Here is a 142,110-nt window from a genome sequence, read left to right as displayed (position 1 = left end):
AAAGCCTTTACGTTTGCAGACTTATATACCATGGTGTAGGTGGATGTCTTAGAAGCTTAAAATCACAAAGCCACCAGGCCACCATACTGATCTTCATGTGATTAGCCACTCTATAGTATACAATATTTAGGAAGTTAGAAGGTAAGTGAAAAAAGGGCCCAACATAAATTTGCGATATGTACTCTCTAAAAGGAAGTGGAGACTGTGGAAGTTGTGGTGGATAACAAATTAGAAATGTGTCAGATTTTGTATGCTTGACATTCTTAATGAAATGGAGATTTCAGCTTGAGACCATTTTGAAAACACTCATCTCTGTTGTTTTGTCGCTTCATCATTAATTATTATCTACTTCTATCTACAATACAACCTCTTTAGAAATGTTGTGTGAATGACTTTAATACCTCTTAGCACCACAAGATGGCCCTATAAGCATGTGTGTGTGTTTTATCTGATGTATTGCAGGCTTGTGGACAAAATTAAACTGTCAGCTGGGGAAAATAAGCAAAAATGCCTCTAATAAGAGAGATACCCTGAGGTGAAACTGTTTATAGGTAATTCTGCCTGCACAGTAAGGTCTGATATTCTGGTGAATGTGTGGTGCTCGCTGGTGTTTGCGTGGTGCTATCTGACGTGACTGGGTATATTTTGACACAGAAAAAAGGTCAATTGAAATGTTAATGATGCACACATTTTGTTTATGGTGTGTGCATGCGGCAAGAGGGTATTTGGAAAATTTCAATTGAATTTCTGTCACAGTGCTGCTCACTTTTCAAGAGTCAACAACCCGTTGACAAGGTACATCTAATTCATTTGGCTGGTTTGTTTTGATGACTCACTACTTAGATGCTGTTTCATCTGATTCATCACTGGTTGCGCTGCTTGTGGTGGAAAATAGTCTTCCCCGCAGATAATGTGGAGAGATGGTATGCTCAGTGTAACATAGGAGATCAACTTAATTAATTGGAAGATTTAATATAGGCTTATCTGTCTACCAGAATCATTAGTAAGTCCATTGGAGTTTCATTTAATACTTATAAGTAACTGAAGAGAAGGTGAATTGAATCAAATTCAGCTTACAGACTATTAATCAACAGTGGCATAGCTTCAACTCCAATTCAGCCTAATACATCAAATGAAGTTAATATTAGTTCAGAAATTTACATAGTGGAGTTAGCAGTTCATGATGACTGCAAAGCTGAACAGACCCGGGACCCACTGTTTTCTTTGATTTAGTGGATAATTTATCAGTAAAAAACAAAGCCACTCAAAGTAATCCCAATCTGCATGCCAGCGGTGCAAAATACAGCAGGATGCACGTTTTTATCTCGGACAAATGTGCTGTCATGCAATTGCAATGCAGAGTGTGACAGCGCTTGGATGTGAGTGTTGAGTCATTTTGTTGGAAGTGAAGACAGCCAGCGTGATCCCTGACTCAATCATCAGATGAATTTCAGGAGTGGCAGCGGCAGCAGGGTTGGGAGTGTATTTTCACCCACAGGGAATATGGGACCAACTTCTAGACAGATCAAATACTGGAGCAGACGCGGTCAAACGAAACCACAGAACATCCTGCCCCAGACTCCACATGGAAGACCACCTACGATCTAAAATGTAGGCATATTACATTGCAGTATTTCAATATTAGAATATTTCCACTCACTCTGTAGCATGAAGTTCTGCTTGGATGCAGATTGATTAACTGTTAAATGTTACAGTGACTTTTTTTCATGTATCCACTAAGAATGCAGAACACAAACTACTGTTGACTCCATTTTTGGTGGCTTTTATATTTGAACTTCATTTGAACAATAGCACATTTCCTTCAGGGTCTCCTCAAGGGAATGTTTCTAAACCTAACCCTAACCCTGTCCTTTGAGATGTCAAGCCAGTAAGTGAATAGTTAACATTTAAGAGAAGCAAGGTTTCTAATTGACAGCAAAAAGCTCAACGCTCATTATAGATGTATTACAATTCTTGACATTTCAGCTCACAAATGGCATACACTCTCTGGAAGGCTTCAATAAATATAAGATAAGCTTAGAGTTTTTTTCTTTTTTTGTATTATCAACAAATCCCATGAAAAGAACAAAACCAATGATGTGTTGGTCCGTCTCATAATATACACCGTCTTCTGCACTCAGCCTTTATAAATAAGTCTTAATAAAACAAATACTCACAAATACAGTTTTATTTATTAAAAAAAAGCCTAGTTCCTGAAACAGCTGGGCTTTTAGCAAACTTATCTCAAACAGGAGGTCACATGCATTTTCTGGGGACTATTTTCAGCAGCGGATGAATACACATTTGTTGCATTAGTGAGTATTTCCAGCAGCAGTAGCAGACTTGTGGGATTGACTCAAAACATACTACTGCCCATGTTCAGCATAATGAAGAAAGTTGTCACCCAGGGCGACAGTGTGGCTCATCGGGGTGTTTTGGTGTCTACAGAGGAATAAGCTGCTATCAGGATTTAGCTACACAGAAAATATTTGTTAGTAAGATCAATTAATTGTTGGTTTTGGTCTTTTAATGGGATTTTTTGACAGAAAAAAATAGAAAGAAAAATGTAGAACATCACCAGACTTGGTGCCAACTTGCTGCTTCGGATGGCCATGGCCTCAGTAACCTGGCCTGACCTAACTGACGCCATCAATGGCCTTTTTATGATCTTTTGTTCATCCTGTGTATAAATACGCAATGCCCTATCTGCAGCTATCTCACACCAAAAATTGCTTTGCATGCTGCTGACCCTAAAAGCTTCCCTGGTGTGCCTCAAGCTAATTTTTCACCTCATTAGCCTGGACAGACATAAAAACTGGGACACTGTGAGGACAAAGCAGGATTGTGTGTATATGCACCGCAGGAAAGCAAGGGACGATGCAGCGGAGAGGGAGGCCATGTTAACTGGAGTGTTTGAACACTACAGTTGTCAAAGGTGTAATGACAATGAATTATGTGATAAGAAAGGGCAGCAATGCTTCACAGAGAGTCACACGTGACTGTATAGAAGTATATCCACCTATGTGTGACGGTACGTGATTGCATGCACGTGCACGGTCTAACCAGGAGGTGAGGGCAGGGTTTGACTTTGATGAATAATGTGGGAAGGTCTGTTTTCTCTCCCCCTCTCTCCCCCTCTCTCCCTCTCTCTCCTTTCCTTCCTCTCAGTCTTGCAGGCACAGAGGAAGCTTTCTACCGCTTCTGCCTTTTTTTCAAGAAAGCACCCAAAGAACCTCATCAGCATTCAACATGCATCAGCAGCTCACTGCATCCAATCACGTGCGCTTACCATACAGAGTGCATGTTTGTGTGTGTGTGTGTGTGTGTGTGTTTGTGTGACGGAGGGAGACAGGCAGAGACAGGCAGGGAGAATCCCTTTGTGTTCCCTGTTAATCCCAAGGTCATGTACAGGCGCTCGTGAACAGATCCCAGACAGGCACCAAGTGTGAGGTGGAGATAATGTTCCAGGTCAAAGTGTGGGATTAGGATTTTGTACAGTACATTTGGGTTAATGGCAGTTAAAGGCATCACCAGTGTGCCTCTGGCTGACCAGATGTGTGTTGGATTGATCCAAAGTGATGCTTCATCTCCGCTCTCATCACCGGCAGAGAAAACCCTCGCAGGCCCAGTCTGAGCTTGACGATGTTAACTTTCTCCGGTGAGTGTCCCCCACATAATCTGCGGGATAATCCGAAAGGGTTAAGTGCTGAGAGGCGATGAGAGGTGCGAAAGCCGGAGCTTGGCCACAAGTCGATTTCTCCGAGAGATTGCAGTCATGTTTGATACCCAGTTCCCATGGCAACCAGTGGCCGCGGTGTACCTGACCTACATATGTGCTGTACATACACAAAGACGTGCTAACCATCTGCTACTGTTGTTCTGTACAGTGGCGGCTCGTGGGGACTTTGAGTGGTGGGTGAATGAGTCTATCAGAATATGACGGGAACAAACAGAGGAGCCGAGAGCTGCTTTCAACGTTTTTGAGAAGCTGTCAATGATTTGTGTCAACGATGGCTGGAAGTCACATTGAGACAAGCTGTGTTTACAGTACAGTGGGAGCTGTAAACTTATGAGGGTATTATTATGACTATGCTGACATATCATTTGTGACAAGATGGCAATACTTACAATACACAAATAGTTACAATGAAAATATACATCATTCAGAAAAATGTGACTCAAAGAGCCATTTGAACAGTTCAGTGATTTGATAGTCAACTGACTTGCTATACTACAATATTGCAATGGTGGAAAGTACTGTAATTAATTACAGTTGTGAGGTACTTGTACTTTACTTGAGTGATTCCATTTTATGCTACCTTGTACTTTTACTCCACAACATGTCAGAGGTTAATATTGTGCTTTTTGCTACATTTATATGACAGCTATAGTTACTATGATTAATCAACAAATAATTTATGATGTATTAGGATAGATTAAGGTACCTGGCAGTATAAGAAGCAGTTTAAAATGACCCCCACATTTACCAGATGCAACATTAAAGTGGTGCTTACACATACATGCATCAGTAAATGGTACTTTAAGTATATTTGATGCTAATACTTATGTACTTTTACTTACAATTTTAAATGCGTGACTTTTAGTATTTCTACACTGTGGTCTTGCTACTGTTACTTAAGGAAAAGATCTGAGTATCCACCAGTGCAGTTACTTTTTTTAAAGCATACATTGACTTTACATTACTGCACTTGAATGTTTAAAAATGTTTTACTTTTATTGAAAGAAAGAAATCCATATACTACGTCCTTTCCGTCTGTTTTGATGGATTTATAGAGACATATAGAGTTATCTGCTGATGTGTTTTTCTGATGCCTGACTGTAAATTGCTTTTTCTACTACACAGAGTCCATTTCAGTAAATTACTTAGGGGAGTCTGCTGATAGATTATCAATAACTGATGGATGAGAGGATGGACATTAAACTGAAGTTCAAAGTGTCAGGATTTATGATCGAGTATAACTTTGTGATATGGATGACATGATGATTGAGAATGATTGAGGATCCATACTTTGTTGTGACGCATTTAGAGTGAACCAAAACAGTAAAGTTGTTGGCCAGAACACCAAAACAATGAACATAAAGATGCTCTGAAGCTCCGTAGAGCTGAGGGGGCCATAATCCTCCCTCCCTTTCACACACACGTGGTCATGTGTTGATAATATAAAAGTATTGATTATAGTCGTTTGAACTAAAACAGTCTTTCTTTGGTTGAACTGTTCACCACTCTGCACGTGCAGCTCGTGAGTTGGATGCCGATGAGTAGGCGTAACTTCATGTTCAGGGCTAAGAAGTCAAAAGGGCAGAAAACAGAAAAGGTATGGCACCTCCGGCATGGAAGTGCTTATCTGCACTTATATATGTCTAAATGACCTTCTGCCCTCTTGCTTGCCCCATTCTCTTTTTCTCTGCATTTTCTTTTCTTCTCAAGATGTTCTCTCTCTCTCTCTCCTGGGTGCGCTGTAATCCAAAATAGCTGTTACTTCTCCTCTTCGTCTTGCTCTTTTCCATTCCTCTCCTCTCCCCTCCATGTTTCATCGATGCTGCCTAGACAGGGCAGGGGACAGTGTTCCCCTGTGGGGCATTCAGGGTAATAAATCTTATTCCTGTCTACATGTGGAGGCTCATGGGAGGGTTCTGGCCCACTTTTCACCCAGACAAATATATCCACAAAATGGAGGAAAGTGGGCCAAAAAAGTAGCATAGAGGTTCACCTGAATAATAAAAGCCAGCTAGTTCTTTTAAACCAATGAGAGCAGTGCCACCAAGTGAATTCAAAACTGTCAATGTTTAGTCTAGTTTGCAGTTTGTACTTCTAGTGGCAGAAGCTAGTCATTTCAAGCATTTGTCCACTACTTTTGCTATGTATTTCCACTGTTTAGCCATTGCTTTTAGCTATTTTACCAATTTATCCCATCCTTTCAGCTAACCGTCTGCACCATTTATCCATTACTATCCATATTATAGGTGAGCTGGTGGGTGGAGCAGTCAGGTGATGACAAGAGAGTTAGTTTGCAGGTAAATTAAGAAGAAGCAAGAATCAGGTTAATATTATGGCATTCTATTACTTTTAGCTAACTACTTTAACCATTTAACCATTACTTTTATCTATTTCAGCGATTTATTCATCTCTCTTAGCTAACTGTCAGACTTGCTAATTCGTTTTCATGCAATTAGATTGCAAACACGCACCGTCATGTTCAGGTGTTACAGCTGTTTCAATACATGGATGTATTTTCCAAATCAGTTTTGTCACATTAGTTTAACGAGTCATCAATTTTCTATATACCCCCTGGCAGCTGCAGAAGAAGTACCCCCTGGGGTATAAGTACCCCTGGTTGGGAATTTCAAACTGCTTTTCATCTTTTGTATATGTTCATGCAACAGTTATACTGCATACCTACTGAAATGATTCATACCTTACAAGATGTATAACTTCATGAATAATAAAGGCCTTCAATAATGTCAGGCGTTATAAAAGAAAGTCTGGTCATTATAGTATAATGCTAAAGGCCACATCAGGACCAGAATATGCACGTCCTTGAAAATACTCTGCTATCTTTCACAATAATCTTCTACATTTTCTCAGACTTCTTTCCTCTCTCATTTCTATTCATCACTAAGAAGAGGGAAAGAGCGAGCCCACTGCACGTCTCCTGGGAGAAAACACATGGAAATACAGGACTGAGATCCACATCTATTAGCATCTGTTGTGCTGATAATTGGGCCAGGAGAATAAAGCCATGTAATGATGGTGCCCTGTCACAGATTTGCGAGAAAGCAGGACTATTTGTGCAGCACTTACATAATCACAAAACTGCCGCCTGGTTCCATACAAACTCTGTTGCACTGATTGGAAAGTCAGAGTGGAGATGAAAGTGCACTTCGGGACACTAAAGTGAAATGGCATTGTCAGATTCAGTTATGTAAAAGTGGAGTGTGCAACGGAGCGCCAACTGTCCAAAACAGGAGAAACATGCATCCTTTTTTCCCACAGCAGGTTGCTCACAATTATCTACAAAGCACAGCAGCCGCACGTACAAGAAAGCAAAAGTGAAAGTACAGATGGCTACCTCTCTTCATCAAGACAAGACGAGGCATGCAAAGTGAAAGAAATGAGATCCAAGTGCGCGATAATAGAACAATTTCTTTGGGTGGGGATGGTGTTATTTATCCTGTGAGTTCAGTCCACAAATCAAATAACATTTCTGTTGTTTGGACAACAGATTGGCATAAAATTCAGATTTCTAAAACTCCTAAAAATCCTACTTTACACAGTGAGTGAGACATAACCCCCCCCCCCCCCCCCCCCCCCACAGTATAAACATCCGTAAATGAGTATCGTTGTGGTTTTTGGCCATAATTGCACATCTTCACCTTTGCTATCTCCTCTTCCAGGAACTGGTTTCATATCTTGTGCTCTTCAGCTGCGCGTGGTCCTGGGATTCTTCCTGCCTGACTGCGTCATAATAATTAAAAATGGAATTTATAGTCTGGAGAGCAACCATTTCTGAGGGTTCATTAATTTTTAATGGTTTTCCAGAATGGGAATGGGAGGAAATTATGTAAGATAATGCATCACACTTCGGAGGCCACTCAGCACAAACAATGTTAGGCGTCACTTTGTCAGTGAGTCCACTTTGAGATCCCAATATACATATATGGACTGCTTACCAGGGCCGGCTCTGGGCATAGGCGAACTAGGCGGTCACCTAGGGCGCCACGTGCCGGAGGGGGCGCCGCTCGGCTGTTATTAATGTTATAATGTTTGCCGTGTATGCGCGCGCGGGGGGGCAAAATCATAATCTCGCCTAGGGCACCAAAATGGCTAGGGCCGGCACTGCTGCTTACAACTATTAACAAGTACATTTTCCTTCTATACAGTGTAATATCTGCATTCAAAAGTGCTGAGGTTTCTGCCATGTTGCTTTTAAAAGAAATGCTGGGTTCGAATTCTCCCATGTTTTCATTTTAGACACAGTTCATTTCCTCACAGCTGCCCACAGGAGACTGTTTCTGCTGGCACCAAGTCTTCAGACACCGTGCGTGCTGATACACTGTGTATCAGAAGCTACCACAATTAGTGTGGAAAGCCTTCTCCCTCCCCGAAGTGCCTTTTTTTTTTTTGCTCTTTCATCTCTCCATTTGCAACATGAGCGAGCTATTTTTGACTGCCTCGCTAGTGATGAATCCCTCATAAAAAAAAACAAAAAACAAATGAAGACAACCTTCTTTGTTGGGAGCCCTTTTACCCTGAGCTGAAGGCGAGCTGGTTGACTTGGCACCAGGATTAATCACATCGGAATGTCTCCTTTCATTTAGTAGCTTTTTCCTCCATGCCTAGTCACGTTGTTTCTCCCACAGTTGTCATTGTTTTCATCCGGAGACATTTTGACAGTCAAAGCGACACCTCACTTGAAAGCACAATGTGATCAATAGATATCATTGGCTTGCGGTGCATTTCTGCATGCATAAATAGAGGTTCTTTAGAGAAATAGTAGTCACAGTGCTCACAAAAACATGTAGATACTCAGAAATTTAGACATATAGACGCACAGGCTCCTACTGAGAGAAAGTACTTATTTAGTACTATAATATTTTCCTGTTTAAGTGCATCACCATTTGTTGGACCCTTCTCACCTCCTGCCACAATTACGACATAGTGCTCAAACACAGTGCTGCAGCCCTGTCACACAGTTCTTCCTTTTGAAACACTTGTGAGGACATGTAACTCTGGAGGGATCCATACAGTATGTGAACTATCCTTTCCTGTGTAGGTTATTGCAAGCATGATTCTCAGCGTCTTCAGCACTGAGGAGAATACTAAGTGTTTTAAAGTAATTATTCATTGATTTACTGTTGGAAAAGGGTAAAACACTGTAATAATATTCTCTGAAAAGCTGCATATGATGAAAGAATGACTCATAACAAATGCAGACTGCAAAGGTGCGATTCTATTTCAGCATCCTCAATCACCCAAGACCACCAAAGTATCTTTTTTTTACATGGAAACCTGAAGGTTAGACCGCTATTCCTCCAATGCGACTCTTGCCCCAGGCTCCAGGCTGTCAGCAGAAATGAATCGATTAAGTCTAACTCTACCGCTCTGATGACAGGAGTCCTGATTGGTCACCACCCTGGGAATATTGTTCACAGCCGCAGCTGGGATTGGCTGCCGCCGGCTGTGCTGGAAATGATCACAGCAGATTTAAGAATGTTAAAGGGTGCTTTTCCATGCACAGAGCCCGGGTGTGTTCCCAGTTTTCAAGGTCACAGGCGAATAAGCCTCACCGTTCACACGTCTGCATATTCAATCACTGCTGCCTAATGAGTTGTACAAATTTAATCATGTAGAAGGTTGTTTAGTTCGCCACCAGGTCCTCATTAGAGTGTGAGAAGGACGGGGTCTAATTTTCTCACTGTCAGACACACAAGTCTTATCCATGGAGACACAAACCCAACTTCAAAAAGTGATTATCATGTGTATTCTCCATGGTCTCAGTGGTGTGTGTGTCGTCGTTAATCTCATGGGCACACACAAGCTTTGGATAATTGTGCATTAGTCACACTGATCTTTTAACCATATTTGTTGTTCACTTTATTCTGTGCGTCCCGTTTAGTGCTGTGACGGAGGATTTTATGTTGTTGTTTCCATGCAGACGTTTATCTCAAGACATAGAAATGAACTAACATCATGACTTCATGTGTTTGTATCATTGCCTGCAATAGAAATTGTCTCTGCATATATAATTTGGGTTTTTTTTCAACATATATTTCTTAAAATATATTCAGCAAAGTGGTTTACATTAGTTTGCGGAACTGCTTTCATGCTGTTCATGTTTTCTTAAACAAACCCGTCGTCTCCAAGCCTATTCTGACACGTCTTGCTACATGGTGGTGCTGTTTATTTATTCAAGGGTTTGCTAAAAAGGCAAAGTTCCTCAGTGAATTCAGGCTGCTTGCAGTGTGTATTTCTGCTTGTTTGCATAAGTGCTTACGTGCATGATTGGTGTCCTGAGAGAGGGTGTGTAATATGGTTTGGCGAATATGTATTTTTGATTGCCAATGACAATGCTGATGTGGATATTTTATAATAGCCAATATTTTGTGGCATTGTCTCTTTAAATTTCCCCATTTACATGCATTGGATTATATAGCAAAATGTTATTCCCGCCAGGGCAAAATTCTTGGACGCTAAAACTTTCCAATTCTACTAATCCAGCCATCCATCCGTTTCTTCACTGCTTACACAGCACTGGGTTGCCGTGGCAACTGGGTGATCAGAGCCAACCTGGTGTCCTTTTCCCCAGCAACATCGTTCAGCTCCTCCTGGGTGATCCCAAATGCTCCCAGGCCTCTGTGGAACATGAAGTCCCACAGGGTGTCCAAGGTGTCCTCCCCGCTGTTTGCCCCACTGTTCTCACAGGAAGACCCTCTGGTCCATCCTTGTTCCCGTAGGGGAGGCTCAGTATGAAGATCTATTTGAAAATCAATAGCTTTAATTTGTGGCTCTGGTGTCTCTTCACCACTGTGGTCCCATAGAATGACATCATCAAACCAAAAGAGATCCCACCCTAATGTCACAGAACAAGACACACATTAGAGATGATACGCCACTTGTCACAGTCTAGTGCTGTAAACAGTGACGAGCATAGTAAAGCTACCTGTCCACCCGATAGCCAGGTTCTGGTACTGCAACAATAATCAAGACTTGTGAAGAAATTCTGCCACTTTTTGGTGTGACCTGGACCTTATACAGACATGACAATGTCCTGCATTACCCTGGTCGCAGAGGCTTGCAGGGGAGCAAATATGCACACCTCACAAATCTCAACAACTGGACTTCAGCATTAAACAAGCTGATTGGTTGATCCAGCTCCTATGTGTTTGACGAGTTTGTAACATAAAAGAAAAAACACACACGAAGATCTCCAAACAACCCCTGTGCAAGTTCACCTTCGTTCTGCCAAAAAAAGCACAGCCCAACCAAGCCCTGTTTGCTTCCCCTTGCAGCGCTTAGTGAAGCGGCTGTGCATCTTTTTCAGAGGTGTTTTAAAACAGTATGCTTGAGTGAGGGCTTCAAGGACACAGCGGTCGGTTTAGCCAATGTATGTCTGGTTAACTTCAACCCCTCTGATAAATAGCAGTGCACAGCTGCTTCCCTGAGCTTTTCCATGGGGAACTTCCTGGACTGTCTGTCATGCAGTGGATGAGACCTAAAGCTGTACTGAATATCTGTGTAACTACAGCAAAACTACTAACGACAACAGATGTGTTTACGTGTGTGACACGAAGGTGGTCGGCTGTTCCCCCTGAACCACTTATATTCTCACGGTGGATCATCACTTTGCTTCATCCACGCCTCTTCACATGTGGTCTGTCTGCGGTCCCAGAGGCCTCGGTGTGCTAAAGAAAATGGGTCAGGACGGGATAGTGAAGAGGGACAGAGACCCGGGAACACACAGCTGGCCTCAGCTTGCTGCTCCAACATGCAGACACACACACACTCCTGCACCGAGGGAGGAGGCTGCTCAGTACATCAGGGAAATCAATCGTCCAGAAGAATAACACTGAGCTGCAGATGAAGATCTGATGACTGTGTGTGTGTGTGTGTCTGTCTGTCTGTCTGTCTGTCTGTGTGTGTGTGTGTGTGTGTGTGTGTGTGTGTGTGTGTGTGTGTGTGTGTCTGTCTGTGTGTGTGTGTGTGTGTGTGTGTGTGTGTGTGTGTGTGTATGTGTTTGTCTGTCTGTCTGTCTGTCTGTCTGTCTGTGTGTGTCTGTGTGTGTGTGTGTGTGTGTGTGTGTGTCTGTCTGTGTGTGTGTGTGTGTGTGTGTGTGTGTGTTTGTCGGGGGTTTAGTTGTTTTTGTTTAATAGGTACACAGCTCTTTTTTGAGGAGCAGTGTCTGTCATTGCTTGCTCACTTTCTGGATTATCTCTTAATCATTGTCCTCTTTCGTCACTTAAGATGACAAAATCGATTAAATTCATTTATTTGGGTTTTCAAACTGCATACAAGCTGCATTTGCATATGGACCCTAAAACACGGTGTCAATATTTACATTAGCACATTTGAAATGATACATATCACAATCACGTCAGCCTGTTTAATCTCTTCAGACGTAATGTGTTTCCATCACATATGTCCTGATTATATTTATAGTAGCTCGTCAGAATCTGCGCCAAGATCAAGTCTGCCAAGGACAGATGGCACTTCCCCTGTAAGCCACAGCTTTTTGATAAAGAGCATGGCATAAAGAGTATAGACTGAGGGGGAAATGAACAAGGCTGAGAAAAGAATTGCAAGAGAAAGAGAATATATTCGGTGTGTGCAACCAAACAAATCAAGAACACTGTAAAGCATAAGAGGGAAAATGTTTCCGCAGAGGTTTGAGTCATACATCTTGAGCTCAGAGGATCACATTGAACTGACAAATTCACCTCGCCATGTCCTTTTTTAACTGAATTTCCGACTCCCTGTTTAGATTTCCTGGCAAGTGTGCAGGGTAGAGTATTTTCGGTCTTCTTTTAATAACTGCCAGTTGAGATGTGATCCATCTTTAGCGATCCAGACTGGGGCATCTCTGACGCTGATGCTGATGTAAGAGCTTCAGTGGGATACGACTGTGAGGGGCGCATCATTTTGGCATTTCGGCAGAGAAATGCAAGCACAACGTTGCATTTAAAGTTTGTGCTAAATGCCTGTGATAGACTTTCACAAAAATACTTTTAGAGCCCCACAAAAATGACCTTGTTATTGGCCATTTCATCACAGAGGCTGCAGCTTCCCTGCTCTCTCCACCACTTCCATTTCTAAAAAAGCTCATTGTTCCTTGAAGATAAGAGAGCGGCGATTAATGAGAGATAAGTCCCGGAGCAATAATAGCAGAGCAGCCTTCAGTGTCGGGGTTGAGCTTCCCTTCTTGCCATTGCCCCAAATGCTGCTTATTTGATGTTCTTCTAATGTCATCGACTTCCAGGATTTCAGTGATGTTTGGCAGCCCATTGTATCAAAGCACAGTATAGGCTTATGAAGAGGATTTGGATGGGATAATATTAAGTTTTAGAGAGAGCAATAAGGCGCATTACATTTTGGATAAGTGAAATCTTCATATAAGCTGTCACGTGAACGCAGCGTCGGAGACCATCTCTAGCCTTTGCTTTAGATTTTAATATTTGATTTGAACACAGAAAACAAGCAAAAAATCAAACCGAAGAAAGACAGATTCAATCCAGCAAGGGACCTGGACATGCAAAGACAAAAATGATTACATTTGACAAACTAATAGCAAATAACATAACAAAGTGTTGTTCATGAAAAATGAGAGCATGACACAGGATGAAAACACCAAACGTTAATATCACTTACTTCCATGTGGTCCTAGTACAAAGACTGCTTTGGCTATTACTCATTATACAAATAGCACATTTTTACTTATTCACCCATATCTCCTCTTTAAATTTCCTTTAATAACAAGTTTTCACTCCTGTTTTTAAAAACGGTTCTAGATTTCGAGTAACATGTCATCCGAAAAAGTTGGTTGGTCTTACTATAAAAGTCTTTATAGTAGGGATGTCCTAAATCGATCCTCCAAATTGGGATAGGGGCCGATCCAGGATTATTTTTGGGATAGTTGACAGTATACAGGGCAAACAGGAAACATGGGAAGAGAGAGAGAGAGAGAGAGAGAGAGAGAGAGAGAGAGAGAGAGAGAGAGAGAGAGAGAGGCATGACATGTAACAATTTAAGATCCTCAACTGGGGTCAAACCGGGGATGCTGCGGTCATATGTTGTGTGTCTTAACCACGAGTCCACCACAACACACCCGATCCAGAAACTTTATTGTGGATCAGTATCAGCTATAAAAAGCCTAATCCATTTTCTATCCTTTGTTTGTTTGCTTTGAGTACACCAGCTGTCAAAAACCTCCCACTATGCTCAATTGGAACCACTGTTCCTCATCTCTGCACCCCATTTTTCTCCTCTCCTACTTTATATTCCCGCCTTTACATTGCCTTCTTGCCCACTTTTTCACTGCCATCCATCCTCCCCCTCTATTACTTCCTCTCTATCACTTTAGCCTAATCCATTCCCCTTTCTTCCCTCCACACTTCACATACTCGTCTTTATGGATGAGGGTGCATTACCCCCCCAGGATCCTTAAGTAGGTCTGACGTAGTTGCATGGGAAGAATGACGCAGATGTATTCATGAGAGTAGGTGGTGTAGTCTAAGGGGAGAAACAGACGGGAGGGGGGGGCAAAAGGGAAACAGGGGGCTGAGGAAGAGGGCAGGGAGAAGAACGAGAAATGAAAGGAGACAAGGAAATGGGAGAGGAAAGGGAGGTGACTGAGGGAGACAGACGGAGAGGGGGAAGTTGAGAGAGGACAGATTGATGAATGAATGTTTGTGCATGCCATGCCGAGGCAAATGCCAATTTACGACACCAAGCAAGTGTTTCAAATTGAAGTGATGTTTAGAAAGAGGCTGGAGGGGGATCCACTCAGTTTTCAAAGCTCCCCCTTGTTTTCATCTTCAAGTCCCTCCTGAGTGGAGTTTGAAAGAGACCAAAATAAACTCAACAAATTATTCAACCATTACCAAAGACTGATTATTTGCACATTGCCAGAACACGGTGTATTGCACTGTGTCAAAATAACAGCCACGAGCTTATGTATCAGCAGAGTTACACTTGACTACAACTGGACTACACCAGCTGAATAGCAATCTCCTGCACACTGCAAGCTTTTGACTTCTGCAGGGATGATTGACCTTTCAGCCTTTTGTAGAAATGTACAACTATGTATGCTCTATGTTGAATATGGACCTGTTTCTTCACATATTTAGTATTATTCCCCTTTTTAAATGTGCAATAACAATTTTGGCAACATTATCATTCATTTGCAGTCGCGTTTCTGGCCACTCTCCTTTTAGCTCTGTTTTTGGTCTCTAGCAAATAACTGCCTCTTTAGCTGCTAAATACTCCCTCCACTATGTTCACCAGCTAGTCGCTAACTGTGTCTGTCTGCCTGTTGGTGGTGAGCAGGTAGTGTTCAGTGCGGTTTTGCTGAAAATGATGCTATGAGAGTGGTGAGAGTGAATCAAAACAGTAAAGTTGTGGACCAGACAGCTAAACAATGAGCTGAAACTCTCTACAAAGCTCCGTAAAGCCGAGGGGAGCTGCAGTCAGGTGATAATTATCACTTTCACATGTTATCACATTGTCATTTGATACATTGTTGCTATTAAAACATTGATTATTGCTGCTTTAAATGTCATGTATGTTGAATTTAAAGCACTAAACCGCATCTTCAGTTCCACATGTGGCGCGTCCTGCTGAGTTTGTGTGAGAGAGCGTAGTGTGCTCAAGAAAGTCTCCAGTTAAATCGATTTACATAGCACGTGGTGAATTACATCTAAATCTGTTTTCATTGGAAACAGCATTATTCAAAGCGAATGAAAAACAATCCTCTTTTAACAGGTAATGACTACAACACACGGAGAACGTGGCTGTGCACATAATAGGATATATATCCAGGACCTCTGGTAATAATGTCTGAGAACATGCAGTGCTGTATGTGTGAGTGTACGCCCTAAATGTTGTTGTTTTTTCACCATAATGTATTTACTTCAACGGAGGGGAATTTGTTTGGCTGTCAGCAGGATGCCTGACGAAGGTGTGGATGGGTTTCCATGAAACCTGGTAAACAGATTGTCTTTGAAGACAAGTGATTAGATAGTGATCCACATCTGAGATTATAAGATTCTTGCTGAGAAAGTGACTGTAAAGCACAGGGGTCCAGTATGTTTTCAGTTAAATTTGAAGACAGTCACGTTGACTGGATGCAGCAGGTTTATTTAAAACATTGCTCAAACCTATATGACTTTGGGAGTGGAGATCCCAACAATAAAGTCTCCCTCATGAAAGTAAGTTCAAAGCTGCCCTCTCCACAGAAGAGAAATACTGAATCCCTCATGTATTTAATTGGCCTAAAAGTAGTCAAAGGTAAACATCCCGAGTCAAAAAGTACTGGAATTTGTAGCCTATAAAATATCTGTGTTCATTTGTAATTGCACAATGTAAACTCACTCTTTGTTGCTAAGGCCCCCAAATTCCCAGAAAAAATACAGGGGACATGACCTCAATGGTAACTACAGCCCTGTGTACGAGAACATTTGTGATCAGGGTATGTGACAAAAAACATCTTGTACTTCACCTATAGGAACATCGCTCTTCACCTACTTATTATCTTCATCCTATAACTACATACAGTATAATTTAACATCCTCGCACTCAGCAGAAGCATCTGAGATACACACCCACCCCCCCTCTCCATGCACTTATATTAATAAACATCACACTGAACAGACCAGACCTCCATTTGTCTCTTTTAATATCATTTTATATGGCTGTAAAGCGTGAACAGCACATCCACAAATGAACCTGAACCAGGAAATGAGCTGCTGCCTGAAATACTTTATGCGTGTAAACAAACCCGCTGTGTGTGCAGAGCTGCTGTTTCCTCTTGGTGGTGGGAACTCTAACATGTGTAACTAACTTATTTAAAAATTTAGCGGATGATGATGAGGAGGACTGCAACTTGGCATAAAGAGCTGCTTCACTCCCTCCTCGACGTGAGTGTCGCCGACTCATCAGGACGGCATAAAAACACAATTATCATATTTCTGAAGTGTTCCAACTGTCCTTGGCTAATCAGTCAAGCACAAAATGACAAAGGTTTTTGAATAAACTCACTGCATGCCACACATTACTCCCATCACTATATACTGTTCTCTATATTAAGCCATTTCAGAGTGACACCTGGGAAAGAAACCTTCATGCATGCAAAGGGAGGAGATGAGGAAAAATTTATGAAGACGGGGACGCAGAGGATGCTAATGTGTTCTTGCTGCTTTGGCGCACTTCCTGTAGCCTTCTTTCTAAGTCCTTGAGAGCCCATATTCATGTGAGACAAAAACAAAAAGAACAAAATGAACCGGAAAACGAAGCTCACCTGCACGAGGTGAAAGAAAAGAAAAAGACCTGCAATTACTCTTTTACAAGGATGGTGAATTAATGCCTGAGTAAAACAATACAGCGCATTACAATGACTAATGCAAAATGCTAATTGAATTCACTTGGTAAGCACAGTGCTGATTTGTAATCGTGAGCACTGGTTCCACCGGCTGAGTCTGAGTAATAGAATATTATAAAATAAATAAATAAATCTGATGCAAAAGGTGCTAAAATGGCTGAAAATGTGTTTTTATGCAGACGTAGGTCACCCCAGCTGGTTAGCAAACTTTCTTGTTTTCTTCAACGCTAGACAAGAAAACTTTCATAAAGCCAAACTTCGGAAACCATCATATAAGGGTAATATCTTTTTGTCTGTGATTATGATGAAAGCTATGAGCCTTGTGCTATCACCAAAGCACCTTAATCACAGTTGAAAATGCTCTCCGGATTATTATCACCACAATGAAATGAATAGATTTGTGTCACAGGAAGATGTTCACAGCAGACAATACTTCTGATTCCATTCATCGCACTAATTTATCCAAAACAGCGATGCCCACAGCAGCACAGAGGCTTTAGCTGAGGAGAGCAGAGAGGAGGCTCGTAGGCTACCTTTTGTTTGCTGCTAGGCAACCTCAACTTTAAAGCTGTTGATTGGCACTCGCGTGTGTGTGTGTGTGTGTGTGTGTGTGTGTGGTAGTTGCCACCGGTTTTATCCCTTTGCCTCCAAAGCTACACTTCCTGAGTCCTGAAGGCAAACATTCGCTCGATGGTTGCCTGAAATGCACTGCTTCCAAAATGAGGAACGCCATAAATGTTTACAGTCGAAGCTGCTTTTAACTTCCAGATTGCTCCCCTGCATTGCTCCATCTGTTTTGATTTGGGCCAACCTTGCCAAGTCTCAGCCCGTTCAGTCAGACAGGCCAAAGTACTTTAAGAACGATTAAATTTTAAACTCTTTTCCTGTTTCCTGCCGTTGTACAGCGTCTGCAACCCAGCTTTCAAGAAATGCTTACGTAATGTGGCAAAATTTAATCAACCACTGAGTGTGTTGCGTAACAAGCTTAAACCAGAATCTCAGAACATATTGTTATTATATCTGGGCCACCTGAACCCGATAGAGGACATAATGGGTCATTTGCTGCTTAATCAGGTGCTGTTAATGCTTTTATTTTCATTGTATTGATGGGGTTTATTCTCAGGTTCAGTTTGCGCTCTGATTACAGCTCTGGTCTGATTGCTGTAGGTGGAGCTGGATCTTTTTCCAGACTAATTTCTGATGCAACTGGCACGAGTTTAGACAGAGAAAATTCTCATGTGAATTCAGCCCGGTGAAACTTATGTAATCAATAGGTGGAGGCCATAGTTCTCATTATTCTTCAACATTGGTGGGAAAGTAAAGCAGGAAATTACATAATATATGTGCATCAGTACATATCGCGAGGGTTATCATTTAAGATGCTATCAGTGGTTAATAGATAATGTGTTGTACAGTTGAGTGATACGTCTCTACAGATGGATGAAGGAGCAAGTATAAGTATAAAACTCACTCCGCAGAAAAAATGGTCCCTGTCACTCATGTATTATTATATATTACATTGTTAGATTGTTAATATTGATGCATCAATGTGTATGTGTTTTTTTATTGTTGTGGCTGGTCGAGTTTGGGTTGTTGTAGTTTAGTCCAGTGGTCAATATCACTGCCCATAAACCTGACCATGGTAGTAAAATTAGATGACGATAAAATGAGTTGTACTCAATGAATATTCACAATGTATAAGTATTACTGTATATCAAAACATCGATTACAAAATATCTGTAGATCACCAACACTAAAACAATGATCTATTCTGTACATGTCAAGCCTGTCAAGTTATAATATTATTATTAGATTATTTTAGAATCCTGATGTAGACTCTTGCTGCCGGAGTTTAAATGGTTAAAATACCGTCCCTTCAAAGAAGAAGACTATTAATATCTCCTCCTCTTCTTCTCGTGTGCTCGATGCCGATGAATCTCAAGGAGAGCTCTGTCAGAGCTGCATCGGCCGTCATTACAAGGAAAACTTCTGTGTTTGGCTTCTTTGGGTTTTAAGACTCACATAAGAGACGACACGTTGGCACATGATCAGACAGATTACACTGTTTCTTGTTGTCCAGTGAAAACCTCGTATCTCCAAAATGTCAACTTTGTAATGAGCTAGAAAAAAAACAGCCCTGTTTTCAGCTTTGTGACTGTGTATTTTTCTGGCATAGATGGAGTTTAAAATGGTTTATTTGGCTTAAAAACCTTAAGGGAATATTGAATCCTTCAGTTTTATATTAGATAAAATCCAAATCAACAAATGACACAGAGTTCAGTGTTGTTGGTTCAGATGTTCTAGAGGATCCTTCACTTAAATGTAAGGCCTTATCATGAATATATATATTTATTAACATTACAAAAAGAAATTACAAACCCTTTAGAAGTGCTTCTTATTGAAAAAAAAAAATTTGAATATGAGATGTACCCACATTTCTGTGATGTCTTCCCTTTTCATTAAAAACAGTCCAAGGTAAATTCTTTCAGGACCTGTCAGCATAAGAGAAGTAATTCACCGGATGCACTCTTACTTTGTTAAGTATTATTTCACTCTGTGTTGACAACTGACCTCATTTCACCCTGAATGAAATGTTCTGAACGAAGTGCTGCTCATGTTTGAACAGAGGAAGAGAAATTGCCTCCATTCTTGGCATGAACATCACAGATATGAGCATTTCTTCCAGCTCGCAGTGATCAATCCGTCTCTTGGTGTTCAGCAGTGAGTTCCTCTGCTTGCTACAAAGCTTCAGGTTTTGTCAAATGCTGCTTTTTAAAGTTTCTGCTCTGAAATCAGTCTGACCTTCAGTTGTTCGGTGACCTCATCAGCCAAGCCATATCCTCCAGCGCTCCAGCGGACCCTCGGCTCGCTTTAATGATGTGTTAAAACTGAAGAGTGAGCAGAACTGTCTTAATTATATTATATACAAGGAGATAATTAATGAGGTAGTCCATAAAGCCTTGTATTTTTTTAGTGTTAATGAGATATAGAGCTATTGTTTCTTTCTTCTCCTGCTTTGAGGAGAGTGTCGCAAAGTCATTTCTTTTCTTTTGTTAACACTCAGATTGGCAAATAAAGTCAAATAAGAAATCCTCCAAGCTGCGGGTTCCCAAAGCATCTCATCTTTTTTCATGATGTATTATCTTTTACAAGCAGTGGACGGCTCTCTCAGTAGGATTCCTGTTTGCTTCATAAAAGCCGCTTCTCTCCTCCGCCGTTTTAATGACAAACAACAAGCATCCAGTCATATCCTGTTGCCAACCATGGCGATGAATTGAGATTACCCTGGCAACATAGGCGGTGTGTGTGTGTGTGTGTTTACACCAGATGCAAAGCAACCACTTCAGACTGCATGGGACTTGTTTTAATCACCTCTTGGAAACCAGCAGTGTGTGTTATCACCCCAATCAAACTTTGCTCTCCACCTCTCAGAAACAACACCCTGATCACAGGCTTTGACAAGAGATCCAGAGCAGCAGATCAGCAAGCGTGATTCACTTTTTCAGTTCATTCACAGGGGTGTACAGTATGACTCACTCCGGTCTCGACCTGTGTAGCACATAAACATGTCTAACTTTTTTCAGTTCTTTTCTATTTTCAGCCACATGCTGTATCTACACTCTATCAGCGCAGCAGTTCTACAGCACTGTACACAGTGGTGGCGCAACTTTTATTAATATGTATGTTAGATTGTATTATGATGTTATTATTACTGATGCCAAAGGTTGGTTATTATACCCTTGGGTAGTTAGTAAATCTATAACAATGCACCATATTATATAATATGATGACTTGTTTTGTATGTAAAATGTTTATCTGAAAACAATTTTAAATAAATATAGTGTGGTGAGTAAAAAGTACAATATTACCCTCTGAAATGTAGTGCAGTAGAAATATAAAGTAAAAAAATGGCCTGTGTGGGTTAGGCTTTATATCATGGGACCATATTTTCTGTAGTGTCATTGAAAGAACGTTGTTATTTGATTGGGACAAAATTCTGTTATTTTAGTCAGAGTTTAGTTAGTGGCATTGGCTTTATATGCAGTTCCCTGAACGACCCATGTGAATATTCATTCATTATAATTTTTTATAGTATTGATTATTGATTATTATTTATGTTGAATTGCACACTTGTTGATTGTAATTTATTTGATAGCTACTGTACAGGTACTAGTTATTTAAATGGTTAATATTTTACTATCCAGGAAGGTTATTTGGAAGAAATTAAGAAAGGACACATAAAATAAATAAAATAGTTAATGAAATACTCAACTAAAATACAAGCCCCACAAAAGTACAGTACTTGAGTAAATGTACTTAGTTACTTTCACAAGTGTATGTATAATAAGAGCTTGAACTTTTAATGTCAAGCTGTGCCTCATAAAGTCAGTATTTTTTTGAGTTCAATGCTCAATATGAGCGTGACAAACTCCAATACGAATCTCTCCTGCCTCTAATCTTCTTCCATAAGTGTGTCACACAGCAGCTGAAACAGATTCATTCTTTCTCTGGCGGGGGCCTCATGCTGAGCTGGGTCACCTCTCACACTGTAGCAGGCTGAATGATCTGATACAGACAGGAGAGTGTCTTCTCAGACTGTCTCTGGTTCATGGCTGATGGCGGTGCCGTGGGATTTGAGGTGAGCAAGTCTAGCGTGTGACGTCAAAGCTGAGGCTTCTTCATTAGCTGTCAGTGCAGCAGGACGGCGAAGCTTCATCAAGCAGCCACTGGTGTTCGAAAAGAGCAGGGACAGCGTACACTGCAGCAGCCAGTTATTTGATACAGGGCGAGAAAAAGAGGCCAGTCAGATAAATGTGTTCACACAGGGAAGGCTGACTTCCTTTTTCCATCCAGATCACTGCAGCTTCGTTCTTTGACTCACTGTGGCTCCAGGCAACACATACACTGAGATCCAGAAGATGTCTGCAGCTTAGTGTGTTTTGCTCAGAGTACAAGCAGGTCCAAGCTAAATGATATGGAAAATGCTTTTAGAATCAAGTCAGGTTTTTTGTCCTTTAGGTGAAAAACGTTCTGTACATCATAGGACTCAGGAAAAAATGAAACACATTTAATACTTGCTCAAGGTCACATGTGGGCACTCAGACACTTGGGTGATTGTGTGCACCTTTGGGGAAATCATTCTGTGAGGTGATCGTATTGGGCGAATAGCAGCGTCCTTCGGTGAAGATAAATAGGGGATTGGACACAGTGTGTATTACTGCATATTTAATGTATCTGTGACGTCCGACGGTCCCCTATTGGTTTCGACCACCGAAGGCCATTTCAAAGCGAGATAACCAGTACTGTACAACACACAACACTTTTGATAAAAGGACACAAGTACAAGCTTTTAGTGACCTGTCATCTATACCGTTGGTGAGTAAGCTTAATGTACTAGAACGTCATTATTTTGTTTGAATAGCCTCTTTGTTATTTGGTGATGAAGGGACTGTTTTGCTTTATCAAGTCCGAGTTAATAACTCAAATACCATCACTTTGCTTTTGGCTTTTAACTGTCAAGGAGGATCTAAAGAAAGAGTTGCATTATGGGAAGTAAAGTGGCAACTAATGATTATTTTCATTATGGCTAGTCCGACAATAATTTTCTCAAAGAACTGATTCATGGTTTAGTCTATGAAGATGACAAAGACTGAAATCCTCACATTTGAAAAGCTGCATTCAGTGAGTGTTTTTGCTTGAAATATGACTGAAGCGATAAATCGATTATCAAAATAGTTGCAAATAGACTTCGATCGATTAAGCAACTTGAATTGTTTAAGCTCTTTCTGGGTTTTTGGAGCTTGAGACTAAAGATCTGCACTGTATGGTGGTGCAATGCTAAATTGCTGGAGAAGCCCGCTTGGCACAAGGAACACAAAGTCATTATAAATATTAATGTTTTAAAATTAGACTTCCAGTCCAAAAAACAAAGAACTATGTGTTGGCTGAGGCTGATCATGGAGAGGAAGAGTAAACCATTGTGGTGTTCACTCTCCACGGTGCATTCACAGCCGCACAGTATTTCAGTGCTCTTCAACCACAGCATGCAGCGGGGGGACCTCACCAAGGGGGACGATCCTCGCCAACAGGTTATTTTTCTCAATAATACAAAATCCATGTCTCGGCAGGTGTCTTAAATACCCCTCACACTAATTGCAAGACTGATCGGAGGGGAGTCATGAAAACACTGATGGAAAGTGTTTCCTACCTTATAGTTTGTTGTTAAATGTCACAGCTATTGAGGTGGGCAGCTCAAGCACTGGCTTCCTTACAGAAAGCAAATCTTGCTTGGGTCTGTTTGTAATCAGGGGAAATGATTAATCTCTGCTTGTCTTGGCCAAATAAGAAGCCATTTAAATTATCCAGTCCAGACAATGCAGGAAATCATCTCCCATGTCCAGCCGGAGATGACCGTTTGCTTTCCTGCTACCAGGGAATTGCGGTGGACATGAATCATCTCTGCAGAGCCGCTAGCTGTAATTCTTCTGTCACAGCTGCACCTCTTGTTTCCCCACTTGTTACCGAAACTCATTAGTAGATAATTGAAAGTAACGACACTGATTATGAGAAGCGCTTGAGCAGCATCCCAGGGGTCTTTGCAATTTACAAGCTGGCAATGACATGCGGGTGATGCTATTGTCTTTCACAATCCAAAAGGGAGTTATGCTGTTTACAGGCAAGACATAAATAATAGTTTTGGGTTATGATTAATTATTATGTTGTGTTTCAGCATGTCTGTCTCAATATCACCGATGCTGACCTCCAAGATGAGCTGTGGGGTTTGCCTTCTCCCTCGTTGAAAAAGAACCATTTTAAAAACGTACCATATGTTAAAGGAAAAATCATCCCGAAGACATTTAACATTTTTCAAGTTTCTGGGCTCATTTTGATATGTCAACATTTCCAGCATGCATGGCTGTAATGCTTAAACGATTTTGAGACAATTTGGGAAATGCTCTCACTTTCTTGCCAATAGTGAGATGAGAAGATCGACGTAACTCATATGTGTACAGTAGATATGAAACAAATGTTACAGCCATCAGCCGGTTAGCTTAGCTGAGCAGAAAGACTGGAAATAGGGGAAATAGCTCGCCTGGCTCTGTCCAAAGGTAACAAAATCCACCTACCACGCAACTAGCGGAAATGAAATTACTGCTCCCAGCCAAGAATTGGATTTGTCCTTTAAGCTGGAGGTGAAGAGCTGGAAGAATTGAAGCATGGGAGATGACAGATGTTGGTGGGTGGCACACGCAGGCCTCGTGGCAGCCTGAAGAACACATTCAGGCTCCAAAATGCAGGGATAATTTCTGCCCCGAGTGGTGATAGCATGAATATGAATGAAAATATGAAGCTTCCTGGGGTCATGATTCATTTGCAGCCACAACAGTCTCCACTGTGCAAACAACAGGAATCTTCATGATTGACAGAATTCAAATGTGACTTATGAATTCAAGCCGTAAAACAGGATTAAGACATAATTTGAGGCTATCTGAGCACATCACATGTGACATTTTAATTAAACAGCTTCTTCAAATTATGTTTACATCTTACAATGTTTTGTCTCTTGGCTCACATAAACACCTGCTATTGAGCAGCTTTTTTTGATGCTTTAATATTGGGTTGTGCTTATTTCAGGATCCCTTTAATTACACCGCAGCTTGCTTCCACAGTGCATCTAAAACGCTGTTAAACCCACACAATCTGCAATCTGCCTGTTAGATTGTGATAGTTTGTATGTTAAATCTTGTCCTGAGGGTGGCACAAGATGAAAGCTCACAGATTATCGAAGTCGAGAGCACGGATGTTATCAGTAAATGTAATGGAAATCTTTCTATTTGATTTAGACTTTTCTTTACATGTTTGGCCTGATTGCTGCACTAGAGGAAAGATCAGGAGGTCACCAAAAACGCTTCGTACTCTATGGACCATAAATATATACAGCAAATTTAATCAAAGGTCATCAGGTTCATTTTGTATCATATACTGGGGATCAGAGCAAATTCCATGTGGCAATCTACCCAATAGTTATCCAGATGTTTTGAAATATGTATATGGAGGGTGATTTTTGTTTGCATTGGAGGAAATGGATGCTGTCTTAGAGTCACTGAAAAACACAGGATTCACAGCCCCTAATGTGCACATACAGTACTGTATTCTGTGGCCTGTTGTCTGTACAGACTGTACTGGATGCTTTGTCTGTGCAGAGGAAGCCAGTTGTGTTCTTAATGAGCCGTCCACACCGGAGACAAAACACCTACTCCAACATAAAGAACAAAATGTCTCAGTATTATAAACCAAAACAAAAATACTCAATCAAATACTCGGTAAGTGCTCATACAGTAGTAGCTCCACAGCAAGGAATGTGGTGCTGGTTTCTAAAACAAGAAAAAAAAATGTCAGAGCTCTTCTAAACTGGGATCGTCTCAGTTGCTATAGCAATGGTGGAAGACGACCACATACTGTCTGAGAGTTTATGTCTGGCACTGACAAAATTTAGTGGCATACCTCAGGCAAGTGATGGAATAACAGTTTGCAGCGACCTAAAAACCGAACAAATGTAGGATAAACAAGGTTATTTTCTTGTGTTCCACTCTTCTGAATATATATTGTTTGTCCTTGTGTGACTCCCTCTCTTGCACTCACACAAACACATTTGTCCCACTTCACACATCCCATCCTGCTCGTACCTCTCGCTCTCCTCTCTGCTCTGCCATTCTTTCCCTCTCTTCCTCTTTCTCTTCTCAGCTCTCCAGCTGTGATCAGACACTATTTCACATGAACGCCTGAGTCTAGATCTGAGGGAGCGGGGAACATCCCCTCACAGTCTAACCCCTGCTGAGATCACTATCACAATCCCGAGCTTCCGACTTTCGAATCCTCGGCTGCATTTTCCAGCGTCATGCCTGCAGCTGTTTTGCAAAATGCACCTGGGACAGAAGAATAGTTCATGGTGCATCTGACGGTTTCAGAGTGATTCATCTCTAGGTGCAGAGGCAGGAAGCTGAGGTGACGCAGGAGGCTTATTACTGTACAGTATGTTCCCTGTTGTGTTAAAATGAGCAGAAAATAATATTACTCCGCACCTTAGAAAACTCAAAAATACCTCTGTTCTTTGTTTACTATGCATTCAACCTCCAGACGAATGCTTCATCTATACTTGTTTGCCCACTTACAAAGCTGAATTTCCTTTGAAGAAAACCACATTAGGGGGTTTATGTAAACACACAACAGCTGCATCTTTTTATTGTTCACCAGCAAGACGTAAATGTTCAGTAATTACATGCCTGTGACCTCTGTTTGCACAAATCTGTCCTCATCTTCATCTATGAAAGAGCTCTGGAAAAGATACACAGCATTTTAAGTGTTACCAGGCAGACCTTGGAGGTGGTGAGCTACATACACAGCCAGATGTTTGAGCTGAACATTGTCCAAGGTTAAAAGCTGCATTAACTTGTTTCATTCGAATTATCTTTAAAATGCAACAATTCAGCAACACTTGGAGTACGAGCTGCAAGCGCACCTGAATTATTTATTTTTCTTTGAGTTTCTTTTAGATGCTACAAGGATTTGACAGCCTCTTTTTTCTGCCACACATTTCATGTTGTGGTAACATCAAGTTGAGAGTATGAGTGGGATTTGGTTTTTTTTTTGGGGGGGGGGGGGGGGGGTTCTGCTGGCACTTACTTGAAATGTTGTCGTATTTGTCCAAGCGGTACATCATAGAGATCATGGTGAAACCTGGCAAATGACAGTTGAGATATGCTGACGTGAATCAGCACAGTGAATGGTTCTCCCCGTCAGTCACACAGTCACCTCATGTTACCAGCATTAGCCCTTGCTGAGAGAGCATAACTGAAGAGGATTTAACACTTGATCTCATGGAGACAGCTGCATCCAGGGAGATCACTTTCCTTGCCGTTCATGCTCTGGACCACCTACCCGAAGGCTTAACATCCAGATTCCTCCAGTCCTGGGAATCAATTTGGTTTAGCTGACGGTCTTTTAAAAGCTGCAGCTAAGGAATAATCCAGCATTACCTTTACAGGGTCAGTTCAGCCCTATCTGGAAAAACCCCCAACATATTTTCCTACTTAACCCTATTGGTATCTAGTATGCGGACAGTTGTGGAGATAGGGAATAACACAACAGCAGCATATCTGTGAATTATCTTGTGGAACTCTCATTTCTATTGTTTCTGGAAAGACAAGTTGCTGTGTTGATGCTTTAACCAGAAAATATTAGACACCACAAGGGATAAATGTGTATTTTGGGTGACCCAACCTATTAAATTCAAGTGCAGCCGACATTAAATGCCTCTACTTTTTGGCTCAGCCTGAGTTCAGCATCTTCCATCTTCTCAGCTGAGCGTTGGGACTAACGCAATTAGGACTCTTACATTGCCACTAGGCTGGTGTAGCCCTTAAAGGGCAGAGGACAGGCTATCACAAAGGACAAGCCTCAACTCGCTACACAAGCCCTGCGTGTCATGGTTGACCTTTCCTTTCTCTTGCACTGTCTTAACTGATTAGCCCTTCTCAGTGGCAGATACACCACAGCTTAGCGCCCCTGTCTAAACTCAGTCTGATAACAACTTGAGCAAACTCCTCCGCACTGGCACAACAGTATGAAGGGGCAGTTGGCTGATAACTGTTCTCATCTTCAGTGCCATATTCTAACCGCCCTTGAACTCATTTGGTCTTTGAGGGAAGTAGATAACTCCTATCTACAGATGTGTTAATTGGGCTTTCAGAAGGAAGTCAGCATAGTAAAATAGTCTGGGGGCTCGCTGGCAAACCAGACCAAAGCCTCGGGAAATCACATGTGATTCAAGCTGACCTTCATCTAATGTGGAGTCTGGGGACCATACAAAGCTGGGCTGAATTAGCTTTGCCTACACCGGCAGAAAAAAATACACAGTACCACAGTATTTCAAACTACCCACAGAAATGCCCTGGAGCCATAAGATGTGGTGCATAAATTTATTTCAACATATATTAACATTTTGTTTGTTATTTTTTTTTGTTTTGTTAAAGACACAATACATACAGTATTTACATTCGATTCTACAACAACACTTGCTGGCAGAAAACAGTTTGATCATTGGATCAGGATAAACTGGGTTAACGGAAGGCTACTCTCTAGAGCTTCAATAAAACTTGATATAATTTGACACCCCATCATTAAACTTGACAATTCCTGTCACAACAGTCCATGAGAAACAACATTGCACATTGTAACAACTGACAGTAGTCAAAGCCACAGCTGCTCACATCAGAACACTGTGTTATGTTGAGTCATGTTATGTTGCTTCATGTTATGTTGAGTCATGTTATGTTGCTTCATGTTATGTTGAGTCATGTTATGTTGCTTCATGTTATGTTGAGTCATGTTATGTAGAGTCATGTTATGTTGCTTCATGTTATGTTGAGTCATGTTATGTAGAGTCATGTTATGTTGCTTCATGTTATGTTGCTTCATGTTATGTTGAGTCATGTTATGTTGAGTCATGTTATGTTGCTTCATGTTATGTCGCTTCATGTTATGTTGAGTCATGTTATGTTGAGTCATGTTATGTCGCTTCATGTTATGTTAAGTCATGTTATGTTCAGTCATGTTATGTTCAGTCATGTTATGATGCATTACATGTTGCGTTACATAATGTTGCATTACATAATGTTATGTTATGACACGTTTTGCAGTATGTTACGCCATGTTACGTTAAGTTACGTTAAGTTACGTTAAGTTACATTATGTTGAGTTGAGTTGCATTACATTGGGGGGTGTTACTTTACATTACCTTATGCACACCCTCCATCTAATCCCTGTCTTTTTCTACTATGTAGATCTCTACAATTCACAATCCACTACAATTTACTGACAGATTACCTTTTGACAGATCCTATGAGGCAGCCAGCATCTCAGCATACAATACGCACCTTTGTCAAGTCATGAGCCTCAATCAGGTCACATTTGCGGAATCAAGAGTAAGGATTGAAAGAGGGGAGACAAGGGAAATGATAGGGACCATCAACAGCTTTGATTATGCCTGATGAGACTGGATAAAGACTTTGGTCTGTGAAGTGGCTCATAAAATATAGTAAAATGTCTGCAGAAATGCGTCATCCAAAATAACAAGCTAAGCAACTGTCATGAGGAGCTGTGGGTGACTTGGTGACCAGTTGTTTCATTTGGGCTCAATTAGGCTTGATTTTCAAGAAGAGGACAGAAGCCGAACCAGAGGAGCACCGGCACTGTCACTATAGCGACAGAGCTGATGGGCTGTCATGGGAGGAGTGGAGAAATAAGGAAAGTGAAGACAAGCACACATTCATGCACACACACACGCACACAGACACGCACACACCTGACTGACATAACAGTAATGATATTTCAAGCCAGAAAAATAATGGTAATGAGCACGCATTGAAGCATTCACACTGAACATACTGAGCTTTTTAGATGCTTTCATAATTAACAGTAACTCTTTGGAAGCTGTAGCAGTGCGCTGCTCAGGATCAATCATCAGCTGACAGAATATCAATGTCTGACACAGAGGTCATCCCTCCAGAGAATAAACACCTGGGCTTTGCTATTCAAGTGATATGTTCGGATAAATTCCCAGAGAGGCAGGAAGATTAAATTAAAGGTGAGCATAGGGAGTGCAACAACACATTCTGAGCAAGCGGGATTGCGTGCTAATGTTGCATCTTGATAATCAAACACTGGAACACCTTTTGTGATGCTGGGAAATTAATTTGTATAGTGTCGACCTGCAAAGCAGCCCTCAGTGGCTTGAACTGATTGAATGAAGACAGAATGGGCTGTACTCATTGACAACCAGGAAGCACGATGATTGTACACAAGAAATGGTTGTTGCTCATGATAAGGTTGTGGTGACAGGAAAACGCAGAAATCAGTGATTTCTGTTCAACAATTTGTTGTATGTCATACCTGGGTCAAGAGAACTTCAGATAAAACCCAAAACAGTAAAAGAAAAAAGAGAAGAGCAGCTGCTACCATGTTATACATTGTGATACGCTCTAGATCATATTTCTATATATTTAATTTGTTGTGATATACTGTACATTCTGTAATATTTTGTTGCTACATACAGTGCATTGCCTCGACAGTAACCCGACAGTAACTGTAAAACCCTATAACCCCTTTCCCTGTTGTAGAAAATTAGTACCGCTACATAGTTAAACTACCTGATATTACAGTACACTCCTAGAAATATCAAATTATTTACAATATAGAGTCGTAGATATCTCTAAGAGTTCTCCTCCTTTACAAAAATCTTGTGCTTTAGCGTTTGAAACGCACACACACACATCCAAACACACACAGCAGGTAGAAAAGAAAGAATAAAAAGACATTTCTTGTCCTCTTCTCTGTTCACCGCCTTTTTCACTCAGAATATGTACAATCCCTGTATTCTATTGTGTTACACTGGAAATGAATCTCATTGCGAGCAGTTCAAAAGTGGCAGATGTGTCTTCTAGCCAGTCAATGGATTTCCATTAATAATAAAATACGAAGTGACCCACTGAAGTGTCCTGAGGTGATGCCTATCACTGAGAATATGTCTCTAAGTCTAGACACCGACATGAAAAGACATCTCATACAAACTGCTACATTTAAGTTTCTGTTTTTGTTGTTGTTGTTTTTCTCTTTATAACATTTTCTCTGGAAAAAGTCTGTGACAAATGTTATGCATTGGAAGTCAGCAGGAAGTCTGAGAAATGGCAGTCGAATGTTTCTTTGCGTAGATTGTCCCCAGATCACCGGCCTCCCACTGAACAGCATCGCCTGATCAGATGAAGCTTCGAGGTTATATTCTGAGATAAAGAAACGCTAGTAAAGAGACATAACATAAACACAAGTAAAAGAGACATGGAGTGATGAGTGAGCGAAGACAGAATCAGTTTTTATGGAGTATCTAATTATAGAATCATTAGCACCACCACAGTGTATGGACAGAAAACACAAATGTCTGGACGGCAGAATGAGCTGCTGAGATGAGCAACATCAGCGGACTCTTAAACACTGCCTGCATGGCTTCTCAGCTTGGGAAGCAGTCTTTGGTCACTAATCAAAACCTAAACGGCATGTGCCAGTGATAAGCTGTCCAAGTGTGCACCGCTGATTGATGATGTCCATTTCCACAGCCGGGGATGTGATCCTGAGCTTCTCTTTCATGGTTAAAGTACCTCTCCTTTTTCACTGGAGTCTCTGTGGTAGTCATTAACACCTCTTCACAGCTTGTTATCACTGTGAAAAGCCATCTAGTCTCCTCGGCTGATATTAGCGTGGTCACACACAGATTTCGATGGCGGTTGCCATCACCATCTGGCTTTTGTTCTTGTCTCGGCCTGGAGACTGGTGCTGTCCGGACTCCTCTCTGGGAGATAACGGGTCGGAGAGGACACTACGTTTGAGCGGTGCCGGGCGCAGGCAGGACGTTCCTGGAGGGGTGGAGGGCTCAGGGTGTCTGTGGGAGGAGCGTGATGAAGTGGAGGAGGAGGAGGATGTGCAACTTCCAGTGCACACTCCAGAGCTTGACCTCTCACCTCTCTTGGCTCGGCAAGATGCTCTGCGCCTGAGCTCGCTGACCAGCTCGTACTTGACAAAGCAGAAGACGTCCTTGACTCCACAGCGTTTTTCCGGCTCAGCGGAGAGCAGCCTCTGAAACATGCGCAAGGCATCGTCAGTGAAGCGGCGCCACTGAGATGGGTACGTTCCCACAGGGCACCCTGCTTTCTGCCAGCGGCGAAACTCCTCATAGAAGGCGTCGGCCGGCAGCGCTGCCTCCCAGGGGAAATTGCCTGTCAGCATACAGAAGACCAGCACGCCAAACGCCCACACATCCAGACTGGTGGTCACAAGGAAACCCTCAGCACGGCTAGCGCGACACACCTCTGGCGCTGTATAGGGGATGGTGCCACTCACCCGTTTCACGCGGCAGCCCACGCGTCGGGTCATACCAAAATCAGCCAGTTTGATGCGGCGGCACTCGCGGTCAAAAAGGAGCACGTTCTCAGGTTTGACATCCCGATGCACCAGGTTTTTACTGTGCATAAAGTCCAGGGCCAAGCCCAGTTGTTGCATGCAACGTTTGACCATTTCCTCTGGCAGACCCACCTGAGAAGAAGAGAGAGTGGAGGGAAGGAGAAAGTGTTGGGAGACAGAAGGAGAGAAAAACAGAGAAGATTTTGATTAATGCAGTCTAAAAGACACAGTACATTGTGTAGGAGGTGAGACTATGGGAGGTGATACAAGAAAAGAGCTTCGTGGTGAGAGGGTAACAGTACTGGTAAAAAGAATAGGTGATGGTTATATTGAGTGGAGGAATGAAAGTACAGGGTGAGAAGTGATGCGCTCCAAAAAGGGAAAACTGAAACAAGAGTCTCGGCTGCAACCATTTTTAAGAAGAACCTTGAAGTCGAGCACTCCCAGCACATCAACTGGAATAGCACTAAAGCAAAGTGAGAGCTCTGCGCGGAGAGAAAACCGGGACGAAGACAAGGCTCCAATCCCAGGAGAGCTTGTTAAAACCGCCATGTCTGAACAAGGCGACTGATTGGAGCAGCTTCCGCTGGGTGAGGGTGGTGATTGGTGGAAGGAAGGATGATAGCTTTACCTGTGGGGGGATGATGTCGAAAAGGTCCCCAGCGGGGGCATATTCCTGTCCAAACACATAGCTGTCCTCCGTCTCAAAAAGCACGTCCAGGACTTTGATAATGAAAGGGCTGCAGCTAAGTGAGCCTGTTAGACTGTACTCCCGCAGGAAGCTCTTGAGCTTTGTCTTGTTCTTGGTAACAAACTTCAGCGCCATTTTGTTGCCTACAAAAAGCAGATGTAAATGTAGAAAATTAGACAAGATGAAGCTCTGATCAAATAAGTACTGCCAACATTTTACTATCCAAACACTTCAAGTGTTATCCAAAGCACTTTGGAAGTGTTACCTGATACTCGAAGGGAGTGGAGAGATTTCCAACCACCCAACCCTGACTTTGTAACAGCTGCTACATTCATTCATATAAACATGTACAGTGAATGAATCATACCTCCATTACTCACATACAGCCAGCTGTTCGTGATCACAGCTGCAGAAATGCAGAGGCTCTTTAGTGCACACACAGCCCCTTTGAATCTCTGCTGCCCTCTCAGCCTCACTCTGCATTTCTTGACAATGCTTAGTTATACCACTTTCAGACCGAGCCAGCTGTCTAACCTTTCCTTACAACCAAGGATTAAATAGTAGGTAAAAAAATCCTTAACAAACCCCAACTGTGCTGAAATTAATTTCTCGGCACTGTGAGATGAGACTTTATAACACGCTGATCTGCCTTAACTGGTTAACCTCATAATGATTTCCATCAACTAATAAGTTAGAGAATAAAGATCCTCAGCCACATTTTGAACCCCCGGATGCCTCAACCAACTCACCCTGTGTCCGGTGTGCCACCAGGTCCACCTTGCCGTACGTGCCCTTCCCCAGCTCACGGATGTGCTCGTATTGTTTGGCTACGTCTGCGGCCGACAGAGAGGTGATGGCCAGCGCCTGCATGTCCTCCACAGGCACCCCTCCGCAGTAGCCCATCTTTGATGTGGGGGAGCCCCCGCCGCTGCCTGCCCGTCCCGGCCCAGATGGAGAAAGAGACAGGCTCGCCTTGACGCTGTGGGGCAGACTAAATGAAGAGGAGAGAAAAAACTGCTTAGAGACAGGTTGTCTTCTGCTATGATGACGGCAGGCGATATACATTTCATGCTTGCATGTGTTTATGACAGAGTGCTCTTCAGTATCTTTATGCTCGTTGGCGCACATCCATACATTCTTGTCTATACATTGTGTCCCAAAGGCTGGTTAAATCAGAAAGGCTTTAACAGACCTTCATTTCCATACAATCAATTCAGGGAAGGCAATCAACAGGGGAAGTGCTTTCAGTAAATGTATTGGACTTCCTGCTGTCCCTCTAGATCACTCTGGCCAGCTTTTCAGATATGGCTGGTCTCAGACAGCACTTACTGGCAGACAGCGATGGGAAAATCAATACGGCCAGGTAGAAGGACTAACAAATGGAAACAAATGGAGAGAGCTGACAGCTTCAAGGTGTATACATGCTGGTAAGGCATGCCATCGATCATCTTGCGGCCACTCTGAAGTGTTCATACACATACTACAGAAGAGACAATCAGTGGGGTTTGTGAGAAAAGGGTGCTGCTTAGTTTGGTTTGCACAGCGGTTGTTTTTTCGGTCACATTGCTAAAGCTTAAAAAAATATATATACTGCAACAGAAAAGTTATTGCTGATTTTCAGAAGTGCCAAGTATGAAATAGGTCAAACTGATCCTAGGAGGGGAAAATATAGCTGATTTAATTGCAAGCTCAGATGGAGTCAGACACCCTGAATGTGCCAACTGACAACAAATTAAAAATCAGAGACGAGTGGCCGTGCACATTAGCGTCGGTTACAGTGTTTGAGCAAACGGTAAGTAAAATGAAAAGCAACCAAAGCTATTGAACAAAATGGACCTTTTGAGGAAATGAAGTAGATCATTGTCTCTGTCTCTTCTCAACCCCCCCCCCCCCCCCCCCCCGCCCCATCCCTACACACACAATTTAATCATCCAATCATGCACAGCACGCACACTAATAGGCATCAAATCAGCACAAACAATTTTGCTGATGGCCTCTATCATCCATCACTCAAAGACAACCGCTTTGCTCTTTGTTCGTGTCTCCCTGCAGCACCACTGGTTTAAACAAGAGCATCACAAGTATATCTGTGTCTCTGTCAGGTGCATTTTGAGGGTGAAATGAATGCACAACAGCTAATGTACAGTAGATGAAAACAAGTTTTGTTCAGATACTCGGAAGGTGTTGAGGTTCTTCAGCTATCTAGTGGGAAGAGCGTGATAAATATAGCTATTAGACAGCAAAAACAAAAATAGGATGCCACCATTTGCAGCCTTGTGTTCTTGGCTTATCATTCTTTGTTGAAGAAAAAAACAACACTGGAAATAGAAAACAGTGCCCTGTGTGCCGTATGCATCTCTGTAAATAACACTTGCTTCTTGATTTTATCATAAGCATGAGGATGGTTATATAAGAGACTATGAATATTGTAGCCTACTCATGCTGAGCGTGCCCACTGTATAGCCTTCAGCGAGGCAACACACAAAAGTTGATCACCATCCAGATCCGTCTGTGGCCCAGGTTTGGTGATTAAACATTTAAACAGGACAGACAGACATTTCCTCTGACCGCCCACCCTGTATGGCCCCATAGCCTCCTATCAGCGAGAAACGAAGCAGAGCGCTTGTTTACTGGCACTTCTTCCAGTCAGCTCCACAGGCAGAATGTGCAGCACTCCAGCACGGATCCTAATCACATTACTGAGCTCCCACCAAGACAAAAGCACACCCCACCCAAAAATGCGCGGGATGCTTTGCACTCATTTCCTTTGCAGAACTGGATTAAGAGTCCCAAAATGTGATGAGCGGATGGTGAGACGGTGCTCTCCGCAGCTGCGATGACGCTGTAAATGTGAACCAGAAACTGTAGTGCAGTGCCCTGGAGGTGTGGGCATGAAGTTATGTGGTCTCTGGGAGATGATTGTCTGTGTGAGTGTTTGGGGGGGGGTTCTGGTGTATCATTGGCACAGCGACACCATATCAAAGGCCCTTTGTGTTCCTACCTCTGAGAGGCAGCAGCTGTGAGCCTCCGCACGACTCAGCATTCGTGCTCGACCACAGCCACATGCCCCACTGATCTCCCATGCTGCCCTCTGCTCCTCTCCTGTCCTCTCAGGCAGCTGAAGACAAGGTAACAGCAACACGCTTCACATACAGAGGAGGATTTGGCTCGACGCACATATAAATGTGGGATTTTGAGCCAGCCACGCTCATTGTTAATCATCTGTAGGCCTTTTTAAAAAAAGATCTTAGGGCTGCTCACTTATTCCTGTATTGTGTTTGCCACTGAGGTAAGACCTTGTAACTTCAATTGTTGGGATTTTTGTATTTAATTGTGATGAAAAACTCTCTGACATTTGAGAGTCTGAAACTGTTTGGAAATCTCAATAAATAAACTCTAAAATGCTCAGCCTGAAAACAAGTCTGTTTTTCTAATTCCTAAAAAGTGGAGGTGCAAGGTTTTCATTCAGCAGCAACAATCTGTTTTCTAGCCACTAATTTCACCTCAAATACAGATTGACAATCTCGCTCCATTTAGCAATTACTCAAACAGAGCTGAGTGCATTCGCAGCCTAACCCTCTTAAAAAAACAGGTTGTTCCCAGAAAAAAGGCAAAGCATCCAGTTGTATGTCCTAATAAGCACAGCGACGGTCTGGGAACCTGTTGTGGCTGACTCCATGTGTCACTCATGAGATTAAACTGCAGGAGCAGCTGACCTTTTCTTCTATAAACACTTAGCTGGAGATGAGAACAGAGATGAACCCTGTGATGCCACTGGCAATCGTCTCTCTTGTCACAGACTGTCTCTTTACAGCCTCGGGGTGTGTTCCCGTCTGTCCGGTGTGGTCCTGGCCTCTGAACTCTGAGGGTGACACTTGTGAGTTTAGATCTCACTGTGTCTTCAGGTGGCTCTTTTTTTCATTAGGAGGTCTGCTCAAGTTTCAAGTGTTCTCAGAGATAAGCTTTATTTTTAGCCATGCTAGCACTAGACTGGATGGATTGCCATGAAATATTGCACACACATTCATGTTCCCATGTTTTCAGGATGAACTGTCATAACTGTGATGATCCCATAACATTTCATCAGGTCATAACTTGAATTTATCCAATACTTTTGTTTCTGACTAAAACGAATGACATTCCCATCAGCCTCAGCTGTACCTTGTCCTTAGCGCTAATTAGCTAATGCTAGCATGCTAACATGGTGAACATTATACCTGCTTAACATCAGCATGTTAGCATTGTTTTTCTGAGCATGTTAGCATTTAGCTCAAAGCACTGCTGTGCCTAAGTGCAGCTTCGCAGAGCCACTAGCATGGCTGTGGACTCTTTCTTGTTCCCATATTTAAGTACATTCAAGGTCGTCTTCAATAACAGGACTATTTGTTCTCCAAAGACTAACTGTAGCAATGGCAACAACTCATTAACATAGGAAGCAGAGCTTGCAAGTGGACGCATTTGTGGCATTGTCATGTGACTCTCATCAGGGACCATCAGTGAGCTATTGGCTCTCCCTGTGTAAATGATATGAGTAATACAGTTGCAATGAACTGCGACAAAGACATTGATTACCGCACAAATACTTCATAGAGGTGATATTCAAGCATGAATACAGATTCACACATAGGAGATGAGCACAAACTGAAGTCGTGGAAAGGATGAAAACTTGGGCAGTAGAGTTGATGTTGCACCTTCATCTGTGACATATTTTAATGTAAAGAAAGCATCCATTTAAAGTGTGTGTGTGTGTGTGTGTGTGTGTGTGTGTGTTGGCGGGGGGGGGGGGGGGGGGGGTATCAAAGTCAGCAGCTTTACACACTGTTTGCCCTTTTTCGTCCAGGCTTCCCTCCTCCTCTCCTCTTTGTCTCTTGTCTGTTCCAGGAAATGTAAACAGGGGACTAATGAAAGAAAGAAATAGATTGCAGAGCTTGCCTCACGTCTCTACCTCTCTCCGTTACTAATGGACTAGTTGCTTTGCTCTCGGCAGAGGAGTCATTATGGGTAAAGACTGATCTCCTGTGTCCAATTTACTGTCAAAATGCCCAACGTGCCTTGCCTCTGGGTCAGAGGGAAAACAGTTAGTGAAATACGATGTGACTGATGTGGTTTCTGTCACTATCCGTCTGAAAATATAACAACGGCATGCATAGACACACATATAGATGGTATTTTTGTCTTTCTGTCTGTGCCCCTCAGTGTGGATTGAAAGGATGAAAACAAATCACTGTGATCCTAAACAATCTATCACTCGGTCAAAACACAAATGGGCTTCCTCGTGACAGCCAGTTGCTGTCAGGACACTCTGTTCCCTACTCTGGCACAAAAATCACCTTCCTCAGCCGCACAGAACATCAGAGCTGTTGAGTTGGGGGGGTTTAGCGCCTCCATCAACACACGGCTGAAGAAACCTCCCGCTGCGCTGTGATAGGTGAACCAGCGGCCCAGTCCACGGACACTCACTTTGACAAATCACCCGCTCTCAGCTTTGCCCGCCTACCCATATGGAGGATTCCTGCTGGGCCAGAGTGCTGTGTAACCCGTCCCTGCTGCCTCGCCTCTACTCTCCTTCCCATCATCCCTCTTTCTCTCTCTACTGTATGTGACACACCGCATGGAGCTGCCGCCTGCTGAAAGTTCCTGGCGGAAACGCTGCCGGCCACTGGCCTCCTGCTGGGATGACCTAAGACCCCGGGAAGGGATATCCATTTAACCTTGGGATAAAGACTGAGTGGAATGACTGAGAGTGGAAATTAGCTATGGGTGGTGATACTGCAACACTTACTGGGACACTTGAGTACTGATAAACCAAAAACAATTGTAAAAACAATTACAACAACAAAACATCCCACTTCAGAATACATCACTATTGAAGTTTGGGATTAAGGCTTCAGGATTAGAAAACTGTAGAGCACCTGATTATAAATGCCATGTTGTTATCATCACCCTATTTGTCATCATGTCCTGCAAGAAGTGGTGAAATATCACTGCAATAAGCTACCCAAGGAACAAAGTGTACCTAACCCCTCTCTATCACAATCCAGCCTATAGGGAGGCTTCATGTGACCACAGAGAGAGAGAGAGAGAGAGAGAGAGAGAGAGAGAGAGAGAAGGATTGGGGGAATCTAATGAGACTGAAATTAAGCATCCCTCCCTTTGTACCACATGCTATAGACTGCGTCCCTTTGATGTCAAATACATGGTGGAAATGGGACTCTAACATGAGCTCAGAAAATGTGGGTCTAAAAGGGGGCGTGGCTAAATGATGTAACAGCACTGCTAAGGAGGACATTGCTTTTTTCTTTCTTTCTTTTTTCTCGGACTATTTCGCCCTCCACTGCAAGGCAAACTAACAGTACATGGTGATCTGTGATCCCGCTCATACACAATAGCCTCTAACCACAATCAATGCACTAATGTTGATTGCTGAGGCTGCACTCAACCTCTCTCTCTCCCTCTCTCTGTCTTTAATTCAGATTCATCTATGCTTTAATTGCATGACCGGATATTAGCCATTGCTGCACAAGCAATGTAAAAATACAAGACAATCAAAAACAAGAACATAAATCAAACACTAAATAATAAAAGTACAATCCTTAATGAGTATAATAGGGCAAATGGAAAATATGAATTACAGTAAATACATACATGAAGGCAAATTATGAATAGTATACACTCATATTCATACTATGAAAACACCCACACATGTACATGCACACTGTATGTGCGTTGATTGACAGGGGTATCATTAGGCAGCTGTTTTCTCACTGACATGATGGCAGGTTAGGATGTAATGCACAGATATTTGTGCTGTTTCTTTATGTTTACGTTTACGTTTACGTTTCTTTTCCTCATTGTGTCCAAATTGACAATGTTTGCATCCTCTCTGAGCAGCCATGTTTTCAGCAGCTAATCTATTGATGGACTGTGTCTGCTGAGTCTGGCTTTCTTTTATTGAACTGATTCAAATGTAGTAAGATGTTGTTTTGTCATCATTTTGTCAGTACTCATTGTAAAACTGTGTGTTATTGATGGTGTGTACATGCCAGCTGTTGGATTGGGTCATTCTGCTGTTTCTATATGAAGCCGTAATATTGCCATCCTTTTATCTGTTGACAATCCAAACCATTGTCATGTATATTAATGTGATGATTAACTCAGGTGGAACTGAATGCTTTATATAATTGCTGATGTTTAAACAGTATAAAACAATGGCAGCATTCTGTCAATAACACACACACCTGCTCCAGGTCCTGCAACTCTGACTCTGCTTTTTATTTGATTTTGGGAAGAACTGCTCCTTTAAAGTAAAGGTCCCAGCCATTACTGCTGTTTCTCTCGACCAATGCAATGTTTGTGACAGAAACAAATCCATGTGTATTGGCTGCTGCTGCTGCATTTCATTTAGAGTCCATTACCAGCCTCCAGGCTTTGCTTTTACAGGGTTTTCTCTATCAAATCAGACGCTCATTTAAATGCATTAGACGGCATTAACGATGAGATATCACCTGTCTGCCCTGGACAAAGTATAAAAGGGCCATTAAAAGTGGAGTGCCCCGGAAGCCCTCAGCATCCATCTACCACAGGCTGAATCACAAAAGCAGAGTGGGAAACAAATAGGTGCTGGTATCACGAGTAATGTGGGTGAAAATGGAAATGAAGCCTCAGCTCAACCATTAACACTAGTTAGAGTTAATCATAGCCTAATGGCAAGTAAAGCTGTAGGGCTGTATAATAACTGTTGACATTGATGCTTTATTATACAGCAGGCTCTCAAAGGTTATTTTATTATTCATATATGAGTTCTGTCTATGAGAGTGGGTCAAAGTTCAGACAACACAAAGTTATTTAGATAACATATAATAATAAGATAATAATAAAATAAATAAATCTAAACCATAAAAAATACAAATGAATAGAATATTCCCAGCCCTCATTTTTGTCTCCCTGTCTTTCTCACTGTATCTTGTATACTGAGCCGGTTTCAGGCACCTCAGGGTGCATCTAGGTGTTACTCACCTGCTGGCGACCTGTCTCTCTCCTCCATGGTCCTGCATCCGCTCGGCGAGCAGAGCTGCTCAGCTCTGATCCGCTGGGGTCTGCGGGGAACCGATGGATGGATCTCCTCGTTTGAAGGAAGTTATCGATCGGGCGCTCAGAAAACCGTGCAGGTCCCTTAAAACCCCTCAAAACCCTTCAGCCTCACAGCTGACAAAAAGCTTGGGGGAGCTCCGTCGTTGTGCTTTGCCTTCTGCTTGCCCAAGACGATCCCTGTCCTGTTTCTGGGGATGCTCTTCAGTTTGTGACTTTCTTTTGGAGGCGGACTGAATCAAAGCATCATCTGATGCTGGATGCTGAGATGAGGACACAGCCTGGGATCCCTCCTCTGAGCGCCCACCATCTCAACCTGCCAAGCAGCGGGAGGAGTGTGCGTGTTTATCTTTCGCTCCTCCAGTGGTCCGCATGACCCAGTTCAGCACCACATACACACACACACTGACACGAATCCATTCATTCACATCCACACAGGGGGGCTCAGCAAACCTCTGCTCTCTGCAGCATGCATGGACAAATCTGCATGTTCCCACTCTCTCTACACTCGTCTTGCTCTCACTGTCGGCCCGTCAGTCTGTTTTGTCGGTCGGTCCAGCGGGACTCTGGGGTTGAGGGGGGGGTGGGCGGTGTGTGTGTGTGTGTGTGTGTGTGTAGGGGGGTGGGGTGATCTCAGATGTTGCTCCTCTGCTGGTCCTACCAGTCAGCTCCCTCATTGTTCACCGTCTCCACCCTCTGGCAAACTATAATACGCTCACGTGTCCCGGGTCCTAGCGCCTGGACGCTCCCACCCAGCCGTCCAACCTCAATGCGTCCACGAGCTTTTTTACTTTTGATTCATGCTTTGAAGGAGCAAGCTGCTCCACTCTTGCATAATTCAACAGCTTATGGCCTCGAGTACTTCACGCGGTGACTTTGCCAACTGCCCTTATTAGGTAACAGCAAGGCAAGACTTTCAATTAATTCACTGCCCTGGCAGCCCCCCTTTACTGTACATGTTTAACAACAGGCCTCCTGCCAGGCATGTTTGCCAGCCAGAACAGATTGGACTGAGAAAACAGCATCGACATAACAGGGATAACCTTAATGCTTCATCACCAAAGACCACTGATCAGATGGTCTGATGGGTTTGGCGAGGTGGAATGACTGGATGCTGTTTAAATAAAGATTGTGCTCATGAAGTCTCTTGTTTTTTCTCTCATCTAGATCTAACCTCAGACCCCAAATGTCAGTCGCACAGTACATTTATCAAAGAGCCAACTCCTTTTTATTTGTATAATTTATTGTTTGTCTTTGCTGCATATACTTTTTCTGTCTTCTCTTATGTCCGCTGTCTGTGTTCTCCCAGTCCAGATTCACATTGAAGAGATGCAGGTCATTCTCATACCCAGGCTCAGACTGTATGAAGAGTGAAAGATAAGCTGTTTTCGAGCAGTCCAGGATCAGGAAGAATGAAACCTCAAAAAAAAAGTCAGCACAGGGGAATATGATCCTCCTGTTTCCTGAAACAAAATAATTTGACCCGGGGTTGTTAGCATCCTTGTTGAGGAGATGGGTGGATATTGAATAGCTGCATCTTCAGCACCTCTTTGAGACATTCAGGTGTCTCACGCAGCAGAGTTAGGCCAAGCGCGCAACGAGGCGAAGAGTTTCCTCGGGGGTTATCTTGGGAACAGAGCTGTCATAAATCATAGTGAAGGTCAAGCACTGTGGGCCGACAGCAGAGAGCACCGAGGGTCAAACACACCAGGGGGACACACCTCTGAGCTGTGAACAAATAGAGCAGGGCTGCTCCTCCCTCTCCTCCTCTCCCCTCTTCACTCCGCTCTCAGACACTAGATTCACGTCCTAGTTTTTACTTTTTATGTGTCACCTCAAGTTTTCCAAATCTTTTTACAAGGGGGTGGCCTTGTTTTTTTCCCTGTCCTCAAATGTATCTTCATGCAGAGTTTATTCTGTTACTTTGTGTCCTAGAGTAGCTGCCCTATAAACTGCAGTGTCATAGTGGAGGGATATTTACTCAGAGGCTCAAGCTGAGAGGGGTCTCTTGAAGTTTGTGGTGTCATTTTTGTGGACCACTATTAAAAAGTTTGTGTTCTTCTTCCTGTGTAGACGAAAGCAAATTGTCACCCTCAATTCAAACTTTGAACTACTTTGAAATCTGAACTCTCCAAACTCACTTCTTTTTGCAGAAAAAAAACAATGAAGAACTGGGCAACATTTGCTTTGATCAGCAGGTACTTAAACTTTAAACAGAAGAGAGATGAGAGATTTCTTTTTCATTTTAAGGAACATGTGGAGTAACGTTTAGGAGTATTGAATTCAAAAGCATGCTGGTGGTGTACAAAGCTCTACCCTGCCCTCACACCTCCAGGCGACCCTGGTGACCCTCCACAGCAGCCCCTCTCTGTTAGCTCTCTCTTCCCTCTGAAGCTTTCACTTTTTCAGTCTCACCTGACTAGAATGACTTTCCAACTGAGACAGCAGAGTCATTTCACATATTTTTTCACAAACAAAAAAAAGCAGCTCACAGCCACATCACCCATCCTATAAAACCAATATCTCATCCTTATATGGCTCCTATTTTATTTAGCTCTCATTGCATTTCTATATGTGATTACGGGGCAAAGGCAGTACATGGAAATGCAATTGAGAAATTAAGTTGGTTTGGCATTGCAATTTTGGATTTTTCCAGAACATAATGTTTCTCTGGTTTCTGTAAATGACAAAAAACAAAACATATATCGTATATGTACAAAACAGAGTAGAACACTTTCACACATCTCAGAAGTTAAAGCAATCTTGATATAAAACACTCCTATTCTTGTTCAAACTATCCTTACAGTACTACTTTAATTAACTGTCTGTATGCTTTACAAATCCAAACAATGTTGCAAAAAAAAAGGAAAATGTAATTTATTGTTTATTGCTCGTTTTGGGTGTAAATTTCTATTGGGACTACATTTCCCACAATGCCATTTGGGTTTCTGATCCTCGCGGTTGGTTCGCAGTCGTTGATGACGCCAAAAACATGCGCAGGTAACCTTGTGCTGCCGGGGTGTTGTTGCCGAATCAGCTGTGGAAACAGTGTTAAAACAGTTTTGAATGTATATTTTGTCGTCAGAATTATTCGGGAGTCATGAGCAGATATATTTTACCGGTCTCTGTCTTTGGAACAGTGGGTGGAGCCGCTGTTTTACTGAAGTGAGTAACCCTTTATAGTATGACATAAGGCCACTGTATCATGATGTGACTGTATATTTTACACTGAATGTCACGTTTGCTGCTGGATTAAGTTTAGACTACATTTTCATAAAATTCAGTTTTTTCAGAGACTGTTCAAAACCTGGCTGTTGTTGTTCTGGAGTAAGTAGCCTATTTTTTTCCCTCCCACAGTGAGGGGGTCAACACTTAACTACTACTTTACAATCCAGTACAATACCACACAAAGTACAGCTATTACAGCTGTTATATAATGTACGCAGGTATAACAAGCAACAAGTGTTACAAGTGGTGCAAGGTAGACAAGATAGAAGAAGTTTGAGAGAGAGACTGATCTGAGACATGTTTTGCATAAAACGGAGAGAAATCTACGAGGAGATAACACAGTCTCAAGTGCTTATATAAACTTTGTTTTAATTCTTCTCATAGGAACCATGTGACTGGAGGCCGGTGCACAAGTAAAGCCACCATTAATGGGAAGACTGTGGTTATAACAGGAGCCAACACCGGCATCGGGAAAGAGACTGCGCGGGAACTGGCCCAGAGAGGTGTGGAGAAGATCCGATGTCACTCTGATTGGCTGCAAAAAGACACAATATATAAAATCTTCAGCAGTTATTTAGCTCTCACTGACACACTCCTATTCCCATTCCCACATCGTCAGGGGGTCGCGTCATTATGGGATGTCGGGACATGGGGAAGTGCGAAGAAGCTGCAAAGGAAATACGAAGGAAGACCCTGAATCCTCACGTTTACGCCTGTCAGCTCGACCTGGCCTCCATGAAATCCATCCGAGAGTTTGCAGAGAGAATCAAGCAAGGTGAGGAAACAAAAGAACTGCATCGCATGCATTGTTTACTGCCACTTCTCCAGTTATGTGTTCTAGTATTAGAAATAAAGCACACTCAGTTTCTTATCACGTCATCTTTATTGTCCTGTAGAGGAGCAGCGTGTGGATATACTGATAAACAATGCAGGGGTCATGAGATGTCCTGCAGGGAAGACAGACGATGGCTTCGACATGCAGTTTGGAGTTAACCACTTAGGTACTTACTAATTAAGACAGACAGCCGGGTCTGATGGTCTGGTCTCTCTGTAAGAAAATGGATTTGATCTTTTCACTGTAATGAACTCTCCCGTCCTCCATCGCTACCTGATTCCGATAGTTTCTCTCTTCCTGCAGGCCACTTCTTGTTGACAAATCTTCTGCTCGAAAAGTTGAAAGAGTCCGCCCCCAGCAGAGTGATCAACCTGGCCTCTCTCGCCCACATTGTTGGAAAGATTGACTTCGAGGACTTGAACTGGGAGAAGAAGAAGTTTGATACCAAGCAGGCGTACTGTCAGAGCAAGCTTGCCAATGTTCTGTTCAGCAGAGAGCTCGCCAAGCGATTAGAAGGCAAGTCTACTGGCTGTTGCATATGTGGGCATGTGTGGGAGGGAGTACGGCCTATGTTCTTGTTTGTAATTGGCCATTGGATATGTATTTTTAAACAATGCTTTGTGTGTGTGTGTGTAACAGGCACAGGAGTCACGGTGAATGCTGTGCACCCAGGCGTTGTTGCCACGGAGCTTGGGAGGCACACTGGTCTCCACCAATCACAGTTCTCAAGCTCTGTGCTCAGTGAGTATCCTGCTTCCTTATTGGATTCTGCATTTAGAGAAATCAATAACTGCTTACCTAATGCATAATGCAACAATCAACTTTGGCAGTATAAGCTCTGATACGCGGCATTGGTCTCATCAGTGAATTTTCTATTCTGTTCTGTATAAATAAGCATTTCCACAAAATGTCTTTACTTTATAACTCTACAAAACCTTCATTTAACTTTCTGACCATACTATTTGATTTAAGGTTACCCTATTGGTTTTTGGGTACTGGTGGAGGAAGTATTCAGGCCCTTTACTTAAGTAAAAGTAGCAATACCACACTGTGAAAATACTCCATTAGCCACCTAGAAAATGGCATTTACGTAACATAAGAATTATTATCTAAATGTACTTAAAGTATCTAAAGTAGAAGTACTCAGTGACGAAATGGCCCGTGACTGTTATATAAGAAGCATTTACCGCTGTATCCATAACAATACATTTTAACCTAAGAGCTCATTATGCATTTTGTATGTAAAGTAATTTGTATACGTAGCTGTAAAAGGTGCAATATTTCCCTCTGAGTTGTAGTGAAGTATAAAGTGGCATGAAATTGAAATACTTAGTACAAGTACCTCAAATTCACATTCCACCACTGGTTTTGCTTCATAAATTCACTCAACCAGTATAAATAACTTGACACTGGCCAATGAATTTAACAAAGTACTCGTATTCTGAAAGGCTCTAAAAGATCTCCTTGTAGCTGAGTTTAAACCAGCAAAATCTGTCCCCCCCCCCCCGCAGGTCCCTTTTTCTCCCTGTTGGTGAAGGGCCCAGAGTTAGGGGCCCAGCCCAGCATCTACCTGGCCGTGTCCGAGGAGATGGAGGGGGTGACGGGAAGGTACTATGATGTGATGACAGAGAAGGAACCAGCGCCCCAGGCCCTGGATGAGGAGGCAGCTCACAGGCTGTGGGAGGTCAGTAGCAGGCTGGTGGGTCTGGAGGAAGAGGGACAGTCCGCCAAGTCAAACCCACCAGCAGAAGGCCAGAGCAGAGCTGCACAGACAGACCCAGCGCAGACACAAGGACAGAGCCCAGGACCAGCTGTCAGTACTGCAGGGATGTAGGTCTGCTCTGGCCTCTGGGCCAGCGGAGGATGAGGGATCTTTATGGCTTGAGCTGTGCCAGGTTCATTGGAACAATTAACTGTCTGAGTCTGTGATTCTGGTTGTCTGTGTAATGGCAGTCTTTTGTACATGCCTTCATATTCCTGCATCAGGATATTTTCTTTAAAACATGTTTGACAAGCAGCTTTTGAAAATTGATTCTCAACTCTTTCTTTAAAGGGAGAATATGTAACTTTTGAAAGAAAAAAATAGCAATTTTGAATTCATAAATAAACATGCTCTTACTCACTTCAACACACTCATGGGGTTTGCTGATACAGCCTTACTTGGTCTGGTATGACCAGTAGCTCATGGTGGCTAAATGTAAACAGATATTGCAGTGTAACTGAAATTAGTGAGTCAGCGTGTTTGTTGTGTTTACTTTATGATTCTTCTCTTCTTGTGCTACTGTTACACATGATTTTAGCATTTACCAGCAATAAAGTTACATAATCTCACTTTAAGTTATTTGTATTCATTGAAACACATTGGGAAAATTATATGAACCGCTAAAACACAGTGCTTGCAAAGACAGACATTTACTGAGATGTGTACAGTAGGTTGGGTTGAAACTGGAAGAAACATCTCATCTGAAAATAAACAAAACAGAAGGAAATAAAAAACATTCATATTTGAACTTTTTTCATCTGCAAATCTCACCGTTGTGTCTACAATTTAGTTACCTGTTTTGTTTTCATACCTGCTGGAACACTTCACCCCTAAAATCAAATAAGCACATATCTGGTTTATTGCCAAGTAGGTTTTCTCATACAAGGAATTTGTCTTGATGTTTTATGGTTTACAGACAGTGTTTCACCTGCTGTATTTCACACAGAGACACCAGGAAGATGAGTGAATCATAAGGAGAAGGAGGCATTCTTATGCAGCTTTACTGTAGGTTCATATTTAGAATACTGCAAATGGTTTTATTGTTGTGGATTCAAGCAGAAAATTCTGACAGATAGCGCCATCTGGCTGCTGACTAGCATCAAAACACAGACTATTAGTTTTACATGGTTTACATGGTTTTACATTTTTAGCGTGAATGTGTACATTACTGATGAGCATTTATCTAGGTGTGCAGTTGTGTTTTAGATGTTTAATGTTTTCTTTTTATCTTGGAAGCCTTTGATTTAGTTTATTTAAACCATATGTGAAATTCTGCTGGCAGACACTTGGAAATTGCTTGATTTGGTAACCATAACAGAAACATCATCTGCTTTTAATCAGAGCTGTATTAATGTTGCATGGTAATTCAATACAGATTGCATTGGACTACAATACACTGAAAATCAGTCAAAACTTACAACTGCCTCTACATTACAATGATATTATAACATTAACAGTAAAAGCACACAATTCAAATTCATTTTCATGATGAACTGGAATGATTTGCTTACTATATTATACCAACTTAATGAAAACTAATGGTAAGAAAGTAGAAAACCCACATTGAAAACACAGGACAGTAGGTTACGCTTTGGACAAAGGTCAGTAATGATGTGAAGTATGTGATTTGTTACAGAAGTGTTAATGCAAAAACCCAGGAAGGTCATTTGAAGTAAACACACCCTGGTAAAACCATCTGTGGTATAAAAAACATAAGCATCCGTGATCATTTATTCTAAGTTTGTGTACTTCTATGTGCACCTCTGCCTCTGCTTTTGTTCTTATTTACTCTTAAAAAACAAATCAAGTTACGAAAGCACTCCACTCACATTTCTGAGAAGAATATCCATCCCAAAAGTATTTGAGGGATCCATTGCATGGCTTTTTCCAACAGTAAATCCCAAAGTACAGATCAATGCGGGCCAATCCCTGCACTAATGCACACTGATCATTATCGGCCCTGAAACTGTAAACCCCTGGATCGTTTATGTCAGTCTCGGTTTACCAGTGGAGGCCCTCACTGGTGCCATCCTAGAGGATGATGGTTAATGTAGATGAGCAACAGAATCACTGGGTTTTCTTTTGCTCTCCTCGTTGTCTGAGACCCTCCAGTCCCTCGAGAAGGAAGCTGTCTGATATAGTTTCTTTTTCTGGCATGAATCAAATCAGTCCTGACCTCTAAAGTCTTGTGCTCACAGTGTTTTCTAAATTTTAACCCTGCTTTATTCATATATTGTTCCACTTGTTTCATATAGTGTCTTAAACAAAGGAGAATACGTTTGGGCAGTGAGACATGTGTGCTCTTGAACACATCCCGCGCGGACTTCATTGCCCATAATGCACCGCTAAAGGACGGCGAAAAAGGTAAGCGTCCAAGGTACAAATAGTTTCTCCTGAGAACAACACCTAATAGAAGGACAGGAATAAATGTTAAGGAGCCTCGTCTGACTCAGAGAAGTGCTTCGTCGTGGTCGTGTTTCATCTCAGGGGAGTTGGACGGTTTTTCTTTCTGCGCCACAAAACTAGCTTGTTTTTTTCAGCAGGTAATACGACAGCAGCTACAAGTCAACTGAACTTCATTACATAGTCCCGATAGTTAAAGGCCGTTGGTACACTGCTTGATGTAGAAAGTAGTAGACTAACTTAGAAAATGTTTACAGGGAAAGAAAAGAAACACCCCACAGTGGCCTGCAGTATGGTAGACCTCAGTGTGGAGGCCCATAAAGGGTGGCAGTTTTTAAAGCCTTGAAATGCAGCGTTGAGGCAAATATTTGAATGAACTTTCAGTAAGTCTGAGCGACTTTTTACTTGACTGTTGCGTTCTGGTAACGCAGTTTTCCTCTGTTTGGAGCTGTTTCACAAGACTCCCGCGCAGTTGCTGCCACTGTAACCTAGCTGTGATTTACTTTCAATTCTGTAATGTGGCACAGGTTAGGTCTCAAAAGTCATGACAGGTGTACACACAAATGCTTCAGAATAAAAGAGTGAAATAGGAACAAGTAGACAAGTGACAATCCTGCTAAAAACAAACATCATTAGCCTCACCAAACTGCTGCAGAGGGGTATTGTATTGAAATGTGTTTCTGTTATTTTGTGCAGCTCCTGCATTTACAGACAAGTCATTTACTGCATTGTGATCATGTTAATATCAGTGTGATTGCATCTATTCTGACATGCACTTTTATTTTAGTTTATCAGCATGGCAGAGCCACAGAGAAAAGGAGAGCTTCTGCCCGCAGATGTTGGTACAGATGACTGCCTGACATCGTACACACACATCTACAGTCCAGATATACTAAAGTATGCATTACAACATGTGATATTAAATGTATTTACCATTGCCTGGTGTGATTTTATGGCTTTACTGAATTCACACAGTTGTCTGTAAACAAATGTTGTTGGCATGCTTGTCACTGCAATAACTAACTGAAGTGACGTTTGAGGGTTTGCACTTTATTTTTCAGAGATCAGGTTGCTTTCATCACAGGTGGCGGATCTGGAATTGGACTCAGGATAGCTGAAATCTTTATGAGGTGAGAGCATTACCTGCTTGTTTCTCCATAAATATGGGAAAATATCAATAGAAATATCACTATTTAGTCAACTTAGCAGATATTATTGGTGCATATATATATATATATATATATATATATATAGTATAAAAATACATCTGTAACATTTAGAATCAATGCACTGTCAGCATTATGTCATTACTATTACTGTAAAACTAAAACATGTGTGAGTGAAATAGTGTGTAGGTGCACTTTAAACCTTCTGGTTGTGTTATCTGACAGTCAGACTTTCATCATTTTGCTTGTGTGACAAAGTGGAAATAGTTCAATAATTTACTCATGTGGCAGAAATAGTTTATCTTCTATCAAAATCAGCGGCACAGATAGTAAACGTGTCTGTTGGTGTCCCTTTCTGTCTCTCTCATGTTGTGTGCCTGTGGACTTTTATCACCCTCCGTCCTACCTGTTTCGTCATGAGTTACTCCCTCTGTCCCCCTATCAGCCTTATTTATGCAAGCATTACATATCATGTTCTAATCAACACAATACAGCATGTACTCCCTAGTTCTTTCTTTTTCTTTCAGGCATGGCTGTGACACAGTGATTGCGAGCAGGAACTTGGACAAGCTCAAAGAGGTTATTCCTCTTACATAATTTCCACAGTCATAAATTATATATTACTCACACCGTGACTAAATGTTAATGTGTTGGCCTCATGCAATATGATTGTGTTTCTCCCTAGGCAGCTAAAAAGCTCTCTGCTGTGTCAGGACGCCGCTGTCTCCCTTTGTGTATAGATGTGAGACAGCCTGAGAGCATCGCAGCTGCTGTAGATGAGACGCTTAAAGAGTTTGGCCGCATAGACATCCTTATTAACAGTATGTGACAAGCCTAAAATGTGTTTTTGTGGTGGGAGCTGTGCTGCACACAGTCTCTCGCCCTCACACTCTGTCATTGCACAATGCATAAGGTGTCTGTGTGGTGAAATGTATTCTAAACAAAGGTCAAGTGTGAAAGGTTTTTGTTTAATCATCAACTGCATCTATCTGTATCTTCTATCTTTGTACCCTAGTCCCCTCTACAAACTGTTACGTCGCAACAAGATTGTTACTGTAGTACTGTACTGTAGTAGATTAAATGCAGATCACCTATGCAAGGTGATCTCTATTTCATTAATGTGCCACGTAATATTCATAGCTTTAATGAAGCATTTATTAAACCGTAATGGAATATTCAACTCCTTTGCCTTTCTTGCATAAGATATTTTTACAGCAGTGTTATAATTTTGGCTTTTGTTGAAGTCACAGTGCTGTTTTTTTAACAGATGCTGCTGGAAACTTCCTCTGCCCGGCTGCCTCACTCTCATTCAATGCCTTCAAGACAGTAATGGAGATAGACACTATGGGCACATTCAACACCAGCAAGGTGGTTTATGAGAAGTGGTTCCAGGTACAGTACATTTTTCTGTCTGTGTGACACAATATTTCTCACTCCCAGGTTAAGGAGCTTTAAGTAAGTTGTTTATTACCCCATCGCACAGAAATGATGATACTGTATCTGCATGAACATAATTGAGTCAATAACTTTCAATAAGATTCACTCTCTGCAACTCACTCTTATTACCAAAAGAGGGCAGTAAAGATCACAGATTACTGAATGCCTTGTCATCTCTAAATGAGATTTAAACTGCCGTCTCTGTGCTAATTGCCATCGATTTTGAGTCCCCCATCGTTTTTGTGTGCAGAGTCATGGTGGCAACATAGTCAACATCTCTGCAACACTCGGATACAGGGGACAGGGCCTCCAGGTGCATGCTGGCTCTGCTAAAGCTGCAAATGGTAAGAGGTTTTTTTGCTGTTGTGCAAAGATATGAAAATGAGAATATAATGACTCAATGTTACCTCTCCTGTCCCCAGATGCCATGACCAAGCACCTGGCTGTGGAGTGGGGGCCCAGTGGAGTGAGAGTCAATACTGTGGCTCCAGGTCCTGTCTCTGGCACAGAGGGCTTCCGCAGACTGGGTAAAGATGTAACACAATCTTGCCTAACTGGCAAATTTATGGGCTTTTGTCCTTTGTTACAAGCAATGGTTTCAGCAACAGTTGAATATACAACCCACAGAAACAGATGGGAGGTTGTTCAGAAACTGACCTATTGGGACTATTGTTATTGGTTAATAATAACAATAATCACATATTCATTACGTGGCTTTTGTAATACTATCATACTGTTATGTGTACAGTGTGTTCCTAGAATCTGTCAGATATCAACCCCCCCCCCCCCCCCCCCCCTCCCCTTTTTTAAATCTCTTTCTCTCTTGCCCTTATTATGCCATCACCATCACTGGTCATTCTGGGTGTTATAATTGGGAGTATGTGAAAGCCAGTTAGCAAGCGATACAAGAAGAGAAAAGGAAGTCCAATTAATTAATAGTTTAAACAGTTAGCTGTAATGGATGAACAGTTGAAATGTTAGCTATAAGTAATGAATGAATACTTTAAATAGTCGAGTAAAACTAATGGATAAATGGTTGAAATGCTATGAGAGGTGGAAGTAACACAAATTAATTGGTTTTCCTTTACTCTCTCAGGTGGTCCCAGAGGGGAGGCTGCTGGTGTATTCCAGTCCATTCCTTTGCAGCGAGCTGGCAACAAGACAGAGATGGCCCACTGCACTCTTTTCTTGGCCAGCCAGGCCTCCTCCTATGTGACTGGAGCCATCCTGGTGGCGGACGGCGGGTCGTGGCTGACCTCGGCCAACGACGTCTCCATGCTGTTGGGTATAGCCTCCTCTAAATCTGCTAAACTCTGAACAGGGGCTCCCCTGTCCTCCTCCTGACCCAGGTGTGTAGGAGGAGGCCCAGCTTGAGGTCCATGAGGAGAGACAGTGTGACTGAGAATGTGATCGTGCTGTGCATTGTGTCATCTCTGATTTCTGAGTGTTAAAGTTAATGAGGTTGTTTGAATGGCAGGAATACAGTGTAACCCATATTAATCCACCTGTCTCTCTTATTGTCTTTCAGGTTATTGGTCATCTGAAAAGAAAAGAGACAAGTAAACGTTGAAAACAAGAGTCATTTAGGGGCCATCTGTAGTACTGATATACTACATGCACAGTATCTGTGGTTTATCTCACCCGCTGTGTATTGCTAAGTGGCTGGAGGAGTTGAACACTAACATACTATACTTACTGTATTATATGTGTTTATAATCTTACTAATGGATCAAATTATATAACAATTCAGGGATTGTTCACCCATTACAGTGCTGTGTATTGTCATCATGCATTTCATGTACAGTCATTTATCACATGCCATTAATGTGATTTTTCAGTACCTCATTTATTGATCAAACTTTTATAATTACTTTACGTATAATAATTTGTTTTTTTACATGTACAAACAACTGTCTCCTTCTTGTCCTCTGATTGCTGTGACTGGTTACTCATTTTCCTTGACCACTGAAGCTAGAATTGTACCTGTAGGAATGAACAGACTGTTTATAATGCTAATTATTGATATAAAATGAGTAGTTCCCTACCCAGGGGTTGGGACCCCCATCTGAGGGGGTTACATGTTGAAGAACAGAATAAAACATTACTGTTATTGTTGATTCTTCTGACTTTTCTCCTTTTTTCCTTTTTTCTTGAGAAATATTGGTAACCTAGAATTCTTCAGGCCCCTTAAAATCTTATAAATGAAACCATTTTAGGAGAAAAGGTCACTCTTGGGTTTAACTGCTCACAACTCGTCCACACTAAGGTCAGGGGGTCGCAGGTAGATCATAATTTGTTCTAAGGGATCACAAGCCACAAAGGTTGGGATCCACAGGATTGGTCGACCAAAATAAGAAGCAGCAACTGCAAACCTTGAAAGAAATCAACACCACTATAAATCAGATGGGGGCGCCAAAACATTACAATTGCAACCGTTTACCAATTACTATTTTCTCAAAATAATAAATCTCCTCAGCCCACATGAATTCTTCAGCTATGTCATATCGGTTTATGTGTGCTTTATATCAACTGCTGAGTAATTAATGCTTACAGAAACACTACTTTAAAGCTGGTGGTTTGACAGACAAACATATACCCTACTTAAGTGTCATTGAGCAAGACTCCCCAATCCCTGCCAGTTGAAAGCTCCTTTAGCTGACCCTGAGCTCGGACCTGTGTGAGATGGGGCTCTTATTTAAAATACTGTCATTGTCATTGAGTGCAGGACAATGTTTTGAATATTAGTCATAGGGTTTGTGCACAAACACAAATCACAAGGTCCCAATTGATAACTGCTTTAAAGCCAATGATACTGCGGGGTGTTTTGTACGCTTGCGTGAAACGTCAGTGGTGTGTATGCGGCTGGAGGTGGAGGAGGAGGCGGAGGAGGAGGATGGGACACTGCTGATGCTGATGCGAGAGCTTTCGGTGTCTGTGATCAACATCGGTGGTCTGACTGCCAAAGGATGGAGCTTTTTGTCCTTATTTGCAACCCTTTTCATTTCATTATGGGTTTCGGCGAGGGACGCTGTGGCAGATGTGTTTAGTGAGACGGGAATAGTACAAGAATTTGAGGAGGAAAGAACGGTTTCGTCTCGTCACTCGTCTGGCCTGTCTTGTTACTGACACAGGTGGATTGCCGCTGGAAAACGGCATCGAAATGAAGACATAATCTTGGACTATCGCAGAGGCGACCATTTCCGCAGTTACCTCTTAAACCGTGGGATATTGAAGCTACCATCTGGTTAAATATAATAGAGAGAGGCAGAAGCTGTGCTGTTCGGCGTGTGGGCTAGCTAATAGGCTAATTTCGCTAGCTAGTCAGTTAGCAGCTTCCCTGGCCAATGGCACGAAAGAAGTGGGATGCGCTAAGGAGGAGTTAACGTTATTTGCTAACATACACTCATTGGAAACGTTTGGCTGTCGGTGTTATATTTAGTAAACCGCCTTGTAATGAGGGGGTTAACATTATAGCCGGATGTTAACTTAGGTTTGAATAACACTGGCAACATCGTGTCCTCGCTGCGCTGTCCGCTCCTCAGCAAATTAGCCTGCCATGGATAAGATTAGATAATCGGCTAAGAAAGCTAATGTTGACAAACACCGGTGACTTAACGCGTTAACTTGTGTTGTTTCAAATTGGCTCACGAGCAGAGATGCTGTCGGACGTTTTTGTCAGTTCGGTTGTGAGACTTCACTTCGGTGGTTTGCCAGCTTTCAGGCCGAAGTGAAGCATGTTGACGTTGGATGTGCTGAAGCTGAAGCATTTGGCAACAACCCGGAGTGGACCTGCCGTGACAGAAAGGGACGTAGTGAGTCAAAACGCATTTACATCAGTACGATATTCAGTACTGCTGAGAAACGAATATGAACTTTGAGTTTAGGTAACACTTGTCGAGATGTGGATGGCAACCACTTAAGTTAATACAATTTGTTAATCTGTCGCCTGATTTACGTTGTTTCTAAACCTACCTACCTTCTTAAAGCTACCCGTACTAGTCTACCTTATACTATTATTTATAAAATCACCATACATGCCAGCATTTGTTTTTAAATATCAGAGGTACATAATGCTTGTTGGAATTCCACACATTAATTTCAAGATTTCATCGGAGGTGTAAAGTGCCATTTACAAACATGGCATTGAAATTGAAGACCTGGATCTTGACGACAGCAGTGAGATAAGGCGTCACCAGCTTTCACAAGTTTGCAAAGTGGAACAGCCAATCTAAATGGAGCCGACGGTTCTGTCTGGCCCTTTGGGGCACACACAGTGGGAGTCAGAGGAGCCATTTCCTCTTGGATTTCACACACTGGATTCAGACAATGGAGGTGTGCTCTGTCCAAACATGAGTGGCCAGACAGGTTTGGATTTCAGAAACGGGGACCAGGATCCAACGTCCCAACAAAGCGAGGAAGAAAATGTTTTTCAGGACAAGCCAGTAGAGTTCGACAACCTCATAAATATCTCAAATTTTTCTTGTGGAGATTTGCAGTTTGAGGGAGATCAGTCCACTATTTCCAGAGCCTCTCTCCATAGTGCTCATATAGAGGAATTGTCCCTCACAGAAAACACAGAGGGACCTGATGAAACAAGTGACTGCACTTTGTCATGGCTTTTTTCTCCCACACTTGCTGATGTGGTTGGGAAAACCTCTGAACTGACACAGGAGGACCCTCTTGAGAGCTCAAATGCCCTCAGTAGTCAGGCTGAGCTAATAAGCCTCAGTGTACCGGTCTCTCCGTCGAAGATTTCCGAGACCAACACAGGGGATCCATTTTTGTTGGTAGATCTCCTCTCAAATGAACACTCTTGTCTCCCCACAGAGTCCTCAGGTGAATTTAACCCACATGGTGTCAGTGAGGAGCTGGTAAACCTGTCACAAGAGGAGCAGGCAGGCCCCCCCCACTCACAGAGCAGGGAGACTTTGTCACCTGAAACCGGAGACAAAGGTTTATTCCCTGATCAAGTGACTGATCTGCCTGTAACCTGTAGCACTACCCTGCAAGGTTTACCTGAGAGCTGCCTCTCGCACAACCACGTCAGCACGCCACTGGACTGTTTTGAAGGATCTGTGCCTTTGTTGGATTTAGAGGTTCCAGATTGTGACAGCAGTCTGAGCCTGTGCCCTGCCAGTCCTCCCTCTGTTATCTGCACAGTTTCACCGTTGGATTTATCAGCAGAGGAGTCGGAGGTGGAACATGTGGGAGCTGCTGTAATTAGAAATGTGACATTGAAGCAACAAGGTGAGAATGACTCATTTGCTCTGGGTTTGTCAGCTGAGCCTTCATCACTGACAGTACCTCTGGCTGAAGATGCCTTCATCCAGGGTGGTTTCACCAGTCAGAGTTACTCTGTGGAAAAGGAGTCGAAGGATTTGATGGAAGACGCGATTTATTCTGAAGCCAAACATCAGGGGAATGAGGCAATGGCTTTGGATCTGTGCTTGACTGCTGATGAGGTCCATGACGAGGAAACTTGGGACTTGAAACCACAGGAGGGTGTGCAGGATGGAAGTGATCCCAATCCGACAGCCGAACAGAGGGAAGAGGAGAGGTCGACAGGCACTAACCAGCTGGAAGGATCAGATTGTCATGAAGTGGCTTCTTTTGATTTCTCAGTTCAGGACTTAGACACTTCTCCTGAGGCTGGATGGACTAGTGAGCAAACTGTGGAGACAATTTCCCTCTCTAAGATGGTGGTAGATGACTCACTGCCAATGGTCTCGGCTGTGAATACGAGGGAGGAAGATGTCTCCCCACTAAAAGCTGTGTTTGACGCTTTAGACCAAGATGGAGATGGCTTCGTTCGTATTGAGGAGTTTATGGAGTTTGCTGCTGCCTATGGGGCCGATCAGGTGAGATGCCTTTTTTTTTTTTCATTTGATTTCATCATTTTAAGCTTGCACCTTCTGTGTAAAACCATATAGAGCTCCATATACGTAAATGATTTATGATTGATTTCCTGCTGAACCTCAGAGAACTTCCTGCAAAAAGCCGGCTTAATTCAATCAATTGAAATCCATCTGGCTGATGTCACTTTGCTATCAGTGTTTCAAGTTATTTAGTATCTGAGTACATTTGGAACTCACAGTTGTTAGAGTTAAGTGAGTAAATAAAATGTGTGTGAATCTAAATTGCTCATATAGAGGTTAGCATTGTACTATTGGTATAATTTATATATACAGTATGTTGTTTCTAAAACTGGGCCCTTGAGTTTGAGTTTAAACGATGAGTTTAAATGTTTTAATGAACTGCATCACGTTTATGTTGCCCTGACATATAAGGAAGCAGAGCTAACGTGACCCCTGCTTGGGTGCTGGTGTGTTTCCCACAAAGCAGCTCTCAGCATTCGGTGTAATAGATTCGGCTAATACCGCCGCATCTTATTAAAACCATGCCTGGATTAGTTTGTCTTCTATATTTGGTGAGTGTTCAAGAGCCCGGAGATTTGGGTTATCATCCTGATAAGTCTGTCAAGCATATTGGCTGTAATGAATTCTGTCAGGCCTGGCACTCCTCCATATGTCAAATGACAAACACCCATCCTCCCATTTACATATCCTGCGGTTTGGGGATAATCTCGTGTCAAATGGCTGATGTGTCTCACTCCACCCGTGACCCTCACCCATTTGTTGCATATGGCTCTTTTGCACCAGGCTTTGCACATTTTGTGAAATAGTTTCACTCTTACTTGCAAGTAACTTCAATCAATTCAATTCTAATTGATAGGCTTACTTAGTGAATCAGCATTTCTCTATGTGAGCACTAAAAGGGCAGAGAGCCTGTTTGCCTCATCAGTTCATTAGAATTCCACATAGCTTTTTCCCTGTGTGACGTTCTTGACTTAACTGTATTACCTAGATCCTTTGAGCGCGGCAGGTTTAGGTCAAAGAAAGTTAAATTGAGAGTTTTGACACAGGTTTTGCATTCTCTAGAGTAAAACTGGTGTTAGTTTCTCTCCCTGTCAGACGTGTTTGTCTGTCTAAAGTTTTACAAGAATCAGACTGACATTCAGCAATTGATCACACCATTTGCAAATAACAGTAAAAGGATGGATGCAAATGATGATGTAACCTAACGGCTGACGGAAATAAGAATAACAGCATGTATTCGATATATTTTTCAACTCATTTATTGATTTCTCTTTCTTCATGCAGTAAAAAAAATATGCTTTTAAATGTTGATTTAGAAATAAGGCTGATCCAGGCAAAATCATTATTTTAGAATACATTAACCAGGTTAATTTAAACTCTCTGATGAAACAGGGCCTTTGCGTGAGGATGGGTACTTGTTGGTACTCCACACACAGTGTGTGATGTTGGCTCACTAATGCTTTTTAATCCCTTATCTCCCAGTTCAAAGCGCCTCTGTTGCCCCCGATCTGTCCCGTGTCTAGCCGTAGGTCTCTGTGGCTCCCCAGGCAGGGAATTGTGAAGGATTAAGAGTAAAATGTGACTCCATGACAAGGGACTCCATGGTTTGTGTGCCGTCCATCAATCGCCTTGTTTTTAGGGACAGACGAACGGAGCTTTTGTCAGGTTAGTTTAATGTAAATCAATTCCACCTGTTGTTTTGCTAGGCAGTGCTAAAGGTGATACATTTACATGACACTGGGAATCGATGTTCTTATAGGTGTGGTCTGTTTTACTGTTATTCCATACCCTTTGGTTTCTGGTGGAGTTCTCCCACTGCACCTCCCAAGTATCTAGATTCCAGCTGTTTCCTTTGGATCTTTGTTTCTTAAAGGTTTTCCTTGGACTTCTATCCAGATTGTGCAGATTGATGACTTGTGTGTCTTTCTCTGTGTGTATCTATCAGATATCTGGTTTCCAAGCTAATTTGTGTCCTCGCAGGAAACTCCTCTTAGAGAGACAGAGAATTTGTTATGTTTTCCTTTCACATTCACAGTTAGTGGGCAGCAGAAGGACTTATCTTCAGAATTTGTGGAATGTTGTATAATTCATGTAACCTCTCAGTGGATTTTGAGTTCATTAGCTGAACTCATAGATCAGTGGGAAAGTCAGGTCTGATCTAACAAGGCCTATATGCAGCTGATTGTGTCTTTGCTGAGGTAACAAATGGTTCATTCGTCTGATATCAGTTTGGAATACATGTGTGCTTTTCATATTTGAATAAGCTTTGCCCTGATAATATATGTCAATGATGTGTAGATAAAAGTGGTTTGAATAACCTTCCCGCCTGCTCACATTAGTGACATTTCACTTTGGACCATGGTGGTGGTAACACGAGTATTTTAGCAGTGTGGTTAAGAGAACCACAGGGCAATAGGTCGTACTAATTCATAAGGACATCCATAAATAACACTTAAAAACAAATATAAAGTTTCAATTGCCAGTATGGATGTAAGCCTAGTTGGGGTTGACCGCTACACTCATCATGTCACAGGGAGGTTTTTTAGTAGGAATTATTTCTGAGTGTGAAAACAATGATTGGTTTAGTTATTTTGTATTGCGTCTACAAGCCTCACAGATAATTTCCTTGTTTTCTGCCAAGCCATACATATACTATATATACAAGAGGCATTCTTCAGTAAGATGTTGTATTTGTATTTATATTGTCATAGTTTAGTTGAGGACAAGCAGCAGGCCTTGCATATGTGCCACTTTGCAAATATCAACCTGTCAAAAGACAGCAGGGCGGTATTCATGAGGTATTTGCATGCATGTTCGGCTAGATGTTGTATGCCAGTCATGCAAATGTTTCCTCCAGAATTATTCCAGGATATGATGGTGACCATGTGCATACACACACATACTGCATTGTGTGCAGTTTGAATACAAGTGTCGTATAATGTAGAATCTTAAAGCAGAAGACAAAATACAGTCTATTGTATGTCAACGTTCAAATGTATTTCCCATTTGAGTTAAATCGTAGATGATCCCCTATGAAGATCCACCACTTGCCCTTTCATTATGTTAATTTACAAGCACTGCCTCTACCACTTTGCTGGTTGAGACATCTTTTTCAGAAGAACCCCTTTGAGATACTGTAAGAGATATGCTTAGTATTAAAAGGTTGATTTGCAGCCTTCAGATGTCAAGTTAGTGTAATAGTTTTGTGATATTTCTTGACTGTTAGGAACCCTTTGAGCAGTTAATGCTGACCTGCTGTCATGCGTGCAGGTACTACTCTACCTTTTGATGAATACCAGAAAGAAAATTGTCAAACCAAACGTGAAATGCCCAGCAGGCATGTTCCAAATCTGGGAATTCAGTTCAAAAGATCTTTCCAACCACCGCTCACTGGTTTCACTCACTGGTTTTGACCCTGATTGTGCACAAAAGCCGTACTGAACTGCATTGTGGTCATGTCTCTCTTGTCAGTCGACACTCCCAACCCTACTTTAGCCAGCCTCCCTCCCCTCACCCGCTGCTTTTATGTACTGCCCCTCTAATCCACAATGGAATGTCCCATGCCCTGAAACGTCCCCTCTCTTGAGTTCACTTTTGTGTGTTATGTGTGTTAATGTTTTATATCCAAAGATCATTCTGCCTTTTTTTTAATCATCTCCTGCCAACCCACTGGGCTTATGATCATGGTTATCGGAGTATTGTTTAGGAACTATTGTGAAATACCCTCCAGGAAAGACTCACCAAAGGGTATTCTTCTCCACGGGGTTATGCACAACAGTGGTCTGTGTGGAGGCGGTCAGGCGTGCCCCGGCACTGATTAGACACAAATAGAGGAAACAGAAAAACCACAGTGCCTTCACTGCTCCGCTAAGCAGTGGAGCTGACAGAGTTGCCTTTGAGTTTAGCTGTTATCTGCCTTTACTCTCGGCCTGTGCTTGTTAGGTGTGATGATGCAAATGATTATGTAATACAGTATTAATGATAATACTGTGACATTTTTAAAAACAAAGCATAAATGGCAACAAAAGACAAAGACAGCTAAAAAATAAGTAGTTAGATTACCAAAATACCACTATCAAAAAGTTTTAAGAAGTAATGTTTTAGCTTGCTTAAACTTCCTGCCAGTAAATACTGTAGTTATATAGCACATTGCAAGACCCATGCAAGAAAACAATACAGGCAGTCAGCAGGTCGAATATACAGTACACGATCAAAACAAGAATGAGTACAACATGAGTATAACACAATGCTTCCATCAACATTCAATTAAATGAATTAATTAAGTTAGAACCGGGACAGTTTGCCAGTTTAATAGTTGTTGAGAGACCTTTTCAGGGTCTTGGGGCCAAAATACAACTGAAATCACATTCACCTTTTAGTTTTTAGGTTAGATCTAGGAATAGCCAACAGGCTCTGCTCAAAAGACCTGAGGGGCCTGGCACTGCTGCACAGGCTTAACAACTCTGATGTAGGCCATGGATAGCTTCCACAGCATAGTAGGTTTATGTTGCTCCGGCTGCTTTGGCTGCCACAGCGGTTCATCCAGCCTGTTTAGTGCTGGGTTATTGTAATATACTGCCCTAGTCTCTTTCTGCAGACGCAATAACTAATACTAATTCACTGCTTGTTTTAACAGTTATGTAAAAATGTCATCAGGACCACAGACACTCATAGTTAATTCCCCAATCACACCTCAGTTTTCTCACCCCACCCAGCTGAGGTGTTTCTGAATAGCTGCATGGAACATGTGAACTGTGATGCTCCATTGTGAAACGGAAAAATAAAAGCTGTATTCAGATGGTTACCACTGACCTCAACCACAGATTTCCTTTTCACAAGTTCAATCGTTGAAAGACCCTGTTTCCCCACCAATGCTTCTTCAGCCTACAGTATACAGCAAATGTACTGTATGGAAAGGTTTAGCACAGCGGAGGTGGAAGTTGGATGAGCCTCGATTCCACATGCTAAACTCAGCATTGCAGCGTTAACCACCGTTCAGTGAGATCAGTCACTCCCCTCCTTTCGCTAAGTACAGCTGGGTTTAATTCACCAAACCCAGATCACAAGCCAGGGGGGTTGTTGGAGTCAGTTTATTAGGAGTTTCAGCCTTCTCAGCCTCCTGAGTCGGAGCTCAGTGTTGCTAAGCAGATCAACTTGTTTGTATGTGTAACTGATATCAAAAGTGTAGAAGAGAGAAGGCGCGCACAGAACGAAAGACTCGCTAAAATGACCATGTTCACATTGTGCGCCTACTTTCTCAAGGAATAAGTGAGTCAAAACCACAGAAACCTCACCCGACATACTCTCAGGCTCCTTCCCAGCTAATTTTGTCAGTTATACACGCCTGAAATTACACTGTAATAATGGGTTAGTGCAATTTTGTGATGGACGACATTTGACTTAGTCTATTATTTGGGTAAATAGATTTTGATTGCTTGGTGCTGCCAAAAAATCTGCAGATACAGGCGCGCATCTCGTTCCCAGGTCTTTGGGGGCCAGAAAACTAGATAGTGCGCTTTAACCGGGGCAACGTGCCAAAGAATGTGTCCAGACGAAGAGAGACTCAGTACAGATCAGATAAGATTTAATTTCACATATAGTAGGAGTCAATTTTCAATCTAAAAAAAATGTTGATCCAAGGTGCACTGTTGTTTTTTTTTAATGCTCTGAGGTCCTGTAGTTACTGAAGCACACATCCTCTTGTTGCCAGGTTACTGACTGTATGAATATACAGTATGTAGGTGCACTTACGTAACCCATTTAACAGCTGAGTGCAAAAACATTTCTGTGCACAAACGGCTATATGGCTTCACGTTATATAAATGCATGCATTTTAATAAATGTTCATTTATAATAAGATTTTTTTTCTGTTATTGGGCAAACCATCTTCATATATTCAGATTCCCGTGTCTTTATGGTGAAAACACATCTGCCACTGTAAAGCTTTCAGTTTTCTTTCGTCTTTTTTTCCCTTTTTTTCTTGTTATACGGCAAGAGAATAAAGACTGTACCCTTTGCACACTTTAAAATCCTTGTAAACTCACTATTGCCCTGTCTGCAAAAGCTGATTGTCCTCTGGAGGTCAGAAGTTGTTTTTATTGGTGACTTTTTGCTCCTGTAATCAAAATATACCGTGAAACTGTCGTGTCAGTGAAATGAAAAGAATGAGTTTGTGGTAGTTTTATGTAACTTATGTCCAGATGAAGTTCTGGCTTGTTCTTCTGCATGTGCTTTTCCATTGAAGATGCAAACACTGCAGTCCAGTCATTTGCCCCCTTGTGCGGTAAAACCTCCCCTTACGTCATTCATGACATCATCTTGAAGCATCCAGGCAAAGCAAATGATGGGGTTGTGGGAGAGAGATTTTCTTCTGTTGCCGTGATGAAATTAGTTTTGAATGTTGTGTTACTTTTGTCTTTCAGGTGAAGGATCTGACCAAGTTTTTGGATCCCAGTGGCCTGGGAGTGATCAGCTTTGAAGACTTCCACCGTGGAATCTCAGCTATTAGCAATGGAGGTGAGTCATCAGAGAGTGTGTGTGTGTATGTCCACTGTGGTTTTAATCTTATATTTAAAACCTTCATGCCGTAAGTAAACCTCGTCTTTAATTGTTTTCCCTTTAAACTCTTTACCTAGCGTCCCCTTTTTGTGGACTCAATTGGCCTTTTGTTTAAGACTCTGGGGGTTTTACATTTAATGATTTGTGAAACCCACGTACTAAAAGTATTCTGACATAAAAATGTCTCCCTTTTGTCATGTGTAATAAATACAGTAAGCTTTTATTGGACATATTAATATTTTCATCACTAATCAAAGCATGGTGAACTTGTTGTTATTTGATCTGCCTGTAGTACTCCATGTGCAAGAACGTATTTTCTTTTCGATTTTATTTTGGCTAACCTGCCGTTAACCTAATTCTGCTGCTAAAAAAAATGCCTCGGCAGCAAATTCTTGCACCTACATTTAGTCTCCAGCATCTGGCTCCATCTCCCTGCATTCCCCATGGCGCCAAATATTGTTGTCAACACAGTATGTTCACATCCATCGCTCAGCTGAGGTGAGGGATTTTGAAAGGAAAGGCAGAAGACTGACCCAAATTCTTTGCAACTGGACTCAAAGTGCTGTTTTTCTTTCTTTAACCATTTTGCTGCCCTCCTGTTCCACTTTATACGCTATTTAAAAACTGCTTCAAGTTGTCATATACTGTATTTCCCTCCCACAATGGGAACAATTTATAAGCCTGTTTTGACATGTATGTCACCAGGTTTCTCAGGCTTCACCTCAGTGGCAAATCAAATCGAAATCTTAGATTGACTTTAAATTTGAACTATTTTCATGTTTGTGACAGTTAGTGAAATGTACATGATGGATTTAGACACCTCAAAGTGACATCATTACAAAGAGTTTCATCTCTTTGGCAGTTTACAGCACACACTGGTTGTGTTGACATACTGTGCAGATTGTGGTGACGTCACTGCAATAGTGCACTGCTTGCCTCAGTCCACCCAGCCTATTGATTGGTAGTACTCTTTCCCAAGGCTTTCTGGGTTGCACAGCTCTGGTTACTCAGACCATTAATAAGTCATGCATTGGAAAGCATGAGATACACAGACACATGGGCCTATTGGCAAGGTTTCAGAGCGGGAGTGGCAGAGAGATTTGGTTTGGACAGAGAGTCCTATTCACCTAAATTATTTACTGTCCTCTCTCTTAGCCCTGTCCTCTCTGTCTCTCTCTTGTTTCTCTTCTTCTTGTCACTAGTTTCAAAGCAGTGTTGTAAAGTGAGATTGAGAAAACAAGCCATGCTTTTATATATGTACTGTATATCGCAAAAACCTTTAGTGTGATGGCTTTTTCACGGCATGGGCAGTCTTCAAATTAATACATGACAGACGTTCATGTACTGTCTATTAAGCCAGATATTTCCTGCTGGAAGACGGTTTCCCATTAGTGTGTGAAGATGAGATCTCTACTGTAACCTCCCCAAGTCACTCACACACTGCTGACAGAATTCCACTATGCTTGTAAAGGTGGGGTCCAGCTTTCCAGACACTTTACAGCTGAACTATTGGTTTTTAGATCCACTGTTGGCAAAACCTGCTCTGCCAGCTAGTTTCTAGTCTAGTCTAGGTTCAGTATTAAACTTCTTTGCACTCCACCTTCTTTTTTTGTATTTAATTTCTGCTCCACTTGTTACTGGCAGGAGCACCTTTAATAAAGATGGGCCTGCAGGCTGTGGAAATGCCTCGTCCCCTGTAGTGGCTATAGCATGTCTGCAACAACAAAAGTTAGTCTAGAAAAATATCCGTGGTGCTCTCATATTTTGACATCCCGCCAGGAGACTGCAGGTGTGTTGCACAAACAGAAGCCAGCTCCTCCTGCACAGCCCCATTCGGTGCAGACTCATTTCACTTAAATGGCCTGCAATGTGTACGAGTCATCACTAGCAACGGGTTACGTAAGACCGGGGGGCACAAAACCCCTTGGGTCTACTGGCAGCTTTGGAGAACACTGTTTGTGTTCTAGTGTCTCAGTAGGGTGCTATTAACATCTCTGTTTACTAGATACAAGAGCCGCAGTGGCTGATGGGACTCTCGTTGGTCCGTCTCAGTTTACATTGTCTGCAGGTGCTTTCAACAGAGGCCTGTATTGACAAACTTGGAGTGGATATGGGTTGCTTCTTGTCCTTTTTTTTATTGTTTTATTTTCCCCATACACTTATTACATGACATTCTATAGCCCTTGAAATGTGAGTGTAAAAGTTACATAATGTTTACTGTCACATCACGCTTAGATTGCTGACTGTAAATATGCCAAAGTAGGGCAGCTAGGACACAAAATGTGCTGATTGCATACTGATATGTCTGCCTATAATGTGTTTGCTCAACACACATGGAGTCACCTTTTATTCCTTTAAATGAAGAGAAGTGGAAAGTCTTATCTGCAAAAAACAAAATGCTTTTCTTTCCCTTATCTAGATCATATTTCAATTTAATAAATGAAATAATCCTATTTACATTTGGATTCTTTTTTTTTACTACTGTAGATACAATTGCCATTTTTCATGGTTAAGAATGATCATGTTCATTTAAATTAGAAATTACACATTGTTATCTATTTTTGAATGAATATATAAAGCATTCAGTAATTATGAAATTAGTTTATACAGTATTACGTATTATATTGTATCAGGTATTTCTGAGATTATATTCACAGTGCGAGCACACACCACAGTTTACAGTGACTGGTGTTTTGAGTCGGCTCTGTCACATCATAGATCTTCTTTATGAGATTGAGACATTTAAATGAACATTTTAATGCGCTTAACCAGAAGGTGGAACACGAATATCCAAGATTGCTGTCTCATTATCATTTTACGGGCTCCTGGAAATTTAATTACATACACGTGTACTTGTTCACAAGGCAAACGCATATTTAATAATGAATTGTCAAACATGAAAATGTTGATTGTGGGATTTTGATTTTTAGTGACAAGTTTTATAAATAAGCAGAAAATGACTCACTGTAGCAATGGATATTCAGTATATTAGTACTGTCATGATACTTTTCATAAAACATAACCTGCTTTGATGCCTTCTTTCTTCATAGTGGCTGTTTGTTTGCATATGGATGCTGGTACTATATACACCAGCCTTGTGTTTGTTGAGCCTCCTTTGCTGTTTGCCTTCATTTGTTTATTCTGCACTCATTAAACCTGTCTTCTTCCTCACATATCTACAGGTCCAGAGCCTCAGCTCTACAACTACAGTCCAGGGGATGGAGCTGTGGGCTGTCCAGAGGAGTACGACGAGGTGAGGTGCCGCGCAAGAGGCTTAGCCTCTCTGGTTGTGTATGTGGTCCAGTTGTTGTGCCTTCAGTTCCCGTTGGTTGCACACAGCAGCACAATGTGGAGGTCACAGGCTGAACTCCCTGTGCACTCTTCCCACTGTAATTCACCGAGTGGCTTGCAGAGCTATCATTACCTCTCTGTGAAAGTTCCACAGACTGAACACCCTGGTTTGGCTGACACTAAATAGCATCTGGCAGGCTTTTGAGTATTCTCTGACAAATATTGAATTAGCTGGAATGTGTGTTGAGTTTTTACATGTGTGTGGACTTGTGTTTTTACAGTTGTGGTTAGCATATCTGGAATTCCTGTCTCTTCTTGTGCACGGAACTTGTATATTTAACCATCATTGTTGCTGGCCTCCGCAAAATTGAAATGTTTCTGCTATTGTGTGCACTTTGAGCGCTGCAGGACTGGACTGTTGTTTTAGCGGCTGTACGTTGCACAGCATCACCACCCTCTCTTGGTGTGCTGTAGAAGTGCAGGCCCATGTACCATAGTTGAAAGTGCGAATGGATTCCCTCCACTTTAGTAAATTTCACACGCTTCATGAGTTGATAATTGTATGATAAAGTCAGGCATTCGTTTTAAATACTTTGGTTGAAAAAATGTACAAACATTGCAACCCTGTGGATTTTTGTTGACACTAGTAAATCCATTACAAGAGACACAAACACAAGGCCTGATGTTATTGTACAGTCGCATTGCAGTTATTGACTGCTCCAAGGCTCCAGAACACAGGGAAGGCTGTGTTAAAGCTGTTTGTCATATATTATAAATGATAGAGTACCACCAAGTTGAGGGTGAAATCAAGATAATTGGCGCTACAGTAGATGTTGAATGGTCTGTATATTATATACCTCTTTATAACTCTGTGTTTTCTAATAGTTCCTGAATGATGTGCAAAGGCTTGATGTTGTGTTGCTTTAGGTGTTGGACTAATATCAATGTTCAAATGTATCTGTTGATGCAGTTGAGGTCTAATTGTTTATATTATATTTAGTTACATATGAAAAATCTGCTGAACTGATGTAGCTAAATACAGACTTTTTAATGCAGTTTGCTTGGCCACTAACAAACATGGATGTGTACTAACAATGTGTAACGTCCAGCGATTAAGTGTCTTTGCCGTTTACTGGAACCCATAAGCAGAGTTTTTGGGGAAGTTTGTGTTTATGTTTGAAGTAGACGCCACACCTGTGTCCATGGCCCTGTTTTTCCCTCAAGTTCCTGGCAGAAAAGGGTTCCTCGCTGTCAATGGCTCTGCTGTTCTCGCCCTGTTTGCTTTCAAAACAGGCAAGGTGAGGCTGTTCAGCTGAAGCCTGGCATAAGAGAAAAGCAACGCCCCATCCACCCCGCTTTTTTTCCTTTACTAAATATGTTCTGCTGTCGCTAACTTTCACATTTCCGTCTCACGTTTTAATATCTTAAATCGAAGCACACAACAACAGTAATCGTAGCCTTCCCACTTGTCATAACCAGTGTTTTTGTTTTTACAAATTATGCACCTACTTTGCCTTTCAGAGGCTTATAGCTTAACAGCATGTTAGTTTTCTATTGGCACACAGTCAGATAGTTATGACAGGTTGTTGTGATGTATGGCCCTCATTCACTGCACAGTCTGTAACATGTAGAACACGGCTTAATGATTTATACTGTCACTCTGGGCCAGGAAGTGAAGCTCCCAGGAGCCAGGAAAGATTAAACAGTTATTCCGCTGGTCGTGTGGTGTTTTAACTCGGGCCTGCCGGGGAGAAAGCTGGTTGATTGAGCATTACAGCTGACTTCTGCTACTCTTTGGACTTTGTCTCTGTCTCCTCCCCTCTGACCACCCGGCAGAGCTGAACGAGGTGTTACAGTTTTTTCCGTTCTTCAAACGTACTCTCTCACTCTCTCTGAGAGTGAAGGTGAGGAAGCATTAGCAGGAGTTATTAAGAGGCTCTTATGGCAGGGCGGCTTTCCTGGCAGTGAGGCCGGGCAGAGAGAATGGTTCTGGGCATGGTGGATAGCCCTCTGGGCCCTGCTTCTCCTGACACTTCATTTATAATGGTACGTTATGCTCACCTGTCTTTCCTTCATTACTGCTTCACCGCTCTGACACCTGATAATGTGTCTGTAGTTGCTAATAACTTCAGATGGTCTTTTTTGGCATGGGTTTTGTACTGAGCATTTGGTATTTGTTGCTTGGAAAGCCTGAAGCTTGCTCATTTTATTTGAACTTGTTGCTTAGAGGTGTTGATGCAGCAGGTTTTGCTTGGAACAGCCATCTGAATCGCAGCAGGCTGTCTCTGAAGTCTGTTTATGCTTTATGATTTATTTGGTCGTTGGCGTAATTGGCGTCAGTACCTATTGGCTAGACTGGAAGATTGAAAATAGACCATCTTTGAAATGGCTGCCCCCTCCCACTGTTTGATCAATCTATAGGTGTGTTGTCTGTCTTTTGCTTCTCATGATTGTAAATAATTCTGATTTGAAATACACCTGATGACATTTTGAAAAACTCTGTAGACACTGGTAGACATTATACAAGTACAAGTACTCAGAATATACAGTATATACAGCATCCACTATTTTTGTATATATAAAGTTCTATTCATGTTCATGCCCTGTTGTTATCTTGAATAATTCAGATCAGTATGGATTTGTCTGTTTACTCCTTGAGGGGCTGACTATAATGTGTTTATTCTTGTTGTCTTTCTGTTACTGCAGCAAAATGAGGTTACAGACAGTGCGTACCTGGGCTCTGAGAGCACTTACAGTGAGTGTGAGACCTTCACTGATGAGGACACAGGGGCCCTCGTACCCCCCGAGATGCATGAGGATGTGGAGACGGACAGCGGCATTGAGGCCACGCTGCACGACCCTGAAGATGGCGGAAATAGGTCGGTATAAATTCCACCTTCAGCTATGTACGCAATGTCAATTTTGGCCAATATGCTCCTATTTCCTGTATATGTACACACCCAACCTCTGCTTTGTGTTTGATGCTGAGAAGGCTAGTCGCAACCCTGAATGACTTCTGTCATACATCATCAATTGTAATCCCCTTCATCACGTCATAATGCTGTTTGTAATCGCTGCTGGCTGCAGAATCGACCCTAAGTGTGTGTCAACTCTCCAGCTAAGGGTTAGCCCTGGAGTTACCCTGCACCGACCTTTCACACAGACCACGTGGTTTACGAGTCTTGCATGCCCAACGCTGGATCACTTGGGTTCTATTTGGGTCACCAGACAGGCAGTAGACAGCCACCACTTTATTGACTGAACGCCTTAAATTCCCCTTGATACACCAGTTGGTAGAAAGTCAGTCAAACCTGCAGTATCTTACTGTTCCTCTGTGTTTGGTTTCCTTAATTGCAGCTCCTCATGTACTCGTACACCATGTATTGTCACAGGCAGTTTGAGGCTGCACTTAACTTAGTCGGCGGAGACATCGACTGTTGGTGTTTTCTGTACGGCTGAACAGGAAACCTCATTCAGAGATAACTTGAAAAGTGCACAGTGTGAGCGCCCCAGACCTTGAACACAGACGGCCCTTCTCTCATTCTTTAACCAAGTCGGCGTGTCTGAGTGGATCATCATTTGTATCGGCTGAAAAGAGACTGAGATCTGCTCACCCTCTCTGAATTCTCAGTTTATGGCTTAAACTGTTACTGATCACAGTAAGAGAAATATTTTTTATATGTTATCCCTTCTGGGTTTGCAAGAATTGGACAGCCTGATGTGTTTTTCAGGAACCGCTTGGGTTCTATTTGTAGTTTTGTCACGGCGGATTTCATTTGTCTTATGTTCTTTGGCTTACGGTTGCTTTGGACTGGAGTTTGATTCTTTTATTGTTTTCTTATAATGTTTAGTGGAGGTTAATATAATTAGCTTAGTGCAGTGGAAAGTGCCCAGTTATCCCAGCCCCCCTTAACACCAGCACTGCCCGCTCAAAGTCGTCAAAATAGTACCTTAGTGACTTCACTACTGCTTTCCAAATCTCTTTCAAATGGGCTGGTGTGATGAGTGTCTCATACTGACACACAGCTGTCAGTCTGTCACACGTTTGATGTGTTAGGATTTTCATTTTTACTGACTCAAGACAGTATATGCATGTTCATCGGTTTGAATGACACGATTATGGATTGAGTGAATGGTAGGTTTTGAATATGGCTAAAATGGATTTGTCTGTATCAGAAAGGGTTGGCATTTTTCTAGCTTTAGTATTGAGAAAATATTATTATACTCTTCGGCAAAAGTAAGCTTTAGAAAGTGTAATTTAATTCCACCATATAAGACAAAGTAGCACCATAGAAAACTACATTTATAAGATGTGTGATTGATGAGCACAGTAGCGAGTCATTTTGGATCAGAAAGATAGTAATAAACTGTCTCTGCACTTCTGTGATGCATTATTTGCATCAGACAAGTAGGAGATTTGATATATTTTATCAAACCCTGATAATGAACCCAATTTCTCTCATTTTGACTGGTTAAAAAATCTTGCTTTATCCTGAATTCGGCCCATTCTCTCTCATTGTTAATGGGCAGGTAGTTGCTGCAGATGAGGTCTAAACGTCTGCACGTGAATGTTCTTGTTGATATAGTATTTAGGGCAAACACAAGGGAGGAAGTGCAGAGAACGGAGGCCTCATCTGCTGACTCTGTGACCTGTCTGTCCGGCTTGATGACGGGATGGAGTGGTCTGCCTCACATGGATGTGTTTGGACTTCCCATTCCATGATTGAGCCTTGAATTCCAGGAAGTGTTGAGTTAGCTCTTTTTTTTGTTGTTGTTTTCCTTTTTATCTTTGTCCACTACTGACGGGAACCTCACACTCCAACTGCTGAAATGAGAGAATATAAAGGTCATAGAATCTGACAGTACGTGTTCCAAAAATGTGGAGACTCATCGCTAACTCGCCTCCCAGAATGAAGAAGCTCTCTCTTGATTCGTTAGTGACTTTATCAGGGCAGTGAATATCTTGACAGTCTGTGATACGTCTATATGTTACTCATGTCCAAAACCTTTAAGGGGTTTTCCAAGTCAGAAACAATTTGCTACTTACTGTGATTCAACATTGACTGTGAGTAAATGCAACAAAAATGTTAGTAAGTAGACTGCAGCCTGGTTAACCCAGCTAACTCTAGCCATATTCAGAGTAGGAGTATATGCACTAGACTGGGGATTAAGAATCTAACAGGATTAGCCTCCCCCACCCTCCTCTGTCCTACCCGTGTCCCCACACACATTTGGCCCTTGGACGGTCAGCAGGACTGTCTGTCGGCCGTTGCTTAGCCTCAAATCTGATTAACCCGCTCACAGTCAACCCTTTCTGGTACAGCCTCAAGTCTGTCGGGTGGCACAGACGATGCAACATCCGTCATGTGGCACTGTAGATTGGCAGCTCATTAGGACCACAGACTTTTCAAAGGCTGACCCTTTTTGTTTTCTCCAAAACTGGGGAGTTGTGGTTTTGTTTCAAATCGGTGTAACCTGTGAAACTTCAGGATTCCACTCTGGTTGTCCGGGGTTTTAACTCCAGTTGCTCCACGGCTTTCACGCCAGGGCAGTGGAGGGCGTTTAAAGATGCGTTCTCTCTCCTCGCCGTCCCTCTGCGCGAGGGACCTCAATATGGGGCCAAGTAGTAAGAGCCTGAGTAAAGGGTAAGTGACTTCAAAATCGTCTGTGTTACTATTTAACCAGTTGAGTCATTTGCAGAGTTGTTAATTTGCAAAGAGTAATTTTCAGTCTGACTGCTTTTTTTATGTAACACTATATGAGTTTAGGTTTTCACCCTGTAAATGAAGGTGATAATTTAGCCTTGAATTGGACAGATGAATGTCATTTTTCCTGTAAACATGTAAAATGGGCTTTGTTATTGTGTGCTGAGAAAGCAAGCTTTTCTGCTGAGTGGGACATCCTCGTCCTGTGTGTGCCTAAGACATCGAACACATCCTGTTGGACAACAGGAAAGGCCAGCTTTCCAGCTTTCCTGTTGAATGAAAATCAAAGGGTTGAATTACTGAAACTCTTGTATCTCTGTTGAATTCACAGCAAAGACTTCCAGATCCACCCAGTAGCTTTGTGTTCAGTTGTGGAAGACAACCAGCCAATTCTGAAAGCCCAAGTCACATCTCTTAAGTTTGACCCACATCAAACTACACAAAGGTTCCTCTCACATGTCTCGAGTGTTCCCATCGTGGTTTTGCATTACCAGCAGGGCACAAGACATTCTGTTTCAGCCAAAGCAGCCTTTAGGATTAATGTGAATTAACAGATTACCTTTTGAAGACAAGTGATCGTCGAACTTGTCCAGATTGCCGCTCTTCCAGGGGGAAGATTAATTGTACTTGTTTGGGATTTACAGAAGGCTCTCGTCATTTCCAGCCTTCTGGGTCCAACACACCAACTTTTTACAACATATTACCCAGATACTGTTGCTCAAGTACTATAACATTTCTATTTTCAAAAGATGGGCCTTGTTTGGTTTGGCTGTGATTGTGGTTTCTTAAATGGATGGTTATGTGGCTGTTTATACCCAGTCGGATGTCCATTTTTATCCTGCCTAATCCTACATTTCCCTCTATTTTTGGCTTTTGAGCTAAAGTTAACTGCGCTGTTGTTGTAAACACAAGTGAGCACACACACACTAACACAGTAATCCATTCTTATGTGTGCCTTAGGTTTTCCCTGAACTCTGAGCTCCATAACCACTCCCTGGTGACGGTCATTGGTGGAGAAGAGGAGCACTTTGAGGACTTTGGGGAAAGTAACACCTCAGAGTTGCTACTGGAGAGCAGCGTGGAGGGGACCGTGGAGGGGGGCGACTCCCCTCTCGTGCAGCCACCTGAGCAGGTCAATGGCTCCTCACTGCTCTCTCCCAGGTACGAGCTTGTCTTCCCTACACAACTAAAGCAGAGTGCCAGTACCTCCGACAACGACGAGTTAAAACATTTTACATGATGAACCCCAGTCTTGGATTAGGACATTCTGAAATGTAGAGAGCCTGCAGATCATTTAACTGGTGTGAATATTAATATCATTTTCATCAGGCTGACAACTTTCTTTTTTTTATCAACCCCTCCTGATAAGAGGTGTGACACTGTTACATTTTCAGCTGTGTCGTCCAGGTTTAAATGGCTCTATTTACATTCTTCAGAGAAAATGTTTCTGTTTCAACAAAGACACTGAGGTCAAACGTTGATAAGAGTTATCTGGAGACGTCCTTCCCACCATTATCTGCCTCCTTTTTGTGCTGAAGGGCAAGATAAATGACGTGCATGCAAAGTTCATTCCATCAGTCTTACTCTTACTGTTGCTAAGTTAGTGATAATGTGGATGTTGGGCTAAGTTCTGTCCTAAAACTGTGCTTCCTTTCTTGGCCAGTCTGTCTTAATGTTTTACACTCACACTGTTCACATCTGAGACATCTTGAGGAGTATCTAACAAGCTCTGGGCTGCAGTAGTACTGATACAGGTTGACGTTCGCAGTGTGAGGTGTCCACCAAACACCAAAATACAGCCAAATATATGCACAAGCTCACACACTCCTCTCTATGACACCATTCATTTGTGTTGGAGCCCCTATTGTAGCCTTTTCCCAGTCGTCTTTTTTCCTCCCTCCTCCTCTTTTCATCAGAGACCCAAAGCCGGATAATGCGCAATTCCCACTCAAGTGATATTTCTGTGATTCGCCTTGCCAGGAAGCTCTTAACAACTAAATGCCTAGTTTTTGCAGCCCATTGACAATACGGAAATAAGCTGGTCTAACTGGATTGGCACCAATAGTTGTAATAGAAGTACAACATTACTGTTTATGAATGTTATGATCTTTTCCAATCATTTAAAGTAGCTAAATTGGTATAGGATACCTCAAAGTGGAAAAGCATATACAAAGGGACAAATATAAGTTATTATGATCTTCAAACGATAGCTGAGAACCATAAGGAATACATTAATGGAATTCACATGCAGTGTGTGAAAGATTTCATGGCATACAAGTTGTGCAGAAATCTGTGGTTCGGCTAAAAAAATCATACACAAAAAAATAACTGCTTCCCACAAACTTCACCCACTCAGTGTGAATGCGTCACCGTGTTTTGAGCCAATCGCGCTCAATGTTGGCGCATGTAACAGTGCTGCCTACACACACACACCCCCACATTTATCTATCTGCATATCACAGCACTTTGACAACACGCACGCACTGTTGTGTGTTTTTGTCAACCAGAGGCCAACCCATCACTGCAGGCTTTATTTAAACAAAGTCGTCCCTCACACTGTCAGAAGAAAATGGCTCCGTACAACGGCGCATATGACCATCAAGTGACACTCACTCAAAGTCTGCCATGCCTCGTTTCTGCCTACATAAACAGGAACCTGTGCCAGCGTGTTGCATAATTCTGACCTGACTCGCTCCCTGAATGAACAATCAGCTGGTAGAGGTGATGCGAGGAGAGGGTACAGTCTCCAAACAATGAAATAATCAACCGTGTGTTTCGTTTGTTTGCTTGAGAGTGTATGTTATTTGGATTTGTTTAACTTCATTGGAACCATTCTGTAGGTTTTCTGAGGCAAAGATGCCAAGGTTGAATAGACAATAATGTTTGGCAGCGTGGAAAGAAAAATCTCAACACATTCTTCCTCCTGGAATGTTTTGTTTCCTTTACACTATCTAGAAAACAAACCACAGCCACACTGCAGTCTGTTTCACGTCTCCCTCCCACTGAAGCCCTCACACTTTTTACTCTTTCAATCTCTCTTGTTTCACTAACTCCCCCTGCACCTCCAGTGGTGTCCTGTCCCACCTCAGTGCACCCCTTCTTGTCCGTCACTCACCACTTCCTCCTCCTCTTCCTCCCTTTTTCCTCTTTCCAGTGCACCTGCTCCTCTCCCTGACTGCTTTCAGAGCTTCCTCAGGGAGGAGGCACTGGACTTTTTCTGTAGCCAGTGTCACAAACAAATAAGTCGTCTTGAGGACCTCTCCACTCGCCTCAATTTCCTAGAGATGACTAGGTAACACGTCATTCACGTCCCACTCCGACTATAAGCTGTGTGAATGTGTTTGCAGTGCTGATTAGATACAGTGTCACGCATGTTCTCATAATGTGTGCTTGGCATGCAGTGTTGGACTAGCCGCAACATGGTGTGTGTTATGTTACAGAATGTACTTTTCACACACACATTATGGTGTATTTTGTGGGTCTGTTTTAAGCCCATCTCACCTCACACTGTTCCCAATCTTTTTTTCATCTTCAACCTCTTTTGTGTGTCAGTTGCAGTGTGTTAATGTTTTGCATTTCTTGACGGAAAAGCTCACTTATGCCCTTTCAGTGGCTACTATGCCCTTTTTAGATGGTGGTAGCCAGTTCCCTCCCATTGTTACCACCTGTACAAATTCTGATTTGTCACTCATACAAGATGAGCATTTGCTCGTCTGAAAACAAGCTTATTTAGAATAGACTGATTGTACCTGTTAAGTTGGTTTGAAAGAGGCTGTAGAAATATGAAACAATAATCCCGGGTATCACAGGTGAGTGGTGTCTATTTCAGTATTTTTGGTTCTTCATGCCATTGTCTTCATGCTTCATTTGAGCTGTTGCAGAATGACTGCTGGTAGCAAAGCTTTTCAAAGAACCTGCTTTTATCGGAACAGACTTGCTGATCCAGGATTACTGACCAGTAGCTGTATTGCAGAAACTTGGTAATACTGAAATCCTATTTGACCTGTTCAACTGCTGAATTTGGCATGAATTTTAGAATCCACTAATAGGAATGTCAGAAAAATTTAGAAGTCCTATTTTAGGTTTTAAGTTTCTGTAATGCTGTCTAAAGTCAATGTCTATCTGTCAAGCAAAACTGATCCTAGATCAGCACTAGTAATATATGCTGCTGTGTTTGTGTTCGATTGCTGTGATGTTTGAATATCTCATAGCTTTGACAAAAACCCAGTGATTTATTATTAAAGAACAACCTCAACATGCCCTTTTGTCAGTGGGGCTCCTCTGCTAGCAGAGAGAGGGATGGGGGGGTGGACAGGCCGAATACCAGGAGATGGTGTCTCTTTCCTCTATCCTTTTTCTCTTCCTGACCATTTTTTCCTGTTGTTCCCCATCCAGCGCCGGCAAGAGGCTGTCCAGCAAGAAAGTAGCAAGGTAAGCTAAATGGTCGCTGTGAGTTCAGTAGGCAAGGGTTCATATTTCTATGATTGTAACAGATATATGTTTGGCATAAGGAAATAGCAATTTATCAAATGTAAACTGGCCCCAGGGACGGTTGAGTTCAATTTTCCCTCTCCACGTGCAGACATCTCCTCCAGAACAGCTCGATGACTCTGGACACCATGAGCGACTTAACGCGGGACATCCTGGAGCTCGCTGACAACGACATCACAGACAAGGTGAGAGCTGTCAGATCTGTCAAAGAAGTTAACGGATAATTTGGTTACACATATTCACACCTGCGAGCTGCCACATTTTTCACCTTTTGACAGTAGCAGTTAAAGGAAGAAGATTAAACTTTTGACTTTTCCCAGGTGCTCCTACTTGAGCGTCGAGTGGCGGAGCTGGAAAAGGAGTCGGAGGCATCGGGGGAGCAGCACGCGAGGCTGCGCCAGGAGAACCTTCAGCTGGTGCACCGGGCCAACGCCTTGGAGGAGCAACTGAAGGAGCAGGAGGTCCAGGCAGAGGAGCAACTACAGCAAGAGACCCGCCGTCACAAGGAGGCCCTGATCAAGCTGGAGAGGGAGAGGGGGCTGGAGCTGGAAAACCTGCAGGCCAGGTGAGCAGATGAGAGAAGACTATAGAATATCTTTGGTGGCAGCATTAAAAATCTAAATATATGTATTTACTGTACAACAGATTGATTGATTGTGCATTGTTTCGTTGAGTAAAAAAATTTCTATAAACTATAATTGTCATCAACCATTTAGATGTTTTTGATACTTATACATGGTCATTTTAACTGGATATTGTCAACAAGATCAGTCAGTGTTTGATAACCTGATGAGAAGTTTTTAGTTGTACTTTTTGGTGTGTTTGTTGTGTTAGATTTAATTTAATTTAATGGTATATTTAAAACACGTTCATTGTGACGCTAGTGGTTGACATGTTGTTTGTTGGAGGAGTCATGGCTCTACACTGCCACACGCTGGCACTAACCTGCCACTGAATGTAAGCTACTTTTCTGTGGTATAGCATTGTTTACTATCAACAAACAGTGCAGATGTGTCAGTTGTTACTTTGTGGCTGTACTGTAGGTCTTGGATGTGTGTGTGTCTGAAGGATTTGTGTTTGTTTCTCAGGCTGCAGCAGCTGGATGAGGAGAACAGCGAGCTGAGGTCGTGTGTTCCGTGTCTTCGAGCGAACATCGAGAGACTAGAGGAGGTGAGAGCAATAACATCTCCTGGTTTTTCTTGTCTTCCTCGTGCTCCTAATGCAGTCTTTCTCCTAAGTTCCATTTCTCACCATCCTCACCTTCTGTGGGGTTTTTTTGTTTGTTTTATTTTCCAGGAGAAGAGGAAGCTGCAGGATGAGACAGAAGCAATGTCCGACAGGCTGACGGAGGAGACGGAGTCCCGCAGGAAGATGGCTGACAAGCTGAGCCATGAGCACCACCAGAGCCAGAAGGAGAAGGAGTGCACACAGGAGGTGGGACTGGTTTCACTATGTACAAAATAAACAGTACTATGTGTACAAAATATTACAATACAGCATAACGTTATCACCGTCATGTGTCCAATATACCTGTTTTTGCCCTCTACCCCTCATTAAGATTCCTAATGACTTTACTAACTGATGTCTCTTGATTTGTTTGCACCACAGCTCATTGAAGACTTGCGAAAACAGCTCGAGCACCTACAGCTGTACAAGTTGGAGGCCGAAGCAAAGAGAGGGCGCACCCCCGGTGCAGGGCTGCAGGAATATCAGACCCGCACCCGCGAGGCCGAGCTGGAGCAAGAGATCAAACGACTCAAACAGGTAGCACACACATTCTGAGTATCTCATACTGTTTTCTCATTCTGTCACTCTAACCAGAATGTTTTGAAATGGAAGAATGATTTAGGATCAGGCCTGTGCTGTTTTTACGATGCGTTACATTTGACTTAACCCCTCCAGGACAACCGCAGCCTGAAGGAGCAGAACGACGAGTTAAACGGACAGATTATCAACCTGAGCATCCAGGGAGCCAAGAACTTGATGTCGGCCTCCTTCTCCGACTCCCTGGCAGCTGAGATCAACTCTGTGTCTCGTGGAGAGGTAGGTTTAGAGTTATGCAACATATTCAATATATGTTCACCAGGTGTTATTCTGTGACTCTGTTACCACTTTTATCTCCACTGACTTCTGTTTCTCTGTTTGTAGTTGATGGAGGCCATCCACAAACAGGAGGAGATCAACTACAGACTCCAGGACTACATTGACAAAATCATCGTGGCCATCATGGAGTCCAACCCCTCCATCCTAGAGGTCAAATAGACAGCACACAGTGACTCCTCAAGCTGTTAAATTATTGGAGACTTGGCTAAAAGAAAACTACCATCATTTTGGTAGGAAAACAACAACAACGCACTCAAACCCCCCAAAAAGAAGAATTTAAGATTTCTAAGAAATCCACGGCTGTCTGTGAAAAAAAAGCAATTTTCAGTTAGATATCCCTCGTGTGTGAATGTGTCAACCCTCAATACACTTGGGTTCTGGTGACTTCCATGTATTTGGCTAGAGGGACCCGAGCCTCCTCTGTTGAGTGAGTGAATGTGTAAATGTGTGCGAGAGGTTAGAATCATAAAGAGTAGAAAATCTTCCCGTCCCTTTCCAAAAAAAAAAAAAAGTGTCAATGTTTGATTGAGCTTAAAAAAACCCCAACAACGATCAGACAATTATACAGTACCGAAAGGCCTTAAATGAAAGGTGATTGAAGTATTCATTAATTATACGTACCATACATGCCTCAGTTCAGTCAGTTACTGGGACTAGTGGTGGTACAGTATGTGGGCTGTGATCTCCCGAACCAGGCTGAATCGTGTTTCAATCAGAAAGCCGTATGAAGCTCTGGAGAGGAGATCGGAGCGGCGATTTCTCTTTTTGAATTTGTCTTTAACATGTTTAAAGCTTGCTGTGCTGCCTACCAGTCCCTACAGCAGTATGTTCTGTCCTTTTTTAACCAAGTTCGACTGTCTTTCCAGTGAACCCAAGTGAGGGACGTTTCTAGGGGTCGAGGATAAGAAATGCCCGGAGGGTTTTGTGTGTGTGTGTGTGTGTGTGTGTGTGTGTGTGTGTGTGTGTGTGTGTGTGTGTGTGTGTGTGTGTGTGTGTGTGTGTGTGTGTGTGTGTGTGTGTGTGTGTGTGTGTGAGGTGTTTGACATTTGATCTGTCTTACGTAAAGGTTTTGAAAAAGCTTGGTGGCACTAGCAGGAGTATTATAAGCTTCAATATCCCAAATGAAGGAACTGGGTGGTTTATAGTTTGCCTCATCTCATTTTTTTTTTGTTTTTACGATGAAACAGGGTCCCGGAGCTCAGGTGGGCTGGAAACCTCCAGTGGAAAAATACTACATTTCCCATCACTCCCAGGCACAAATATCAGATAACTCAAACATATCTCACTAAGTGTAGACTGGGTACTGTAACCGACAACATATTAACCTGCTCATACTGACGAGTTCACTTTGTAAACTGTCCGAACACTTGAACTTAGCATGAAGGGAAACTGACGAGTGATTCTGGAAATTGTAGTGTAGATTTTATTTTTGAAGTACAGCCCACCTGACCCCAGTGTTCTCTTGCTGAGTGAAAGTGATGGGGAGCAAGCTTATCCAGGTAACCAACCTTTTTGTTTTTTTCTTTTGTTTTTTTCACTGCACAAGTGATTTATAGTCAGTAAAAATGTTATTGAGACTGAAAAATGCTGACATTTGAGAAGTTGTATGTGAATAATCAAATGGTTGTACTTTGCACTAAGTTTTGTTTTGATTTCGTTATTGTTTTGTTGATAGAAAAAAAATGTTTATTGTGAAGGGATCAACTCATAAACGAAGATAGTTTGGAAGCCCGTATGAAGATGATAGCGAGCGGGATTTGTTGCTACTGACGTACCAGCAAAGTTAGGACTGGTTTTGGCTGCAGACCTCCCACTCATGTAAAAGGCATATCACACTAATTTTAATGCCGTAATGAATTGGAAATATTCAAGAATACTACAAAAGAATTTGCAGCCATGTCTTAAGATGAGTTTAATTTACATACTGTATTTTTTCAGCCACCAGGAGTTCAGCTATGCTTGTTTTGCTGGCTATTGGCCAGTTGTATCTTTTTCCAGAGCTGACCTGCAGATATAATACTGAAGAGACGTGACAGACTTTGGTAGCAATAATGCTTGGCGAGAAAGTGGACGTTGGTGGAGGGCAGATGAAACACACTCTGCTCTTTATCCGCTTTTTTCGAAGATGTACCGACTGATTTTGGACTGACGCCGTGCTCATCGGTACTGTGCAGCCATCTCACTCTACTTTTCAACATTTCTGTCTGACTCAGAAACTGGACACTCGGATTCACCAGACATGTTGACGGACTTAAAGATGAAGGGTTAGCAGCGGGAGGTTGTTTGTGTCCAAACACAGCATGGCGTTCTGCACCAATATGCTAAGAAGAATTCCTGTTTTCCACCCTGTTCATCTCTGTCTCACTGCTCTTCTTCACCTGCCACTCCATGGAAAAAATGGCCTTGGATGTAAATGACTTGTACATGTAAAGTTTTTTCTACACTCATTCTAGATTCTAGGTATTTTTATAGTCGGAAGAAAAAGAACATTTCTTCTTCTTGTCTTATGCTGAGAGACAGCTGCCTGTATTCTTCTCTAGCATGTAGCGTGTACAGTATCTGTTGGGTTTCTTTTTTTTCCCCCTTGTTTTAAATAACATGCAGATATTTATTCATCATTTGACACAAATGACGACTCACACTCTGTGATCTGTTCTGCTGAAAACGCGTTTGTACATTTTTGAATTCACAAGGGGAGATTAATTCGTGTGGAATGAATCTGGGAGAATTTATTGAATGAAGAAAAAAAAAGTTCAAAGTAAAGTTATATCGTCTTTGGCGTGACTCGCCGTCGCGTGCAAAAGCTTTGAATGTGACCTGCTCCGAGTGGTCGTTTGTTGAGGTCGTTGCACTCTTCCATAATGCTGACGTTTGCTGTGACCTCTTCAGGGTTGCGGTTGTAGATATACGGCAGAGTCTGCAGTTTGTACTGTTGTCTTCCCAGATGGAGTCGGATCCTGTATGGAAACACCGATTTCTTTTTCTTTTTTCTTTTTTTTATTGTATATCTCTGATTCAGTCGTTTTGACCTACGTTTTGACTGACAAATCATATGCTATATTTTCCATTATTGGAGTCGTAGGTTGTGAGACCTCATAATGTCAACACATGACACCTAAAACCTCATATCCAGGCTTGCTGAGTTCAGCTTCCTGTCTTTTAGTGCAACTGGAGGTTTGCCCCAACAGATTTAATACTTCATTCTTTATAGAAATGAATAATTTTTGCATTACAAAGAGGAAATGGGATGACACTTGAAACACAGCAGGCTATACTACACTTAATTCTCTCCCTGCTTCATAGTTTAGCATCTGGTTTTGACAGATAGTTTGGGGACTAACAGGACTGGCAACAGAACAACTAGACAGTGAGACCACAGAGCTGACAAAACATTCCCCTTTTAGCAGAACTGAAGGTGATTGCACTTTACAAATTTCTCCATTTAAACTCCCGCTCTCAAAATGACCAAAGACAGATGTTTGAACTTTAAACTGGTCACTTTATCCATCAGGGTTTGTGATCACACTTTTGGTAACATTTTCCTCTTCTTCTAATAAATCTTAAATCAACAAACTCTGAGCTGAAAGAAAACAAACTGGCCTGCTAGTCTAAACACTGTGCCTCTGTGTCTCAAACTTTGCCTCTAAACTAACCTGATGATGAGCCCTGGGGAAAGCACTGACCACGTGACTGTCAGTTCGTTAAATTATAATGATGAAACCTAAACTGTAAATATGAATTGTCATTTTTGTGATTATTTTTTCTCTCTCTCTCTCACGCTCACTTCCAGTGTCCAAAGAAAGTTTGCTCAAGGCACAAACGTCACTACTGTAGTAGTGCATGGCTTGCCTTTTTATGTGACATGGGAAGATAAAAAGAGAATATTGTAGAAAAGAAAGTTAAATTTATGCCTATTTTCAAAGATAAATGTATAAATTATAACATTATTGGTTACAGCTGTATATTATTTTTGAAGATCCCCAAATGATCTAATCCTAATTGTTACTGGGGAAATATAATTTCAGTCATTGTAAAAAGAGAAAAATTTAAAGGTAAGCAGTGAAAGTAAGATTAGAAAAATAAATGGAATAAAATGACCCTGTGTTTGGTTGCCTCATTTGTTTTGTGTGTTTGCATGTACTGTATAGATTCAGCAGAATATAGGTTTTGCTTGCCTTTAGGCTGGATTTTACCACACATACTCTTAACACTGTTAATTTGACAGAATACAGCTCCAGGTGTTAAAGCATGTCACCAGCTCAGATGGCAAGTCACTATAAATAAAAATGTGATGCTTTCCTTTTTGATCAAGCCATACGTTAGTATTTCATAACAATTTAATTTTCAGTTCCATATTAAACAAATTAATATTCCAAATGTAAATATTTGTTAAAGTTAAATTTGTTCCACTCTCTCTGCAATACTCATTGATGTATAAGCTCCATATGATTGTGTGTGTGATCATGAGTCGCAGAGCTGTTCTCCTGACATTTGATCACAGAGGTGTGTTGTTAAATACATACAGAGCCTGGAGGTGTTCTTCTGGTTCCCTCCTCTTGTTTTGTCCATAACCAGATACCTGATCCTGGGTCCTACTGCCTCCAACCTGTCAGCCCCACCTGCAGGTTGTGGACATGTACTGCATGGGCTCTCAACCACACCTTGCACTTTTTGTCACAGTCATGTTAATACCTTCACCAGTTAACACTTATCAACACTATATTAACTCCCACAGCTGCCAGAAGGAAGGTGTGACGCCCATCTGCTGGTGAACCAGTGGTGTACAATAATCATGATTTATTTTCAACTGTTCATTTGCGTCATGAAACTTGCTGATTGAGTCAGACTGCACAGCATCGGTGATCATGACTGCAGCCATAGGATGACAGAGCTTTGTCTCTCTGCTGTCGCTGTGATTGTGGCTGTAGCCGTGGCTGCTTTGGTTGTTATGATTATGGCTGTGACACAATTAGTTTATTTCTGTAGTATCTGCGGAGTGTTTCCACCAGAGTGGACCACCTGTTTCAGGTATCAGGGGGAACGAAAAACTTGTTGCGAGCGATGTAAATATGTACATATTATCGCGTTGACCCTTGGGGGCTCCGTACAGGTACGACTTGATTATTTCACCCATTAGTTTATTTGTCAATCGACGTATAAAGTGATCAACTGATCATGACATATAGAGCACCTAGAAGTGTTACAAAAACCGTTGGCTTCTTGAACGTCACACCGGTCAGACTGACGCCGGAACCTCTCCTCTCCTTCTTGCTCATTACGGACGTATTTTGGTGAAACACCCACATACAGAGCGAAGCGACACGGCGGGACTTTCTTGTCAAAACGCGACAGTAGGAGCTGCAATTTTCACCTCGAGTAGAAACGTTTTAATGTCGCAATGACTGAAAATCATGACGTCAGCCGCCATATACATTTCAGTTGTTTTGTTTAATAAAAATGCCCAGGTGCGTATCAATGGCAGGCTAACAGCTGAAGCTAATTCACTTTATTTCTGGCACTCCACTAGAGATGTGTGCTTGTCTGTTTTCATTTCATTCTGTATTTTGAAACGTTACTAGCTTGATGGAAATGAGCCGCTAGCCTCTGTGCCGAATGACTGTTAGCTAATGGAGCAAAGTAAGAGTAAAAGTTGCCCCAAAAACACAGTGAACTTCATTCTTCTTAGCGTGAGTGAAGGCTGAACATCCAGAAAGAAAAAAATATACTCATAGCTACTCATTATAATCTACAGACTAACTTTTGTGCGTTTGTTTCTGTGTGAAGATAGATGTTTGGCAGTTATACATTGGTAGAAACTGTTCACCCATTGTTTGTCCTGTTAATGTTTTTGTTTAGGAGGTAAAACAAGACAGTTAGCATTTCAAAGATGGAGTCCCTGGCCCCAAGTACTGAGGTTCGCCTGGTGGTGGGCCAGTGTTTCCGGACCCTCACCACGTCCACAGATGACAAAGACATCATCACCGCTCTTCAAACACTCCACTCTTACTTGGATGAAGGACCAGAGAGTAGAACCACTTCAGCTCAGCGGGCAGAGTTCAGGAGAGCTCACTTCACCCGTACCCTTCAGTTCCTTGTCAGTAACATCCAGGCCGACTGGTTGTCCGGCCTCTCAGCAGCCCAGCGCGCAGAGTTATGGGACGGCCTGTTCCTCAAAGGCCCTCCAGAGCAGGCGCTGCTGGTGCTGATGGAGGGAATAGGAGAGCTAAGGTGGGTGATGTTGGATAGGATATGAGAGGCATGTTAATAATTTTTGTCTGTTCACTATTTAGTCTGTTATTGTCTCTCCACCACAGAGCCAGCACTAATCTGGACCACTTGGTCAGCATCACCGAGAAGTACCTTCAGAGTGGTCGACTCGCTGACCTGCTGTGGTCCTACTGTCTGGAGACAGGACCCTCTGACTCCCCCCAGCTCCGAGAGGCTCTGCTGGGACGTATTGTGGCACTGTCGGACCTCACCGCCAACAGGCTACATCCAAACAACAGGCCCCTTTTTCTTCCTCAGCGGTACTACCCACTATTGGCCGCAGAGATGCTCGCTGCCTTGGAGCGGACCTGCCAAGCACTCAAAGGCGAGGGAACATCTTTTAAACCAAAGATTCGTTGTTGTGATATCAAAATTACCCTTTCTCATCCTGGCAATTTATCTGACTTGTGTGTTTAACAGATGGCACAGACTGCTCCTTGACTTTTGTGGCTCAGACACTTGGAAAAGTCTGCATCCAGGGCCACAGTGGTAAGTTACACTTTTGAAAGCTGTACAAAAAATACAGAGTTGCAATTATGTCTTTTTATATTGTGTTTCCTCCCATTCACACTGCAAGCGCCAGGTTTGACTGTCCAGGCCCATGACATGAATTTCATGTCCATGAAATTCAATTCACGGTTCACGGTTAAGAACATAAGGAAATTATTGATTTTTGTTGGCTGTTGGTCATAGCAAACTTTTCTTGGCTCTCTAAGTTTATTATCTATCACACATTAATGACATTTTTCTTTCAGTAACTCTATAGCAAATAAATTGGACTCCTGGTTATTTACTGCAGGGTCCATAGTGACACAATCCCTTTTATCCTCATCTGACATTTAGTTTTTCTGTCTCCAGGTGTGGTGCTGGCAGTGATGGCTCCTCGGCTGTCTGTCTGCACACGCTCAGACATGGTGTGGCAGAGGGTCTGCTGGAAGCTGCTGGCTAACGTTCCTCAGCGATGGCTGGAGAGTGTGCTCACTGGTATGGTGCAGGCTGTCAGCGGGTAAGGTGGCTGGAGCTCAGTCTTACACATTTAAACAGCAAGCAGTTTATCTGGCCTCTAGCTATCAGTTCTATCTGCCTTGACTGACACCAGTCTCTTGCCTCTTTATTTCAGGTCTGATGCCCTGGGCAGGATCATTGGGAATCTAGTATTAACGAATAGAAAGGCCCAGTTTGTCATCACTCATAAGCTGCTGTTACTGCAGTACAAGTATGAGGTGAGAAGATAACTTGCAGGCTGACAGTAAATATCATATCATATAATATCATATAAAGCATCTGTTTTTGTTCTCAGACTCGAGTCTTGAGAATTGTTCTGGGTTACCTCGCAGCAGACAGGGAGCGAAGGCCACTGCTCATCCAGGTGAGTGTGTTAGGATGTTCAGCAGCCAAATGACATCACGTTATATATGTTGATGATTTTGGCATGTATGTGTATGTATGTGTGTGTGTGTGTGTGTGTGTGTGTGTGTGTGTGTGTGTGTGTGTGTGTGTGTGTGCTCTCAGGTGTTACGGTCTGTGTCCCAGGCCTGGGCTAACCCCAGTGCAGTGAAGCACACGCCTCTAGAGCAGCAGCTGTATGTCAGCAAGGCCTTACTGCTGAGTGTGAGTCTGCTGAAAGACTCTGAGCTACAGGAGTTACGCTCAGGTACAGATAACAATGTTTGTTAAAAATGAAAATGATTATGCTCCACATCCCTTGTATGACACGCTGTATTCTGCAGCACAATTTATATTAGGAGCTAAACAAACATTATTTCTTAGGAAAACTGCAAAAAGCATTTCAACCTGACAACTGTGTGTTATTTGGGTTCTTAAGGTTGTGGACTTGTCGTGTTCCTCTCTTCTCAGACCTACTTCAGTGTATGCTGGGCGGCATGCAGAGCCACCTGGACAGCAGCGTGGTGCGTATCAGGCGCATGGGCATGGTGGTGGGGGAGTGCCTGAGCTCTCGCATGGATATCAGTGGAACCAAACTCAAATTTGAGGTACAGTCAAAGTGTAAATTGCAAGATGCAATGCCGTCAGTTACGACAGCTGCCTAGTCCGCCTAATGGGCTTCACAATGTTTGATTCATCGCTTGATTGAAATGCCATTGTGAGAACTGTGTCTGAGTTTGCATTGTGCTGTGTTGTAGTATGATCAGGATGAGGAAACTCAAGAGCTGCTTTCTCTGATGACTCCCATTACTGGTGATGAGCCAGAGGCTGAGCCTGTAAACGGGTAAGTGTTGTTACGTCTCTGTAACTGATGTTATGTTGATATTTGGGAGTTTGGCCTGTTGTTCAGCATCTCTTTGACAATTGTCTCAAAATTTAGATAATGAGAACTTATAGTATCTCTAAATTCTGAGGAATCTTAACTGATGTGCTACAAAGCTACAAAGCAGTTTTGTGTACCACTATGAACTGCCAGGCATTACTATCCCTATTTTCACTCTGTGTTTGTAGGCACAGGTTTTATTTAAGAGAAGTTCTGTCGTCTGCAGGGTTGACTCTCCTCAAGGGACCAGTGAAACGACTCCATCTACTCAGAATGTATCACCTCAAAATAAGTCAGGACCTCAGCCATCGAAGACTGACCCAGACTCCGACCTGGACAGGTAATAATTAGCTTGTCACTTCAGTCACTGATGCTGTTATAATACATGCATTTGTGTTATGTACTAAAGGAAGTGTTTTTTTCACTGGTGCAGCGATGATGAGCTCACTCCGTACGACATGTCTGGCGATCAGGAGATAAGTAAAGCATCCCCACCCCGGTACCTACGAGACTGTATGGAAAGTATGGCTCCACAGATCACACTGATCTTACCGATCACCTGCTATTTAAATGCTGTGTTACTAGCTCCAGCTCTGATACTTTCTTATCTGTCGACCCAACCAGCTTTAACTTCCTCCGAGGACCCGGCGCGTGTGGAGCTCAGTTTGAGAGTCGCTGAGGGTTTGGTGAGGAAGAACGTCTTTGCAACCAGAGAGGTATGACTGCAACACGCAACAGAAATGTCCAGTGCAGTTTGAAGTCTAACAAGTCTTACTCGCATGTTGGTTTGCCTTTTTTCAGATCAGTGTCCAGCTGAGCAAAGTGCTTCTTCACATGGAGGATAAATACAGCATAAATGGCTTCCTGAGTCTCAGACAGGCGACCATGGTGGCGCTCACTGTCACCGACTGTATCCCTGTATGATCTTTCACCTCCAAATTTATGTTCATTAATACACAGTTTTATCACCATTTTCTGTTTATTTGTTTTAGCTTTTCTCTCTGCTTTCCTTGATAGGTGACTCAGTATTTGACCACAGAGTTTTACTCCTTGAACTACAGTCTTCGCCAGCGGCTTGATATCTTGGAGGTGAACACAACAGTGGCTGTGTGCCTTCACCAAATACATTAAGTGATTGATTTGACCTCTTCTGATTATTGCCACAAGTGTAATCCTGAGGCTGTTCTTGTTTTGGTTCATCAGGTCCTTGCCCTGGCAGCGCAGGAGCTCTCTAAGCCAATCACTGAAAAGAAAGATCCATCTATGGTTATTGTTGCCAGCACCGATTTGATTCCATACCCCGGTGACAACCCTGTTCACTGGCGACAAGAAGTAGAGAAGCGGATTCAAAGCAAGACAAAACGCCTCAGGAAGGTAGTTAAAGTAGACATTTTCATCTTCCTTTTTGGTGTTTGGGTGAAGGCTTACTCCTAAGTTCTTCAGTAATTTCTCTTGTGCTACAGGGTCCCACACAACCTCCAGCTAAGGCCACCCCCAACCGTTATGCCCCTGTTGCTGGGCAATTCTTTTTTCCTCTGCTGAGGAATTATGACAAGTAAGTATGTTCTTTTATGCAAATTTAAAAGCTCAACAGAACATTTAAAAAACTGATATGTAATACCTTTCTGCTAGGCCTCAGGTGACCTTTGACCTGTTGGGCAGCGACCATCTGGTACTGGGCAGGTTGATCCACACCTTGGGTCTCTTCATGCATCTGGCAGTCAATGCACCAGTAATTTTATCCATCTATCCGTGCTGTTGTGACATGATCTCAGATCATGTAGAGCTTTATATCAATGTGCTAAATGTTTAGGTGTAACTCTTGATGCAGTCATACAGGTAGTCTTATATTAGAATAACAATATTCCCCAGCTCTACCCCTGTGGGACTCCTATGACTGTTATGACGTTTTTTGCAGATAGCTGCACAGATGGGTCGTGCTTTACTGGACTTTGTGTGGACAGTGCGCTACCATGTTGACCAGTGAGTATGATGCATATCAGTGTTTTAGATTGTGAATTGTGTGAAGAATCTGTTTGTGGTTATTACTGCTACTAACCAGGCTTTTTTTATCATCAACCCTTATTAGGTAACTGTATGGCTATAGCCTCCTCCTATAAATTAAAACAGTCAGACAGGCCTAAACAGACTATAATGTCTGGACCAGATGTTTCGTTATCTTATTTCAGTCCGAGCTGTAACCTAAAATCTATCTGTTAAAGGATGGTGAGACGAGGCGTCCTCTTCGCCGTTTGCTCTGTGTTTCTGAGCATGCCTAGTCAAAACCTGCTGGTGGACCTCAGTGATCAGCTGTTTGAGACCAGAACTTGGCTGGCAGGTAAAAAAACACTACTGATGACAAAGGTTTAAAGTTTCCTCTTCTTGAAACTTGGATACAGAAATGTTCTAATTTTATAGTTAAAGCTCAATCCAGTTCTGTTATTACAGGGCTACATTTTCATACATTAGTATTTAATTTAGAACTTACACATGAATAAAGCAATACATTTGGTTTGTATGTTACTAATAATAGATTAACCCTAAAACACAGGATTCTTGTAAATGCACAAGGTCTGAGGCTGCACCTGCATAATGTAATTCTGTCGGGGATGTCCCCTCAGTGACACACAAACACGTACTGCACACACATGCACAGCTGGACCGAGCATTTCTGGGAAATACATGAGGAACCAGGATGTCCTGTACAACACGGACCGTCCATGACGTGATTGGCTCATCAACAGTTGGATGTTTCTTTATCCCTCTGAGGATAAAAGTAGTTTCACATTGCAGTGAGGGCGTGGAGCTGAATGACACATTTTTCTCCTCCCACGTAGGATTGATAATTGTGCAAAGAAAGTGCTGGATTATGTGCAAGCACTGATGAAAAATGTGATTTTTGCTTTTGTAATTATACTGTAGACTTTCTTGCATCCTGTTGTCACCACTGCTAAAGCTGCTGATAATCTTTTTGTTTTTTGTGTTGTTAATATCCACAGATGTGGCTGAAGGAGACCCTGATGCAGATTGCCGGAGTCTGGCTGTACAGAGTCTGGTACTGATGGATAAGAGCCTGAAGAAACAGCTACAAGATCAACAAGTCATGGAGACATGATCGCAATAAACAATTAAATACTGAATTGGTCCTCCGCCTGGACCCTCGCGGAGCCTGGAGACCGGAGTATTGAGGTTGATGGAAGTGATGTTCCGGATATTTGCTGGCAGGGGGGGCTGGCCCTTTTATAGGCTCGGCTGGCCAATTTTTTTCATATCCTGGAACACACTGCCAGCCAGCCAGCGGATAAGAAGGGCACATGTCTTCTCACACGTTTGAGAATGTCTTTCTGCATCATACACACACACACATTTCAATACACTTTATTGTTTAGATGAACATATTGTGTATAATTTATGAACCAAATAAAATATTAATTGAATGGAGGATAGGATGCCATTTCTTGTCCACCAATAACATGTATGTTATGAGGATATCCTTTTCATCCTCTTTCCTGTACTGGCACATCTCTCTGTACTGTGGTTGTTTGTTTGCAAGGATATCCTGTGAATATTCACGTGCATACACACATTCACAAATAATACAAAATACTACTACGGCCTTCCCTTGTGACATAAATGAAATGTGTGTTTATCTGTATGTTCCCAAACAACGAAACATTTTGAAATATACAGTTGACAGCTTTCATCCGTAATGGCCTTGACTTATTATTATTATTTAGACGATGATCTGCATTGACTGTTTTTGTGGTTAATACAGATTTTTGTATGTATGTATTTTTTTTGTGCTACCTTTTTTAACTTTTGACACAACTGCATATCGATCCAAAATAATCAAATGTGAGCACTGAAAATTATATTACCCTAAAACTTTCACACTTCCTTTACAAGATTATGTCAATGTCTTAGGATACTTTCACTTTATTACTACTGCATAATGTAAGTTGAGATCATCAAGAATACCAAAAATATTTTTGCTACTGGACATGTCATAGTTCAACTTCAAAGCTTTTCTGATGTGTCTAAGTACATCGTTCTGCTGAATATCAGCAGTTCCTCTAAACATGCTGGTAGAGTTAACAGTGTTAGTCTCAATGAAACTAAACTCCCTTGAAAATTAACTGTCAAGAACCTGTGGGAACTGCATCAGAAGAAAATGGCACATTCTTTCGGCGATAGACTGCTACCACTTTAACACCACCTTCGACAACAACTCGGGTTATGTTCGTTGTTTTCCGTAACTCCTCCTCCTGTTCAGCCTTAGAGGTTGTCAGGGGCAACTAGGAGAGACGCTTTTTGACCACACAGGAGGCTACATAACAACACTGGAAGTTACGGTCGATGTTTTAAGTTGTTTCGATAAGTCGGCATTAACCTGAAGAAAACGACAGTGAGGTTGGTCTTCTGGTAATTTAACGGAACGGTTAACTTCATTTTATAGTAGCGAGGGCCAGCAATGAATGCTAACTTTGGCTAGCGTAGCTAATGTTAGCAGCTAAAGCTAACTTAATCATTTGACACAACGCTACTAACGTTAATGGTAGCTGATAGCGCTAACTATTTTGGTGAATCCATAGCTCAGTTAAAGTCTACATTGTTCATCTGTACCCATTAATGAACTAGCTAGCTTAAGTCAACTGACGTTACATATAGCTAAAGTGAAATTATACATTTGGAATCAGTGCATGCTATTTGATGGTACGTTCTAGAGGTAACTAGTGATTACCGAGCTTTTAAAACATGAATTAGCAAGACAGCTAAGTAGCTGGGAAAGGAACATTAAGCTGCACAACAAATACAAAAACGTGAAATCAAAGAATGCACCATGAAGAATACTGGATGTTCCACCTAGCTCCCACCCCGTTTCATCTCTCTTATCCAGAGAGGAGCACTGGGGACATGGCGGTGTATTTTGACCACCGTATTGAGGCCCCTGGAAGCGGTGGTGTGCCCTCTCAGTTGACCTGGCACTCCGCTCTTCCTGTACTGGCTGTGGCCTCAAGCAGTCCCGCCACTGGAGGCAATGTAGACCTCTACCTGCAGCAGGTAAACACATTGACACGGAGAGAAAGACCACTTTGTTATATCCACTAATATTCACTTTGTGTTAATATTATCAATTACAGCGTACGTTTACACACCATCTCTGTCCATATGCAGGGAGAGCATGTGGAGAGCTGCCATTTAGAACGTCCTCACCAGCCCACAGTGCTGCACTGGCATCCCACAAAGCCAGTGTTGGCACTAGGCTGGGAGAATGGAGAGGTGGTGCTGCTGACACACCCCTCTGGAGATCAAACAGTCCTTCCCAGCACACACACAGCCTGCATCACACTGCTGGAGTGGAGTAGCTCTGGCAGCCGCTTGGTAACTGGTGATCAGGTGAGTGTATTGCAGTGACTGTATACACAGACACTCTGTCACATGCACTGATGCATTCATAGCGTTGCATACATGATAAACATGCATATTTTTTCTGGGAATACTTAGACCAAGCTGGATTACCAACATGGCATATTTGGCACAAGCCCTTGCAGGGTAATCAAAGCATAAACTGGATGAATTGCGTGCACAGATGCAATCTGAAACCATTTAAACTTCCCATTTCTTCTTATTGAACCACATAAATATAGTGTAATTATTTAATGACAGACTGGAGCGCTAGCAGTATGGAAGGTAGATGCTAGAGGGAGACTTCAAGGAAACCATCTTGTGAAGCATGAATACAACAAACCTCTAACTTGCTGCATCTTCAGACCGGCCTCACCTGGGGAGTAAGTAAACAGGATGCAATGCTCCGAGTTAGTTATTCTTCTTTTCAAGTCCTTAGCAGTGAGATAATATTGAAAACATTGTGACATCACTATGCCCTCTTGATCTGAATGCTGTGTTTCTAATAGTAAGACCTAACTTATGTTACAGCGATGTGGCAATGCTAGCCCGGGCATCAGTGAGTGGAGATGAGAGTGCTCTGGACATGTTCAGCTGGAAGGGAGCACCTCTTAAGATGGGCCCACAGGAGGGACTTACTTTCTATGTCAGCACTGCAGATGGTAAGGTTGTCTTTTCCTGTCTTAAAGTGTTTTTGTACCACCACAAATATGTTTTCTTAAAGCCACATTGTGTAGCTCATGACTTTTACTTGATTACTGGTTACTTGGCTAAAGAGAGAGTGGGGAGAGTACTTCTGAAACAATACTGGCAGAAAGGAATCTAGAGAGAGTTAAGAGAGAATCCAACAGGCTAAGAATATCCTAAGAATATCACTTCCATTGAAAAGCATAGAACTTTTGTGCCATGAGGCAATAGATATCTTACCTTTTTAATCTTTAACCCTATGTACCTTGTATATAGGTAAGGTCCACAGTGTGGATGAGCATTGTAAGACAAGCACACTTCTCAGTGTGGAGGGCGCAATCAAGAAACTGTTCTACCTTGAGAAAAGAGAGGCGCTTGCTGTGATCACAGAGACCCTGATGTTGTCACAGTATACTCTTGGACCTGAGGGAGGAGCCCAGGAATTTATGAAGGTATGCTAAAATCATCAAAGATACTATTTCTTTTTAATCTGTTGAAGGCTATGGTGTTTTTGATGGGTTATGGAATCATATTCTGTAGATAAAGTCTTGTTTTTTCATACACAGGTTAAGTTGAGCAGCAAGACTGGGCAGAATGTAGACATTGTCTGGACAGAGAACGGCCTCCTCATCACAGCAACAGGGGAACAGGTTATCAGGTCAGTTCACACATAGTGTTTGTACACACATACTCTATATCCACTTTCTAAACTTTAAAATATCTGTCCCTTTTGTTTTTTTAGGCTGTGGGACCTGGAGCGCGATGACAACTATGTTCTGCCTCTTGACGAGACTCTGGGGTTTGAGCGAGGAGAGATGATCAACTGTGTCTCATACTGTGCAGGAAAAGGTAACTGCTAAATATTTGTCCCATAGTTCAAAAAGTATAGTGTGTTGTTTTTTCTTCACATTCCTGTGGATTTGGTAGTTTCAAGATGCTTTATTTCATCACATTCTCAAACCTTGAGTAGACTGATTAGACATAATCAGTCACCTTGATAACCGCAATGTTACTACTGGTGTGCAGACTTGTTTCAAAGCTTCATTGCTTTTGTATACCTTTGTGGCCTCCCCAGAAATCTTGGCAGCTGGTACCAGCCATGGTCGCATAGCAATGTGGAGGATGGTGGTGCAGCCAGGCAGCAGAGGTGATACCAAGGCCCAGTGGAAGCTACAGACACCCACAGAAATAGAGGGAAATGTCATTCAGCTACAGGTACTGTATGAGTTTTTACAAAATGTGATGTTAGCACATATGTAAAATGATTTAATATAAACACAACACACACACACACACACACACACATATATATATATATATAAAGTATTCTGCTGGGAAAGTTCACTCAAACCTTCCTTTTCAGTGGGGCTCCAGCATCAATCTGCTGGCGGCCAATAATTCAAACACAGTGCTGATCCTGTGTGAGCATGTGATGTCAGCCCACTTCAGCCAGCAGGTGGCAGCAGTGCAGCTCACCCCAACCCAGCTGAGCATCACTCAGTTCACCACAGGAGCGCACCTTTCTCTGCAGTCGGACATACACATCAAGGGAGTGTGTGTTAACAAGGTAAGTGTGGAGCTGAGAGGGCAGAAAATGCATAATTGCTATTTCTTTTCTTGAAGACAGGCAAAAATACATATCATGGTAACTGGATGTGTGTTGTCATACCAACAGGACTCAGTGACAGTCTGGAGTGGCAAGCAGGTCACTGTATATGAGCTTTCAGGGACAGTTCTTCGCAAAACAGGTACAACACATAAGTAAAATCCCACTCCTCAGACCAAACAACATTTTATAATTGTGACGTTTTAGAAACTGCACTGATCTGTAAACATATGCTCTTCTCCTCCATTTCTCCAACGTTCTTTCTCCACCTCCCCTCTTGCTGATTTCCCAGGATCGTTTCCTTGTGACTCCCATGTAGTAGCTGTACATGGCGAGAACCTCTACACTGTGGAACCTAACAGGGTCCAGATTCGCACGCCACAGGTCTGTTGTCCAACCCTGGAACCTACGATCCAATATTCACTGAAACACACAGACGTGACAGATATTTGTGCATGCATTTTCTAAACGCAAACTGGCTGTAGTTGTTTTACTGCTGAATTGAAAATTGGTTTTAAATGAGCATAAACACACAGGCAAGTGGTGTTTGTCACCATAAGTTTCAATGTTGGACCATCTTTTTTCTTTAGGGCACAGTGAAGCAACTGTTGACCTTCTCCAAGGCAGAGGGCAACCCTGTACTACTCAGTGTGTGTCAGTCTTACCTGGTGGTAGGCACAGACACAGCACACATTAGAGTCTTTGACCTCTCCCGAAGGTATAATGTTAATGTGGATGCTGGCATCACTTCCTTCAGTTAAACAAGTAGTAACTTCCATGTGGTGTACATTTCTGTTCATTGACAATTTCTATGTTCAAAGTACTTTTTTGGCCAACAATGCCAGTCTCACCGTATGTCTTTATAGAGACGCCAAAGCTCACTGCGGTGCTAAGAACCTGGCTGACCAGATTGCCAATCTGGGAGCCCTGAGGTCCGTCAAATGTAACGCCAATGCCAGCCAAGTCAGCATCCTAATCTCTCAGGTGATACAACAGTCACCCTCTTTTTCCTGAAAAGCTGTTCAATGTGTTTTTGAGAGCTGATTCTAATTTCTTTCAGTATCTTAAAATGTGACCACTTCATGTGAATATTTCTCTCAGCTGAACTGTACGTAACTCTTCCTCTCAGGTCAATGGACGGCCTGATCACAAAGTGTATTTTTATGATGTTGAGATGGACACTGTGACGCACTTTGACTTCTTCGTCGGCAGACCGTCCAGTGGTATCTCACAGCCGGAAGAAAGTGAGAGGTAACTGACGTTGCTTTTGACTATATTTGTATTCTGTCCGTGTAGACTTTTCTTCTCTGGTTGTCTTATATTGCATGTGTCTGTTTCAGGCAGCAGTTTCAGGGGACAGAGCTCAGCGGTCGCTGCCCTGTGTCTCACTTCTGGGATGAGAGTGAACCTCGTCTTTTTGTTTGTGAGACAGTACCGATCAGCTCTGAGTCCTCATCTACTAGCTTCTTGGATACGGTAAAGACCTGTACCACTCTTTGATCAAAGCATGGCACTAACAGCTGGTAGTTTTGACTTCCCCTTGTGCTACACATGCTACTATACAGCCGTTTTGGGAACCAAAAATGCATAAATATGTTGATTCAAGCATTAAAAGTAAATTTAAAGTAATTTGACAGTGGGTTACCTTCATTCTGCTCAGATGGACGTGTCGGTGGTGACACTCTTCTGTACGCAGGAGCATGGGCTCCTCCTACAGGACTGCTACCCTAAACCTTCAGGCCTGCAGGCACTTCTCGCTCTGGATGTGCCTTACTATTGTTTCAGCTGCAAGGTGAGGATGGAGAACACTCTGTTCTGCTTGTGTATTGTCTCCTCAGTGGGGGGTTTCTCATACATCATGTAGGGTTTTTTCTCTGAAAAGTTGAAGGCCGGCTGTTTTGAATCCTAAGTTTTCTTAAACATCTTCCTTTTGTTTTTGTTCGCACCCATCACGGTTCTTATGTGAAACTCTGTGTTTGGTCTTACACACCCCAGCTATTATTTCGGAGGGGGGGTGTCTTTCGACCAGAAGTAAGTGTCTGTCCCCTACAGTGCGTTCAGAAAGCTTCAGTATTTTTGACTCCCAACTTCCAACAACTGTGATCGTGTCTGCCTTGTGCTGCATTTAAGCAAAAAGTATTGTCTCTTCAAGATCAGCAGCACAAGTGCATCCCTGAAATATCTAGATGTCACTATGGTGTGTCCAGTTCCCATCCACCTTGTTTTTGTTATGTTCTGTGATTCTTCTGCCTTTTATCCATTCCCCAATGCTTTACCCAACATGCTGTGTTCATTACTGGCTGTGAATCACATGTTTACCGATCTTAACACAGTGTTTTCCTGCCTGGTCTACCCCTCCTCAGCCCGGTGAGAGAGATCCAGGGTTAGCAGAGATTTCAGCACCTCCACACCCGACCCAGCCATCAAAGGGGTCGGCTGCCCAGTTCCCCCATATGGTGTCCAGACGAGCTCTCAGAGACTTTGTGGGCCTGGAGAACTGTGAGAAGGCCACCCGCGACGCCATGCTCAACTTCAGCTTCTACCTGACCATTGGTGATATGGACGAAGCCTTCAAGTCTATCAAGCTCATCAAGAGGTAAGGCGTCATTATGTGTATACCGTCAGGAGGTGGCATGCCTGCTGTGGGCATACCCCCCTGTTTGATCGCTGTCATCGCCTCTCCCAGCAGCAGTCCTTTCCACGTGGGCTTTAGTTCAAAGGCTAATCAATGGCCACAGGGATAGCATTGTTGCTACAACCTTGACTCTTCTCAGAATGCTCTACAATGGCTTGCAGTGGGAGAGCTGTAATTAATTGCTTTTTACTTACATCTAGAAATGGGCATTGTTGCCACTCTTCACCCCTCATTTCACTCAGCAGCTTTGACTGTAGAGGTCAACATGGAGGAAAACTACAATTGTTTAGTAACCATAACTTTGATATACCCTCTTAAAGTCTGGCAGGTGATCAAAACACTAAACACTGCCTATTTTACTATTTGTGGAGTTTTGTTTTATTCCTAATCTCAGTGGAAAGAAATGCAGGACCACTGTATCTGTATATGTATATTTAATCATATAGACTAAGACTAAGCTCAGCCGCTTTGCAGCATACCACGATGCTATAATCAAATCAGATCCACTAGAGCACAACTTGTATTAGTTTATGTAAGTACATGAAATATAATTTTAAACACAGGACATGATTAAGGACTTTTTGTGTGTCTGTGCTCAGGGAAGGAACTCTTCAATGTGTATATATGTGACTGTTTCTGATAGTGTATGGGTGTGTTCTGAGGGGATGTACTTTTCTAAACACACTGTGACTCACACACACACTCAGTCACTAGGTCCCCCTGCCAGTTTGGTCCAACAGGAGTGCATTTTCCATTCTTGCAAACATTGAATCAGGTCACTAAAAGGATGTGCGTGTCTGTTTATGCGTGTGTGTGTGTGTGTGTGTGTGTGTGTGTGTGTGTGTGTGTGTGTGTGTGTGTTGGGGAAACGTATATGTGATTTCAGCAAAGCTCTGATATTATCTTAGGCAGAATACGTGATTCAGGGCACTTGGTCTGAATTCTGCTGTAGTGTTGCTTTCGCATGTATAACAAACATTACCCAAATGGGAAAAAAGCATATCCCCCTGGCCGGATATTCCAGAGAGTTTAATAGGCATGATGACAGCTTTACTAAGTTCCTCATTGATGGCTATTTTTACTGCTGCTTCTTTTTTTTTCTTCTAAAGATCGGTATTGTGTTCGATTCCCGCATATCTCCACCCACAGGAATATGCATTTCCTGCAGCAGTAACCTGTACCTTCTGGGACTTGTCTCTATGGTGCAGATCTTTGAATTGACAAAGGTTCTCATACTTAAGTCAGAGACAAGCTTTCATCTAGTACATGGATTTGAGGTCATATAAGGAAATCAACTACCTTACTCTCATAATGACACCTGGCTACAGCCCAATTTCTGTGTATCAATGGGGCTTCAATCAGCCTCTTCTCTGGATGTTCAAATCGATTTGAACTGAATGAAATTAATCAAAATATGAAAATTATAATTCACTTTATCCAAAGCAGATATTCTCAATATGAAAGTCTCCTGAAGCAGCCTGTCAGACACAGGTTGGAATGTCTTTATTCAGTCCAGACTGTGCTACTTCCTTTCATTCATGTTGTCCTTGACTTTAGGTGACATGCTGCAGGGTTATCTGCCCATATGACTGCAAGCCCTCTCCTACTGTCTTTTCGCCACTGCATTTGCTATTTAAAAGCAAACCTCCGCCCGTTCCATCAGGGACAAAAACACCCAAGGAAGTGTTCAGGGGTGAAGCAGAGACTGATGAATGATGTTGTAGTCATCATAATTGGCTGTGCTGCATGTGACCCTCATGCTCTGAGTTTATGCCATTTGTCATTGGACAGTAAGTAATTCACTGCATGAAAGCATTAGAGTTGATAAAATGTAGATATTTATATTCATCTTCACAGGGTAGTAGGAGTGGTTGTATCATCTTTCACCTGGCAGGTTTGGGTCAGTTTTTTTTATATATTATTTTATCATATTAATTTCATTAATCAATTTAGAATTATCCCACCAGTGGACTCACGGATAATTGATCTACATAAGAGTGTTTTTGGAGAGGTAGTGTTTTGGAGTTACAAGAGATTAAGTAACTGTTGAAAAATATCACATTGAACATTTTCATTCACATTCACTTTTTCTTATACTCTCACCTTCTACTAAACTAAGAGATCAACCATGCTCACTTACCACTGTAGCTTTTTCTTGAGCTTTCAACCACATCTCACAGCCCTCCTCGGCGAAGATATATTCAACTACCACGTGACAATTTCTGCGCTAAGTACTGTGTTTAGGTCACGTAATGACACCTGAGCTGACAAAATTAGTAAGTGAACCTTTAGTTTAGAATTTCACAGAGACAATCTTGGAAGTCTAGAGTTTAAACTTCATCCCTTAATACAGAAAATACATGTTATATTTTAAAATTTGTTAATGAAGTTCTGTGTTGTCCATTTGTCAGGTGTGGTGTTGAACACCAAAACAGCAGCAACAACAACAACCACCGCGTTTGAATATTTACCAATGAATTTATTGAATTTATTTGATATATTATTATTTTAATGCGCTCCTATGTTTGGCAATGTAGATAGCCTGGAGTTCTGTGCAGAAGTATGATATGGTCACAATAATACTACAACTAATGATAGCACTATTCTTTACACAACTATATTATATTAATTTAAGTATACATGTATGTACCACAAGCCAGCAGAGTTTCCTATGGAAAGCATCATGAAAAATGAACTTAAGTATTGAAATGTGTATGCAGTACATCGCCAAAACATTTGTTACCATCAATTTACAAACACTGCTTAAAAAAACAAAATTAATTCACATACATTAATCAGCAGGCCATTTGTCTTTTTTATTTTCCTTTTTCAAGATTAAGAATATTGATGTGGCAATGGTTCAGAGAGTGAGAATATTCTCTCATGTCTTTCAGTGATCAAAATATCACCTCTGATTGGCTGTTTTCAAATGAAATATTGTCACTGATTTGGGTTAGACCAATCAAAAGGTTGACTGACTCTGCTGCTTTTACCTTGTTAGTTTACCTACTTACTTGCAACATATATCATTAATATTAATATGCTTTAAGATTGTAATAAGCTTTAAATGGATGAAAACAAATATGAGGTATTCTGGTATTACATTTTCAACATCTTTCATAATTTCCAATCTATAATTATGCCGGAGGCCATTTAATAAGTGCACATATAACAAAATAGGTCAAGTTCCAGCTTGATCTTTTCATAAGCAGGATGTTTTATACAAGACGGGTCCTAGTCCAAATTTAGCTACCAATTAGCTCACTCAAGCATGAATAAATGAAACATCATTCAGTATTGAATATGATTGTAGGTTTAGGGCTGCGTTATACAGATATTTTAGTTTTGTGCTCTAAGCAGCAAAATAATTCAGATATCTTTGTTTATGGTGGGAGAGGTTGTGAAATATAGAGTTTTACAATTGCAGGTACATGTTAGTCCAGCGGTTGTAGAGCCTTGAGAGTCACATTGGAGGCTCTTAACTGGAGTAAAACATGAATGTTTGGAGAGCACAGTCTTCTCAGTGTAGCCTGTTTACTCCTTACTGGCTTGTGTCATATGGCTCAACAGGGTGACTCCACATAGTCATTGTCAAGACGAGGGTGGAAAGGCGATGCCAGTGAGCGACTGATGATTATAACTCGAGGTGCAAGGCAGTCATCCCGGCGATGTAAAATGTTCCAGATGAGCATGGCCGCGGCCAACGTGGCCAGCAGGCAAGCAGCTATGTCCAAGTAGCAGGAGTAAGACAGGTGTGTGTAGGGCCCGATCCTGTAGAAGGTCACAAGTCCAATCACCAGCACAAAACCTGTACAAGAGCACATCGAGAGAAGGCTTGAATCAGTGAAAATGTGTGCCAATATTTGGTCACAAACAAAACTATTGGACAAATTCAAATTTTGACTTTATGGTGGCACTAGATGAAAAGTTAAAGGATTAACAAAGTTATTAAAAGCCATCTTGAGGATGGCAATCCAAGCAATAGTTAACAAAAAATGAGAACCTCATGGTGGAGGATGATGAAATGTCAGTGGATTACCAAAATCAGTAGCATTCATCCTCTGGGCATCATGAATGTCTGTACAAATTTCAAAGCAATCCATCTAATAGTTGTTGAGGTATTTCTGTCTGGACCAAAGTGGTGAATCAACAGACAGACTGACTTTACCATCCATGGAGCTACGCCACCAGCGGTCACTGAAAAGAAAATATTCTTCAGGCACTATTTGGCAGAGCAAGGAGAAAAAATGTTTTCTTTTCTGTGACCATGTATATATTTTACTATTTTTAGTTTTGTATTTCTTGGCTGTTCGGAAAGACAGTTTAAAGGCACAGTGATATAACAGAATGCGTGGCCTGAAGTACCTAAAGTGTCTGACACATTTAGACATCCATCCCTGTAGCCTTGTATTTCACAGTTCAGTGGGCGCTCTGTGTGGGGCCTTTGAAATTGGAAATCTGTTTCCTCCTCGGAAGAACTTCTGAGATCTCGAGATCAAAGTTCTCAAAAGAGTAAAAATATCAGAGCATGAATATATGCTCGGGAAAGCCTTTGATATGTTTTATCTCCTGATTTCTTTGATTCACCGTAGTTTAACTCACGCAATGAGGAACTCCTGTTTGCATGCGAAGGTAGAAAGCCACAGCCTTCAATTCCATGCTGTTTCTTTGATCTTTACTTTGTTTTATCAACATTATCTACAGTGGAAAGTTATTCACTGTCTCCATAGCCCACACCCTTCCTTCTTCTTTACCATTAGAGGTGTGTATGAAAGCCAACATCAATCAATGCTATTCGAGTATATCCCAGTCGATCCCTCATTTACCGCATTCAAGTGTGGTCTGGAACCATCCAATAGTTCAACAATAATACACGTCTAAAAACTTGCTCCATCTACAGTGGTATAAATACAGGGACCAAAAATAATGACTGGAAATAGGGATGTTTAGGATATGAATCAGTCAGTTTCCTGAAGCAGTCAGCGGCACCAAGGGGGGAGTTAATTTATATTTCTTTCTCTACCTCTAAAGTAAGATGGCTGTCATTGTTTTAAGTGAGGATGTGGTTAATTGTGTCTGTGCATCATTACGTGCCTACCGCCGTGTATGCAACTGAATGAAGAATGCAACTGTTTGCTCGATCCATTCGTGTTTAACCTGTCTGGTTCCTTATCCAAGAAAATGAATAATCTCCTGTCCAGGTTCCAGCCAGGGTGGGCTGTGTGAACCTCTTTTTTTGGCACGGCCTTATCTCTCAAACTTCCTTCCCCGTCTTCCTCTTTCCATCCTTCCTTCCTTCCCTCCCCTCCACACCCTAAGAGCTTCGAGGTTAATATATTTGCTGGACATTTGACATGATCTGTCACAGAGAAAATCTAAACAAGTCTTATCTTATGGCCAGGTCTTAGAAATTCATTTAGCTGGTTTGTTTTCCTTCGTGGTAGTAAAGTCTTGGTTTATTGAGTGACTGGCCTGCCTGGATTTCTTTCTCAAACCTTTATCACTCCCTTATTACCAGGAACCTCTTGAGCCACAAACTTGTGAGAAGTGTTTGACTCATTCATGAGCCAGATTCAAAAGATCTGAATTGAGCCCCGTGGTTGCAATTCCTCAAAATCAAAAGAAATGACAAACTTAGAGGGACGTGACTTTTGACATGTTAGAGCTGTGTCCATTCAGAAAACACATTCCAGAGTTGTCTCCAGGGATGAAACGACCAATATTGCGCTTTCAGCCTGGACCTGCCAACACTGCTGAGATATCACTGAATGGAACTGGATATTGTTATTTCACAGTCTGCTTGCAATAGCTGAGCATTTTGGCACGTCTGAAAATGAAAACATTCCTGAGAAAGAGGGTGATGGGTAAAAATATCTCCATTCATTCAGAGCTGAAGCCCATTCACTGACTCAGTGGGGGAGGTCTAAAGTAGGAATGGGGAATGGATTACTGAATAGTAAAAGCCTGTACAACTGTCTGTACTTGAAAGGGGCCGTTTACTTGAGTATGAATTTGGTAAAGGAAAGCCATTATTTATGTACTTTTGCAGCCTTTATTTTGAGGTATTTTTTAAATTTAATTTTAATAACATTTCCTCTAACACAATCATCAGGGCAAAATGTTGATTTGTCCGATACTTTGGTGTATTCTCAGAGCCGTAGTGTGGCTGTAGTGTAGTGTAATTCCCCCCCCCGGGGATCAATAAAGTATTTCTGATTCTGATTCTGATTCTGATAGACTCGTAGTCTAGTTGCTTGAATAACAGCTGAAACGATTAATCGGTTATCAAAATAGTTGCTGATTATTATTCTGTCAAATGACTTAGTTGAATAATCAATCATTTCAGTTCTAGATTCAAAGTTAATTCTTCTTCATCTTAGAGGGTCAAATGATGAGAAAGATAAATATATAGAGAGAAACCCTGTTGACAAGTATAGCAGCATAATCACGACTTGTTTTCCCTCATTCAAATTCACCCGTTTTGATCAATATTTTCCTGGTTGTTCTGTTTTTGGATGGGAACATCCCATTTGCCAAGATACATGTCAACTTATTACTCAGCAGCTTTGTTGGCCATATATGGTAAAATTGGAAGAAAGCATTACTATTTTTAGATGTCAGGGAGATAGGTGTGTACTGTTTACTACTTTTAACTTGTAACTGTTGTTACTAATGTCCACATTTGTGAACACAGTCTTATAAACCATCATTGACCACATTATCAAAACAGCTATAAATGTCCACCACCCATGTCGGTGGTAATGATTTACGCAATGTGAAATCTGTTTATTTTGTTATTGTCTTTTTTAATCATGCTTTTTTGAGACAAGTTCCTGGTCACTGGGGTTTGGCCGGTGGTGTTGTCTAATATTGGAAAATACTGTAATGTTGGGTGGGTCTCAATCCTCTCACCAAGGTCTTCAGATAAAAGCCCTCATCCCTGCTGCAATGCGTGCTGAAGACTCTAACGATAAAGAGGGGGTTCTTCATTTTCCGCTGCGCTTGGACATTTTGTAAACACAGACATAAAAGCTAGGCGGCTTATCTAGACAGAGGCGATTCCCACCCTGCTGTTGTATGTACCACAGGACATTTCTCTACCAAAACACACTATAAACACACAATCACAACACACACACTGACATACACAAACCTGCATGCACATAATCCCTCCTGCCAGTGCACACACAAACACACAGTCGCTGTCGAAACTGTCTTTCCCGTCCACTCCCCCTCCCTTCTTTTTCCTTCTTCAGCTCGGGGGTTTGCATAACAGGTAGTCAGACATTTCCTCGTCCTGAGCAGGGATATCCTGGCGCCCGACAGTCGCTCCCTGGCTCGCTGCAGCTCTGGCCCATAGATTCTGGACTAGGACTAAATTTAGACCCAGAGCAGACCCCCTTCATGCCGCTCTGCCACAATGATACCAACCCAGCTAAGCGACCACTGCAACACAACACACTTCCTCAGCAGGGGCACTGGGACAGGCCATACCAGCCAACTCTTAATGTAGCACAGTGGGATGGATGGATGGTGCTGGTTGTGGAGGGTTTGTTACCATGACTGCACTAAGTTATGTCCCGTGTTAATTAATCCAGAGGATGGCCCTCTTTCTGTTTTCTGGTTTCCTAGTTTCCCATATTTTCTTCTTCTTTCTCTTAGTCTGACTGGTCTTTTGTTTTATTTGGTTTATTTCTACATTTTTCTCTCTGCACCAAAATCAGAAACACTGTGGTTTCAGCAAACCATGTTGAAATAGAAATAAAATGATGATGGATAGTAGTATAGTAAGTTACTGTCACTTTTTACCTACATTATCTACATTTACTATGGATTTGGACTACTAAAATACTGTCTAGCAGCCATTTTCAAAGAATTGAATAAACTCAAAAAAGGTGTGCCTTTAGCCTGTGATTGAAAGTTTTCATAGTGTCTTCCTGCAGTATTTGCCGTCAGAGGCTGATCTTCAGTGTCGGAGAGTCAGCCAGTCTAGCTCCCCCCTGTGACTTTACTCCCTCTCTTTGGCATTCTACCAGAGAGCATTTTTTAACAGCATCTTGATTTCTTTATTTCCGTGCCAGAATGATAGTATGTGCATAGTGTGTTAAGGATACGTCACATTTGAATCAGAGGTGCTTCTCTGAGAGCTGATGCAAACAAACAAGTTGTAAAAAAAAAAAATGCTTGTACTCACTGGCTAGCTGGAAGAGTGCAGCGATGGCCTCCTCCCACCACTGGGATTCCTGTGTGATGAAGGGCAGCTCCATCAGGCCTAGAAGGAAGATCAGCTGACCAGCAGTCAGGGCCACCGTCGCCATCAGGTTACATGCCCGCATCATGTCAAACTGCACTAGAGGGACCAGAAGAACAGCCGTGTCATTTTTGCTGCACTGTGATCTAAATGCATTGATTGGATATGCACGACAAGTTAGGTTGAGTCTAAATTCGGAGGTCTTGATCTTTAAGGGATAATCTGATATAATATGTCTGAACGTTGTAGTGCAACACGAAACTTAAAGGGAAATATAGTATACATTTGTAGCAAGGTGACATTGGCATGTCCTTGTATAGCATTAGTAGGCAGTGCTGCCCCATTGTGCCCTGTAAAGTTGGCCAGGGGACCTTTTCCCAGACTTGAATGAAAATTTCTCAATGGAACACTGACCAACCAGATAAGGTTTATACTCAAACCATGTCAGCAACATGATTGCCCAACAAAAAGATGCATTTGGCTTTTAAATGACTTACATACTACAAATTGTTGGCTGGCTGCCATGTGCTACTGTTTACACTTATACATCAAACTGCCATTGACCTCAAGTAAAGCACTTACCTTTAATTTATCATCAGACAGTCAACCAGTCGGATGAGAAACAGATTAGACACTCCGAAGTTCTCTAATATTACATATTTTGTAGAAAGCAGACATATATTGTGATGTTGCACTTTAAATCAAAACGAGCGTAAAAACTTACATTTGACAGTGCTGCGGGATTCTTGGTAGCCTGCATACTCAGAGCCCCATCCCAGGCCTTCGCACTGCCTCTGTGTCCCCTGCACCCTTCTCCCAGCCTGGAGATCATCACGGCCCCTTTCCCCACCAGTGGGGCACATCCTCCATAGTCCCACGCTCCGCTTGCGTCCGTCCTCCAGGGCCTGCAGGACCCAGCTGGGGGTGAAGGCTGCGACATTGTTTAGGACTAGGGACAGCAGGGCTACCGCCACCGCCGCCGCCACTAGCCTCTGCACGGCCATGCGATGCCCGACGCCCGCCACTTCTCCCCCTCCCTCGTGTCCCTCCTCCGACCCTTGTTCCTCCTCAGTGTCCTGCCCTCTCCCTTGCCTCTCCTCTGGGGCAGTAGCACCAGCAGTGCTCTGGGCCCCCTGGCTCCTCTCCACCTCCTCCTCCACCACCACCACCACCACCTCCTCCTCCACCTCCAGCTGTTAGCGAGTGTTGTCCCAGCTCACGCAGAGGTGGAATTGGCAAGAGTGTTGTCTTGAGGCTTAGCTAAAGGACATCTCCATTCATCCTCATTCAGGAGTTGGTTGTCATCGCAGCAGATCCTCAGCCCTCCTCCTCAGACAGCACTGCGGGTATGCGGGGATTAATCCAACTGGCACCTTGGTCCATTCCACTGGCTCCGGCTGGCTGCAGCTTGACTCTTGGATCTCACTCCTTGCTTGATTTTCTCTCTATTTTCCCTTTCTACTTTATCTTCTCCTTTTTGCTTTGCTTATTGCACTGGTCTGACTTCTGTGTGTGCAGCTGGCTTCTCTGTGTAGGCAGTAGATTGTTTTTCTTCTCTCTTTTTTTCTTGTATTTTTCTTCAGCCACTTCACATTTCCTTCGAAAGTACAGATGCAAATAAGCACAGGTTCTCGCTTCAGTGTTGGTCTCAGCTAACTTGCCGATGGCTTTACTGAGGCTTACCAAGACTGTCTCCCAACTAGAAGAGCTCCCACTGCCTGACTGGAACAAGAAGTCCTTTAACCCACCTCCTTTTGCCTCTCTCTGTCTTTCCCTCTCTCCCTCGCTCACTGTTTCTCTGCAAATCCTTCAGGTCAGAGTTGAAATGTGGGGGAGTTGCTGTTCGTCATAGTCCGAAACATCAGTTCGCAACTGTAGCAAGCTTTAAACAGACAGCTCCCTCCTTCATGATCACTTTAAATGTCCCTGTGTCAGTGTGTTTGTGTGAGAGAGTGTCCAAAAGACCCCTCTTAGACGTCACTGTTGTGTATTCTTTTGTCTGGAGCCCAGGGGGCGTTCGCTAAAGTCCTCTCTCTCGTGTGCAACAAACATATTGGCCGCCGCAGTCGGGCAGCAACAGGATGTGTTTCCTGAGAGGAAAAGAGGATGGGAAGAGGGGCCAAATGTAGACCTGTTCCTTCTCTTGTCTTTCCTTTTCTGGCTCTCTAGATCTTGCCGCTCTCTGTATGCAGCAAGCTCTATTCTTCTCAGCATTTTAAAGTGTCTCACTTTTCGGGTTGGTTTTCTGTGACCATATAGAGCAGGATTTTGGCTGACAGTTACAACTCTTGCTTTCTTTTTCTTCACTTGGCCTCCATGCCCCCCCCTATAGCAGGGCCCCTAAAGATTTGGGGTATTTCCTGTTGCCTAACTTTAATAAACAGCCCACATCTGTATCAGCTAAAGCGAGGAGGAGGGAGGGGACGCAAATAGAGACCAGATGGCTGTGGAATCTTAAATTTGGAATTGAAGCAAGAGAAAAGAGGGCAGAGGGGTTGATTTACGTCAGCAAGACAAAAGGAAAAAAAGGAAAGACGGAGATAGAAAAGCCCGCCTCTGGCTTTGAGTTAAAGTCCTGCACACATTCTTATACAGCTATGCTTATATCAGTTTGTGTGCAGGAGGTCTTTTATGAACATTTGTTATAATTGTTATTAATGTTGAAATAACACTACCGTACTAGAGCTCTGGCCATATTTTGGTCAGGTTTTTCACCATTTTCACATGCATACTAAGGGTTTGGGTGTAAAATAGAAACCTAAACTAAACTGCAAATAATTGTACGTACATGTGTACAACTGTTTTCACTGTTGAATAATAAAATGCCAATACAGTGAGCCACATATTACCCTTGAAAACAAGCCATTTCTCTTTTCTCTGTAGTAAAGCGGTATGGGAAAACATGGCACGGATGTGTGTGAAGACCCGCCGGCTGGATGTGGCACGCGTGTGCCTTGGGAATATGGGAAATGCCAGGGCAGCAAAAGCGCTGAAGGAGGCGGAGGCTGAGGATGAGCCCGAAGCCCAAGTGGCAATGCTGGCCATTCAGCTCGGCATGCTGGTAAGATATTCAAGTATTGGAGTGTAAATGACTGATGAGACATGCCTCACTCCCAATCAGAGCCTTAAAGACAATGCAGGAATGTTTATTCCTCTAAGATATCCTTCAGTTTTACATTACTGTTGAAATTGAAAATATGATAGAGACATGAAATGTTTACTTAGTGACGTACTATTCTTTCATCATTTTTATAGAAAAGCAATGTACATTTAAAAACAGACAAGATAAGACAATGCAATAGAGAAAATATGAGATAATAAAAACAGAAAGGCCCTCCGTTCTTCATATATCCCTAAAATCGTTGTCCAACTTAATGCCACATCCTTTGGCTACAAATAACATGTCCTCTTTTTAGGTCGAAGCATTGCACCACACAAAGACCAACGGGACTTTCCAGACCAAAAGCGTTTATCTTTCCATCCATCTTTTCCTGTCTTCCAATAGGAAGATGCAGAAAAGTTGTACAAGTGCTGTCAACGCTATGACCTGCTGAACAATTTCTACCAGGCTTCTGGCCAATGGCAGCAAGCTTTGGAAACAGCAGAGAACCATGATCGCATCCATCTGCGCACCACCTACTACAATTATGCCAAATACCTGGAGTCCATGGGCGACAAGACCCTGGCCCTCGCATAGTAAGGCAGACTCTGTTGTGGTTTTATGTCAGTGATACAGTAGTTTCAGTATTTGTGACCATTTGTTTATGGGTACATTTACTATGGAAACAAAGTGTGAATGTGAGCCTTTTTGTTCCAGTTATGAGAATTCAGACACACACAGGGTGGAAGTTCCCAGAATGCTCCAGGATGACACGCCGTCTCTAGAGATCTACGTTAGCAAAATGAAAGACAAGTAAGTCCTGAGTTTCTGTTTATGGTAAAAACCCTGTCATCTGAAGAAGAAGTCACATGATTCTCATGCTATATGCGTACGCCAAGTTACATTTAAACATCGGCCCTATCGTATCCATCCAGGAACATCTATAAGTGGTGGGCCCAGTACCTGGAGAGCCAGTCAGACATGGATTCAGCGCTGCGTTTCTATGAATGTGCCCAGGATTACCTCTCCCTGGTTCGAGTCCACTGCTACATGGGAAACATTCGGAAGGTGACTCAGTTTGTATTAGCGGTGTAATGTAATGTTATATACATTATTGTAATATTTTATTGAAGATAATTACATTTTGAGGACACCATTGTACTCATTTTTATATTGGGTAATTAGATGTAAATGGTTTTGAAAACACTTTTAAGTACAGTCCATAACTGTGATCATGTATTTATTTATTACACCAGGCATCTGAGATAGCCAATGACACAGGTGACAGGGCAGCATCATACCACCTAGCCAGACACTATGAGGGCCATGATGATATCAAACAGGCCGTCCACTTCTACACACGAGCCCAGGCCTACAACAATGCCATACGACTTTGCAAGGTAAAGTACTCCACTGTGTACTTCTCTCTGTGAATACCCAACAGGCTTTTATGGAGTGGGTTGTTGATGTGTGAGTATTGTGTCTAAACAGGAGAACGGTCTGGATGACCAGCTGATGAACCTGGCTCTGCTCAGCAACCCAGAGGACATGATGGAGGCCGCCTGTTACTACGAGGAGAAAGGCACCCATATGGACCGAGCTGTCGCACTCTACCACAAGGTCCCTCACAAATGAAAATTTTTTCTGAATGTCTGAGGTTATGTTCAGATTGATGCATTGTAAATCATTCCACAAGGGGGCAATATTGCACCATATATTTAAACTGAACAATGCTGATGGGTGAAAAAAAGTTAAGGGAACTTTTTGTTTCAGCAGAATGTTATTTTGCTCATTTCTCCACTGTAGGCTGGTTACGTCTCCAAAGCTCTGGAGTTGGCCTTTGCCACCCAACAGTTCTCTGCACTTCAACTGATCGCTGAGGATCTGAATGAGAGCTCTGACCCAGCCCTCCTGGCACGCTGCTCTGACTTCTTCATCACACATTCCCAGTATGATAAAGCTGTGGAGTTACTGGTTGCAGCCAAGAAGGTATCTGTTTGTGACACAGCATCACTTATACATGGAAATAGCCGTTCATATGTGCATACTCACTGTATGTGCGTCTTTTCATTTGTACATGAACAAAGTACCATCAAGCCCTGGAGTTGTGTGTGACCCAGAACTTGACCATCACAGAGGAGCTTGCAGAGAGAATGACTGTAACTGATTCAAAAGACTTGTCTGACGAGGCCCGAAAGGAGCTGCTGGAGAGGATAGCTGACTGCTGCATGCGTCAGGGCAATTACCACCTGGCCACCAAGAAATACACACAGGCGGGCAACAAGCTCAAGGTAATAATGTGGTGTGTATCGAACACTATATATGGATTCTCTGCAAGCTTGGAACATCCTGCAGGTGTGTGAGAGGGCAAGGGATTACTTCCTCTGGTCTGTCAGCCTGATGTCATGCAATACATACACACACAAGTACAAGCGTATGCAAGTTAAAATATGGCACTGTTAAACCTTAAAAATATTTTCTTTTTCAAACAGGCCATGAGGGCACTCCTCAAGTCGGGCGACACAGAGAAAATAGTATTCTTCGCCAGTGTTTCTCGTCAGAAGGAGCTTTTCATCATGGCTGCCAACTACCTCCAGTCTCTGGACTGGCGGAAAAATCCAGAGATCTTGAAGACAATCATTGGTTTCTACACTAAAGGCAGGGCACCAGACCTGCTTGCTGGCTTCTACGAAGCCTGTGCTCAGGTAGAGCAATATGTCATTCAAAATATCACTCCATTTCATGATGGTTATTATAGGTACTTGTCTGGTTATGAACTGACAATCAGCATTTTGGAAGAAGTCTGTTAAATTTAGGGCAGTGATCTGTAGGAGAAATGTAAGATGTGTAGATTTTAACATGGAAATTCTACTTCTGGTCATTTCTATTTGTTGCAACTTCAATACAGAAATAGGCAGAATACAACCAAGTCAAAAATGTTTGTTTGGGTTCATGCTGTTGGGGTTCAATAGCTAATCTGTAGAGACTTAAGTATAGTGAGACCTTGTTAAATATAATTAATGACGCTTTGGGGAAAAGATATTAAGTTGAAATAATCAGTAAACAAGTTTCCTCTTGCTGACCATTGTTAAGGTGGAGATTGATGATTACCAGAACTATGAAAAGGCTCTAGATGCTTTGACTGAGGCTTTCAAGTGCCTCTCAAAAGCAAAGGACTCTTCAACTGGGCAACAGGAAACAAGACTGGCTGACTTGCAGCATAAAATCACCCTAATCAAGAAGTTTGTCCACGCACGCAGGTAAGACTATAACTCATATTTGTTCTCTTTTGTATCTTGATAAGTCCCTCTTTTATTCCTTCCAAAACTGAAATACTTTTTTGTGAGGGCTTTTGTCCATCTTCAGAGCTTTTGTCCTTTGTCTGCAGGTTGTATGCAGAGGATGCTGCTGAGGCCATGCGGTTATGTGAATCCTTGCTGGAGGAGCCAGAGTTGGACCCTGCTGTCAGGATTGGAGATGCATTTGGTTTCCTGGTGGATCACCACTGTCAGCAAGGCAACTTCCAAGTGGTGACTATTGTTTTTTTCTAGCTTTTTTATCAGGTGAAATGACACAAAAGAAAACATCTTAATTGTAAGTTGATGTCTCCAGATTTACAGCTCTAAAGCTCTAAAAGTCCTTGGACAAACACTCAGCTCTTCATCTTCTGTCCATCTTTCTTCTTCAGGCCTACCGTAAGCTGGAGGAGCTCCAGAAGCTTTTGCCATCACAGAACATCAGGTACTATGTGAGCCAGGCCAGTCTAGAGGCCCTGCAAAAAGAGATGGGTGTGCCCATGGATCGTGGTGACCTCAGGCACAGTGTGAAGGAGGAGGATGAAGTGGAGGAGGACTTAAATCTATCTTAAATAAGTCTCACTGATGATTTTTATAATAATATAATATATTTTCATATATTTTGACGTGTATCAAGAATCTGCATTTTTAAGCGTCAGCACTTTCTCAGACTGGGAACGACTGTGCAGGTGGTCCTGTGAAGAACAGCAAGCAAGATGCGTCAGAGTTACCAACAGAAGTCACATTGGTAGAACTGGTTGTAACAGATTATCACACAGTGGACGAACACTGGGGAAGACAGAAGAGATGGAAGGAGCGAAAGCTACACCAAGACCACACAAGGTTATTTAAAATCTTCCACACTCATCAAGACAGTTGACCTGAGAGGATGTCTCCTACCTCAAAAAACAATATTTTGATCTGCAACTGTCCAGTGTGACTGAGGACCAAGTGAAGGAATCAACACTAGAGGCTCTAATTGTATAGCTCTGATATGTTAATGGTCATGTTCACATAGATTAAAATCAATCTTTCAATCTAATGTGGAGATAGAGCATTCAAATACACTAGATCTACTCAATTCTACTTTTCAACATTTTGAACACAAGTAATCCATAACCAGTGTGATCTGCAAAAGAGGATTGATCCAGCTCTTCTATTCTACCTTCAATCCTGGATTCATTTTACAGCTACTTTTTTATGCAGAACGGTACATATTGATGAATACAGATTATTGCCTTTGAGTTGAATTTTATATTTAAGTTTGGCTCTGAATTTGCTGTTTCTTATAGATGTATCCCCTGATCTGAATATGAGGTTTACATGCATTTGATACAATGTATTTTTTTATTCAATTGATGTATTCATTGTAAGTATCCTCTCAGTGTCAAAAGTCATATTTCTGTAAAGCATTTTCCAGCTATTTTTTGATAACCTGTCAATTTCTACTTAGCACATGATATTGTGAATCAATGTGCTTTACATTACAATGCATTGTTCCTATATATTGTAAAGTTCCTATAATAAAACTTTTTTTTTTAAATATATTGGACCACTTGGCCTGAAAGGTTTTATATCAGTAGTGGTAATCCTATTCGTAGCCTGTAATAAACTGTACTTAGCTGGTCAGACGAAACCCATTATTTAACCATAACATGAAGTAATTGTCATCACTGATGTACAAAAAGCATACATCCTAATTAGTCGTTTCCTAAAGAAACAAAGTCATTTTGACAACAGACTACCAAAAGACAGCTGCTATCCTAACTGTGGCCACAAGATGGCGCTGCTGCCCATGATATTTGCCGAGCCTCGGCCCCTGTTAGCAGCAGGAGCTCGGATACATTTTACAGGACAGAGGCTTTGTTGTTTCTCATGCTGAAGTAAACAGCTAGATCACATATAAGCAACAATTTAACGTAGCTATTAGAGTTTCCTATATAGTCTAGTTGTTGACGTCTAAGTTGTTAACTCAGACCTGTTGAAGATTAAAAACTTTAATCTTCAACAGGTCTAAATTATGAGTGAGTTTGAAGTTAGTGGTGAAAGTCAAAGACACCAGAGGACGGTCAACATTATTAATTTCTGAGTGGCATTTACAGTGACATTTGCGGGGCTATTCTTCAAATACAAAAATAAATACTAATCGTCGGTATAAAAGAGAGTATGCAAGAACACAAACAAGAGAGTACACAGCAGAACCATGGCGACATAATGTTGGTGGATACAGTGGGTGCGTGAATTTAAGCAGCCGTTGACCGTGAATAAAGATGGACACACAGGGACACCAGCCAACTTCAAATGAACTTCAAGAGCGACTTCGAGCTCTGACTGAAGAAAATGTAAGTAAAATATAGCAGTCAGTCTTCATACGCAGGGGTTACACGCATTTTCACTCCTGTGAAAAGGTCGACGTTGGGCTGATATCCAAAGTTAGCTAGCTTAAAGGAATAGGGGAAATGAACGTTAGCTAACGTTGGACTACCAACTCAAAGGTGGTTAGCAAACTTGCCCCTGAGATGTAGCTACAACACAGCCAACATGAGAGGTCATTTAAGGGGACAATGTGCCTTTGTCACCTCATTGTAAGGAAGTGTTTCTGTTCACCTCACTTTAGTTGCAGCTGCGTGACAAAAATGAACGCCTTTTCGCCAAAGTGGGCTACCTGGAGAGCAGACTGGGCCACCTGGCCAGCAGCAACACAGACCTGTCCTGCAGGCTGATCCAGAGTGAAGAGGAAAAGCTGATGGTAGAGTTCACGAGCTTTAAGTTAAGCATGCATGAGCTGCGAGTTCATTTTATCTGTTCAGTGCAGAACCAGAGGACTCTGTTCTCCCTGTCTCATCTTTCAGATATCTAAGGAGCTTGTGGAGGAGAAAATTCAGACAAACAAGATGAGAGAGCAGTTTGAAGAAGAGACATTTGAGCTCAAAACCAAGGTGAAGGTTTTGCTTGAAGTGATGTAGTGGTAAATAAAATGTGGGTCACATGTAGCCTTTATTTGATCATTATCAGCATAAGGTAAATGCTCAGTAGAGAATACACAATTAAATTGCTCTTAATGAGAACAAAAGTGTGAAAAGGCTACTAAATTCAATGGGGCATACGTGTAATTATTTATTTGCACTGAAATAACAACCACCAACAACACCAAAACTTTCTTGTATCTCTACAAACACACTAACCTGGCCCTTTTTCCTCCAAAGACATGTCCTTCTGTCTTTGGAGGAAACTACATAAGTTTGATTGATCTCACTATACGATGATTTTAGGGCAAGAAGATTTAATAAGACTTCTTTCCCCCTGTTAGATATTGAACCAAGCCGGTGTAATAACTGAGCTTGAGATGGAACGAGACAAGTTATCCAGGGAACTCCAGTCAGCGGAGGCTCGTCTGAAAGTGGCAGAGAAGAGCAGCCAAGGTCTGACAGAGGAGTACGCCACACTGAAGAAGAGCTACCGAGCTCTGGCTGAGGCCCATGATAAAGAGCTGGACCAGAGTGAAGAGCTGAGTGCTGAGCTGCTGGCACTGGCCCAGGCCCAGGACGCCCTCCGTAGGCAGCTTGAGGAGCAGCAGCAGAGCGTGAAGACCACCACCCAGGGTCTGCATGGGGAGCTGTACAGGGTGCGAGCCTTGATCAGCCGCATGTCGCGTAACAGAGTCAAGGTGAGGCAGGGTGCTAATTAATCTTTATCGCTCTTCAGGTGCAGAGGAACAGGAAAGGGCATAAGTTAAGTTCCTGTAACTCCATAGTTGCTGGAACTTTAGTGGCTTTTGCTTTAGTTGTAGTAATAGTGGTACCTCAAAGGAATTGCCCCCAACCCAATTTCAATTACATGTTAGTCCTATCTCAACTATCCACAAGAAAAATGTCATTGCAGCTCCAACATAAGCAGAACATGTCCTTGTCCATGTATACAACGATAAACCAAAATTTGTCCTGAGAGGAGCATGTTTCCCACATGTCTTCAAACAGCCCATGCAACTGTTGCAGCATGATTTACTGCACCTTTGGGTGCAACAGACTAACATTTCCCACATAATTTCCCATGTTATACACACTGACAAACCCGTGGTCATGCAAGCCATTTAAGGCATATTTGGAGGTAAAAACAGATCATATGCATAAAACACATTTTCTTTTGGTCTTTGGGGTTAAAGTGAGTCTTCAATTTGAAACATCATACTTACCAATTTTATAACATTACTGTATTAACAGCTTGAGGATCTGGCAGCTTTGGACAAGGAGCAAAAAACTATGGAAAAAACTGTAAGTACTTTTGTACAAAACATATCTCATTGTTGGGAATAGTGGCCAACACAGATGTTTTACAGGCATCTAACTACAGTTTTGTTAACTGCCCACCTCCTTTGCCTACTCGTTCGTCTGCTCTCGCACAGCTACTTGGAAACCAAGATGAGATCAAAGACATGCTGGAGAAAATGAAGAACAGCTACGAGGAGCAGCAGAAGAAACTGGAGGCGAAAGTGTGAGGGCCAATGAATGTTTGTCATTTACTTGTGCACAAGCTTAAATAAGATGAAACGCCATTATCTTTCCATTTCCAGTCATCAAACAGCCAAACCCATCTCTGCATGTTATGTCGCAGAGTTCATCCCACACGCATCTGCTCTGTGGTCCCCTCTTTGATTTTTCTGTTCTAAGCTTTGGCTTTATTTGCTGTGTGTGTGATGTGGTCTCTTTGTTTGCCCCTGTGATGTGGCTGTCTGTGGATTTTGGTCACTACTCTTGTGGTTGAGCCTGTGTTTGGTCATCAGGGTGGCAATGGGTAAAGAGCACCAGGAGAACAAGCGAGCGGTCCGTCATAGCCAACAGGAACTGTCTGAGCAGAGTGCGGTGAGCATGAACCTTTCTCAAATGACTGTAGATGATATCACTTGCAACCTCTGAATGAATGTAAAGATAATTTCACTAGCAGGGTACAGAAGTTACTTCAAATCATCATATTTGTGTTATTTCTGTCCAAGGCCCTGATGTGCTCTCAGAGCCAAGTGAAGGAAGTAGAAGAAGAGAACTCAAAGCTACAGCTTCAAGTCAAAGAGCTGAATGAGGAGTACCGTGCAAGGCTTGTGTGCTATTTACAGGACTTAGCTGTGAGTTGCAACACTCACACAACTCACGTCTACAAAGTCAGGTAGGACGATCTCTCACACAACATCCATCTGCATGTCTTTCATTTAGGAGTACGTTGATGGACTTGGAGAAGATAAAAATTGCCCTCTGGACAATTCTAAGATGAGGGCGTTTGTGGACAGCATGCTCCAGGATGTTCGCTCATCCTACAGGGTGAGGGAGGAACAGCTCGCCTCTGCTGCTCGCTCCTATAAGAAGAGACTTCAGAGGATCACCAAGACCCATCATGCTCTCCTTATTGCGTACAGGTAAAAACATTCTTGACTGCCACTCCACTGATCTGTGTTTGATAAAAACGTGGAGGGGTTGGGGTACCAGCACTGCCATCAAGAGCATATTCCCAGTTAATCCATAATGAGTAACTGCCCATGTCTATACATTGTGGTCTTTAGGGTTCAGAGGGAACAGATCTTGGCCAAACCAGAGGGCGGTCTTGACCCTGGACCCCCAGAAGCCCACTTCAACCTGGAGCCCACTGAGCTCAGAGATGAAACTGAGAAGGAGCTGCAGCACCTTCGCCAGGACAAGGCGAGGCTGGAGGGTCAGCTGCAGGCGGCCCGGGAGCAGGTAGCACAAAAGAAGGATGGCAGGCCTTGAAATGGATTGCTTTTGTTTTGTCTGGCAAATGCTTGTATTTGTTCTGTGTGGACTCTTCTTTGTGTCCATACTTCCCTCATAAGGCCAAACAGCTTTTCTTTTGTGAGCAGTGAACTGGAAAAAATGACCTCAAAGTTTGTGTCCTACGGCAACAGAAAGCCTTTCTTCTGCAGAGGTGGACTGCTGATCATGTAGCAGCACTGATTGATGTGAGATTTGTGGCTATTAAACCTGGTCATGGTGATTGGTGGAGCTGTTGACACTTATTTTAGATGTTTTTAAAGAAATAGTGTGACTTTTTGGGAAATATGCTAATTTGAATAGTCGAGCAGAGACTTCCAACCAGCAGACACTCCAGGAGCTCACTGAAACACAGCAAACAATGTACAATGTGTCAATTATTGCGCTTTAGAGGAGCTGGAAGTGGAGGTTGTTGCTTTTAGACTTCACCAGGCTGGCTGTTTCCCTGTGTTTCCAGTCTATATGTGAAGCTACGATATCCGTCTGCTATATATTTATCATCCAAACATGAGTGAGGTGAGAGATGATCTTCTCATCTAACTCTTTGCAAGAAAGCGAATAAGCCCCAACATTTTGAACTTTTAGATATGTATTTCTTCTCTAAACTTTCCTGTGGGAAAAATAAAGTTTTTAGAATCAAATTGAATGAAAGCTTGACCTTCAAATAAGCATAATAGAAATAACTTGTTCACTTTTGTGTTCCAGGTGGCTGTCCTCAAAACGCCTGTTCAAAATTTAAGCCGTCAGGAGTGAGTGTCATTTTTGTATTTTTGCCAAATGACAAATGTGGTCAGCTGTAGACTGTGTCATAAAAGATGATAACAAATGTAACTTTATCAGGCCAGAGCAGATATGCGAGGAATCCTGGTCGGACATAAGGAAGCAGCTGAGGGAGATCACAGACTCTACACTGGTAAACAAAAGTCTCTCACCTCTTAACATTTAGATTGTCAAATTACATCTCTCACACACAAAACAATTCTTACAATTGTATAACCTCACTTAAAAGCTTTTGTTTGAAGAAATGGACAGTTTTCTGTGATGAAGGTCATCTGAAGATTTCCTTTCTTCAAACAGGCGGACTTTGAGAAGGAGCGCACCCTTCTCATCACCAGAGCAACGGTTGCCGAGGCACAGGTGTCCGAGTTGCAGGATTATGTTGACAACCACCTGGGCAGGTCAGGAAGTCACTTGATGTGTAAGTCATGTCATGTGCACTTTTCAGAGGAGCGTTGTATTGAGTTTTACCACTACCTGCAGGTATAAAGAGGAGATCTCACATCTCTGCAGGCTGCATGGGATACAGGAGGCGGTGCGTTCCCAAAGTGCTAATTCATCCCTCCATTAAGAAAACTGGTCAAAATCTGAACCGCAGTCATATATTGCTGTATAAATTTAAACTACACACTTTTTTAGTTTTTTAAGTGGATAACTGAATACCTTGTTTTGACCAGAGAGCATATATATGGTGTGCATTTGCACCATCACTAGGGGGCGCTGCTCACACTGGTGGTTTTCTCCATGAAAGGCCCCCAAAGAAATCCGGCCTTGAGAAAAAAATGCCTGGAATGTTTGTAAAGCTTATGTCAATTTCACGAGCTCGGGAGAAGAAAGCGCGGTGACAATGAGGGGTCACCCTGGTGAGAATAATGTCATTACATGTTACCCAGACACATACACGCCCGTGAATACTCTCCATCAATGCCGTGCTGAGAACTGTGGCGCAGACAAGCCAGGCTTTTTCCAGAATGAGGGTTCATATTTATAACCTCAGTGTTGGTGTGAATAGGAATCTATTCCCTTTAAATCCCTTTAACAGTGAAAGGGTCTGCATTTTTTTCTAGTGTGTTTTGGTAGCTGGGTTTCGTAGTTTTCATTAGTGCCATAGCTGACATAACTTTCAAATTGGAAAATCCTTTTGAAAGTACTTTGAAAGTTGAAAGGTTTGACAATTACATTTTATGTGGAAAAAGATAAAACGTTGACTCTGGGGAATGATGGGAAAAGTAGAGGAGATGGAAAGAGTCATACGCATGTCACCCCAATCCTCTTTTCAGGGGGCATGCCAGCCGGGGGAGGAGGGGAGCAGGGGTGTGAAAGTTTGAGAGGAATGGGAAGTGGGATTTTGTTAGTAATGTATTACACTCCCAGGGCCCTGGGAAAAGGGGTGGGGGGTGTTCAGTTTGGGCCTGTGCCAACATAGTCACTGTGCCAGAGCGCTGGGTGCTGGGGACCACTCCTCTCACCGGCAGATCTGTGGGAAAATCAAAACCAGGTTGTTATTTGCTGCTCTGCCAACAAAGTGCCTGCAGAGACCTCTGCAAACATGTACAAATGAAGCGTTCGCTGAGTAAACAAAAAGCAAGAAAAGTAGTAGATAAGTAGTAGAAACTGTAACATTGCAAATGTAGAGGTTGAAGTCTGGTGCACCACAGCTGGTCGCTAAGTCAAAGTGCCAACTTGAAGCATTTTGGAAAAGTTCACTTCTTGGACTGTGAACAACTTAACCACTGTGATGTAAATACTGATCATAATGATTATCTTAGATTCAATTGGTCTAATAAACGTGGCAACAAAAGACAGCTACAATGTTGAAATGTTATGAATGTTGTATTGTTTAAATAGTATAAAAAAGCCCCACAAAAAGGAGTGGTTGGTGATATCATCTGCAGTTATTCTAATATGAAACATCTGTGCACAACCATGCAGCAACTGAGTTCAGGGAAACAACCAAAAGACTGTGGCTTTCTACAAGTTTCGTTTTAAATCTCATTAAGTGATAATGACAGTGAGTTCCCCCGTTGACTTTTGTCAACCGCAATGTAGACAATGTCCCCACTTCCAATGTCGTTCATCACCCAAACCTACCTACAATAAATCCCTTTATGTGAGGCAGTAATTGAGTGGTAAGATATTACTTGTTCATGTGGGTGAATGTCGGCTCAGGAGGCGCAGTAGAAAGAGTTGGAACTCATCATCCTTCAGCATTTTTCACTCTGTGAAAGCCAGCAGCAGCGTCATGTAATCAGTGTAGTAAGCTTGTTTTTACCACTGCACTTACAAGCACATATATATATATATAGAGAGAGAGAGGCATAAAATGTTCAATTATCAGTAAAAGATAAAATATTGATGAAAATGTCAAGACAAATGCCATCACTATCATTACTGACGTCACGTGTCGGTTTGCCTCTGATCCTCTAAACATTAATATCATCATATCTTACTACAATTTATAGTAAATCAGTTGAAATGCTAAAACTGAGCTTTGTATCATTTTGCTTTATCGCTATCTAGTGTAAAACACACAGTTTCCATTTATTGATCATCAGATGTTTTTTGTGTCTTGTGTCAAAGTTGCATTTAGTCCTTCAGCATAATGCAATCCACAATGTTTTAAATGTCCTTAGAAATTACCATCAAAACATTTTAAGCTTCACAAAAGGAGCATTAATTTCAGGACTATTGTACGGCATTCTGTAATATTGTAGAGGTGTTGCTTCTGTAGTAAAGAGTTCATGTCCATCGCTCTCCACCTCAACCACTAAAATGTTTCTTAACAGTTTCATATCGTCTTATATTGGCATAAGAAAATACTTATGTATAAAACTGTACTATAATTGTGTAATTTTCACATTCATGCCTTCATGCCAGGCTCTCATCTCAACAAAAATGTATTTCTTTTCTTTCTGTCTGTCACAAAAATGTAGGATCCCTTTTTGTCATCTGAAATAAAATAACTGGATGTGACTTTTTAAATTCAAACTAATGTTTTATGTTTGGGAATTGAAAACTGTTACCTATGCAATACAGTGTTGTACTTGTCTGATAACGCAGTCCAGTAAAAGTAAAAACTCTCTATCACCGGGAGCTGCATGACATTTCAAAATATTAGGGAAAATACTAACATATAAAACTACCAACACATAGTGCTTTTGTTGCTGACAAAACATTGGGTCAAATTCATTAAAAGCACTGTGAATGAATGGTTTTATCCAGAGTACACAGAACATTAGCACTCTGGTTTGTGTTAAATCATTATACTGCAAAACCTAATCAACATTACAAGTAAACATTTGATGCTTATTCACTTTCTCTACTCTCATCTGTTTTGTTGATGCTTTGGGCCCAGATTTGTTTTGTGGCCAGCACAGTGGGAAAGAGGTTGGATGAATGTGTCGTTCTGAGGATGGGAAGCAGGGTGGAGCGATGCAGAGGAAGTACCTCACATGGCCTGCGATGGGCCGCTCGTCAAGAGGCCCTTTGTTTTAGGAGGTTAATGCCTAATTGATACAGGCTTAATGAGAGCAGGGCTGTGTGTGCAGAGTGTGTGAGCCGGGGTGGGGGGAGGGGGGAGGGCTGGACGGCCCTGCCGTAATTGGAACGGACAAGCCTTGTGTGGAGGAGTGCACAGGGAAGGGATTTATGGGAACGCAAGGAAAGGAGAGGGAGAGTGGGAACGAGGAAGAAAAGGTGACAATGAGTACGAGGAATGTGGAGGCAGTGGGAGTGGAATCCGGTGTGATGGTGAGAGTTTTGCAAGATCACGAGAAAGAGATGTGGCGACGATGGAAAAGTGAGCGTGAAGTTCAACCTGGATGTTTCCATGATTGTTTAGTTAATGCTCATTCTAGTTTTATGGGTTGTTTCTTGAATTCTTCCATGACACGTACATGAATTATGGTTCATTTTCAAGTTGCTGCAGATTGTATGTGCAATACACCAGTGATAGGGTTAGTTACATTTTTATGCTGACTATTCATTAATTAATGCCAACATAAACTATGTAACTGTCTGTTTTCTGAGACACCTGTCTTTTCTTCTCTGATGAGCTGTCTTTTCGTTCCCCTCTTTCAGTCTGACAGTCTCAGACTATTCATGCAAGAGTCCCCAGCTCCCCTCCAGACAAGCTTTCAGTACGAAGGCTGGAGAGGCATTAAGAGGGAGGAGGGAAGGGGCAGGAGAGGGGAGCACTGAAGAACCGTGCACTTCAGAAAACCTTGAAGAATTAAGACTGAAAGCTATGGAGATTTTGGGTGGCTAAGAAAGAGGGGAAAAAAGAATGAAAAGAAGAAAAAATAAAAGGGGGTCAGTGTGCATAATTAAAAAGATGCGAGGGGAAACTGAAAAATGGGTTTTTGGAAGCGAGGCTACAAAGAAACAAATTGAAAGGTATAACATGTTGAGCAAAGACAGAATATAGGGTGAGAAAAGGGAGGAGGAAGAGTTACAGTAAGGGTGAGAAAGACAGGGAAGGGAGGCAACTTGATGAACAAGAGCGAGTGAGAATGAGGCTGAGTGTCGGTGAGGGAAGGAGAGAGGGACAGACCCTCTGTTTTCCCACACTCGGCCGGTTCCCACAGTGGACCTGGCTAATCCCTGTCTTAATTGGGGGAGAATTCCAGCGCACATGTTCCCCTGGAATGAGCGTAGAGCGAAGCGAGAGGAAGGCTCGGGAGCTTCTGACACATCAGACGGGCCACAGCGGCTGGGCTGATGCACAATGTGTGAGTGCACTTTGTTGGAATATAAACACGCCGCCCGACTGTCAGCACATCTGATGCATAAATGGCTTCACAAGATACTCAGTTTCTTTTCCGTTCCACTCCGTCCAACATGAAAAGTGCTCTTAGCAGCCACTTAGCATTGCTTGGTCTCATTGCACCATGCGAGAAGTATGTAACTTACAAGTTTCATTTCATGAATGTTAAAAGGAAAAACCAACCTAAAACACTCTCACACTGTTAAAGGGTCAGTTCACCCCCACTGCAAGGATTGTCCCTCTTACCTCTAGTGCTGTTTAGCCATGAACACTTTCAGTTTTGTGCCAAGATTTCTGATGATATCCAATACATTTTTCCTTTAATACCTGCATACGTTTCATATTAAGAGTGCTGTTAAATATCACATTTTCACATATGGACAGCGCTGTGCACCAGGTGTATCTGTTGACAAATCTTGCCCTGAAGCTGCGTTTTGCAGGAGGAAAATGGAAGGAGATACTAGTAACATAACAAAACCACTGTGAGTGGCAGTTTCGTTCCTGCCTACCTCTTTCCTTAATAAACAAATTGAACAATAGGCAGTGCAATATGTCCCTGAGGAGGTAACCTAAGACGACTTCTCTGAGGAGAAAGATAACAGGCAAAAAATGCTGCAGTATTGCAGGATTAGATGGGAGAAACACAAAGGTGGGTGGCAGGTAGCAAGAGAAGAACTGAACTGATCTGCCAGGGAGGTTTCTCCCCTTTGTGCAGACAATCAGACAGGTTTTGTTAGAAAACCATAATCCTGGTGGTTAATTGGCAGGGTTGGAGAGCCCTTCCAAAGACAGGTGTGCTTCCTTGTAGAGGGTAGACTCTCAGTCTGGGGTTTAGTATCCTGACGTCAGCCCCATGAGGAAGCAAGACAGAGATTTCAAGTTAGAAAGAGTTCTGTTTAGAGATGATTTTAGAGAAGATTTTAGCACAGGAGGAACTGTAGGGAAATGTACAATACTGTTTCCTGTAGAAAAGTTACCCGTAGGAAATTATCATATGATGATAATTCATATTTTGAAATAGGTCTTCGGTAATATGTACATTTTTAGCCATTCTAGCAGCGTGGCTCTGCAGTTCCACCACTTTGGTCCAGGCTGAAAGATCCCAATAGCTATTGTCATAATAATGTGTACAGATATTCATGGTCCCCAGAGGATGAATGACTTTGGTGATCCCCTGACTTTTCCTCTAGCGCCACCATGAGGTTGATATTTTGGGCTTTTAATGAAATACCTTGACAGCTATTGAATGGTTTACCATGAAATTTGTACTGATATCCACTGTCCCCTGAGGATGAATAATGATTTCTTTTAGCGCCGCCATGAGGTTCACATGATTCTTAATGACTTGTTTCTACAACTATTTGGATGAGTTGCTATAAAATTTGCCACAGGCTTACATGTCTTTGGCAATCCCTTAACTTTTCACCTATGAGGTCAAAATGTATTTGTCCAATACTTTGATTTATCACTAAATGCCTACAAAACTAATGAAATTCCCATCAGCCTTTGTATTTAGTTCTAATTAGCAAATGTCATTATGCTAAAATGCTAAACCACAGTGGTTAACATGGTAAACATTATAGCACACCTGCTAAACATCTGTATGTTGGCCATCATTGTTATTGTGAGCATGTTAGCATGCTGACGTTAGCATCCATCCATCCATCTCTCCTTCTCTGCTGTGTGAGCCTGTTTCCCCTCATCCTGCCGCAGTGAATGTCTCTAAGTAGCCTTATTAGAGTATGATGTCAGTGTTTGGAGGTTTTTGTGGTTGTACCCCCTGCAGGGGATGTCAGCCCCAGGATGCGGTGAGGAGATGGCAGCTGTGTTCAGCTCAAACGGAGGGGTGGCGAGCGGGCCTTCATTGGAGGGGGTCGCAATTCATTCCCTCTGTCTTTCCTTACAATACTTTTTTTGGCGGGAAAGCACCAAAGACGCTTGTTTGACCCACCTTGTGTTTCTTTGCAGGGACCCCCTCCCTGAGAAAAGTGTCGCCCGCCTCCACACTCATACACCATGTCCACCCTGTCTTGATTGATTTTCAGTGCGCATTTTGGAAGGGATTACAGCCATCTGCAGGCTCTTGAGGAACAAAGGGGGCTCCTCGCTCTCCTCCCTTCAGCACTTCAGAGGGATAACATGGCCAGATAAACATGCTCTTGCACCGCTATACGCTTGCTCTCTATTCTGCCTTGACCTCTCAACCCACCCAAACTGCCCACTCTACTTTAAAGCTGACCACGTTATTCTCTCCTGCCCTCACCCTGCTCTGTGAATAGAGGCTACTCATCAGTCTTGGCTCACTACAGAAAGACCAATATGAGTCAGTGCCTTATAAAAAGTTCTGTCATCAAAGTTGAGGCAGGCCATGACGCTTATTGTTTGGTTACAGCTTGCTCTTCTCTGGCCTGATGATAAGACTCAGTGCATAGCACGTTAGCGTGTTCTCAGACGTGAACATTCACAGTTTCCATTTGGGAATTATCACTCCCAGCTGTGCGAGGGTGTTATGGGAACAAGAAATTGTCAGCTGGGGAATCTGGGATGCCAAAGTGTGGTTATGGACTTTAGGCTCACTGCCAGTTGGTGCTGAGCTGATGGAGAGGCAGCAGGATGCACAACCACTGAGTCACAGGAAGAGGTGGATGGATCACTTGTTTGGTTGCAGTAGGTTGGATTACCAGTATGGCAAACTTATTTGTTCATGTGAGAACGCCTGATGAAATCCACAGCTGTTTGTTCACCACTTCTTACTAACCCAACTCATGCAGAAACTGTACAGAGGCACCCTCAAATTATCTTCCTTCTGTGGCCTTATATGTAATCACACACAGTATGGGCTAAAACAGTACACCAAATCAAAAAACACTGATATTTAACTTCTAATTTTCTCATGAAGTTAGCTTTCAAAAATTGGGTATAGCTTTTAAGCTAAAATGTGGACAAACTTTGGGATATTAGTGTGGATTCAAAAGCCTGTTTGAGTGTGCAGAGATATAATACATCCATACAGCTACAATCTTGTGCTTGATGGAAAAATGCCTGTATGGATTGTTGCGTCTCATGTGGAAGAATTTGAAGAACAGTTTGAATCAAACCCTCTCTTTGTCACCTGCCATTGAGGAGCAAGAGTGAATCACTGGAAAAGGAAAGCAGCAGAAGGGCTACAGAGATTCAGACATTTAAAAGCCTCATGTGTCTTTTGGCATAAGGAGACAGATTTGTATCAAGTGTGTGTGTCAGAGCACCGCAACCGCTGTTTTGGATCCCCAGCAGCACAGCGCCCAGCAGCTGTGGACCACGCTGTGGGAAAGATTAGGCGATGAACCCATGAAATGACCAGCAGAGAGATCCAGGTGATAAATGTGAGAACCCTTTATCACGTACTGAGAGCAATCAGGCTATAGAACAGGATTATAATAGAGCAGAAAATGTAAGGTTTTACAGTTAGAAATTACATTTTAAAACCAAGTCAAAATTATTTGTGAAAGCCAATGTAGTTGAGCGGAAGGAAAAACTGGTTGACACAACAATCACTACAATGTATTTCTGTTCTGGAGATTTTTGGCCTTGGAAACAGCAGTACTTGAAGTGCTCAGAAAGTTGAACATCCTCAAGCCCAGGATAACTGCAAACTCCATCCTCAGGAATATCATGTGATAAGCTCCAGAACAGTAATGGACCATGTGTTGAGATTGTGTCAAGAATGTACTTCCAATATCGGGTAAAAACTCAAAAAAACACATTAGGAAGATTGCAATGAAACCATGTAGATAAGTCCGATATCTGTCTGAATAAGTCCAGTATCAGGTGGTTTGCAGGTCTGATTGTGGACCTTTATATAGCTGGATGACAGGGAGGGTTTCTGCTGGAAACACAGGACCTGTGTGCTGGGTGGGGTGGTGTTGTTGTGCTGGACTACAAGGGAGTGTCCAGGAGCACTTAACCCCCTCTCTGTGCTCTCATCTCTGGAGCTTTGTCTCGGTCCACCTTCCTCAAACTCCCCCAGGGGCTGACGGAAGTCCACACCCAACAACTCTCTCCCCTCGCATTGGATTCCCTTTTCCTGAGTGCTTCCCGCTTTGCCTGGTCTATACCTCACCTCAGCCACACAACAGGACAGAGTAAAGAGAGGAGTGGGGTGGACGGGTGTGTGTGTCTGCAGCCCTCTGCAAAACAAATGAAAATCACTCAGCATCAAAGGAATGTGTGCGACTGGTGATACGCCTCCATGGTCTTGAGCAAAACATTACGCACACATAGTCTTTTAAATACTAATTTTGTGTTCCCAACGTTTTATTTGGATTGTACACTGTGTATACATCTAAACAATAGTAACTGCTTTCATTTAGCACTGTGTCATTGTGGCCACATTGACATTAATACTGCAGTTTCGTTGGTTCAAGCTGGGGTCGCAAAGAAGTGACAACAATGCAGGAAGTTGAGCTTTGTCAAAATGTCACATGATGTATTAGTTGAAGTCCAGGATAATTTGAGTGCTCTTTGTTTTGGCTTATCAGCCCCGCAGCAGTAACCTCAGATGGACTGGAGGGGAGGGGGCAGGGGCCGAGCAGCTCGGGGCCCCCAGCTACGGGATGTTTTAAAGGGGCACTGAGGCAGTAAATAGCTGGGGAGGTTGGAGGTTCACTCACATGAACTACTGATGCAGTGGCAAACCAGTGTCAGGGTTTCTATGGGAGATAGACATGGGAGGCATGTCAAGCTTTTGTGATTTTTTTTCTCCATCTAACCTAAACACCATGTTAATTCCCCAGCTGCTCTTTTTCAAACGGATTTACTGCGTGTAGTAAATCTGAGATTTTACTGAGGTGTGTGCAGTTACATGTGTATGCAGAATTTTTCAAGGAGGAGAAACAGGTGGTGAATTTATCATAGAGGTTCAGTAATATGGGTGTTTCTGTATTATCCACCGTGCAACTCCTCATCTGTAAGAGCTGAAAATGTACCGTGGTCAGCCACAACAGGTAACAGATATGCTATGTGGTGCTGTAGGTAAAAGTTGAGGTAGGAAACTTTTGCTCCAGGCTTGAAGGAGAAAAGAGATTTGGTTTGATTGTGTCCTCGCGTACACGTGGTCAGGATGAAGTGAGCGACTGTGTGGCACCTCAGCTCAGCCGAGTCTGCCATGCCGCTCCCTTAATGGCAATTTATTGCTTCCTGAATCCTGAAAATGGGAGGCCGAGGACAACAGAATTCCAACCGCTGTTTTCTACCTCCATCCCCGTCCAAACACCCTCAGGGTCCTAAACACTCACTAAATCTCTCCGCCTTTTAGGCCTCTCGCTCTCTCACGCATTCCATTTGTTTGGAGCTTTCAGGGGTTTGATTCATGGGCACTTGAAGTGACTTATGTCTGAGAAAGGTTTACCATGCTAGAAACCTTTGGACACAAATAGCATTGGTGAGTTAGGTGAGAAGGATAGAGTGCTGATAAATGAATGATCCAGCTGCATGTTTGTGGAGCCTGAAACGACCAAAGAATGGCTTCAAAGTGAACACACGAGAGAGGCTTTAAGAAGAAAATAAATAGAGTGTGTTTTCTTACAATATATTTTAATAACACAGACAAACATAAAGATAATTCACAATACTGACACATTGTTGTTTTTTCCAGACTTCTTTTCATGCCTTTGTTTCTAGAATTCTTATTAACATATTTACATTCACATTGATATCGACATAAATTCACATAAGAAATAACAAACAGCAAAATGGCAGTGTATGCATTTAAGACATACCGCTTCAGCACATCACGGTAATTTGGTATGTACCCCCCACCCCTTGTTGATATAGTGCACATTAGATATGAAATCATTTTACAGAGCAGGATTTTATACATTGAATGCATATTTTGTGTTTCTCTTGAGCTAGCCATGACCAGTGTAACCGCTGGTTAGAGGATTTTATTTTTCATGCTTATATCACGTAATAACACTGGACTTCAGTTCTGAGCGGCTGTTGTCATCAGTTTTGCTAACATTGCTGATTATGTACAGATGAATACCTTGTTTTACTTTGCATCATAAAGTAGCTTCCTGTTTGAATAACTTGACAACAACAAAACTTACAACTGCTTTGGCAACACTGCTGCAATTCCACCTCAACATATTTTTTTAAATAATTCTCTTTAAAGTCAAATACAGTCAAATTAGTAAAGTTTTGCAGAAATATTGCATGGTTACTGAAGTGAAACATATGCCTTACAAAATAATGCCTCGCTTTCTTATTTAACACAGGCCTCCTAAAAGCCTGCATGTCCTTACAGAAGCAGAATCTCAGAGTTGGCTAGAATGTGAAAGTGCTCGCAGCACTAGTTTGACCTGTGACACCTGCTCAGGTAGCCTTTGCTTTGTGTTACTACTGTACGTGCTCACATCATCTGTACATATATTAAATTCGCTCCGCTATGCTACATATAGTTGCTTTTTATTTGGTTTTCAGTGCTCGCAGCATCACACTTTCCAGATCATTCCCTTTCCTTTATCAGTGCAAATGTTTTAACATCTCGTTGTTGTTTTTTTAATAATCTCCTTTAATAATAGTAACACTGAGGATGACCCCAGTACAGGGGTAGCCAGCAACACATCACTTTCCCATAGCCAGACATTTTCTGAACAAAAAAGGTGCCTAAAGTGTATCCTCACTGGGAAACCAACTAATAGGCAGTAAGCTTTCTATAGAACTTTTAATTTATTTTCCTGAGTTTCTAAGCAATGACTCTCAATAGGCCTGAATTAATGGCTCGACTTAATTTATCCCGAATGGAAAGCTTTTCAATAGATTTTCTCAGACCCTGCATAAAGGCATCACTGTGTGTAAAATCTGTCCAATGCCAAATGCTTATAATCTTCATTTCAACCACGTCCCTCATGTCATGACTCCACCAGGTTCTTTCTGACCCGGCGACTGCATATTGCACTGAAATGGAGTTGGGAGAAGTCCATTACACTCCTCAGTCCTTTGGGAAGACGGCCTGGCACTATGGCTACATCTGCCAACAGCTGCACACTGTGGCTTCTTCCGAATCATGGAACAGGGCTGAGTTTGGCCCGGCTTTCGGTGTGGCCTCGACTCTGAGCGGTAGACAAGCTGCTGCAGAGTTCAGAACTCAGTCTACAGGCAGTTCACAGGGTATCTGCTGGGCTGCTTTGGCTATTGTGTAAGCCCGCAGGAAGTCCTTGTAGCGGGGAGCACAGCCCAACCAGGCCTCCCCGAAGTGGACCCGACCTGTGAAAAGAAAGCTGCCGGGCCCCGGTTTGACGCCACACTGCAGCAGAGTCCTGACCTCGCCCCGGCTAGTCAGGCGACTGTTGCCGGTGAACAGGGCGTACTTCTGACGAAACACCCGGGTGGCGCTGACCTTGATCACCGCTGCTCGCAGGTTCTCATCTTCCACCACTGATCGGATGTTACCTCGCACGACTGTGGATAAACAGGACATTCAGGATTATTTCACAATGCATAACTATAATGTATATCATGTTACTAACTTGTTTTGCTGTATTTTTGTCATCTTGCATATTATATTGTCCTATTTAAGCTAGAGCGGTGAATCTTTGTGGGCTACCAACTGATGGTAAAAGCCGTACGAAGGCCCAAGCCTGCTCACTAATCCTTCAAACTTTTGTTGCCAGCTGAACTTTTCCTCAGTGCCATTACAGCTCAATCAGGGGCCAGCAGATTAGTCCACTGCTCCTTCTCTAGGGGGGTGATGTTAGGATTAGTCCACTACAGTGCCTCCATTAGGGGGTTCCTCTGTGAGTGTGTGTGTTGGGGGATGCAGAGAGCTGCTGTTTCACCTTTAACCTTTGCACTTTTGAGAGGAGAGGATTTGGAGGCAGTGGGACGCTCTGATTTTAAACCAATTTTACACAAACGATTTGTAGATCCTGACAAGAAATCTTTACATTCTGCGGCTTTGCTGCCAGGACTTGTAGCCATTTGGTGGTCTAGTTTCATTTGTTAATCTTGGGGGGTCTGGGTGACAATAACATCTCCTTCCTGGTTTTCAGGGTTTTTACATTATATCAGGCAACTTACCAAAGTCACTGGTGCAAACAGCCATCAGAATCTCAGTGTTGTTGCAGGGTCTGCAGGCCTCTGGAGAGACAACAAGGGGAGGAAAAAGAAAGAAAAGAGGGAGAGTCAGTTGGTGACCTCACACAACACTCTAAACTGCAAGAAAACACCTATATGCTAATACTTATACTGAGCCTCTGGAAATCAAAGACCGCATTTCCTGATCACATGCACAGGAATGCGAGATCCGGACCTAAAACTGTGCAAAGACGAGCAACAAAGGGGAGACCAACCACTGCGTTCTAACAGACAGCTGCTACTTTTACAGTTAGCGGAGGAGGACCAGTGGAGCTTTAAGGTGCGAGGCTCTTCCACCCCAGACGATTTAAAAGCCAAATGAAACTTCCCCCCTTAAAGCCTTTCAGGGTGTCTACAGTCACACCTCTTCAAAGCCTGCTAGACAGGGGCCAGGGAGAGGGAGCGGGGGAGGACTTCAAAGATTTTTTTTTTTTTTTTTTTTTAATAAAGGAGCACAATCCCACTTCCCAGAAAATACTCTACTTTCTTTTCTTAAAAACTGAAAAAATGCATATATATATATATATATATATATATACATATACAGTTACTAAAAATTCGTAACTGGATTTGCAGATGGCCACAAAAAATGAAACCAAACCAGCAAAGCTCTGTCCATCTGCATTGACTGAACTGTGGGTAGAAAAAAAAAGTCCTGGCATTTTTTAAAGTTCTCCTTGTGGTTCTTTGGAGGCCCCTTGCCCACCCCACACATTCTCCTCCTTAGTGAAAACCTCTTGATAAATGAGATTCCTTCCTCTCTAGTCCACAGCAAACCCCCTTCCAAACCTCATCAGTGTGTGTGTGGGACAGAGAGATGTGTGTGTGTGTGGAGGGGGTGTATACTCCTACAGACAAGTCTCCCCACAGAGAGGCAGCTCAACAAAAGAGAAGAGCATCTCAGCTGGGCAGAGGCCTCCCTGTCGCCTAGGCGACGGCAGTAATCCCAGAATACTCATGCGGCACCCATTCAAAGTGCTCTGGACTCTGGAGAAAGCCCCACATACTGTGCTTTTGTCCCCCCCTCCTCCCCACTCCACAGCTCCCCTTCTCCTACTCCAAACCAGCACGCCTCTCGGGGAAAGTTTGGCCACTTCCTCCTCTCTGCACTCTGCATGGGCCGTGGAAAGTCCAAGCAGCCCACAGAGGACTGTTGTGAATTATGAATCATCTACAGGGAGGACTTTCTGGTGTATAATATCATCACTGGTGGGTTAAAAGCCTGCATCTCCCAAACTGTTCAGGAAGGAAGAAAAAGAACTTGGACCACAGTTTGGTGGTTTGTTAAAGAGTTTTGTTTTTTGTGACCAAGAAACTGAAGAAAGAAAGAAAAGTGGCCAAACATTCTTCAGTACTTCCTCTGTTAAGTCATTTATTAACTAGAACTGACAAATTAAATTGTGTCTCCTCATATATGTCCTCAAGTAGCCACACTCAAACCAACATGGCTGACTCATGCCTCAGTGACTCACCTTCACTGCTGATGGGGTTGGAGTCCAGCGACAGGCGGGCGGTCCAGTCCCCTCTCAGCTCGTAGCGGAAGGAGGCGATCCTCCTGCTGATGTCCTGATGAGGTGTAGCTTGCAGAAAGAGAGCCACCCTCTCCCCAGGTAGGCGGCTGAAGCAGCGAACCCTGGGTGGGGGAGAGGACTCCAGGCGGTCCCCTATCAGGAGCTCCAGGACCCCATCTCTCTCCAGGTACAGCTGGGCTCCGTGGAACTGCTCAGCGGGCTTGACGCAGGCTGTGATGAGGCCCGAGCTGCTGCCGCCGGGCCCCACTGCCACGGAGGGCAGGCGGGGTGAGAGGGTGAGGCGCAGGGCTCCTTTGGGATACAGCCAGTCCAGTGTGCCCTCAGAGCAGTGGAGGGAGATCTGCTCCACGCTGCCCTGCTGCATGGACAAACCACTGTGAGAGGGGGAAAAAGGGAGGGAGACAAGGTTAGATAAAGGTTTCTGTATGAAACAACTGCACTTAAACCAGCTCAATCCAGATGTGAGCCCTGCAAACAGGCAACTTAAACCAAACATCTGATTGGAAATGAATAGAAACCAAAGAGGACATAGAAATAATTAAAAATCCAGAGAAGGCGCCGCCTACTGGCTGCTCTGTGGAAGCAGGGGCCAATCATTGCAATCATTTAGGTCCAAACTTACATAAATACTGAAAGTTCTCTGCAGGTATTCTTTAACAATATATCTAGAATGAAAGTGCCCTTCAACAACTGCATGCACAATATGTTTTTCCCCCCAAGTATCAGAGTTAATCCTTCAGTCTCCTGTCTGTCTGGACCCCCCATGCCTCCTGCAGACAGCCCGCAGGCGCACTCGCAGCAGAGAACTAGAAACATTTAAGTTGCGCCCTAATGGCAAGTCTCAACATGTTGCATTCAAACAAGCATTGTCCTCTCGCTCGACAAAAAAACACACACACACAAGAGACACCTGTAGCATCTCTGAGCGGCATTTTGGAATCATCCTTTCACTCAGACACATGCAGGAAACAGAGCAGATGAAACATGAAATACTTGCCTGCCTCTCCAGCTGCACTGGTCTTCAGAATAGCTTGAAAAAGCCACGTCAAAAATGGCGAAAAGTAGAATCCAAATTGCGTTAATCCAAACCCCAAAACCAGACATTTTCGACAGTGGATGATGCAAAGTTAAAAACGCGTTAGAAAGAAAGATTATTCCAAAGCTGCGATGTCCTAAAACTCTGCGCGTAAAGTTCCCCTATAAAACAAACCTGACTCGGTCTCTGCTAACCTCCATAGTTTTGTATCCTCTTACCCTGATGTGGAAGATAAGAGAACACTGCTAAACTCTCTCCTCTCAACTTCTGCGAGCTGCTGTGCGTCAGGGGACGCAGAGCTCTGAAGTTATTCCCCCTCAGAAAAACTTCACGGACCAATCAGAGCCCGAGAAGAGAAACTTTAAACCACTCACACAGCGGAGGGGGAGGGACGCCTGACCTGTAGCGTGAGTAACAGCATGCAGACCAAGTTTCAGTTCGCTATTGTGTTTGACATGTCTGCGCAGGAAATACTTATTGACTTATATGCTGAGGGAGTTTACAGAAACCTCAGTTTAAAAAAAATGTTTATAAGTTTATAATTTGTTGAATTTAATTTGCTGCGCTGTATGAAGTACTTTGTGACTTGAACAGTGCTCTCTATATACGTTTATCATTATTATAATTATTATTTAAAGACCCCCTTCAGACACATAAAAATACTTTGCATTGAATAGTAATTTGTATCAGACATGTTTTTTCCACAAAAAAGTTTAATTAACTAATTTAATTAACTCAAAACTGCATCTACTCCTTCTCCCTCCTTAAAAAAGAATCCAGGCTGTACTTCACTGTGAAGTGTTTGTGAATGTCAAACACCCAAGTGAGGAAACAATAAGCAGAACACATTTTTGAGCGGATGGCGACTTTAGATACACCATAAAATGCTTAAAGATGGTGGGCTTTATAGCAGAGAAATCTTTGTTTTCAAAATATTCTATGACTTTTCTTTCATACCCACTTTCTGTTTTTAACATCCCCAATCAACTGAACTTGCTTGTAATAAAGCTTTTCGTGGATTTGATCAGTAGCCTTTACTCTGCAACATTAGATTTTTTAACAGTGGCCATTTCAAAGGCCTCTGAAGTGTTTGAATATATATTCAATCATCTCCATGAGACTTGAAGTAAATAAAGACTAAATCAAATAAAATGCGCAAAAGAGGAGACATAAAGCAGTGGTCACACTTCACCTGATTTTCAGACACGCCATATATGATGGTGATGATGATGAAGATTGCCTCCTCTGGTTGCCATGCCCTCTGCCCTTTACCCCGCTGGGCTTCCCTTTCATGTGGTGGTATTTATAACCAAATCAAATATTCTTTTGTGCTGACACTGCCATCCATCTCCCCGAGCCAGTGACTTTCGGTGTACGTGTGTGTGTGTGTGTGTGTGTGTGTGTGTGTTTTTGCGTGTGATGAAAGTCTAGGAGTTATGACAAGGCCTCAGACCAACACAAAGGCACATGTGCAGAAATCCAGCTGCTTTATTGTCTGCAGCAGGACCGAGCTTTGTTTTCTGCAGGGCAGTTCAAAGCAGCAGTGTTTAAAGTGCACAGCGACAGGAGTCGGGGGGGGGGGGGGGGGGGGGGGGGGTTGACTTACTCAAAGAAAAATGAATACATTAGTGCCTAAACTTAGTTATGGACTTCACAGATATGTCATAGCATCCACGTGTGCACAGTGCATTCAGACATGGACAGTCAGATTTACACACTTTGTCAAACACATCAGTGCACACGTATTCATACACGTGTCCGTTAAAACAAAAGCGCACACACGCTTTGTGACCCTGGGGTGCTCTGATCTACAGTCTTATCCAGCCGGGATCACATTCACTGCTTTCATGTGGCTGTATAATGCACTGGTGTGCACAAAAGGATCTTACAGTTCACACACACTGAGATTAAACTCATTTGATGTGGTTATCAACTGTTTCATGTCATGAAGCAATAAATATCATTACTGAGAGTTTCCATCTCCAAAAAAGTCATGGAGTATGGGATGGAGACGAGATTGAGTTTAAACATGCATCAACTGAGACTTTACTGAGAGTAAAGCAGTGCATGTAGCATTATTACAGTTTTTGCCTTTTGTTGTTTACATCATAAATCTGCTGAAGACAACTATATAAATATAGGGCTCATGTAGAACCCAGTAAATTTCATCCACCTTGTCTCAACATGTTTGTGTCACAGGACCTTTGTGTTGCACTGCACATCGTACTGAATCACAAATGATACGTGTGTGTGTGCAGAGCTGCAATCAAACAGTGTCTAAGTTACTATCTAAGGTCAGTCTGAGTGTGTGAACCATCAGACCTGGTTGTTTCCGTTCTGCTTCCAGAACAATGCCATCTTTGACTGTTAATGAAACACTGTCTGCTTGTCCTCATACTTGAACTGCTGAACCAGATTCCCGTAGATTTCTGGCTCTCTGCGTCCGCTGTATTCTCGCCGACCTGCCAATGAGAGCGTCTTCAAACAGTGCTGCTGTACGCATACGAGAGTTTGCATGCATGTGTCGGGGCTGTGTCTATTTACTGGGTATACTGCATTCCTCTATGTGTTTGTGTGCCTGCAAACACAGGGAGGATGTAGTGACTGTGTGGTGTTACTGGCATTTATGGGACCTTGACATTGTGTGTAACTTTTCTCTCGCTGTCTGTTCTCGCTGTCTCAAACACAAAGAGACTCTTTTCAAACATGCTGTAATATTTCATATGCTTATTTTAGTTTGAAGGTACTATAGATTCATGAGTTTGATGCTTATACTGTGATAAAACGCCGAATTTTAGCACATGTTGAGGCTTATATAGCATGCTACAAATACTTTATTAGTCGAAATGCATCAATGATTTCAGTTTTTATTGAATTTCCTCCTTTCAATTCCAGCTTATAAGGCCTCTCTGTAAGTTACAGAGCAGATGATTAGAAAATCATCAGAATTTCACACTTTTGTCTCTGTAACACAACAAAAGTCCAACATGGCTGAAGTCTAGAAACCTAGCCGGATCAAAGCCTCATACAGCGTTGCTTCTTCGGTCATAAAAGGAAGTGAACACACACTTTACATGACATGTGCTGTACCAGAGAGAGAAAACAAAAGAAACAGAAATGTTTGGTGTAGCAGCAGTATGTATAGCGTCCCAGTTGAAACACCAGAGGATGATCTGATCAGCGTTGAGAAGTTGAGATGTCCCCGTTCCCAGACTTTCCAGCAGCTTCCCATGGCACCCCTGTGCTAATCCAGTTGATCTGACATCGGCGCTGTTTGTTTTCCTGCACAGAGTCATCTATCTGCCGGTAATGAGATCTAAGACCTTGTCAGGATACTCCTCTGATAATCAGCCTACGTTCAGGGTGGCAGAAAATATGCCCTTCCCGCCACAGGATTGTGCTGAGTCTCATGTTTTTGCCTGGTTAGTTTAGAGGTTAGTCATGGGAAATAATTTTTAAGTGGCCGTGGAATTGGGGTCACACATGCAATTGTTTTGTTTTATTATTACTTTAGGGTTGAATGAGAAAAACCTATCCTGAACACCAGAATACATATACTGAAGAGAGTCATGCATTTACTGGACGAGTGCCCTAAAATAAATGTAGTTATCAAGCTGAAAACAGGACAAAAGAAAAGTTCATACTTGGATTATATCTGTTGCTGGTTCACAAAGTATTATAAACTGTAACCATTGAAAGGATGCATATTTTGTACAAGTCAAAGTTTCAGATCAGTGGGCTAAAATAGAGACATATTGTGTATGTGGTTATAGGAAAGAGGCTGTTTGAGCAGGGCCCATACTCCACTGGAGTCTGGTGTTGTGATGAGTCAGTGAGAGCAGGGAAGTTGGCGTTTTCCCACCTCTCCATGCAGGTGAGGAGCTCCTGGTCCGCGCTAAGAGTCGAATGGCGGCCAGAGGCTGTGAGAAGCACCAGCGCTCGGAAAAAACTCGTGCTGATATTTACCCTCCGAGCCCCCATGAGAGCTGCATGTGAAAACTGACACCTGCTCTCTCATTGCACTTTCTCAGGATCCCGATTGTGTATGTGTTTGTTTGTATGACAGTAAATTTCTCTTTGTGTCTCTCTTCTCGGTTTGTGTGACTGCGTGTGTGTGTGTGTGTGTTAGTGTAAAGCCCAGTGGGAAACTGAATACAAGAGGGATCTATACCAGATAAACAGAGCCAGAGAGGGCTGATGGCAAACGCAGCTGGAAACGTGCAGAGACACCCTGAGAATGCTCTCTAATGCTTTTCTAAACATGTAATAGATCACTTAGCTCCACTGTCACAATACTCTCATACGGCCCTCGTGTGCTTTAATCTTCTCCATCGGGATCTCACATAACTTTTGCATGAAGATACGGCCCACGTGTTGTCATACTCCGATGAATTATCTCATGATTTAGTCGGAACGGCACAAATCACAAGAGATTTGTTTGTGGCAGCTGGGATCAAGTCTCAGTTTACACATTTCCTGCAGCAACTCTCTCCTCCTGTCTCTCTATCTTAAACGTGTTTCAGTTTATTGTAATTCATCATTGTCATCTGTGTTTGTGTCTCTTTGTGACAAATTCATTTTTAAAAACCTCTTTGAAGATGTTCGTTTAAACCTCCTTTATATCTCTACACATTTGCAGTCCGCTTTTCTTTTGCATTCAGCTACTCCAAATATAACCTAATTATAGTGTCTGGGGTCAAAGGTCACAGCTGGGTGCCCTGGGGACTTTTCATTAGCAAAATGGAAGGAAGAGGCTGCAGGTGTCTAAAATGGACCTCTGTCTTTTGTGCCTAAATTCAGGAAGTTCTCTGTCACTCTTGTGATATTCTTCCTGTAATAGATAAACTTTTTTATGACTTCAAACGTGTTATTTGTACATTATGCATTGTGTTAAAATGACATTTTGACATTTAACAAAACAGAATTATCAATACTGAGGGAATTCAACAAAGAATTTAAGTATATTTACTCAAGTACTGTTCTTTTTTTTGAAGTACTTGTACTTTACTATTACCATTTTATGCTGCCTAATATGTCTTCTCCACTATTTTCGCAGGAAGATGTTCTACCTTTTACAGCATTTGATGGCGACAGTTTTTAGTTACTTTGCAGATTAAGAAGAATTCAAGAGGAATTGACATATTTTACAAAACACATGATCATCTTTTAAAATGCACTGGATTGTTATAGATTAAACTACCCAACAGTATATAAAGTAAAGTATCTCCACCTCAACTCACTACAACTGCTAAATGAAAATTGCACAGTAGTGCATCAGTATTAATGATCCATTAATATAATACATAATAAAACACTCACAGGGGCCAGTTTTCTGCATAATGAGTACTTTTACTTTTTATATTTATTAGCTGAATGCAGTATGTGCTTTTACATATTACGTATTTTATTTTACTTAAGTAAAAGAATTGAGTACTTCTTCCACCACTGTTTGTGCGTTCCTCAATAGAGCCAACCACAGGTCTGATTCAGCCATGAAATTGTTGAGCGATGCAGCCTGAAGTGCTGATTAAGACAGCAGAGAGCTCGAGATGCCAGCTCCCCTTACTGCAGCATCTCTGCCAGCTAACTTCTTCACATACATCTGCAGACAACTTCAATTTCCCTTCAAGCTTTTGTCGCTCTCCTTTGTTCCCTTAGTTTGTGTCAAACTTGCAGCATATCATTTATATATATTATAAATGTTTCAATTAAAATAATGTAATGGTAGGGCCATGAAATTCATCCCCACTGTTTAAGAACTTCACATCTTTAAAGCCTAATAGTAATTTTATCTATCTTGACAGCGAGGTTAGATCCAGTCCCTTATCTTAGCGTAAGATAATGATAGTATCATTGAACTGAGGCTGACTTTACACAGCGACAGCGTCAATACTGCAGCCAACCTTGATGTCCTTCGCGTTGTTTCTCACATTCCTCATTGTTCAAAAGCACACAAGGGAATAGTTGAGCTGGAGGGTAAACAGGCCCGACTCTTTTTAAGTGGTTCTTCAGACAGTGTTTCCAGTGCTAACTCAGGGGATTTTTACTTTTGACAGTCAGTGCTTTATTGCGAGCAGCAGGCAGGGATGAAAAAAAAAAGTCAAATGAAAAGACATCGCAGTCACCGCAGAATGCACAGGAAGTTTCCTGCGGTACGTGAGGTTTGAGGGTAAATTTAGACTACAAAGCATCTGCAGTCAGCGCCGTTTGATTGTAGCCAGATTGAAACGAGCATGTGTTCCTCTATAGATGCTGCATTCCACTCATTAGGGCATGGTAGTGTGTGGGCGAGCTTGTCATGATTGCCTGACATTTATTTGGCAAAATCAGTTCTGTGAATGGTGTGGTCTGTCTTGTTTTTGGAGGGAAACCCACTATAGTCGTAGTCCTTTAGAAGGCCGCATCTCAATCCCCTTTCACTTCACGTTTATGACTCTCATTAGCTGCAATTAAGAGAGCATCTCCTCATCCCTCTATTTGAAATCCAGATGAGAGTATTGTTATCAGCAGCCCAGGCCTGGTGTGTTTGATATAGGCCGTGTTGTTGGAGCCCAGCTGGGGGTCAGACAGAGGTTCTCCGCTGTCTGTCTTCAGTGCTGCTCTCAAACCCCCCACACAACTTCTAATTGGCTGAATCAATTTGGAGGGAAACTTAACAAGAAGCAGGATCCCTCCAAAATTGACAATAGGTATAGTGTTTTACATATGTCCATAGGAAAGACAGATGTTGTCCCTCTCGACCACATCCACATTTGAATACCCTTATCTGGATACAATGAGCAAAAATACAAAGGGGATATATTTTGGCGGTCAAGTTAGATGCATAATTTTGGCGGC

General features: G+C 42.4%; 9 protein-coding genes across 12 annotated transcripts; 6 read left to right on the top strand and 3 right to left on the bottom strand.

The window, feature by feature from the left end:
• Positions 1-31,424: 31,424 nt before the first annotated feature.
• sbk1 (SH3 domain binding kinase 1) lies at positions 31,425-40,865 on the bottom strand. Its single transcript, XM_070927369.1, has 4 exons — positions 40,828-40,865; positions 33,561-33,802; positions 32,752-32,954; positions 31,425-32,252 (listed from the first exon to the last, which is right to left on the bottom strand). The coding sequence occupies exons 1-4, from the start codon at positions 40,863-40,865 to the stop codon at positions 31,425-31,427; spliced, it is 1,311 nt and encodes a 436-aa protein (XP_070783470.1).
• A 3,044-nt stretch (positions 40,866-43,909) lies between these two features.
• On the top strand, positions 43,910-46,936 carry LOC139303845 (retinol dehydrogenase 13-like). Its single transcript, XM_070927694.1, has 7 exons — positions 43,910-44,064; positions 44,512-44,630; positions 44,747-44,902; positions 45,024-45,128; positions 45,266-45,478; positions 45,602-45,703; positions 46,474-46,936. The coding sequence occupies exons 1-7, from the start codon at positions 44,000-44,002 to the stop codon at positions 46,794-46,796; spliced, it is 1,083 nt and encodes a 360-aa protein (XP_070783795.1). The 5' UTR covers positions 43,910-43,999; the 3' UTR covers positions 46,797-46,936.
• A 2,253-nt stretch (positions 46,937-49,189) lies between these two features.
• decr2 (2,4-dienoyl CoA reductase 2, peroxisomal) lies at positions 49,190-53,847 on the top strand. Of its 2 annotated transcripts, none has more exons than XM_070927275.1 (10): positions 49,190-49,267; positions 49,915-50,024; positions 50,189-50,257; positions 50,821-50,872; positions 50,979-51,114; positions 51,561-51,685; positions 51,981-52,074; positions 52,153-52,257; positions 52,827-53,015; positions 53,259-53,847. In XM_070927275.1, the coding sequence occupies exons 2-10, from the start codon at positions 49,924-49,926 to the stop codon at positions 53,291-53,293; spliced, it is 906 nt and encodes a 301-aa protein (XP_070783376.1). In that variant the 5' UTR covers positions 49,190-49,267; positions 49,915-49,923; the 3' UTR covers positions 53,294-53,847. The 2 variants fall into 2 exon arrangements, with proteins under 2 accessions (XP_070783376.1, XP_070783377.1); XM_070927276.1 differs by having other exon boundaries at positions 52,827-53,079.
• Positions 53,848-55,962: 2,115 nt separating this feature from the next.
• rab11fip3 (RAB11 family interacting protein 3 (class II)) lies at positions 55,963-79,998 on the top strand. 3 transcript variants are annotated; one of them, XM_070927217.1, is made up of 18 exons: positions 55,963-56,836; positions 56,942-56,994; positions 57,100-57,232; positions 57,320-57,355; positions 57,443-57,588; positions 64,029-64,122; positions 67,347-67,417; positions 70,162-70,334; positions 74,121-74,321; positions 76,315-76,452; positions 77,556-77,591; positions 77,743-77,836; positions 77,972-78,216; positions 78,740-78,821; positions 78,948-79,085; positions 79,260-79,415; positions 79,554-79,694; positions 79,800-79,998. In XM_070927217.1, the coding sequence occupies exons 1-18, from the start codon at positions 55,963-55,965 to the stop codon at positions 79,911-79,913; spliced, it is 2,925 nt and encodes a 974-aa protein (XP_070783318.1). In that variant the 3' UTR covers positions 79,914-79,998. The 3 variants fall into 3 exon arrangements, with proteins under 3 accessions (XP_070783318.1, XP_070783319.1, XP_070783320.1); XM_070927218.1 differs by lacking the exons at positions 55,963-56,836; positions 56,942-56,994; positions 76,315-76,452 and having other exon boundaries at positions 57,156-57,588; XM_070927219.1 differs by lacking the exons at positions 55,963-56,836; positions 56,942-56,994; positions 57,100-57,232; ... (3 more) ...; positions 67,347-67,417; positions 76,315-76,452 and adding an exon at positions 69,379-69,501.
• Positions 79,999-85,641: 5,643 nt separating this feature from the next.
• Positions 85,642-91,999, top strand: telo2 (TEL2, telomere maintenance 2, homolog (S. cerevisiae)). Its single transcript, XM_070927060.1, has 20 exons — positions 85,642-85,982; positions 86,069-86,346; positions 86,442-86,510; positions 86,880-87,027; positions 87,142-87,244; positions 87,322-87,390; positions 87,534-87,675; positions 87,879-88,015; positions 88,166-88,251; positions 88,517-88,630; positions 88,724-88,812; positions 88,915-89,006; positions 89,092-89,208; positions 89,308-89,379; positions 89,494-89,664; positions 89,754-89,845; positions 89,923-90,022; positions 90,209-90,273; positions 90,513-90,628; positions 91,290-91,999. Exons 1-20 carry the CDS (start codon positions 85,642-85,644, stop codon positions 91,403-91,405), a joined length of 2,517 nt encoding a protein of 838 aa, XP_070783161.1. The 3' UTR covers positions 91,406-91,999.
• A 1,205-nt stretch (positions 92,000-93,204) lies between these two features.
• ift140 (intraflagellar transport 140 homolog (Chlamydomonas)) lies at positions 93,205-113,843 on the top strand. The gene is made up of 29 exons (XM_070927290.1): positions 93,205-93,351; positions 93,466-93,687; positions 93,958-94,079; positions 94,228-94,358; positions 94,660-94,835; positions 94,950-95,041; positions 95,126-95,232; positions 95,459-95,598; positions 95,747-95,950; positions 96,059-96,131; positions 96,282-96,373; positions 96,580-96,707; positions 96,856-96,973; positions 97,119-97,240; positions 97,330-97,465; positions 97,650-97,781; positions 98,353-98,585; positions 109,759-109,936; positions 110,381-110,571; positions 110,693-110,788; positions 110,911-111,043; positions 111,232-111,375; positions 111,467-111,595; positions 111,782-111,964; positions 112,063-112,266; positions 112,468-112,680; positions 113,069-113,235; positions 113,364-113,505; positions 113,664-113,843. Exons 1-29 carry the CDS (start codon positions 93,205-93,207, stop codon positions 113,841-113,843), a joined length of 4,335 nt encoding a protein of 1,444 aa, XP_070783391.1.
• Positions 101,090-107,890, bottom strand: tmem204 (transmembrane protein 204). The gene is made up of 3 exons (XM_070927243.1): positions 107,600-107,890; positions 106,819-106,974; positions 101,090-102,432 (listed from the first exon to the last, which is right to left on the bottom strand). Exons 1-3 carry the CDS (start codon positions 107,877-107,879, stop codon positions 102,188-102,190), a joined length of 681 nt encoding a protein of 226 aa, XP_070783344.1. The 5' UTR covers positions 107,880-107,890; the 3' UTR covers positions 101,090-102,187.
• A 1,698-nt stretch (positions 113,844-115,541) lies between the features above and the next one.
• ccdc78 (coiled-coil domain containing 78) lies at positions 115,542-120,393 on the top strand. Its single transcript, XM_070927705.1, is given in 14 exon segments — positions 115,542-115,613; positions 115,889-116,020; positions 116,124-116,210; positions 116,582-116,938; positions 117,492-117,542; positions 117,674-117,762; positions 118,052-118,130; positions 118,262-118,387; positions 118,476-118,675; positions 118,820-118,994; positions 119,751-119,794; positions 119,886-119,958; positions 120,123-120,263; positions 120,265-120,393. Coding segments are annotated over 14 exon segments (1,755 nt in total).
• A 9,781-nt stretch (positions 120,394-130,174) lies between these two features.
• On the bottom strand, positions 130,175-135,341 carry metrn (meteorin, glial cell differentiation regulator). Its single transcript, XM_070927159.1, has 4 exons — positions 135,235-135,341; positions 134,178-134,611; positions 132,649-132,708; positions 130,175-132,030 (listed from the first exon to the last, which is right to left on the bottom strand). The coding sequence occupies exons 1-4, from the start codon at positions 135,339-135,341 to the stop codon at positions 131,717-131,719; spliced, it is 915 nt and encodes a 304-aa protein (XP_070783260.1). The 3' UTR covers positions 130,175-131,716.
• Between the last annotated feature and the right edge of the window lie 6,769 nt (positions 135,342-142,110).

This window comes from Enoplosus armatus, chromosome 20 (genome assembly GCF_043641665.1).
Source record: "Enoplosus armatus isolate fEnoArm2 chromosome 20, fEnoArm2.hap1, whole genome shotgun sequence".
In the NCBI taxonomy this organism is placed as follows: Eukaryota; Metazoa; Chordata; class Actinopteri; order Centrarchiformes; family Enoplosidae; genus Enoplosus; species Enoplosus armatus.
The sequence above is the reverse complement of the archived record's forward strand: the minus strand, read 5'-3'. Positions and strand labels throughout refer to the sequence as shown.

Bases quoted from the DNA above. Each gene is read 5' to 3' on its own strand.
- sbk1 (XM_070927369.1), bottom strand. From the start codon at position 40,865: ATGCAGGACCATGGAGGAGAGAGACAGGTCGCCAGCAG. The intron at 33,803-40,827 runs GTGAGTAACACC...CTCTTCATTTAG, and splicing joins GAGAGACAGGTCGCCAGCAG to TCTGCCCCACAGCGTCAAGG. The intron at 32,955-33,560 runs GTGAGTTGGTTG...TGCTTTTTGTAG, and splicing joins GGTGGCACACCGGACACAGG to GCAACAAAATGGCGCTGAAG.
- LOC139303845 (XM_070927694.1), top strand. From the start codon at position 44,000: ATGAGCAGATATATTTTACCGGTCTCTGTCTTTGGAACAGTGGGTGGA. The intron at 44,631-44,746 runs GTGTGGAGAAGA...CCACATCGTCAG, and splicing joins GCGGGAACTGGCCCAGAGAG to GGGGTCGCGTCATTATGGGA. The intron at 45,704-46,473 runs GTGAGTATCCTG...CCCCCCCCGCAG, and splicing joins GTTCTCAAGCTCTGTGCTCA to GTCCCTTTTTCTCCCTGTTG.
- decr2 (XM_070927275.1), top strand. From the start codon at position 49,924: ATGGCAGAGCCACAGAGAAAAGGAGAGCTTCTGCCCGCAGATGTTGGT. The intron at 50,025-50,188 runs GTATGCATTACA...TTTATTTTTCAG, and splicing joins TACAGTCCAGATATACTAAA to AGATCAGGTTGCTTTCATCA. The intron at 52,258-52,826 runs GTAAAGATGTAA...TTACTCTCTCAG, and splicing joins AGAGGGCTTCCGCAGACTGG to GTGGTCCCAGAGGGGAGGCT.
- rab11fip3 (XM_070927217.1), top strand. From the start codon at position 55,963: ATGGAGCCGACGGTTCTGTCTGGCCCTTTGGGGCACACACAGTGGGAG. The intron at 77,837-77,971 runs GTGAGAGCTGTC...GACTTTTCCCAG, and splicing joins ACAACGACATCACAGACAAG to GTGCTCCTACTTGAGCGTCG. The intron at 78,822-78,947 runs GTGAGAGCAATA...TTTATTTTCCAG, and splicing joins ACATCGAGAGACTAGAGGAG to GAGAAGAGGAAGCTGCAGGA.
- telo2 (XM_070927060.1), top strand. From the start codon at position 85,642: ATGGAGTCCCTGGCCCCAAGTACTGAGGTTCGCCTGGTGGTGGGCCAG. The intron at 88,016-88,165 runs GTACAGTCAAAG...GCTGTGTTGTAG, and splicing joins GAACCAAACTCAAATTTGAG to TATGATCAGGATGAGGAAAC. The intron at 89,380-89,493 runs GTGAACACAACA...TTGGTTCATCAG, and splicing joins AGCGGCTTGATATCTTGGAG to GTCCTTGCCCTGGCAGCGCA.
- ift140 (XM_070927290.1), top strand. From the start codon at position 93,205: ATGGCGGTGTATTTTGACCACCGTATTGAGGCCCCTGGAAGCGGTGGT. The intron at 97,782-98,352 runs GTGAGGATGGAG...ACCCCTCCTCAG, and splicing joins ACTATTGTTTCAGCTGCAAG to CCCGGTGAGAGAGATCCAGG. The intron at 112,681-113,068 runs GTAGAGCAATAT...ACCATTGTTAAG, and splicing joins TCTACGAAGCCTGTGCTCAG to GTGGAGATTGATGATTACCA.
- tmem204 (XM_070927243.1), bottom strand. From the start codon at position 107,879: ATGGCCGTGCAGAGGCTAGTGGCGGCGGCGGTGGCGGTAGCCCTGCTG. The intron at 106,975-107,599 runs GTAAGTTTTTAC...TGGTCCCTCTAG, and splicing joins ATCCCGCAGCACTGTCAAAT to TGCAGTTTGACATGATGCGG. The intron at 102,433-106,818 runs GTGAGTACAAGC...GCTCTTGTACAG, and splicing joins TGCACTCTTCCAGCTAGCCA to GTTTTGTGCTGGTGATTGGA.
- metrn (XM_070927159.1), bottom strand. From the start codon at position 135,341: ATGTCTGGTTTTGGGGTTTGGATTAACGCAATTTGGATTCTACTTTTC. The intron at 134,612-135,234 runs GCAAGTATTTCA...CCCCTCTCACAG, and splicing joins CAGTGCAGCTGGAGAGGCAG to TGGTTTGTCCATGCAGCAGG. The intron at 132,709-134,177 runs GTGAGTCACTGA...TTGTCTCTCCAG, and splicing joins CAACCCCATCAGCAGTGAAG to AGGCCTGCAGACCCTGCAAC.